Raw genomic sequence first — 124,417 nt, forward strand, 5'->3', positions numbered from 1 at the left:
TCACAAAATTAACAAAATCTTAGTTTCTGAAGGTTGGCCATGTGGTGAGTGAATGGTAAGTTTGTCCACTTTATTCAGTGTTAATTTACTACAGCAAACTTCGAAAAAGGGAGACAAGTTCAGGTCAGGCTTTTTTTTTTCGTGGGGCAGTAGTGGCTCAGTGGTTAGAGCTCCTGGATATTGATGACAGGGTTGTGGGTTCGACACTCGGGTTCGGCAAGCTGCCACTGTTGGGCCCTTGAGCAAGGCCCTTCACTCTCTCTGCTCCCCAGGCGCCGCAACGATGGCTGCCCACCGCTCCGGGCATGTATGCTCACTGTCCACTGTGTGTGTTTCACTGGTGTGCATGTGTGTGTTCACTGCACAGATGGGATAAAAGTGGAAGCCAAATTCCCTCTGTGTCCGTCACAAATGGTCAGTGTGGTTGTTTAATGTTTGAAATGCTCTGTTATTTTGTTAGCACAAGGTCGCAGCATACATTTCATTATGCATGACATAATCTACAGCACGGTTTTCAGAAAAAAAGCACTTAAAGGACATTGGTAATTATGACTACACATTCAAATACAAAGTACAGTGGTCAATAATAGCATGTTGCCTTTAATCAGCTTCATATAGCTCAGAAGGCCCAACATAAAATATCACTACTATAAAAACCTTCTACTAATAATACCATTTTCTTCTGTTTACATATGTTCACAAGAAAAGTCACATAGTAGAGAGTGGAGTATAATATTATTAACCAATGTTGATGAAAAGGAATTACTGACTCACTTATGTTGTAGTGACGTTTAGAAGGTCAAGAAAATCAACAGGACCTTTATTGTCGTCCCAGTATTCCAGCATGCTGGAACAAACACATAGACATAGGCTAATATACAACTGCAGGCCAGTGGTTGCTGAACCACACAAGACATAGTGACCAAGATGTAGGAAATATATACAGTCATGTAATTAAGCAATGCTTACAATATAATATGCAAATATAAAAATATAATATCAAGGTACATTTTCACAATTTGCACATTAAATACATAAAAAGTATATCATGGTACTTATTTGGATATTTATCTGAAATGTATGTATGATAGAATATGCAAATATGAAATGGATAATTTATTTCAGTTGGTGAAAATGCAATAATAATTTACAGAGTAAGACGTGAGTCAGTTTTTCATAACAATAACAGTTTAACTGGTTTTATTCAACTCAAATAAACAAAAGTAAGCAAAAATATAATCAAAGAAACAAATGTTGTATTACATTTTTATAATGTCATGTTTTAATGAATCCAAATCACACCAAAACACCTTAAAACAAAACCTTTCCTGTTCCAGGGATAAATTATGGTATGGCATAATGGTATGGCTGAAACCCAATCAGCTGCTTGTGACTATGCAATTACTGTGCGGTTGTTCCGTATTCTGGAAATACTGATGATGCTCATGATGTACTCAGAAACATGTATAATCGCTTCATTTGTCACAATACCAATTTTACCCCCCAATACAATAGGTACAGTTCATAATTATCTTGGGGTAATTTCATTCTGTTGCTGCCGTTGCTAAGTTAATATTGGGATAATGAAAAAAAAAACACAGTGAGTGTTTAAGTGGACGTGTATCAACATTTTACTTAGTTAAAAATTGGAAGCCAAAATACTTAATTGAAACATTTTAACATCCCCAAATAAATAAGAGTAAAAAGTACATGTTTAAATTAATAAATCAGAAGTTTCTGGTAGTTTGTAATGTGGTGATTAAGGGGCTGTACCGGTCCTAACACCAGTTTAATGGTTAAATTACACTGGATGTTTTAATAAAAGACTATACATTCAAATGCACCAGAGCAATAATAATATAATATTAATAATATTGCTAAAATGGTTCTAGGGAGTGATTCCATAGAAGAACCTCAGTGCAGCTCCTCAGTGTGCTGAATTTACCATTACAAATAATCTGTGCTATAAAGATCCAAAAAGATGCTGATAATCAGAGTTTCAGTGCTTTATTGTCAACATTTTAATACAAAATAAATCCAGCATCATTTACCATCAGGCCAAAGCCCAAAGCTCCTGCTTGGCTGAGAAGTACAGGGTTGAAGGTTCTGGAAACAATTGTGTAGTTCAGGTTATACAAGTTACCACATACAGATAATAGCATCCTTATATACACAGCAGAAACCAAGGGTTTCATTGGGTCACTCACCTCCCAAACCCTCCTCAAAAAAGAGAGGGGTGCCACATTGGGGGGGGAGTGTGAGGATAATTCTAAGGGCCTAGGACTGTCAGGGGTCCAAGAAATGGTGCTGACTGAGTATTTTGGTCGAATTATTGAGTTGTGGCCCCAGTGTGATATCTTTCCATGAGGTCCCAAAGCCCTGGTAGCGCCCCTAGATGCAACACCCCTGTTGTTTTTTTTGTCCAACCAATGTTTAATCCAAGTAGGCACTAATGTTTACATATAGGTAAATAATTATTTAATTATTTTAAAAAGGTAAATATAATTATTTAATTATTTAATTTCAGTCTGGCAGTTATCTACATTGTCTCAAAATGTCTTGATGAATGTCCAATGGACAAATAGTCTATGTCTATTGGTTATGTCTCATTCATCATGACATTTTGAGACAATGTAGAAAACTGCCAGACTGAAATTGAAATACTTTGACTGAATGAAATCCATTGAACTCTATTGAAAGGTTAGAAGGTTTGTTTTCCTTCTCCTGTAAAGTTAATATGTTGGAGAGGTTTTTGTGGAGTGGTCATATAGTGATAATGTACTTTCATATTAAATAAATCATACCTGCAGATGAAACATAAGCATTTCAAGATAATGTGTTCATACAGATTCCCTGTGATGAACCTTTCTCAAGAACCTCCACATAATATAATCATTCAATACATATTACAAATTTGTCCTCAAACCATACGGGAAAGCTAAGAAGCAAGAGAAACCATTCCAACTTCCAAGCGTAAAAGCCAGAGCGCTTTGACCAGACAGAACCAAAGTAAAAGAAGGAAAATCATCGCTGTCCAAAGAAAGAAATGTATCTTCAAAACAGCAACTTTTTAAGAAAAAAAAACTTTCAATGGGGGTCAACGTAAAAACATTTTATTGAAATCATTTTGGAGTATTTATATAGTGTTTATATAGTATTATACAGTGTTCAGGGAAGCCGCAGGGTTCAAAGGATGGAGAAAACTGAAAATGGACAAAATGGAGATTTCATTTTCATTGGACAGCAGTGATATACAGATAATGTACTTCTAGTAATAATACAGGTATGACGCACACCAACCAGTGTGTTTGTTCAGGTTGGTCTAGTTGGTATTAAGCATCAAGTAAGACGTTCTTAAGGGGTCAGTGTTTCAGATATATTTTTTATTTAATTGTATTTAATAGTGGATAAAATGTGGCTTGTAATGTAACTGTGTTTTGAGACAATATGGTTTTTGTTTTTTCCATAAATAGAGAGAAAATTATTACCAAAATAAGTACCAAAATAATTGTCTGTGGTAATCGATCATATACTACAGATACATAAGATTGAAATTCTGCTTCAGAACAAGTACAGTTGACACTCATGATATAAATGAAGTTTCATTTGTCCACATTTTCGCTGCACAAAGCCCAAAAGATCAAAACTGGTTGGCTGGATAATACAGGATCATTGGTTTTGAAACCTGTATAGTTCTGCACAGAATCTGTAAAGTACTGAAAAGTATGGAGTTGTTTCCCCTGAGGTTTGATTGGCTGCCTCATTCCAAAAAGCAGTCCAGGCTGAAACTATCTTTACAACTTCAGTGTGAATGGGCGGGGCTAAACTGTGGTAGGCTGAACATGGAAAGGGGAGATTTTTGTGTGACGGTGGTATGTATAATTGTTTTCAGACTTAATTAATCAATTAATCAGAATTAATATCTACAGCCATAAGTCATTTAGGATTATACATTCATACAGATTCCCTGTGAAGAACCTTTCTCAAGAACCTCCACAAAATATTATCATTCAATAGCTATTAAAACATTTTCCTCAAACCATATAAGTACATATACAATGTTCTTAAACAACAACAATTGAACTTTAATTTAAAGCTGTGTTTAGAATAAATAAATTATAAATTATATAAATTAAATTAATTACTATATTTAAGAAAATGTTCATTTCTGTGATTCCAGACTGTAATTGCTGTTACCTTTACTTCTACAATTCCTTCTTTAATCACATTAACTATACCGAAACTCACATCAGGGTTTCTTGCAGTAAATGAAGAAAGTCCAAAGGCAGAACAACTCTTTAAAAATTAAATTTTTAACAAATTTACACAAATTTTAATATACTGTTAAATATTCACTAAATATTACTGTTACAAAATTGTATGTAGTTAACTGTCCTTTATGATATTTACACTAGCAGTAATTATATCTTTATTTATTTCAAAATTAATTAGTGACTGTTTATTTATTCATCTTCTTATCCAGGGTCTGGGTCACAATGGGTCTACCCGAAATCATTGGGTGCAAGGCAGTAACACTCCCTGGACAGGGCACCAAATCATCTCAGGGTAAAAGTATTATTATGATTATTTTAAGCACCGTAAGTGAGATGACACATTTTCCTGTTATCTTCTTCCTCAGAATGAGCACCAAGGCGACATCCGCCTGAAAGAAAACCTCTTTGTACACATTGTACCCCATTCATACTTGCACTTAGAGCTGGCCACTTATGATCAGGTTACCCAAGATGCATGTCATTGGCAGATGTGAACAGGACAAGAGGTGTATCTGTGCATCCAGGTGGGATTAAAATGATCAGAGCACCTCTGATCAGTTCAGTGATAAACAGAAGGTAATTCAGGCTGTAACTTTCTCAGGGGAGGAGAGATGAAAACACAAACACCTGAAGAGAAACAAAGGCAGAGAAGTACCTTTCACCCCATCTGACTCAATCGTTAATCTAAACCTCTTCAGAGCAAGAGGGACCTTCAGAGATTAGGGTGCAGATTTGGTTGCACATCAGTAGACAATAATATACACAAAGCAACTTATACTTACAATTAGGTGAACATGAATCATCATATTATGATGTTTACTGCTTTATATTTCATGCAAATAATAAAATGATATTATTATCAAGAGTAATATTACGTATAGAGATGCAGTTTTATTGTCTAATGGCAGTTTTTCCATCATCTGTCAATAAAATTGCCAAATCTACATCTTGAATATTTGAACAAAAAAATCTCGCTCCGAGGGTCTTAGCAGTCTAATAGGCTACCACTATGGCCCAGCAGGATGCGAGTTTAAAACCCAATGCCATGTCATTTTGCCATCAGCAGCCGGAGTCCAAGAGAGCACAATTGGCTGTGCTCTTGTCAGGTGGGTAGATGGCGCTCTCTCGCCCCTCATCATGCTTAAGCAATGTTGGCCGGCTCAGGCGTCTGTTAGCTGGTGCGGTGGAGCTGGGGACCAGGCCTTTCTGGTCTCTGAGCATGTCGGCTGCCTGGCCATGTTCGAGAAGAGGCGGTGGTCCATACCATATTGTGTCGGGAGTATTGCTAGTGCTAGGGGGAGCTAGGAATAGGTGGGTTAATTGGTAGAACAACAATGGGAGGAAATGGGGAAAAAATTGACAAGCAAAAAAAATAAATCGAACTAACAAATAACTAAGAAAACAAATAATGTGAGTGGCACGTCTCCCTGACCCCCCGACCCCCACCCCCTCAAGAAATGTCACCAGTGCTAATGAGTTTTAGCTTTAAAGGGAAAAATGTTTCTTTATACATCACATTAAAGTGATAGTGTGTAGGTTTTGGGGATTTTGAGACCTCTCTGGTGAGAATGTGTAATTGAGTCGAGCATGTGGAAGAGCACTGTTAAAATGTGCATTGTGGTGTGGTCTCCTTTCCAAAAACCTACCAGACCACTCAGAAAGACTACTGCTTTCAGTTGAAATGAAGAAATCCTAAGGACTGCTGCTTTAAATTTTAAACACAGATGAAGTTGTAAGAATCCTTAAACTTGACCTTAACAGACCTTAAACTTGGTTCATCTTTGTTGGTTCTTTTAGGCATAAATATTAAATATAATAATGTATATACATAAACACACACACACACACACAAATATTAAAGGAATACTACAGTGATTTTCAGCCTGGTCAGTGTCTGCTGTTTCTGTGCTTAGAAAAGATCAGTAAACACACTATAATAGACGATAATGGGAAGTCTCTTCAGCATCAGCCCACTGGCTTTTATTATAAGTGTGTTATAAAACAGTGGGTTTTCTGTTGTTTTACTAAGTGCAGTTAAATTAGTACCTGTAAAATGATTGTCTGTGGTAATCAGTCTTATAGTACTACAGTCACAGCAGACGAGGTTAAAAATACATAAATACACATTATTATGAGAGTTATTTGCATTAGTATGCAAATAATCCAAACCAGGCTGATGATCAGAGTTTCAATGCATTCAATTCAACTTCTTCACATCACTTAAACACAGCATCGTTCCCAACATTTACGCTGCAGCCCAAAGCCCAAAGCCTAAAACCTCTGCTTGAATGAATAGTAATACAGGGTCAAGGGTTTCTGGCCTTGCACAGGTCAGCCTATACAAGTTACCCCAGAAAATCACCATCGTTACGTATACTACTGTTAACCCAGACGGACAGCAGGATCATACATTCAGACCGATACCAAGATCTCACACAGTCATAGCAGCAATAATAATAATAATAATAATAATAATAACAGTAACTTTATTTATAAGTACATATAATCCAAAATTATTATTTATAAGTACATATAATCCAAAATACAGCTGAACGTGTAATCCAGACATAAATACATACTGCATAGGTCACTTCCACAGTGGTTTCTCTAAAACACTGACAACCTGAACCAGCTTCTCTTTACGTGTTCTCTGATACACATTTAACCCCTGCAGACTGCTCTCGAAGGCACTTTAATAGGAGCTAACAAAACAAATCTGTGATAAATAGGTATTACACTTGATATGAACTCCATTACACACATTGTAATCAAGAGTGGAGGAAGACAGCATGTCCTAGCTAGCTTAAAAAAGGTGAACTGGTTCAAGGCCCTGCATGATAGTGTGTGTTACTTGGAAATATGTCACAGTTTGGAAGGAAAATATGATTCTGATTCTGATTAATGCTGTAATAGTGAAAGATTCACTGTTGGGAATTAGGTGTGTGAGGTATGTGAGGATGTTTATGAAGTTAGGAAACCTTCCCATTATTGTAAAACAATGAAGAGATAAGCAAGATACAGCTACAGCTTATATGTATCGAACATTTCCTACTCAGACGTCGTTTAAAGTGCTTTACATTAAAAGGAAAAAATATGAAGATGTAAATAAATAGAGATAAGTCAAATTAGATACATAAAATAATATGGCTTAAAAGCTTAAAGTGTAATATTGAAACTGGATTCCAGCAGAAGCAGAAAGTGCAAGTTCCAGAGCTCAGCTGTAGGCCTGTGGGTTTTTTTATATTCTGTACACCCAGGCAAGAACCACCGTAAATCCTGAACCTACAAGGCATCCATCTGAAACACAACACAGCTAGAACCAACTCCCAGAAGATCTAGAAGTGCCCCAAATGGTTCTGTTTACACAGGCCTACATGGGGCCTCACCCAGGTCGTAGGTCCTTGTAAAAAGAGGCTGGATTTAAGACCTGATACATTTGGGGTACATCTAGGATCTTCTGGAAGTTGTTTCCAATTATAAGCAGCATTCTCTTTCTTTATTCTGTACGTCTAAACCAAGAACCTAGAAAACATCCACCTAAACCACAATACAGCTAGATCCACCCCCTGTAGATCTAGATGTGTCCCAAATGTATCAGTTTTTACCTCCAGGTTCTGTTTAAATGGGTCTACAGCCTGGGTGAGGCCCAATGTAGGGTCTTGTAAAAAGGCTCTCTTTTAAAACTCATATATTTGGGGTACATCATGGATCTTTTGGGGGTTGCTACTAGTTAAAAGCAGCATTCTGTGATAATTAAAGTTTGTATTATTCTGTACGTCCAAACCAAGAACCTACAAACATCCACCTAAAACACAATACAGCTAGAACCAACTTCTAGAAGATCTAGAGGTGCCCCAAATGTATCCGTTTTTACCTCCAGGTTCTGTTTAAATGCCTCTACAGCCTGGGTGAGGCCCAATGTAGGGTCTTGTAAATAAACCTAGGTTTAAAGACTGATACATTTGGGGTACATCTAGGATCTTCTGGAAGTTGTTTCCAATTATAGGCAGCATTCTCCTCTTTTTTTTATTCTGTACATCTAAACCAAGAACCTAGAAAACATCCACCTAAACCACAATACAGCTAGAACCAACTTCTAGAAGATCTAGAGGTGCCCCAAATGTATCCGGTTTTACCTCCAGGTTCTGTTTAAATGGGTCAACAGCCTGGGTGAGGCCCAATGTAGGCCCTTGTAAGTAGAACCTGGGTGATACATTTTGGGTACATTTAGGATCTTTATTCTGAATGTCCAAACCAAGAACCACTGTGAATCCAAAACATCCACCTAAAACACAACACAGCTAGAACCAACTCCCAGAAGATCTTAGATGTGCTCCAAAGGTATCAGTTTTTATCTCCAGGTTATGTTTAAATGGGCCTACATTGGGCCTCACCCAGGCCGTATGTCCAAGTAAACAGAACCTGGGTTTAAAAACTGATACATTTGGGGTACATCTAGGATCTTTTGGGAGTTGGTTCCAGTTACCAGGTCTAATCATTTTTTTGTTTTTCTGTACGTCCAAACCAAGAACCCCTGTGAATCCAAAACCTACAAAACACCCACCTAACACAACCCAGACACGAGCCACAGCTTCACTCCCTTTTTATATGTAGACTTCTAATGGTATTCTGAAGATGGCCTCCACTTGAGAAGCTTTCAGACAGGAATACAGACATTTTGTGCTTCTAACTTTTAAATTGACAGTATGTTAGACTAGACCTGATGTCTAGTAATTAAACTATTAAACTTGGATAAACTACGTGGGTCTGTAAATGATTACATTTCGTGACTCATTAAAGTTACAGATTTAGCTCACCTCGTCAACAGTCTGAGACTAGTGTGAGGCTGTTGTATGGGTCGAAAAATATTGGTCATCAGAAAAATGTTGAGAAAACAGTCTGAATTCTTAAAGGGCCCATATTCCACATTTTCCCTAAACTATATTTCTTTCTCCTGCCGTCCACAAATCATATCTGTTGTTTTTTTTTTTGTACATAGCAACATAGTTTTGGACATTGGATTCATTGGATTCTTGAAACCAAATTTTTGGTTAGTAGAATTCTGTAAGTTATGAATGTTAGGATTTTGGTTGTTAGGCCATTCAAAAGTTCCTAAGATGTTTTTATTTAACTTTCACTTTATCATTTATTCATTCATTCTCATTTTTGGAATTTGGGCTTTTCACATTAGGTAGCATATTTTTAAAAAATTCAGAAACTATTCTGCTATCTGTTTTCTTTTAAAAACCTCTAAAACCTCATAATATGACAAATTCATTAAATACTATTTAATCACATTATCATTAATTATTGTTATATTTGTATTATTTAAATAATTTTTAATTATTTAATGTGATGAGGTCTAAGTTGTATTAGTGTTTTTATTGTGTTTTATTGTGTTTTAAAGTTTTCCATATCATTAGTGTTTGTCTAACTGGGAATGTTGTGTAAGAAACGTTCTAATAACGTAGCGATGCCAGTCATTATTATGTTACACGTTTTTAGAACGTTCCTGGAACATTATGTCTGTGACGTTACAGGTTAACCTTCCTGGAACCTTTTAAAAACACTTAGAAAACATTTCTAACATTTTGTGCAAGCTGGAGATATATGTAAAAGAGCTCTGTTCTGATTGGCAGCCCAGTATTGGGCCTCATTCAGGCTAAAACACTCTGTATTACTTCAGTGCGAGTGGGTGGGTGGAGCTAAACTGTTGATTGAATGGAATGAAGATATGCTGGTTTTTGTGGCTTCACAAAACCAATAATTTCCAACCAGATGGTAGGAATGGTAGGGGTGAGCACGCAAACTAATGCAAGGGAAAATTTAACACAGATTATTTTTGGAATTAAACTGGTCCCAAAGCATTCGCAAAGCATTCGCAAAGCATTCGCAAAGCATTCACAAAGCATCATCACTTGTAAAGCATCAGGTGAGTTCCTGTTAATTCACTCCTATATTATTTGAATCTCGCTTCTTATGGCTATAATACCCAGATAACATGACCATGTGGGGCCTGTATAGGTAGCCCAACTGGGAACCCAGAAAGATGGGTTGCCACCATGGGACCAGGAGAGGACAACCATGGGCCCCATCTGGGCTATACACTGCACATCGAGCTGTAACGGAAGCTTAACGGGAAGCTTAACTGGGTCCCAGTAACAACATACATACAAACCAACTCAGAACCCATGTCCACCTGAAACCCACCTAGCTCACAGGGCACCCACATGAGCATGTTGGCTGGGTAGAGCTCTGATTTGAAGCAGATAAAAAACTCACAGTCAGAGATAGCCAGTACAGCCAGACTACAGTACAGCCTCCACACTGGGGGGTTAGTTTTACACACTGTTACAACTAAGCCTCCTTGAAAAGACCAGAAAGGACACTTTAGGTAGAAGCTAAGGGGCGGACACTTCAGCACCTGACCACAGGCTTCTGTTATAAGTGTGTTTTTACTATGTATGGGGAAATATGTCAAAATTATTCCCTGTGGCCATCAATCATTCACAGCAAGCACAGCAGACAGAGACTAGGTGAAAAATGCAGTGGTCTATTGTCAACATTTACACACCACATAAACACAGCACCATTCGCCAACATTTCTACTGTAGCACAAAGCCCAAGGCCCAAAACCTAAAGCCCAAAGCTCCTCAAGGTCAAAGGTCCTGGACACGGCACGGTTCAGCTTGCATGAGTTCCCACACACTGATTTTAGCATCCTCATAAATACTGGGGATACACTGGTGATATTTTCACAACAAATGAATCCAATGACCAGGAGGACAGCAGAATTATACATTCAGACAGAGACCCTGACCGCATACCATCACACCAGCAACAGCTTTATTTATATCATACATTCAATTAAGGCTCAGATTTACAACTAAAAGTGTAATCTAGACATTCGTACATGCTGCAAATTTCCCTCCCACAGGGGTGTCCAACTTCTGTCCTCTCTGAAACACTGCCAAACTGAGCTAGTTTCTCTCTCGACATGTTCCCTGACACGCATTTAACCCCTGCAGACTGCTCCCGACGGCACTTTTACAGGAGATAACAACAACTACCTGTGATATATCTGTATTACACTTCATACAAACTCCATTACACACATTATAATCAGGAATGGAGGGAGGGGACGTGTCTCAGCTGACTTAAACACTCTTCCTTGTGTGCTTTTTTTTTTAAATAGAGTTTATAATTGAGTTAAGGAGTGTTTTACCAGTCTTTGCGTAGCCTGACTTGCTGAACATAACACGTTTTAATAATCCTAGTATGATTTGCTATTTTTTTATGGAACCATGCTTGTAAAAACCTTTCCCTAATGCATAACGGCAACAACGCAACCCAAGGCTGTTTTTAAGAGGAAATCAAATATAGAACATTCAAAAATTAAAATATACCATATAGCATTTGACTTACTTTTACCTTCATTGTTTTTGTTAACACATATTGTACCACTGTAGATGCTTTGTAGATGCTCACCTTGCCTTTAACTGACCTTCAACTATATATTTGCACTCTAAACTCTGTACATTTGTCATTAAATTAGCAGATTTGTGTCAAGCTAAGTGTACAGGTCTGTTGTAAACGTAAAGTAAATTGGTAATTAAGTAAACTACATACTAGATGTTATAAAGGAATATTTGCTAGGATTATTTTCTATAAACGTACTTAAAATGTAATATAAATAAAAGCGGTATGTAAAAATACATAATATGATATATAAATAATATATAATAATATATATATTTTAAAAATATATATTTTAAAGGAATATAAATGTATAAAAGTCATAATATAAGGAAAACAATACATTAGAAAATATATAGGGTAAAAATTGTAGAGTTTTTTTAACACTTTACTTAAACGCTGTAGCATAACACTAAAATAGCCATGCCATACATTTCTGAAGATGTAATTATAGATCATGTCTGATAATATAACTGTGTCGTGTTACAGCACTGATAATTGTCATGGCAAATATTATAATGTTTTATGTCATGACTCTGATGGACGTAATCTGTCATGACAAATCCCTGGCAGCATGTAGCTTCTGTCACAACATGTGTAGGGCATGATTACGTACATGTTACAGTATGTCGCAGGGTTCAGATTTACATTAACATCCTTTACAGTGAATCAAATGCAACTGAATTGGAGATGGTTTAGTGCCCCACCTACACTTATACTTAATCCTAACCCTGACTAATCTCAATCCTGATCAGCCGAGTTTCTCTGGATAATTTGCTCACAGTTTTAAACAATTGCATGTAATCTACAGTATAAGGCACGCTCATAATAAAATGTGACCATTAGTTTTACGCATGTTTGATACAGTGAATGCCCCTACCAGCATATTTACAGTACCCCTGTTTCTTACTAATACTGTACATGACTTATATTCATATTATAAATATATGTATACATATTTTTCTTGGGTCTAGTTATAGAACAAGCCCCACTTTTATCTTAATTACATAATTAGCATTCTTAAAAATAAAAAATAAAACAGAAATTCAGGTGGGATTTTTACAATTTACCAATCTGTTATTTTCTAATGTATTTTTTTTCTAAAGCAGCTTATATTATAACTTTTATACATTTATATTCACACATTTGTGTGATTTACTTTTCTAAAACACTTTTCCATAATTGTAGTTGCAAACTGTATTACAACATCTGTCCATTTACACTGAAATATTTTGTAATTTAATGTTTTTAAATCAGTTTCTTTTATATCTGTTCTGTAAATGCTGTTGCAGTTTTGAGCTGGATGACGACACTGCTAATTACAGTAATTCAAAATACAGTATTTAAAACAAAAACAGCAATTTTCTTATAGAAATTAGACATTTTATGGGAATTCTATATAATGCCAATATTAAATGAATGCTCCTTTTTAACTGTGCTGCCTTTTTTTTATTCAATCCTAAAAATAATGACACCCAAACAGAACCAAAAGGTGTTTCTAAAGTTTTTAAAGAATCTTAATGTAATATTTAAAAAAAAGAAAACACATTTATCAATAGTAAATAGGTTTTGGGAACATATAAGGCCAGTTTTGTAGCCCACATCACCCACAGACAGCACAGAAAGAGATGAACTGAGTGGTTGTGCAATGTTGTGCCTATGAGGGTCCAGTTCTGGATTTCTAATTAACAAGCTTAAAGTGCTGTTTTGTGGAACAGCTCGAGACGCTGACCAGACTTGTTTATCGTGCACTGTGCACAAACTAGACAAAGGGAAAAACACTCAGGTAAAGTCAAAGTCAGTCCATTAAAATGTTTACAGGCTGCATTTGGTCACTGTCACCTGAATTTCAGACAAAGCCAGGATAAACAACCAGCCCAGTTCAACAGTACATATCAGAAAAGGGCAATTCAGGCATTTTGCATTAGTATCACATTCAGTATGGCCCAGAATTCCAATAACAAATCACAACGAAGCAAACAGACGTTTGATATGGTGTTTATTTGACATATTTAAGCATTTGTACATAATAACTGATATCAGCTATAATAAATATAACATGTTAAAGTACAGCAGATACAGTAGATACAGAGGTCATGCTTAAATTACAAAAAAGACAATCAGTAGAATATTGTTCTGTTTGTTCTCTTTGTGTATAAAATGAATAAACTCTTCTTTTTTGCAGTTTATATATATTTATTAATTATACAATACATGCAGAATTACACCTTTTCATTTCTATACATATGTTGTATACTTTTTTTATATGGCTTAAATGGCATTTTATTAAAAATTAGGCCCCAGACAGTGATTGAAATACAGCAGACTGATTTAAAAACGTGGCTCATTTTCTTTTATTCTAATTTAAAGTGGAAAAGCTACATTTTACTGGTTTTAAAATGTGTTTTCATTCACATGCTTTAATACAAGCTGATATTTAGGCAGTAATGTAAGCTCCAAGTGGCACAAATGATGAGTACAGATATTCATGTTTATGTGAATAATACAAATGTACAGCTTATTATAACAGTGATGCCTGGGTGATCTCTGAAATGTAAACTCATGATAGATATGTGTGTAGTATGAGCATACATTTGAGATACTGCTGAGGGCCTGTAATACTAGTTACATAAAGTTACCTATTATAAGGTTATATAAAGTTCAATTAAACCTATTGGACGTAATATCAAATATAAAATAGTATAGAATATTTATTATATTATAAAGTATGTTATATTTATATGAAGGTATTAACAAAATAGGAGCAACTATGTACTAATAACAGACAGGCAGTGTTAATTACAGAAGACAGTATAGAAGCTTACACAGACTAAAGCGATCATTAATTACAGTTCATAACATAAGATGATTTTTTAAAATTAAGTCATATGTTATTATTCATATTGAATTTCTATAAATAGTGAGCCTGATTAGATGCATCTGTTAGGGCAGTCCTGCAGTGAGCCTGGATGTCGTGTTTGGTGCGTTGTGAGAGCTCCGTCTCTCTGCTGCACTGAGGGCACACTGAGAACTCTCCAAGACTTCTTTTCACAGGTGCAAGACTACAATTCACAACTTATGTAGCTCTGTGGTCTCTGCTCCTCTCTACACATCACTTGTAATGACCCTTCATTTATTACAGTCCAGACCTGGGCAGGGATTCAGGCAACTCACCAAGCGACGGCAGTTCTCAGCATATTATACTCATATATTAAAATAATGGGCCAAACCTTCCAACAGGTCATCAGACTCTATACTCACTCTAAACTCTAGAAATAGAATAGTATATACAGAGTCTATCTGTGGGGCTGAGTAAAATTAAGCAAGTAAAATAGCACCTGGTAAGACATGCATCCAGACGTTTGCTGTCAGACAGATCTCTGTGTGTTTCTGATTCTATAATTTGATCAAAATGTAACTGTTTAAACTTGAGATTCCTACAGTATAACCCCAAGCACAACCGCCCTGTTCTCACCAATAGCGTCAATCAAAAGCAGCTTCAGTCCATCAAGGACATTATAAGGTTATAAATGTAAGCTTTAGTCTGTGTGTGTTGTTTTTTTGGGGGTTTTTTAACGTCAGGCTAAAATAAAGCTTTTCGTGATGCTTTTTAACCTTTAATTTGCATTATTTTCAGTGAGGTGCAAAAGTCTGAGACCATGCTGAAAATCTTCAATAGAATGTAAAATTGTGAGGAAAATGAGCTAAAAATGATCAGAAATGAGATTAAGGAGATATTAAAGATTGTACTCGCTTTCTTAGGGTAAATATTCCAAGAAAAGCAAATTTGGACATAAATTTAGCCAATTTTATTTACTATCTAAAACCACCAGTGAGGCATCACATGTCTTCTGAGGTTTCTATGTAATATTGATGATGGTGGAATTGTGGCAAATGGGAAAAAAATGTGTTTTTTGGGGACTATTTTTCACTTTTTGACACAATATGAATCTGGTAGTAGATTTCAGAATTTAATGATGAACGGACCAATAGAAACGCTCCAAAATGATATGGAATAAAATCTTTTTACATCAACTTCCATGAAAGTTGAAAGTTAAAAAAGGTTTTTCCTTCTCCTGTAAATATTCCAGTTTGGGACATTAATCCATGTTAACCCCTTAATATAAAAGGTCAGATTTGTTTTGAGGCTGATCTCTTCTATCTCTTCCGACGACTCGTAGGTGGGTCTGATCTACTGTCATTAATTCAAAAGAGAGTTCAATATCACTGTAAACCCTAACTGCACTTCTTAGTGATGTTGTTAATTTGACATAATTTAACTACTACATACATTTGGAATGAGGCAGGCTCATAAACTCAAGCTAACTCAAAAATGAACTGTTGAGATATAAACTCAGGATTAGGAAACTAATTTTTAGATTTTAAATGAAGGTGAATTGATTTAGTTGTGTTATGTTGATTGTTTTCTCTAAAGTGACTTTAATGTGAAACTCAGTCTTTAAAAACAATGTATTTGTGGCCTGATTTTACAAAATGATTTTATAATATTTAGGTTGACTACAGCTTGGGTCCCCTCATACCTGCTTTATTTACAATATTTACAATATTTACAATTGCTTAGAAATGCCTAATCTCTCAATATTCAGATATGTAGCTCACTGTTTATAATATCTAGCCAATCTTGATACCTAAAAGCTAATTATATCTCAATGCCATTGTTATTGTATTGTTATATTTAAGAGAATGTGGTATTTTACTGTGAGCAGATAGTTCAGAGTGTTTCATAGATTATTCCCAACTTTAACTGTGTTTAAATAGCTGCCCAGAAAATGCTGCTCAATCCATTCAGTTTGTTTCATTCAACCATACAAATCTTAAGAAATTATGAATTTCTACTTTTTCAGTCAAATTGTTATGCTGATTATATATATTTTGTCATTACAATTATATTGCATAAGAAAAGAATGCTAAACAGAGCATTTTACTAATGCTCTCGGGCCATTTGACCCTACTGTACATACATTTCATTAAAGCTACAAGGCCTTAAGTGTGTGATACAGTCCTTACCAACTAATGAAACCTATTTGAGGAAATATGCAATGTCTTACCCTTATGTGTTAGGAAAGTATGAATAATTCATCACATAATTGTACTATATTGCAATGGAAAAAGGAATATATAAATAAGCATAGACATACCTGTGATGCTTGGCCCCCTAAAGTGAAGAAACTGTGGGAATAGAGCTTAAAATAGACCTGAATGATGTAATTTAGTAATGTAAAGTAATTTATGCTGGTTGTCTTGTAGATTACTGATTCATCTTAACTAAAGGGGAACTGCAGATTTTTCAGCATTTTTGTCTAATTCAGTGTTTGAATTGTTGAGTGATTTTGTATGAAAAGATTTATTGTTGAGAAATTTGCAGAAGCAGATTTCTTTACAGTGGCGGTAACAGGAACTAGTGGTTGCAACACAAATATAGGCATTTTATGTTCTCTGCAAAACCACCAGTAAACCTACATGTGTCTTCTGAGGTTAGTATTTAATGGTAATGATGATAAAATAGTGATAAATCTGAAAGAATAACTTTTTTGGTGACAATTTTGTTGTACAATGTTAATACTGAACTGACTTTTTGTGTTTTGACATAATGTGAATCTGGCAGATGTTCTTTATTGTGTCACAATTTTTTGATAAATGTTCAACAGGATCTCATCAAATTCTTACATATACCACTAAAGTGCACCCAAATAAATTCAGAACATTTGCAGGAGCTCCTGTCCGATATTTTACATACATTTTTTTAAAGCCACAAGGAGCTCCCGTCCACTGGTGGTGCTGTTTTACCAAATACAAACAACCCAGCATGTCATGTACTTGAAGAAGAATTGTGAAAACAGTGACGCCACAGCGTTTCTTTGTTATGGAGCTTCTGTAAAATGAATGAAAGGATGAAAACTCCTGCAGAAACAGTAAGAATTTCATTTTCTACTATGGTGATGTTTAGAGTTAGGGTTGAGCTGTTATAATTAGGCTAAGTTTGATGTTTTAGGTTGAGATTAGAATTAGGTTTAGGTGTAGCAGGTTAAATTTAGGTTTAGGGTGTGATTGAGGTTCAGGTAAAAAAAAAATCACTGCTTTTAACACTCTCTATTCAGTCAGTAATTCGTGAAGATGTACGAGGGTCGATCTATATTTAGTACAGATTGTACAAATTCTGAATGGCCTTTTAGATATATGTGTACCAATTAATCCTTAAACCTGAAAAGCTGGAATGGTCCACTATAAATTCTCCAGAATGACTTGGACTTAAATATTTACACATCAACTTCCATTAAACATTAAGAAGCGTTTTTCCTTCTTCTGAAAATTGTCATTTTGGAGATACAAGGTTTTTGTGTAAATTTACATTGCATATATATTTAAAAAAAAATACAGTGTATATACACCAGACATTCCACAACCTCCTCTGCATATTCACACACAACTATTTTGATTATTGGCTATTCTCTATTCTCTATTAACAGCCAAATGAAACATCACATAACACAACTGTATCTTGTGTGTGTGTGTGTGTGTGTGTGTGTGTGAGAGAGAGAGAGAGAGAGAGAGAGAGAGTGTGTGTGTGCACCTTACACACCTTACAGCTTATTCCAAAAAATGGCTATTGATGCAAACTGCCTCTAAACCCTTCAAATGTACTATATATTATTGATGTTAGGACAAAACCTTGTATCTCCAAAATGGAAACCTGGAAAGGAGAAGGAGAAATGTTCTCAACTTTGAATGGATGTAAGTTAAGCTCAAGCTTATCTGGCTTTTTTTCCCCACTATTAGGAACAACTCAGTCAGTTTGCTTTGCTTGGCATGTTGATACAGATCCTTTGTAATCGTTAGGGTGTCATAAAAATCACGGAGCATAAAGGGGTTAATATAACAGGGTTTTGGCCCTTTTTATTGAGCCTTTAATCATGAAATTATCAGACAATGCAGAGAGCAGCTGACATCTTCAACTTATGTTTAAAAAGATACAGAATTGATGTAAATTAATGCACTTTAATAAAAACAATTGTGTGTAAATAAAAAGGTTAGTTAACTAATAAGTAAAAATAACAAAAATGTGTTTTTTGTTAAAAAATAACAAATTAAAAACAGCAAAATCTGCAGAGCATGTATTTTTAAGAAATGACATTTTATTTATTTAAATGAACTAATAATCTAAAAATAATCCTCTTTATTAAATATTAATAGCGGTGAGCTCATGTTTACTGTGTGTGCAGTGATTTACAATAAGTGAAAGTGTTCATATGAGCAGCACTGGTACATAATTCCTACAGCAGGTAAACCGAAATCAAGCAAATCTGTTATGAATCAGTTTGATAAATAACAGCAATAATAAATGTGTAGTTATACCTTAGGAAAGTCTGTCATCAGCATATGAATATAGGGACAGAATTAGAATATTCCGTTTGTGCACATCTGGCTGCAGCTGTAATGCGTCTCTGTATTTCAGCACAGTGAGCTTGTGTCATTATCACTGCCTCGTCTGCAACTGAGTCAGTAACGGAGTTTTGGCTGCATGTTTAGGCCGTGTCACGTCCTCTTGACTGAGCAGCGTGCACATATGGCTGTATTGTTAACTTGATTTAACTTGAATATTTCATTTACAGATTATACAGCTGTAATATATTTTCCTGCATACAGGACTCATGTCTCTGAAGGGCTGGTCTGGAGGCCTCCTATAATAGAGAAGGGAGCTGCAGACTGTGTGTCTCTGAGGCATCTCTGAGACATAGCACTTTAAACACAGCTAAAATTGCGACATGCCGGCTTACAGCGTCCGGCTCTGAAGTGTCGGTGTGACGTGTGGTGTTTTCCAAAAACTTGCCAGGAGTCATTTTCTCTGCAGAAGCAACTGAATTTTATTTGAAGCCATATTGTAAAACTGATGATAAATGAGGGTGTAATTACAGACGTAGATCTGTAGATTCTTATTTAAGGGGCATTTTGTACACAACTGATCAGGACTGGATGTACACTGTACATATATATATATATATATATATATATATATATATATATAGAGAGAGAGAGAGAGAGAGAGAGATTTTCACTGCAGGTAATAAAAACACAGGTAATGTGCTGTACCCAACATAGGCACTGTATTCAAAGAATTACAGAATTACAGAAGATAAACAGCTAAACGCAGCACTTTTCATGAAAGGCAGTACATTCATATGGGGTCTTTATATTGTATAAGTGTCAGCAGGGCACACAAAAAGCCTAAATTACATAATTTGCTCAAAAGTCCGTTTAAGAATTAAGCAGGATGATAAAATAAAATAAAATAAAATAAGTAATAATAATAATGATAATAATGAAGTGCTGTTATGAGCTTAATGTAGCCTGACCTTCAGTTCAAGACAGCCTGACAGTTCCAGGCCTGTTTGCTTACTAGCTTATTTATATATATGTATATATGTGCATCTTCAGAAGTGCAAAAAAAAGAAAAACACTGTAAGATCTGAATGAAATCTGCGATTAAACAAGACCGTTCTGTCTCACAGTTTCGGCTCGGGTTGTTGCTGTGCCGTTACACTCGGCCAGGCGGGGTGTGGGCGGGCCGGGCCATAAACACGTCCTTCTGTGCTCCTGCTTATTTGGAGGAGACCGAAAAAAATCTATCCAGTGCTTGCTTGTTTTTTATTTGTGTGTCAGTGTAATTATTCTGAGTAATGCTGATCAACATCACGTCCATATATGCAGGCTGGGATGCGTGTGCTTCCACAGCAGTGTGTGCCAGCAGTTTAAAAAAAGGATGCACATTTGAATATTGCTCAAAAGGGCAACACGACAGTATGTTAAAGTTTGTGTGTCCTTTTTTTATTATTTCTTTTACAGCAACTTGCTGTTGTTCTGGGAGTGCAGTATCTGAGGATAGATAGCTTATAAAGAACCCAGCTTTTAGGGCCTCTACAGAGTTTTGGCTTGTGCAGGTGCTTCAATACTGTTGTTAATAGAGATCCAGCTTTATAAGGGACTCCGCTAAGCAAAATTCGCTAAGCAAAGGCTGGGAGCAGCTGTACAACAAGTGTACGAGACGTGCATGAGACGTGGCCGGCTGTAGTGCGTCACTACACCCGACGTCGCACGTCGTCCCATGAAAAAGGCATGAGAAAGCAATTCAGTGAAGAACTGAAGAACCATGCATGTTCACTGTATACCTGCTGACTGCACTGAAGATGAATGCGTCGTATGACATATAGGTGCAAAAGCAAGCTCATGCCTCTGTGTGAGGAGTACACCCTGCCGGCCCACTCGTGAGCGACCGGGGTGCAGTGTTAACCCCTAAAAAAAATGTAAAAACACTCTATCAAAAAGGAACCTACTCAACATGGGTGCTCGTGTGCTCCTGTGTTCATATGGCTGGCTATAAAGGAAGGGCCTTTTCGTCTGTCGGGCTCGGGCTTCCCTCCCTCTCTCTTTCTCTCTCTCTCTTTATTCAGTGTCTCTCCATTCTTGCTCACGTTCCCTCAGCACTACAGCTCAGACAATAGGACTGGAATAGCCTGCACACAAATCAAAAAGCCAAAAATGCAGTAATACGCCTCGTTTGGCTCGCAAATATAGACACTGTGATGTTGTAAAAGAGAGCCTCCAAATAAAAAATAACTATAAATGCTTCTGCATTAATACATTAATCACTCCTGCTTTTGTTAGACCGGGTGAGAAGTGGACGACAGGACGGGACGGGAGGGACTGGGGGACTCCCTTGCTGTAGACGTGAACCCGAAACGTGACAAGGGCCCATTCCATCTCAGCATTTTCATTTTTATTATGGATTAAAAACATAATTTCCAAAAAACAAAAAAAAAGGCACCCAGACGCTCCACTTGGATGGAGAAAAACAAACCGCTTGAGTTAGACGACGGGGGCTCTCCGTCGCTAATGACAGTAAGTGAAGTCAAGATGTTGTCAGCACAGACGTAAACAGACATGCATGCACACACACACACACACACATACACACAGACAAGGGCGCACACACAAAACTCACGACTCACGATTTGTCCCCAACCTATTGCTTTTATTTTGCATTTCTCAAAAAAGCTTCACCTACATGTGGTAAAGCTTGTACAGGCATAACAAAGCCCCCCCCCCCCCCCTCTGTTTTTTACATTCATTATAAGGCTCCTTTAATTAGTTCCACCAATTAGTTACATTTATTATATACAGTGCACCTTTTAATGTCCCGGAGCAAGCCAGGGAGAAGTGACTGGAGTGATCACAGTGACCACACAGATCACCTCGTGAGGACGTCCAGACGTGACGTGTCTTTTTTAACAACCTGAAGGTTCTGCACAGGCTTGGGAAGTAAGTAAGTAAGTAAGTAAGTGTCCCACGGCTCCAGAGTTCAGTTCTGGAGCCAGCATAGCATCTCTTGCCTAACTTTACACCATTTCTAACAGCGATTATTATTATTATTATTATTGCTTCTTTTCAAATCCACTGAACTCTGACTCTGAACTTGGCCTGGGTGTATTAGATCATCACAGGGCTGGCAGTAGTAGCAGCAGCAGAAGCAGCAGCAGCAGAAGCACCAGCATCAACCAAAGTTTCTTTATTCCGTGCTCCTTGAAAAAGGTGTGAGGGCCAGAGCTGAGAACGTCCATGCACACAGTGTAGAATCATGCTCTGCTTCTGGGAGTGAGACTAAAGGGGAGCTAATGCTGCCGTAGAATAGATGACCATGGGGTTAAACACTACAGTTCAAATGATGCCAATAAGAGTGGCAGCAGCTTCACCGGCCAGCTTAAGCACGAGTGACGGAAACACTTGCTTATGTGTTTGAGAGAAAGTCACTAACTAATGCACACAGCCTAGCTGCCGGGGTGCCTCTGCTTAATCTAGCATTAACCTGCATCTCCACCTCAGAACACTGATACTTTGCAGTCCCATGGTTTTGCTTTGTTTAGAAGGAGGTACCATCCTGGTGGTATCTGGGGTATCCTATATCTCCTGGTATCAAAAAACAAAACGAGGGGAGGACGAGGGGGGCTTCTGCTGCCTCTGCTGCTTCTGCTGCCTCTGCTGCTTCTGCTGCTTCTGCTGTTGCTGTTTCACCTTAACCAAGCAGAACGGCACACCTGCGCGCGCGCGCCACGCTCCTCAGTGCCAAACTGCACGTCACGACCGAGACGCAGGCGGTTTGCACAGCACTTCTCCCTGTAGCGCGCGCACGTCTGTCCGTCCGTCCGTGCATTCATTTCGCTAAACACCACCGCCACCATCACCACCACAGCTTCGCGTGCCACGTGTGACAGCGCCGGACGGTGTCACGAACGTGTGTGCAGGTGGCAGGGCTGCACTTCTGGCACTGGAGGAGAGGAGTGGAGAGGAGTGGAGAGGAGTGGAGTGGGGTGGAAAGGGGTGGGGGGCAGATTTCACATGGTTGAGGTAAGGAAGGGTGGGACGCCACACGTTGTCATGGTGTGCCAGAGGAGTTTTTTTTATTATATTAAAAAAAAAAAACCAAGAAGCAAACGAGAAGGGCTCGTGCAGAATAGAAACGCATCATACACAGCTGTGATGTGATGGATCGTGGCCCAGGGCAGAGAAGCAGCAGTCCTCGTGGCGAGCCTCCCGGTGCGTGTGCCCTCCGCGAATGCTTTTTGGGGTAAGGGCTTCCCATGGAGAGTCACGAACAGCAAGCCCAGACCGCAAAAAGATTCGTGAAGGACCTGCTGGCGGTGCACGTGCAGTCCTCGTCTCTCTCTCTCTCTCTCTCTCTCTCTTTCTCCCTCTCTGCGCGCGTGTGAGTGTGTGCGTCTCCCTCTCTCTCCATATCGTGCGTAAAAAATACAGGGGGGAAAAAACGTTGGGCCCTTCCGTCCTTTTCTTTTTACGCGCAGCCGTGGAGCCCAGCAATCCGCGAGCGAGTGGTCCATCCTGGTCCATCCTGAACGTTATCGGCGGTGTGGTGAGCGAGCAGAGGGGTCCCGTTCTGGTAGGTATGGGTGGGGAGACGAAGGAGGAGGAGGAGGAGGAGGAGGAGGAGATGGAAAAGGAGGAGAAAGAGGAGGAGGGGTGGAGATGGATGGAGGGAGGGATGGAGGGAAGGTGGTGGTGGTGGTAGTGGTGGTGGTGGTAGTGGTAGGGGGGGGGGGGGGGAGGGGGGGTCCCCTTGTTTTTCCTCTTCATCCAAGCCGTGTTGTAGATAGAGCTGCTCTAATCGCCACGGTGGGACACACGAATCCCCCCGTATCGTAAGGAGGAGAAAAGCTGATCCACTCCTGTCAGTCGCAGGGATGTGGTGGAAGGAGAGGTTGCGAGAGGGAGAGAGATAGGGGGAGAGAGGAGAGGAGAGGAGAGGAGAGGAGAGGAGAAGGAGGGGGAGTCGGTGCGCTCCGGCTCGCAGTAAATACACAGCAGCGAGGGATCTGATTGGAGCTCGCAGAAACGCGTCATCGACCAATCGTTGGCCTCCTCGCACAGGAACCCCCCTTTTCAAAAAAAAAAAAAGAGAGAAAAAGGAGGAAAAATAGAGAGAAAGAAAACTAAATCTCCAACAGCGCGCGACACCGTGGCGGATCGATGGAGATTAGGTTTAGCTGGGGTTTAGTTTTTTAGTCCACGCGCAGCTCCTTATTACGCACGGAAAGACGCGCAGAAAGCCTCGGCTGCTTCTCACACTCCTGCTGCTGGATAGGATGGAAACACACACACACACGCAAATGCACACAGCCACACACACACACACACACATACACACCGTGCGCGCTCGTAAAAGGCAGCTGCAATCCAGCGGTGGCCAGCACCGCCACAATTACGCACGACCATTAAAAAAAAAAATAAAAGCCAACAACCCCACGAACCCGGAGCGCAACTCACTCACCAGAGCCGTACGAGAGTGCAAAAGTGCACGCGCCTCTTTTTCTTCCCTCGCGCGCTCTGATCTGATCACCACCACGAGCACACATCGCTCCGCTCCGCGCGCGCTCATGAATTATGAACATCATTTCTCTGAGTTTGGCTATATTTGGACACCCAGACCCCTACTCTCTAACACCCCCATCCCCACCCCCCCCTCCTCCCCTACCCCCCCCCCCCTCCCTCTCTCTCTCTCTCTCTCTCTCTCACACACACACACACACACACACACACACACACGCACATATGTATATATTCACATTGGTGCGTGCACAGGAATACACACACCAAGACATAACAAACTCACACACACACACACACACACACACACACACACACGAAATCAAAAAAAGCACCCCCCCCTCACCCCTTTCTACAGGCGCGCGTGCACACAGATACACACAAAAGAGATACCCAACAAACTCTCTCTCTCTCTCTCTTTCTCTCTCTCTTACACACACACACACACACACACACACACACATATATACACACACCTCTCTCACCCAGCCACCCAATACTCCAATTCGTTTCTCCCTACTGGCTCCGAATCCCAAGGTCAGGAGCAGGAGTGATGGATGGATGGATGGATAAATGGATGAATGACAGAAAGGAAGATAAGAGGAAAAGGCAGATCCAGCAGCAGCAGCAGCAGCAGCAGTTCACTGGCGCTGGAAGTCTCCAGTCAGTCACGATTCCCCTCCATGTGTGTCGGGCTCCCAGCGCTTTGCCCCTCACTGACGCAGCCGACGCGCATTACTCACTTCTCGCAGTCACGACTCGCCAATCTGCGCCGTTTCCGATCCACCAGCTCGCCAGAAACGAATTAGCCACGAGCAGCACGCCCATATCCACCCCGTGCGTGTGGCAAAGCCGTGCAAACGCGCTCCTTTTGCAGCGCAAAAACGTAAAAACGAGAGCCTTGTTTGTTTGTTTGGGTTTTTGGGGTTTTTTTTTTTGTTGCTTTTTTCGCCCCCCTTTCCTCGTGCTGCCCACACGGCACGGCTGCTGTGCACAAACTAAGCGACGCTGCCGAGAACTGAGCTTTATAAAGACACCTGTGTTTTTTTACACACTGGAAGCGCCTCAGGTGTCTCCAAAATGTTTAAAATATGTGTTAAACAACCCTCCACCCTCCCAAACACACACCCTCACCCCTACCCCACCCCTCTCTCTATAGTGTGGAACCACGATCTCAAGAAATGAACCACAGAGAGTCGATAAATGTCAAATAACATAACGCACACTGATCTACGCTGATGGAGTGTAGACGACTGAAGCATGCACTGGGTGAAGCCTTCTCAGAGGCTTCCCCTGGGTTCTGCAACACCATTCACATTGGAGGAGCTTTTATCACTGAATGCTGTGACCCTAAATTCAGTCGCTGGGCAGATGCACTGGTGTGGTGCACCTCGGTAAAGCCCTGGAGACTCCAAAAAGTCAAAGTGGCATGCAATACCATTGCCATTCAATTATACATTGTTGAATAATAGGCCTGGATGGATGGGAGTCCCTATTAGGTAAACACACCAAGCACCACTGAGACCATGACGTGGCTGGGGGCATCTCAGTTAAGTCAGGTCCACGCAAACAAGCCACTGGATTGTGTGTAAATGAATGGTACACTAGCGTGACGAGGTTCAGCACCACGGCCGTGGACAGCTCCCATGAGTTCACTGGTTTACGGTGCTTGCCTCGATCTCTTATCCAGTTCCATTTGACTCAGGTAGGGGTCGAATGAAGAGTTAGGGGTCTTGCCCAAGGATTGGGGCAGCCATGGAGTGAAATCCTAGTCTGCCAGGGGGGAGGCAAGGGGTCTTTACAGAGAAAGTCCCCATTAAAACAAACAGAACTAAAACTGGTGAAGGTTCTCCACACACACCTTTTAAAAAAAAATGATCCAAAGTGCCAATACTTCAAATCAACCATATTTATTGTTGGGTAGGGATGCACAACGAGGCTGGAATGATCTCGGAATTGGCAGATTACTGCTTTAAGAAATCCTGGTATCTGACAAATTTGTCAAAAACATTAGACATGTACTGTAAGTCGCTCTGGAGAAGAGTGTCTGCTAAATGCCTTAAATGAATCGAATAAATGAATCGAATACGTGAATTGAAAAAATGAATCAAACAAATGAATCGAATACATGAATCGAACAAATGAATCGAACAAATGAATCGAACAAATGAATCGAATACATGAATCGAATACATGAATCGAATAAATGAATGTACTGTATTTCAGCCTCCAGAAGAGCAGACTGTTTAGGTCATTCTGAACTACTGCACATACAACATATCTGCCTTTTGTTCATTTAACTTTCAATGGAAGCCAGTTTCTATTGGTCCATTTCTCATTAAATCAATGTCACATTGTGTCAAAAGCAAAAATGAAGAACGTCAAAAAAAAGGAAGAGTGCCAATATGTGCCAATATGTAAACCTAGTGCCCAAATGTGGCCATCAGTCCACCAGCCCACCCTGTTTTGTATTGAATCTGCTATGGACTACAGGCCTACAGTGGGTCTACAGTTATCCACAATAGACTGCACTGACAACACAGTGACTATCAGTAAAATATGATATCAACCAAATCTTCTCAAAAGTAGTAAAAGCCAACAAACCCAAAGTGTGTGCTGATTTCCAGACATCTGAATCTGGATTGACACCTGGGTGCTTCTGCTTTGGAGCATTTCTATTAGTCTGTTCATCATGAAATTTGGAGACAATGTAAAGAAGGTAAAGGTGCACGTATTTGTCACTGTACAGCGAAATGTGTCCTCCGCATTTAACCCATCTGGTAGCGAACACACACTCACACACGTCTTAGGGGCAGTGAGTACACACACACACACCCAGAGCGGTGGGCAGCCAACTCCAGCGCTCGGGGAGCAGAGAGGGTAAAGGGCCTTGCTCAAGGGCCCAACAGTGGCAGCTTGCCGAGCCCGGGAATCGAACCCACAACCCTGTTATCGATATCCCAGCGCTCTAACCGCTGAGCCACCACTGCCCCTAAACAACTGCCAAATCCATATTATGTCAAAAAAGGAAAAATTGAGCATGTATTGGCATCACAATTCCAATATCAGTACATCTCTACTTTATAGACTATTCATTCATCATTACACATTTGGGGCTGGAATCTCCTGCATAGGAATTAAGCCTAGTCTTAGTCTTCACAGCATTCTGATTGGACATTTCCCATTGAAACTAGACCGACTAGACCTAATCTCTGTGCATTTTTGCCATTTTCCACTTCTTTACAGACTTGTACTTTACATTGTGTCCAAATTTCAACATAACGGACCAATAGAAATGCTCCACCCCTCCCAAACACACACCCTCACCCCTACCCCACCCCTCTCTCTCTATAGTGTGGAACCACGATCTCAAGAAATGAACCACAGAGAGTCGATAAATGTCAAATAACATAACGCACACTGATCTACGCTGATGGAGTGTAGACGACTGAAGCATGCACTGGGTGAAGCCTTCCCAGAGGCTTCCCCTGGGTTCTGCAACACCATTCACATTGGAGGAGCTTTTATCACTGAATGCTGTGACCCTAAATTCAGTCGCTGGGCAGATGCACTGGTGTGGTGCACCTCGGTAAAGCCCTGGAGACTCCAAAAAGTCTCAGTGGCATGCAATACCATTGCCATTCAATTATACTTTACATTGTGTCCAAATTTCAACATAACGTGTTGCGTGGCAGTGACCATATGTGAACCTAGTGCCCAGTATTTAGAGCCAACACTGGCACTAGTACACTCTGCCTCCATTCCATAGCCTTAGTCTCTGCAGCGTTTTGAATGGAGATTTTCCATTGACAGGACCACAGAGTCCACAACTAGGCTTAATCTCGGTCTGGGGACCAGGCCCTTGATGTTTTCCAGTATATAAGCACACACACAAACCCAGGCAGGGTGAGATAAATGGACGTCGTCGCTGTTAAACAGTTCAGAGCTTTTGGTTTCTTACATTCACACCGGAGTGCTTCCATTCTGCAGCTCGGAGTGAAAGAGAAGCTCAACAGCGCCCACATGCTGCACGAGCCCTGTCTGCTCCCATCCTCATTCACTGCTTTGCAGAGAGGGTGATTCCCAGCCACCAAGAGGAGGGGAAGAAGAGACATTGCACGTCTCGAGCTTCACTTTCTGAGCTCTGTGGGCTCTAATACACAGCATACAGTGCACCTGAATGGACTAACAGGGCAGGACCCCCTCACAGAACCCTCGCTCACTAACGGAGGGGGTCCTGCCCTGTCCGAATGGACTGCGGTATTTTTATACGACGGTAAGAGATTTTACAGGACACACACACACACACACACACTGACTATATCTGAATGAAACACACACACACACTCACACACACACCTCACATAAACACACACATACACTGTTTCCAGGGTTTTCTCTTCCTCTCGCCGAGTCTCTCTCTCTCTCTCTCTCTCTCTCTCTCTCTCAAACGAGGGCTCTTTCTGAGGGTGACCCCCCCATCCCCCATCCCCCTCCCCCTCCCAACACCCCACCCACCCACCCCCCTCCCTTCTATTTCTAGATCACGATCAAACTCTGTTACTATTTTTAGCCCACAAACGCGCCTCTACGTGATCGCCGTGACATGCGCGTTCACGTCTCCAGCTCTGGCCGTGACATGCGCGTTCACGGCGTCTCCGTTCTTTTCGTGCGCGAGGAAAAACAAAAACACAAATCCCCCCCAACACCCCTTAAAATCCCACCGTTGGTTAAGGCTTCAACGTACACTCACGTCCTCGGCATCCATCCATCCACCCATCCATCCATCCACCCATCCTTCCATCCATCCATCCATCCTTCCATCCATCCACCCATCCTTCCATCCAGCTGCCATTTCAGCCCCTTCATATGAACAGCTGCTGAGCAGAAACGGACAAAATAACGGAAATTTGCCATTTTTTTTGCAGGGTGCGTCAGCTCCCAAGCATTGACGTCACGACCAGGTCCCCCCTCCTCCTCCTTCTTCTTCTCTGTTGCCCTGATTAAAGACTTCATTGGTCTCGGTGGCTGTTGTGTTGGAGTGGTTAGAAGACAACGTTCAAATGCATTTAGTGTTGCATTTAGCCTGAAGACGATGAGGCAGGTTCACCATGCTGTTATACTTCCAATAAGCATCCATGCTCATCTGCTCTCCCTCACTTCACCCTCACCCTCCCTCACCCTCCCTCCCTCCCTCCCTCTCTTTCTCTCTGCTTTCATGCATGACCAAGAATGGCCACACAGACCACGAGAAGCTTCTAAATACAGAGGCAGTGTTGCTATTCTTAGCAGGCTTGTTGGTATTTCACCATAGTCACACAGAAAGGCAGCAGGCATGTACAGTTGCGGAGCTGGAAAGGCTGCGAGAAACCTGACGAGCTTTTACATTCAGGGCATTTTGCTGAAGCTCTCATTCAGAGCCACTTACATGCCAATCATGCTACACAGGAGAGAGAATGCAGTGTTGGGAGTTTTCTTTCCCAAGGACTCTCATTGGGTGTGGCTGACAGCAGGGTGAATTGAAGGGTGGTGTTGTTATCCACTACGCACACCAACCACTACTGCAGTAGATGGTTAGGATGCTGGACCAGTGTTATAGTGATATACCCTGGATTAACATGCCAGCAGCAGCCTAGGCAGTGTATCCAGCCTTCTCGTAATTACAACGTCATTTTTACAACATAATATCTCATGATAACGTGATAGTTTCTCAATCACGATATCAAATATCAGATTTGTGACATATTATCTTAGATTAACAAGTTCTACGTCATAATTACGAGCTCGTATGTAATGTTTATGATGTAATATCTCAAGATACTTTACAAGATGCTCTGTTATGATCACAACATGTCATTTTTATATGTCATTATCTCATAAAAAGCTAATTTCTCATAAGAATGAGCTGTTAAATTCATGATTATGACATAATCTGATGTTTTCATAATATAATATGTCATAGAAATAAGATATTTGTTCATACTAATGAGGTGTTGATTTCATAATTACAACATATATCATTTTTATGACACAATCATTCATAATAAGATATTTTCGCATAATAGCAGGAAGTTTATTTTGCAATAAACTCATTATATCTTAAAATACCTACAGAATATTTGACACATTATCTTATAATAATAAGGTATTTTCTCATACTAATTTTAATTTTATTTTTTTCTATAATTATGACATAACATCTGATTAAAGTAACATATTTTCTTAATAATAATAACAATAATATTTACTATTATAAGAAAGCTGTATACATTTTCTCATAAGAACTTTGTAATTACAACATACATCATTTTTTGACACTTGAGATAGATTAGATGATTACACATAAAACAGGATGTTTATTTAATTTAATTGCTATCTCATAATAACACTCATGATAATGCATAATTTCTTAATTAATTTTATGACAATAACAACTCTATAACAACAACATGCTGGAGATCTTTTTTTCTTTAGCTTGGCACCAGCTTTTAACTCACTTACTCGCTCACGTTTAGCAGGCTGACAGGTTGAGTCTCCACAAGGGGGCGCTATTAGCACTGAAAGTGGTGCTTTGCATTAATGGCACTGTGTGTCCTTGAATCTTGTATCTTAAATGTAATCATTAACAGCTTACAGCATTTATGAACATTATATCACACACACACACACACACACACACACACACAAGCTGTAGTGTTGCCATATGTGGTGGAACACAATGTCCTGCTGCTGGGGGTCCAGGTGCCCCGCATTTCAGTGCGTTTTTTTTCTGCCAGGCTGAACCCGATTGACCTCATCAGCTCATGATGGTCACAATAGGATCCTTTGGGTTCCTTGCAGGTATTATTTCCTTAATAAATCAGAGGGTTCTTTGGGGAAACCGAACATGGTTCTTTTAAGCCATCTGGACTGGACTGGGAAGCGCTGATATGTGCGCAGGCTGCTCTCCATGGTGCTGAACTGTCTGTCTCTTGGGGGGGGGGGGTGCGTTAGAGCAGCAACCCAAAACGCAGGGAGGATCATAATACACATAATACACATCCATGCATTAGGTGAACTCACACGCTCGTAAAAAGTTGCAAAGCACAAACCTCGTATCTCCAAAATGGCAACTTTACAGGAGAAGGTAGGAAAAAAAACGTCCTAACTTTCAATGGAAGTCAATGGAAGTGCTTTTGGAGTATTTCTATGTCAAAAAAGTGAAAGACGATATGCCTTATCTCTCTAAACTGCTGAGTTATGATGTTCTGATGCGTGTGTATCCTCAGACGACCTTTTAAATCAAACAAAACATTTTAAAAATGTAATAATGATATTAAAACACGGCGCTCGAGCGTCCAGAGCACCGTGCTGCTGTGCGTAAAAGTGCCCCGCGCTCTGCAAAGCGTTTCCTTTAGGAGTCAGGACTGATGGAGAACTGTGAACGAGTCGTGACTGCGAGCAGCTTCACTGAAGCACTGGAGAACTTGGAGCTGGAGAGCTCACACACACACACACACACACACACACACACACTTCCTTCAGTTTGCAGTTTTCTCCTATTCTTACAAGTTGTCAGGTCTCAACCACCTGCTAAGTTGGACCTCTGCGAGCGCGAGCGCGGCGTTACAAAGCAAATCTCAGGGAAACACGAGCGAACAAGCTCCAGCAAACCACAGCTAAACTCTTAGCCGGAGTTCTGAGCACTCTCTCTCTCTCTCTCTCTCTCTCTCACACACACACACACACACACACACACACACACACATGCATGCATGCATGCACGCGCGCACGATGCTGGAAAAACACTGGATAAGTTTGGGAAACTGTCAGACTGACACCGCTGCCACTCACCCTTCAGCCGCCTGGTCGCCGCGGACGCTTTCTCCAAGCGTGTTTGTGTGCGTGCGAGTGAGCGCGCGCGCTCGCGTGTGTGTGTGTGTGTGCGTGTGTCAAGACTACACAGACAGACTGGACAGAGTGTACGGGCATGCGCGCGCGTCTAGACCACCGGGCTCTCCGCGTGCACGCGCAACTCTCTCCGATGTTCTGAATGAGGAGCGGGCGCGCGCGTGCGCGTGCGTGCGTGTGAGCGCATATAAAATAATAATGGATATAAATACACACACACACACAAATATATATATATATATATATATATATATATATATATATATATATATATATATACACACATGCACATGCCCCCTAGTGGAGAGCTAGTCACCCCCGCACCCTACCACCCCCTATATATATATATATATATATATATAAAGTGTGTATTTATATCCATTATTACATATATATATATGTATGTGTGTGTGTCTTCCTATAGTGTGTGTATTTATATCCATCATATATATATATATAAATAAAAGACACACACACATTATATATATATAATAATGGATATAAATACACACTATATATATATATATATATATATATATATATTTAATTCCAACCCCCTGGTATTGGGACATCTGAGAGACGGTAGTGCTGCCCTCTAGTGGAGAGCAAAAGCCACCCTCCCGCACCTACCACCCCCCCTCGTCAGCCTATCAGTGTGCTATTGACCCGCATTGACGTCACTGCGTCATTAGGTATCCCTTAGAAACATAGACATTCAAAAATAGCATCAAATTAATTCAGCTGGCAAAACCTTTTTTTAACTTTAAAGAAGGGGAGTTTTTCCAGGCTGCAATTTGGGTTACCAACAGCCATATTTGTCCCATTAATAAAAGCACGACGACCCTCACTCTGGGTTATTTCCAGCAGAAGCTGGCTGGGAGTGAGTGCGAGACTCTAGCCTGTATGGCAGTGGTGGCAGTGCAGCATGGAGGTGAGGGGGGCTTGTTTCTGGCTCTTCTGCACGTCCTACAATGATGAGCTTTATGTAGATGTGTTGGGGATGGGCTGCACCCGGCCTGGCATGAAGAAAAGGTGGACGGGAAGCACTGCGAGCTGCTCTTCAGAGTGCAGAAACAGAAGCAGTCAAATGAAGCGTGCAAACTCTGCATTATTACCCACTTGTGGAGGCGAGCTGCTGTGAAACGCAGGGATCCGAATGCAACACAGCGAGCACCTCACACAGCAGCACCCGCTGAGGGTTACGGTCTGGAGAGAGGGACTCCATGTTACCTTGCGTTACCCTGTCTCTGCCTGTGCCTCTGCGTTGTGTGTGTGTTTCCATGGATCACTCGTTTGGGAAACACCTAGTCAAAGTCTGCTTCTGTCAAGCACACAGCCACCTGCTGGCCTGGAAAGGTAATTCAGAATTCACAGGGTTATAAATAGCTGCAGAAGGTGCATGCAGTGTAGTAGTGTTACTAAATGTGTAGGTACTCAATATTCATATTAATATTAATCAAAATGGTTCAAATTATTTTTGAATACTGGTAAACAATTTCCAAGCACATTAACCCACTATTCAGCGACACGTTTGATTGACTGAGGGGGAATTCAACCAATTCCTGAACCCTGGAGTCAGCAGATGCCTTTTTTTACAGTGCTGGTGAACACTACATTCAACCACTCTGAATAGAGCTCGATTTAATATTTGCTGTCTATAAACTGAGCTCCAAAATAGTGAGAGAGTGAGAGAGAGAGAGAGAGAGAGAGAGAGAGAGAGAGAGAGAGAGAGAGAGAGAGAGAGAGAGAGAGAGACCGACCAGTTGTGCTCTCTCAGGCTCCGGCTGCTGATGGCAGGCAGCATGACCCGGGATACGAACCAGCAACCCTCAGGTCACAGTAGCAGCACCTTAGCCTGCTGGACCTCACAGAGTTTGAAGGGGGAAATCCTCATGCTCTGATCCTTGTTAGATGTGTTTTGGCTGTTTATATATTTTTTAGATGCACCAAACAGTTTTAACATCAATACATGCAGTTTGCAATTTTTTGTTTTTTTCTTTCACCAGAATTTATTTTTTGCAACGCAAATTAGAATCTGAGGCATTTACCCATTCTTTTACCCTAATGGAAGCGTTTAATATGTGTTTTGCATTTGAATAAAGTTCTATGGGAGTGGAGGCAGTTCTATTTCAATTATGTTTAACATATTAATTAAGCAATTCATTTAAAAAAAGGCCTAGAAAGAACCCAATAACTACACAGACTGATTTATATGAAATATGGTGAACTCCCCCTTTAAGAAACATAATTACACACGTCAGAAACAAGACATTTGACAATGAAGCTTTGCTGCCACCTTCTGGTCAAACAGGAGAATGCAACATTCACAACTCCAAAAGCTTCAGAAACTATAAAATAAAAATCAGAAAACAAGCCTTTAAAAGATATTTTTATTCATTTTCAAAGTTTACCCACCCCAACGAATAACCTCCCATCTTAATCACAGGATTCAATAGAAAAAGACATACCCAGTCTGCCTTTCAGAGCTGAAATAACACTGTTCCAGGTTCACCTTTAACCGCTCGCACTGTATAGTCATATTATTTTTTTTTTATTATTATTATTACTCTCTTTATATCAGTGTTTGTTTCTCATTAAAATAAGACGGGTAACGTTTTATTGTATTGATGAAAAGAAAGAAGTCAGAGAGTTGCATTACATTTTACAAATATTAATGTGGTGTGGTGTGGTGTGTGTGTGTGTGTGTGTGTGTGTGTGTGTGGTGTTACATCAAATGTTCAATGTTCTGTGAAGAATGAGCTTGATTGAAAACTTGAAAATAAATAAATACAGAACAATTACAACCATCACACCGAGGCCTCATGCCCATACTGCAGCTGTAGCCACCTGCAAGCACGTTTACCCAGACATACTGTAATAAGAACTACTTCCATCTTGGAATTCCAGACAGATAGATAAACACGATGGACACACTAAGATGGCAGTGAATGGCAGAAAACCACTGACTATTCCTGTGGCTTTCTTTAAATATAAACACTGTAAAAAAGATGGTATTTTAAGCTTTGAGGTAACAACAGGGAAACTATCAGCCCTTCACACCTTGCCACCATTTACCGTTCTATATGAGCTACCAATATACAGCATTGGTATACACTTTGTGTGACTGTATGGTCCAAAATCTGGTACAGACAAACTTTCCTATGAACAGAATGTCTGAGACACTAGAAATGAACCTTGTATAATCCTGTAGACCTGCTTGCATGATAGCAAGTACAGTCGTGGTGGAGAAAGGTGCAGTTTGTTTCATACTGGCGTCAGAAATCAGTAGTTTTAAGCAAAGATACCCATCTGTGGTTGAAAACATGTATATTTTATAAGACTACTTTTGTAGTATCCAATATGTACAGCTCCCTTAATCCATTCATACTATCCAAATCAGGTGTGGGCAATTAGGGGCCAGAGCCCAGCAAAGTTAGCAGATTTCCCTACTCTAACAGACCTACTAAACCTGCTCTCCAGAACCAGAACTGGGGTGTATATATTACAATAGTTTCCATTGGTGTCTTTATAATCGACTGTGATAAGTGACGAATAAACCTACAACTAATGTAAATGTGCTGATGTTAGGGAGCCAATGTTGCCTAGTTACATGTGTTGAGTATTGAAGGTTAGCTACAAATCATAGAGAGACCGTTCACTGGTTGACTTTACCAAATCTCTCTGACAAATGATGACTTTTGACGATTATGATAAATTAACATACGACCTGCACAACCAGGTAACTGGCAACCTGGGGGACTCTACATTTTGGACAAAGTTTGCTGGTCTGTTTGTGATTTTGTGAAACGTCCAGTTCATTTGAATATTCAGATTCCAGGTGTGCTTGAGCAGGAAAAGCAAAAATCTGTGCACGAATCCAGCCCTCCAGGACTGGAATTGCCCACCCCTGACCTAAACTGTTGGTATTAAGCACATCTGACAATTTCTTTTAAATGGTCACTGGCTATTCCCTTTTTATGGTGAAGAATTTCAAAAGCCATAAGGAAACATCTTCACTTATGAGCTGAAATCTCAATGAGTGGGTGACATTACTAAACCACCTGCAGATAAAGTTCTCTTAATTCACTCTACTGGGGCATAACATGAATACGGCCTTGTCTGCTTTAATGAAGGACACCTCAGTGACCCATCTCACCTTTGATATCAACTACAGTAATGGGTAACTTTAGGGTAACTTTAACCCCCCCACACAATTCAATCAATTCTGTGCAATTCTGACACAATCCATTAAATAGACCTTAAAACCAGGTGTGTTCCACCAGTTAAGGTACAACACAACTGTCTAACAAGCAGCTGGAAGACTTTTTAAAGCAGCTTGCTGGTTAAAAAAAAAAAAAAAAACCTTGCGTAAAACCCTGAATAAAATCAATGAAAATTAAACAAATCTGCCATTTAAACGTGCTCATTTCTTTAAAACAAGACACAGGGCAGCTTAAACACGTCCATTCAAGCCACACCCTTCCCGCAGCCATGGATGATATGTTCTACATGAACAAAATGAAGACCATTATAGACATTATAGACGTTCTCACTGTTTTCTAAAAAAAAGCTGCATCTGCATCTGTATGTGTTCATATGCATGTGTGTATGTGCGTGTGTAGACAGTGTGTGTGTGTGTGTGTGTGTGTGTGTGTGTGAGCACACGTATGTGCGCGCAGTACGCTGCCCCCCTCCCCCTGTGCCTTTATGGAGCTCGCCTGTCCCTCTTGGTGAGGAGGTAGCACTGGATGGTGCGAAGGCGGTCTTTGGCTGGTCCGAACTCCGGCTGAAGTTTGAGAGTGGACTCGTACCAGCGCATCGCCTTCTCAAACTCTTCCTAAGAGAGCACAGCAGCAGCAGAGTGAGACACACCACCAACTCACAGTCTCGAGCTGACCAACAGACACGTGCATGTGAACTCACCATCGCTATGTAGACGTTAGCCAGCGTAAAATGATTGACCACAAAGTGAGGGGCGATCTCTACGGCCATGCGGGCCACGGTCAGCGCGTCCTCCCACAGACGGGCATTCTGGAAGATGTTTGCCAGGCTAATCAGCGGCACATCCTGGAGTACAAGAGGTGCAGTTATTGATATTTTTAAAGCAGCTTGATTTTTCAGTTGTAATGGCTGTGTATTCTCAGACAACAAATATCTTTATGTGACAGCATCAATATATGAGTGGGCACTCACACCATCTGATATTTTCTTACATTGGCAAGTCAAACCAAGGTTGCGATTAAGTGCGATTTGCACATTTTGGGACATTCATGCAGTGAAATGCTTGTTGCGCAGTTCAGGCAATCACTCTACTGCAGAACAGCACTAATATACAAAACTAATTATACTAAACATACAGAAAAATACTACACACACAGAAAATGCTTGTGGTGAGGCTCAGGTAATTACTTTACTGCAGGACAGCAGTAAAATAAAGAATTTAATACAGTAATCATACAAAACTAGTTAATATACAGAACTAAATATAGTCAACAAACAAAACTAAACATACTTAACATGCAGAAATATACTAAATATAAAGAGCGAAATACACTAAACACACAGAAAATGCTTGTGGAGAGGCTCTGGTAATCACTCCACTGCAGAATAGCACTAATATACAAAACTAAATATACTAAATATACAGAAACATACTACAAATAAAGAAATATACTAAATATATAGACACTAGGAATTGGAATATGGAATTCAATAATATGTATAAAATATATTAAACAAAAAGATAATCTAAAAAAGTTGAGATATGTATATTATTATACATCTATAAACAAAAAATAAAATACGGTTACAAAACATGTATGTTAGACATGTATACCTAAAACGATTTTCTAATGCATGCATGCATGTTTAGAGGAAGACCATGTTGATGAATAATGTAAATAACAGACTTGAACTATGGTCATCAGAACAACTACAAGGTTTTATTTCTGAGAACAGATATGAGCATTATTCATATTAAAAGCAAATAGATTGATGGTACCTTCATGTGGTGAGGAGCATAGTTTAAAGCCTGACGCAGGCAGTCGATGGCCTTCTTGCCCTGACCCTTCACTCTCCAGTAGAGTGCTGCCATGCTGGACAGAACCCATGAGGTCTGATTCTAATGGTGTACAAGAGAACAGAAGTTACCAACAAGTACAGACATCCACATGCAACTAATCATATAGGTAGGTATTATCATTTCTACTGCTATTCAGATATATCAGAGCAAGAAAGTCTGGCAGTTAAGTGACCATAACAATCCAATGGATTTCACTGGACAATCCTAGGTGTCAAACTGTGACTCCGCTCACCTTTTCCAACACCTTGGCAATGCGTGTGCCCACTTGCTCAAAGGATTGTGGGGAGAACTTATCCTTTCCCAGATTCTGCAGCACCTGAGCATTAGGAAGATCTTGGTAAGTGAAAATGAAATGCAGCCTGCTTTACCCTTAACAAAAAGTGAACAAGTCCCACCTCTTTAAGCTGGCTCTCTCCTGTATAGTGGATGCTCCCGCGGTTGGCCACACCTCCCAGGTGGTCTAACGTATGCATACTAGCAGGCAGGTTAGCGTTGCACACCGGCTCTGCAGCAGGCTCTTGGAGTGGGGTGGCAAAGTCTATATGCTCTGTGATGCTGCATAAGAGAGAGAGGACAATAAGCAAACCTAAACTAAAGGTCTGGCTGAAGGAGGTGAGCATGTACGGTCATTTCAGCAGGGCAGAGCGCAGTAACATACTCTATATTCTTGGCAGACACAGCAAGCCAGGTGCTGGCCACAGTGGTCAGGTCTACCCGCCGTGTGCGCTGACACTCTTCCGGTCCTGGCCAGCCCAGACTGCTGTAGTCTCTCCACCTCCCTGCAACACAAATGTGTGTCCCTAATAGGTTCTTAGACCCTAGTCATAGATACAGAGCATATAGGAAATTGGTCAGTTCATATGATGCATACCTGATGGTCCAGGAGAGGGAATAGTAGGCCCACTGATCTCCAGGATGGAGTGTCCTGGTACGGACTCGGGCTGCGGAAAATCCTCTTCCCCAGCCCAGCCCTCTGAAGACTCAGATTTAGGTTTTCTCATTCTCTTCACCTGAAATGTGATCTGCAAACCCAAAGACATAAATATTATTACAGCATTTGTTACAATAATATAACGCTGCTTGTGTGTCAAAGTGTCATATTCTAAATCAGGAATATGCTCTTAAATTATATTTATATAATTACATACAAATGCAGAAAGCTGTACTTTTAGGCGTCTATGAAAATTTGAATGAAAAATCTGCTTATTTGGTCAGTAAGTGTTTATTTCCTCAGTAAATCACTGATATTAGAATGAACACTAATAATAACACTCCTACAGAATGTGGTGGTGGTTCTCCATCACTGTGTTTATTAGAACATCTCCAAAGCTCTCCTCATGGAGTCTAGTATTATTTAGAGTTCTCCTCAGATCAACACCTGGTTTGGTAAATCAGGGCTTAATTGATGGTAAATCAGGTGAGCTGCTGCTGATGATGATGGAGTTGAACACATCCATGCTGTGCTGGCTGGACTGAGGGGGGGCCAGGAGAAACCTGGAACAGAGCTCTGTTCTCCAGACTAGCTCACAAGATCTAAACTACTTTCTTCAGAATGTGAAATTCTTATACCTGTGTCTGTTCCAGGGATGCCCGTTCAGGCATGTTTCAATGGATTGTGTATTGGCTATTTTAATTCCAATCTTTATCCAGAAATAATAGACTTTAAATAATGTGATTATGTACAAAAACTCTGCATAGTACTGTAACTAACACAATCTATATAAAATTAAGAATTTAAATGGAGTTGGGAGATTTTAATCTGACAGGAAGCATATTTAAAAATTCAGAAGGTTAAGAGCTGACGCACCACAACAATACTAGCTGGAAAAGAAGAAAAAGAAGGGATGATAAACTGTCTGGTAGACACAGGAGTAGGAGAGTTACAGTGTCTCACAGTGGAACTCACCCATTCTGCTCCATCATCATCCTCACAGTTGCCAAAGCATGGTCCACCACTCTTGGCCCCCATGACCCTATCATTCTTCAGGACGCGGATCCCCCGCAGGTCCCCGCGTTTCCCACTCATGTCCAGAGCCCCAATTAGTTCCTCTCGCAGCTGCCAGTCCTCCTCTCCCTCCAGACTTCCTTTCTTGTCTTCCCCACTTCGCTCCTGTTGGCCTACCTCTCCCGAGCCATTACTGTCCACAACTACTTCTACAGGAGGAGGAGGAGGAGGAGGAGAAGGGAGGAAGATAAGAGAATAAATGGATGAAGGAAGGAAGAATAGAAGGAATTAGACAGGCCTATGAGACTATGGCTGACCTACTGCACTACGTTAAAAGAGTACTCCATTTAATGTTTCACCATTAAAACCCTATTTAGTCTAAGCTTAAGTTTAAATGGAGTTATAGCGACTAACCCCACACGCAAAAGAATGAGTGAAGCATAGATAGAACTCCATTAAGATGCAGTCAAATCAGACATGACAAATTATACCGAAAAAAAATATGACCATTTACTAAAATTTCCAGATTTAGATGGCCTGGTTGTTACTGTGGAGGCAGTGTAGATTGGACACAAGGTCCCTTGGGCCTCACTGACGCCACACTTGCGTGACGCTGACGTGCTGCATCTGGTGTGAATAAGCGTATGAAAATAAGCATATGAATAAGTGTGTCCTCACTCTCGAAGAGCAGAGAATCTTCCAGGGCAGAGCCAGGCATGGCATCACCGTTCCCAGCATGCTGCCGCCCCTCAGCGCTCGAGTCCCAGTCCTCCACCTCCACATCCTCCTCTTTCTCACAGCCTGAGCCGTCTGCACACCAAACACACAGCCTGATCACAACCAAACTCACAGTCTTACAGCCACAGACTAGAAGACACTTTAACGTTTAATTGGACTCTTTGAGCTGTTGACAAGAGTGAAAACTTCCCCACACAAACTTGGATACAAATGCTCCATTTGGACTAGAGGGGTGGTGTATTAATATCTGAATCAATAGCACAGCACATGTTTCCCCCAAACTAGCAGAGGACAATGAGTTCAGTTTTTGTCTGCAGAGTAGAGCAGCATCTAAATAAAGCTTGAGCTATTTTCGGCCCGCTGAATTATTGAGTGCAAGATTTCTCTACTTCAAAGCCCTTTGGCTTGACGGGGAACAGCGTCGGGGGAAAGAGTGCTGAACTACAGGGGAAGCGGAGAGATGGATGGAAGGAAAGAGAACGAGTGGGAGGAGGGAGAGAGAAGGCAAACCTAGAATAGAAAACGCAGCAGTGAGGGAGCTAAAAATGGCTGAGAGATTACAGTGACTGGGCTATAAAAAGACCTCAACCCACAACACAACTGAGGCTGAAACACGAGGGATTAGAGCAAAGAGACAGCAAGGCGGAGGCAGGAGAAAGGTGCAATACGGAGGCAGTCTAGGGTAAACTCAGGTTAATATGAACCCAGGCCCATTCTTCAGCAACCTCTAGACTAATCAACAGCAAACTAGTGACTTTAAAACACTATTAATACACTAATGTGTCCAAATGTTTGTGGACACCCCTTCTAATAAATGTATTCAGCTACTACTAAGTTGCACCCATTGATGCACACACACAAGCAGCTTGTCTGGGCCATGTTGAGAAGCACTGCCAATAGAATAGGACACTCTGGAACAGATCAACATGAACCTACTGCCATGCCTCCCAATGTCAGGTGTGGCCTAGAGAGGTATAAAGACCCCCAGCATTGAGCTGTGGAGCAGTGGAGCTGTGATCTTTGGAATGACTGCTGGTGCTCCATCCGATACTTTTGGGATAAGATGGGGTGGTGATCATCAGACATCCTGCTCTTACTTATGCTCTTGTTGCTGAATGCAATCAAATCTTCACAGCAATCCTGCTCCAAAAAGGTTTTTTTTTGTTTGTTTGTTTGTTTTTTTTAAATACCCTTGATTTCAGAAGAATTAATGAATGAGCAGATGTCCCTTATGGACTTTTGTCCATATATTGTAGACAGACATTCAGACCCATGTTTACATGCAGGCAGAAAAAATATAAAGTATATTTTCTCCAGAATGCTGTGGAGGAGAGCTAAGGACCCTAATGGATAATGGACCCTTGGGCTCTTTATTTATTTTTATTAAACCTCTGAGGTCGGCGAACATGCCAATGTGTCAAATCGAGTCAGTAGACTCGATTGCATCTTATTCGTACATGACTCACATTAGGCTATGAAGAATTGAGAAACCTGTCTTTCGCCTCTTGTTTTGTCCAACTAGTGGATTTGTGTGGTCATTTATGTGAACCTAAGACTCTGGTAAACCCAGTCAAGCAACAAAGCTGTTCGTCCACATGAGTAAAAGGTGTGTTTTCGTAAGAAATGCGAAGAATTTCTAAAACCTGACTTCAATTCTTCAGGTTTAGGGTCAGATTCTCTTTTCACTCAGTGCTCTGGGTCACATGTGGTCTCAGTATAGAGAGCTTAGACTAGTCTGAACATTTTAATATAAAACATGGGCTTTGTGTTTATATGCAAGTGCTTTTAAAGACAAATCTAAGATGATTTACAAACGCAGTAAAATGCCCTTAGATCCAAGAGGGTTAACTTTTAAATAAAGTAGTTAAACTTCATGACTTCAAATTCTTGTAATTAATTGAACATACTAATATGTAGTGTTTTAAAATGATACTTTAAAATATACTGTTAACATAAAAGGTTAACCATGCACCAACCACACAGCAAGAAGCAAAATACCCCTGTAAAACTGCCACAGTTGCATTTTGGTGGTTATAACTGCTGCACAATTTAGGGGGGAACTTTGGCTCTCGTAGGTGCAGCTGTAAAGATTTTTAAAAGTCCTTAATCAATGCATTCTGGATTGGGCGGCTGAAACGCTTTCCTGAGATTAGAATAGATAACAGATAAATATGCAGATACATGTTTAGTGACAAACAAGCAAAAAAAAAAAAAAAAAAAAAAGAACAACAAAGAAAGTAACTAAAATAACAAATCCTAACACCTTTGGCCATATCTCAAAACACTCCCCCACCTAGTGCTTTAAAACTGTTCTCTTTTGTTCCCTGTTGGAGGACAATTAGAGCAGCTGTTAATGGCAGGAGTACTCACGCTGGCAGGCCTGGTGCTGGAGGTTGTAGAGAAAGGGGTAGAACTGCAGGCAACGCAGCAGAGGCAGGCTGGCACGGCACTGGCTGCAGCTGGCGCTCAGAGACAGGGCGTGCCGGAACAGGGCCAGCCCACCAGTCAGGTTCCCTCGAGTGAGCTGCACACTCACCATGCTTAGCAGGGTGTGAGGCTGGTAGTGTAGTGAGAGAGAGAGAGATGAAGCGGCTTTAGTACAGTTTGTCCAAAAAGGTGTTTTTATGATCATATATTAGCATGCATGTAGCTGCAGTTGGAGAATGTGACCATTACACAACTTCAGCTGTATGTCTTCTCCAGAACGGCATAACGGAATCGTCGGCCAAACGAGTTCAGACAGATCATAGATCCTGTGGCCATTCTTTATTAACCCTTTTAGCCATCCACCTTTGATTCCTGTACTCACTGAAACTGACCAATATTGTGTTTTAAATGAAATACCACTTAAAAATTGTGCCGGTGTTACATCCTGGTGCCCTGTATGGTGCACCATTTGAGGTAGAACGCTGGAAGAAAAAGCCAACTTCAGCCTTGAGGGTGCAGCCATGTTTGTTTACCAGGTCCTAAACTACTGTAGTCTGGATTTGAAGGCAGAAATGTTATTCTGAGTTTATACAGCAAGATGGTCATGTTTCCAGAAGCAAGGCTGGCACAGCGAAACCTTTCTATAGCATTTTGTAAACAAGTGACACAGAAAATGAACCATGTATTTGAGTGTATTATTTATTTAGATATTTTAAAAATGTACCCTTTTCCACAAATTTGGTACTGCCAAGTAACCCGCCTGTTCGTAGCTCCTTACACTAGGAGAGTAAGAACTAACACATACATGTGAATTCAGCCACCGCCTCTTTTTCGAACTGCCAATCGTTGCAGCATTGCACAGGCAGCCGACACGTTCAGAGAAAAGCACTAGGTCCCCAGTTCCACCCCACCAGCTAACGGACGCCTGTGCTGACCAACATCGCTTTAAGAGTGATGAGGGGAAAGAGGGCAGTCTACTCACCCGGAGAAAGCATGGCCAATTGTGCTCTCCTCGTCTCCGGCTGCTGATGACTAAGCAGGCCATAATGGTAGTGCATTAGACCACTAAGCCACAAAAACATACATTTAAGGCATTTAGCTGACGCTTACTCTGCATCACCTGCATTTAAATCATATTATGCCCAAAGGAGAATGTAGTGTTGAGGAGTCTTGCCCAAGAGCGCCTTTTTCCCCAGCCAGTGAATTAAACCCTAGTCTACCATAAGGAAGGAAGCACTGTTACCCAAAACAGTATGCCAACACGGAGCATAAACTATCAGGTATGAGAAACAAACGTACACTGATTAACACAGAATGAAAGCATCTCTATGCCGGCTGTGATTTAGGGACATGCTAATACATACAAATTTGACGAGCAAGCAGGTTTAAAGCTGAACACGTTATGCTGAATGCTCAAATCCTAGAGGTGGGACCATCCTTTCTAGGCACCAGTACTTGCAAAAGGGTTCTATGAAGCGTTTAGATGAGCTGGCTTTGCCAATATGCAATATCTACTAGCAGGGAGGTAATAGCTGTGATGTACCTCAGATGCATTGAGCTCCAAGGCTTGCTGCAGTAGACCTTGGGCTTCATTGTGCAAGCCATGGTGAAGCAGCAGGTTGGCAGTGTTGACCAGCGGTATGCCTCTGTGCTGTGGTGGTGCTGAGTGCAGGGCCTGGCGCAGACACTGCAGAGCGTGCGTGCCGTTTCCCTGAGCTCTCCAAAACAGACCAGCTTCATTCTGCAGCAGCCACCGGGGCAGACTCATCTACACAAAGGAAGAGATTGAGAAAGACGGTACGGTTTAAAGGAATAGTTTGGTGAAAATGCAAAATTACACAAATTTTCCAATTAACCCAGATGTAGCTGATCAGCTACGATATGTTTGGTGTTTGAATAATGATTTGTTAGTTAAGCACAGTAGCTATAAAGCTAATGTAGCTAACAAACAGTAGAAATCCATAGTCACTTAAATCATAAGGCCACATATATTGTCTAAATTCACAGGCAGGTTTCATTAGTTAGGTACAGGCTTATTAATATGGATTAGGGGTGCAGTATGGCTTACTGTGAACTATAAAAATGATGTGTGACTACTGACTTTGAGCATTTTTGTAGCTGCATTAAATAAGAAATAAAAATAGCAAGACATCTGCAACAAAATAGCAAATAGCAAACAAAACATGCAATTACTTTAATTTACACTGAAGGCATTTAGCAGACGTTCTTCTCCAGAGCGATTTACAAAAGTGCTTCACTGTTTACTCAGAAAATACTCTTAGCTAGTTTGTATAGGCTAGGACCCAAAAGATACATTTAAGAGCCAGAATTGAGACCACAATACTCAACAGTACACTTCGCCCAAGTACTCTTGGATAAGGAGGGTCTTCAGTCTGGGTTTGAAGACGGTGAGTAACTTGGCCATTCGGACACCCAGGGGAAGTTTTTTCCCCCACTCTGGTGCCAGAACAGAAAAGGTCTGGACACTTGTCTTAAAAAAGGATGGCGGGTCAAGCCGAGCCACACTCGAAGCTCGAAGGGCTCTTGGTACAAATTTACTGATTGACTACATTTGGAATAAGCAGACGGTTGCCTAAAGTACATTTATGAACAAACTATTCCTCCTACAGCTCTACACAAGCTGGATTTCTTTTACCAGAGGAAGTACATTAAGTGCTTACCGAATAGATCTGTGATTTGGATTCCGTTCGTTCTACATAAAGCGACATTTCTGCCGAACTAAGCTCCCTTAGGTAATAATAGCCATGTCTTTATTCACCTTATATGAATGACAAATAAATTCTGGTACACTGGTATTCTGGTATAAATTCATGACCCATGTACTGACAGCAGGTGCCACCTTGTTGTTGCTTTTGAGTGTGACACCTGTCAATCAACACTGATATGAACATCTGGGCTGTTTCTAATGTTTCAATCCAGGCCATCTATGGTACGAATTGGAGAAACTATATAAACATTTTATCCTATATGAGTCAAATACATTACAAATTACAGAACAAAACCTCCTAGAATGAAACCAATATGGCTGCCTAAATAGTGATCTTCATATACTGCATCATAACACCAATTAAGTAACCCAAGAACACCACTGCACAAGCCCTGCACAGATAGTCCTGATTCAGCTAATCCTATTTTAGTTAACCTACATACACTGTGAAAGTGTTTTATTTATTTATTTATTTTTATATAGAGCAAATACTTTCTGCTCACTCAGTACCATGGCCTCCAAGCTGCTAATGTGGGCCAAAAATAAGGTCAAGCAGAATTTGCCATATTTTGTTATCACTGTAAACATAATCCTAAGGTCTTACCTTCTCCATCGCATGTGTTATTAATGCACCTGTTTGTTCCAAACTCCACCCGTTGCTACGGCTCAGCAGGACCTGTACAGACACATGCAAGCAAACAATCATGTGCTTCCACATAATCACTTGTTAAAACACTACACGCCTATATATCAGGCATCTCCTATTTGTTTAGTGTGCTTAGTTAATAAGATATTGCATACTTCTCTGAAATAAAACCAGACTATATACACTATAAATCAGCCGTTCCACTGTCCACTAAACCATTTACAAGTAAAACAAGCTGATCATCCTAGCAAATGCAGTCCAAGAGCAGAGTAGACCACAAGATGCAAAAAAGTGCTAAAATGTCTCGCCAGAGTTTATGTCAAAGTACAGCATCTACTATCAGAAAGAGGCCTTTACTACAAAACACCCTCAGGGTAAGACTCAAGATGCAACGGTCCAAATAACACTTGTTCAGGTGTCTGTTTTTTTATCTAGGTGTTTTCTGGCAATCTTTAGTCTTGCCTTTTTCACCTGTAATACACCTGTGTAGTGTTTAATTCCTCCTTGATTTGGTCTCAGTGTGTATCTGAATGAGGTCACATTTTCTAAAAGAACTGCTAAGATAAGCAAATAAAGTCAGTGCACCTTCCTATTTCAGAAATCTTCAGCTTCTCCAGCATTACGGTTAAAACGAATACGAGCCATGATGCATCTTTATCTCAGTAAACTGTAAAATAGCTCAATGAAAAACACCAGTCATTCAAACCTGAGTGGCATGCTGGTCAGGCAGCTGTTTCCCCTCGAGGGCCCAGGTAACAGAGGCCAGGGGGTCACCGGCCGAGAGCTGAGACTTGGAACTGCAGTCTGGGGGTCGCAGTGTACCTGGGGGACTCCTGTTTGCGTACAGGCTACTCTGAGTCCTGGAGGTAACACAGATTCAACAAGGTTAACAACACATGCTATATCTTTACCAAGCCCTTTTTTCCCCTCTCAGAGTCATTCTCCGTTTCAGCATTTCCAGACCGTGAAACATAAAACTATCAAAACATACAAACATTGGAAATCGAAAGACCCAGCTGCGTGTGTAAAGAAATAGAAGTGAGAGAGCTTTCATATACAGTGCGTGCAAAATATTGATTGCCCTGGTTAAAATGTATGTTTCTGTGAATAGATAAGTGAGCCGAAGTTGAAAGTAAGAAAGACTTGTGTATTCTTTTCAGTTTTGTACAAGTTCAGGCCCCCCAAGAAATATGAGCTCTCAGATAAAAAGAGGAAAGAGTGAAGTCCAGACTACAGTTAGATTTACATGTAGGTAGGAGCCACATAACTACACAGATTACACAGGTCAAAAGAAGGGAAAGGGGGGTTGATAAAGAGGCTGGGAGAAAAGAGGAGAGAGCGTACGAGAGAGCACATGAGAGAGCGAGCAGAAGTGATAGTAAAAGAGAGAAAGAAAGTATGAGAGAGAGAGAAAGCGTAAGAAAGTGCGATAAAAAGTGTAAGAGCGCAAGAGAGAACACTTAACATCGTACTGAAAATGAAAAATTAGGAATTTTCCTCGGCGAAGGCAAAACTGCGCCTCTCGCCGCCAAATATGTGACAACATGCAACCGCCTGAAGGACAATGAGTGACCTCACAAACTCCACCCCACCCCCCATTATAACACTATTATAAATAAGAATGTATATAAATATAGTTACTATAGCTACTATAATTTTGCAGTTTATTTGAGTTATATACATGAATAGTTGTTTATTATTAGCTGGTTTATTTTTCACTGTTAATTCATTCATTTTATTTTTGATATTTTATTCAGATGTCATTTTGTGTGCTTTGGCAACATTGTTGATGACAGTCATGCCAATAAAGCCAACCTGATTGAATTGAATTGAATTGAATTGAATTGGAGAGAGAGAGAGAGAGAGAGAGAGAGAGAGAGAGAGAGAGAGAGAGATAAAGAAAGAAAGAAAGAAAGAAAGAAAGAGAGAGAGAGAGAGAGAGATAAAGAAAGAAAGAAAGAAAGAAAGAGAGATATAAAGAAAGAAAGAGAGAGAGATAAAGAAAGAAAGAGAGAGCACAGAAAAGGAGTCAGCGCAAGCACGAGAGATCACGCAAGAGAGAGTAAGTCTCACCCAAATCCTTGGCTCTCTGGTGGGAGGAAGAAAGTGGGGAGCAGGTGAGCAGAGGGAATGGAGGGGAACCGCTGGGCACAGTCTGATCTTCTGGGCCACAGTACGCTGTGAGGCTCCTGTTTAACATTCAACAGACACAGACAGACCTTCAGCTCCAGTGAAATATACAGCAAACCACTCTGAAGTGTGGTTTCACTCTCAATACTAATTCCAGTACTTTAATATGCTGTTTAAATCACAAATGTTTAATTAACACAACACAGTTGTGTAAGAGAGACAAAGACAGGCAGACAGTCTTACATCACTAGAGGAGGACTGCTTGCCCCAGTGTGCTGCTGGCTCTTCTTCTCCAGACACAGAAGAGTAAGGCTGTGGGCTTCGGCTCTCGTTCACACTCGGCTCGGATACCAGAGCCACACTGCTGGCTACGGACACCTCCTCTCCAAACTGTACACACGCACACATGCCACAGAAGTTAATAAAATGCTACAGAGAAAATATATAGAAAATATAGGTTTGCAGAACTAGGACTAGGAGTCAGTTAACACAACACTACTACACAACTAACACTCAGCATTTCTCTCACCCAGTTTAAATCTAGATCCAGACCCTTTCACATGACCACATAGATGCATCTTTTGCTCAACATTTAAAAAAAATGATTTGCATCAAAGCTGCATTTCCTGGCATACATGCAAATCCAAGGACTAAGCATGGCTCCAGTGTCTGAAGGTTATGGTCTATAGTATTTATTTATTTATTTATTTTTGCGGTCATAAATTTTTACTATTATTACAGTTCTGGTTGGGAGGAGTAAAGATCGCCTAAGCAGCTTATAGAAACAATTACACTTGGCCTAGCAGCATCTCCAATATGTCCTAGACCACCTCCTGAAGAAGCTGTGTGATCAGACATGATTCTCCATTCAGTTTTGGTTGCAATTATATTTGGCTTTTTCACAATTCAACAGCTATTCAACCAGCACAAGACGCTTAAAGTAGCCAAATGTAAATAGACCAAGTAGTACTGGGCAGTCTCTCCTAAGAATTTTGCTAAAATGCTCCGTATTAGACCATTCATTTTAGACTTGCTTGGGAGCGCCCTCTACTGTCTGACAAACCTGGAAGACATTCTCAAGTGGTAAATCTTCTCTCTACAAGTTCTCTGGTTTTCCTACCGAAAGCAGGCAAAGAACATGCACACATACTGCACAAGGACCAGGGCTGTTCTCATAGCCCCCTGATTTAAAATAAATCCACTGCTACTGTCGGTTATCCCTCGAGAGGAGGAATTGCACTTTAACCATTTCTTGTATTCTTGCTAGACTTCAGGGTTCTTAAACCTCCAAAATCTGTGTTTTAAAGACTAAAATATTTGATATGTAGGTCAGTTGTGAAATGTGTGTTTGTAGTAATAATCCACTGCTAAAGTTGTGTTTTTGCTATGATAAAGTTTTGCACAATAAAAAGTATATATATTGTCATTTTGTGGGGCCAAGAAAATAATATTATATATGATAAAATTATGGGGGGGGTAACCAGTGAAACGAGCAAAATGTTTCAATATGTTTACATATTATGCAAAAGGAATAAATTAATGAATAATAAAAAACTGCCCAGCTCTAACCCTGAGATACATTTAGTTTCATGTGTCTCAAATTATGATAATATCCAGACACTATATTCATATTCCAGTTAGACTGTTCAAAAACATGTTCATCAGTCCTGTTATTCCTATACTCCTACACATGGTGCTACAAAGACACCATAGAAGAACCATTTTTGTAAAAGAGGTGAGTGTAAAGAACCGTCACATCCACTTCTTTAAACCTTTAAAAGCTTCTTCTCACATCTTTTTTTAGAAACTCTCTTTGGTTGACATGGTTACCCCAATTTGCTATGTCTACAGAAACCCGGCAAAAGCCACTAACAGCAAAGAGTTCTGAGACAATGTTGAATGTACCACATGATTCTCATGTGACTACCAACTACACCATTGGCCTGTGAGTAATGAATTAAGAATCTCTCATTGAGCTCAGGTACCCACAGACAGCCCTGTTACGTCTGCATTCAGGAAGACGGTACTACATGTCTCCAAGGCATCTCGGCTTTTCACAACAAAGACACATGCAGTGGCCAGGTGTTAGGCTCTATAAAAAGTCTTTAGTGCTGCCCGGTTGTGAACTGGGGCTTTAAAACAGCAACTGAAAAAGCATTGAACCTACAGGACAGCTATTCTTATTTTAAGCACATTTTTGAGGAAACTCCATTTGCAGAATTAGTGGCCAGCAGCCAGCATGCTCAGTCTTACCTGAATGTACTGCACATTCTCAAACAGGTCTCCTCTGTGATAACGCACAGGCAAGTCAAAGGGGCAGAACAGGCTGTACTGTTGCTGACCTAGATGACACATCTGGTGGTTTCCTGAAATGGACATAAATAAATAATTAACAGTCCAGTTGTTGGCTCTTTGAAATAGGAAGCATTGCATGAAGGCGCAAGAAGTAAACGAAGAAAACTCGGTCATGCTTGTGTAACAGTGCTGCTTGTTTACCAAGATCATTGCATAATATTGCTTATCTAAACACGTGTGTGCATTCTAGAGTTTGTGTGAGAATCAATATGCATGTGGGCTAGGTATGAACTAAGTCAGTCATTCTCACCAAGCTGCGCCTCTTTGGCCATTTGAGTCTCATGGATTATGTTGCGCAGTATTTGCTCCTCCTGGATCAGCTTATGCTTGTCCAGCATGCTCTGCTGCCGCAGGTAGTGGTCATGCTGCTTCTGGTACTCTTTTAGTTCATTCAGAGTGCGCTGCAGAGACCTGTGTGGAGGTACAGCATTCACATTAGCTCCTACACAATGGGAGGGTGGGACACTTGGGGGTTTTAACTCTATACTGAATTTTTCAGGTGTAGACGTATAAGCCAACAAGGCAGAGGACATTGCTAGAAGCTAAACCCTTGGCAAAAATAACCGTAATAAAAATAATATATATATATTTTTTAAATAATTCCCGTTTGCTCACCGGTGCTGAGCCTCCAGTCGCTGCTCCAGCTTCTGCTGACACAGAACAGCATGCTTCCTCCTGAGAGCCTGCTCAAAGCCTGGCTGGGCCTGCAAAGCCTGCTCATAGCAGAGCACCGAGTGATTATATTCCCCCAACATCTGACACGGACAGAGAGGGAAAGAGAGAGAGAGAAATAGGTTCATTAGACAGTAAATGGTAAATGACACACATGCACATTATTTATACATGGTCTGAACAGCCACACTGAAGCAGTACTGAGGGATCCATTCCAACATTTCACAAGTTAATCACTGGATGTGACCACAATGGATGCCCACTCCCTCATTAGTACTGCACTATATAAGGAGGCTATTCAGTTTACTAAGTAAGGATAGAAGCACAAATAGGGATTCATGAGAAATTCAGACACTTCCTCATCAACAACATGTGTCAACACCGGTCGCATTAACAAACGTGTGAGTGGCTGAGCCATGTTTGGATCTCCATACACACACAAACCGAATTAAACTAAATGAATTAAATTAATAAAAGCATTGCATCATTCATGGAATAATATTCATGACCATTCTGCTGCTTAGCAACCTAAGCATACATATACACATATAGAATATACACACATATAGAATATACATATACACACACACACACACTTGGGTCAGAGCTATCATTTTTTCCATCAACTAAGGATATAGATGAATACATATAAACGTGTGCTGGACTGTGTAGGATTGTAAATCCTTTATTAACTATTACACTATTAACTATTGACACTTCTCTGTCAAATGTAAATAGCTATAGCCCAACAGTTTGAATATGGTGGTCGGACTAGGCAGTGGCCCCTCTATGAATGGCTGACGTACCGACCCAACTTTGCTATGCGCACAGAAACCCTGCAAAAGCCACCAACAGCAAACAACAGCTCTGAGAGGATGCAGTTTGTACCATGTGACTTCTATTTTTGCTACATTCTTAAAAATAAAAGGTTCTTCACAGTTTTTAAGCAACTCCATAGCAGAACCATTTTTGGTTCCATAAAGAACGTTATGAAGGTTCAAAGGGGTCGATGTTGAGGCTCTATACCAATTCAACTTGCTTTCAAACCAGGTTTATTTGTGCATATTTTTCAAATTCAGATATGAGAGGAGGATGGAAACCCCTTGAGTGTCTCTTGCTTACATACAGTACACCTGCGTAGTACTCACAGCATAGATGTTACCAAGGGTGTAGTGGCTTGTAAGTAGATCAGTAGTAAGGTCCAGGGCAGCATGTGCCAGGATGGCAGCATCTGCTGAAAAGTGAGCGCGGTGCAGTATGTTCGCCATATTGACCAGGGCTACATCCTTGTGCTGCCTACAGATGGAAAAGTACAGCATGTAAATGAACGAATGCAAATGTCAGGCCTATGCTGACGGACATCCATCTTATATCTCAACAAATAGGACAACAAATCAGGCCAAGTGGTATGTTGTAGATCATCATGTGATCTGACTTTACCTGGGAGAAAAGTGCAGAGCACGGACCACACAGTCCACAGCTTTTCTGGGCTCGTTCTTCATACGCCAGTAGAAGGAGGCCAGGTTATAAAGCACCCAAGAGGAGGAATTCTGCAGGAAGGAAGAGGTGGAGAAAGAGAGGGTGAAAAATGACTTAACCACATCGACTGATGGATACTGAACCATCTGAAACATTAAAAAATGACTATGGGCAAAAACATCTACAAAAAGATTTTGTAGAACGTCACATATACGCACCCTCAGGAGGCCCTGGTGTATTCTATGGCCAACCTCATCCATGCGCTGACCAAGTTTATGGGATAAAGATGCAAAGATAGGGTCATCTTTTGAGAGCAGAGGTGATGTGAGGTTTGCTCTCTCCTGCACGCCCTGAAATAAGAGAGACCCAATGCATGTGCCGGGACATTAATGTTTATTGAGCCCTGTCAGGACAGGCTTTCTGAGTACCAGTTGTGCACCATATCTGAGCACCATCTCGACATTACTTCATCTCTCTACTCAGATCTATATGCACCTCATATTGCACATGTATTTACATATGTAGTCACATATGTTGTTTCTGTATCCTTGGGTTTACTGTTTAAACTGCACTGTCACTTTGTTGTCTTGGTATATGCATTTCCTATTGCATATTCCATTAACACTGTCTATTTTGAGGCTACGAATATTGGCACTGTGCGTGATTATTACTGAAGAACTGGTTACAGAGCACAGTCACTCAGTTTGCACTGCCATCTGAATAATATCTACGTGCCTTACTTACTGCACATTACACCAACTGCTTATGTATTTGTACATGAATGGAAGGCTACTTTGCTTTTCATTGTACTGTGCTGCTGTAATATCTGACCTTCCTTCCATCCATCCATCCATCTATTCATCCATCAATGCACCCACCCATCCATCTATCCATCAATGCAGACACCCATCCATCCATCCGTCCATCCATCAATGCAGCCACCCACCCATCCATCCATCCATCCATGCAGCCACCCACCCATCCATCCATCCATCCATCCATCCATAAATGCAGCCACCCATCCATAAATGCAGCCACCCATCCATCCATCCATAAATGCAGCCACCCATCCATCCATCCATAAATGCAGCCACCCATCCATCCACCCATAAATGCAGCCACCCATCCATCCACCCATAAATGCAGCCACCCATCCACCCATAAATGCAGCCACCCATCCACCCATAAATGCAGCCACCCACCCATCTATTCATCCATCCACCCATCCATGCAGCCACCCATCCATCCATCCATGCAGCCACTCATCCATCCATCCATCAATCAATGCAGCCACCCATCCATCCATCCATCAATCAATGCAGCCACCCATCCATCCATCCATCAATCAATGCAGCCACCCATCCATCCATCCATCCATCCATCAATCAATGCAGCCACCCATCCATCCATCCATCCATCAATCAATGCAGCCACCCATCCATCCATCCATCAATCAATGCAGCCACCCATCCATCCATCCATCCATCAATGCAGCCACCCATCCATCCATCCATCCATCAATGCAGCCACCCATCCATCCATCAATGCAGCCACCCATCCATCCATCAATGCAGCCACCCATCCATCAATCAATGCAGCCACCCATCCATCAATCAATGCAGCCACCCATCCATCCATTCATACACCCACCCATCCATCCATTCATACACCCACCCATCCATCCATTCATACACCCACCCATCCATCCATTCATACACCCACCCATCCATCCATTCCCACCCATCTATCAATGCAGCCACCCAGCCATCATGTTCCAGTAAGAGAAACAAAGAAATAGAGATGTAGACAAATAAATATGAGCAGTTATGTATAAATATTAAAAGCATGGTCACCCGTAAGTGCTGGAAAGCATGGATGCTGTAAGGAAGCTCAAGAATTTCTGCACAGTCAGGTTTCTCCAGGTCTGAAGGCAGTGGTGACATGTAGTCCACATAATCTTCTGGACTGTAATGTAAGAAAGTAATTCAGATACACCATCAACAGAATGAATCCAGCTGGCATGCAACACACAGAAACAGCACTAACTTTATGCCCTTGCTCTCCAGGGATATAAAGGTGCCATCATACAGGTCCAGATCCCCCAGTGGTACTTTAGCTGTAACACAGTCAGCATCTTCTTTGTAGTGACGTTGTTCCAGTCCGGTGTCCCGGTCTTCGTTCTCCTCAATGTGAATTTTCTGAGCAACTAGTTGCTTCTATAGAGAAAAGCACAAGATGAGATTATGAGCAAACTCTGATAGATCAGGATGACATAAAGGACAAAGAGCACGACCGGCATCACCTCTAATTTCTTGAGGTAGTTCACTCGAGTTTCCTGCTGCATGAAAAGGACTAAATGATGTGGGTGTTTCAAGTTAAGCGGAGAATCCACCTGTGAAGAAAGCCATCAAGAAGGGTGTTAGCGTGCTTGTGTGAATACCAACGCCTCCTTACAGTTTTCAGACTTTTAGTAGGGTTAGTATTTCTGGAGTAGGCTACATGACCACTAGCACAGAGATGACCATGCTGAATAAGTGTCATAAGCCTGTACAACCTGAATTACAGGTACACAGCGACATGCCAGCCTAAAAAAAGCCATACACACACACAGTACCTGAGATCAGGTCCATGATACCCTACTTGACGGCAAATCTGCCTCACATTACCATTACTTTACCTCCAAGCCAGCCAAGCCTAAAGCTCACCACAGCCCTACAAAAGATGCTCCGAATATCTCCCGCACTGAAGAAACCATGCAACGAATAGACACTCATTGGTCACTTTATTAGAAACCCCTTTCTACCAATAGGTCTACCCTGCAGGTACACATTAGAGAACCATGTTAGGCCCTTGATCAACAGCCAGCAAAAGAACAGCTCTTGCCTACAGGTGCTGACCTCCATTTCTACACAGCAGCTTCGGAAGTATGTGAGTACAAGAACCTTCAAGCCAGGAATGCCCAATCTGCTGGACATGTCTGCAAACATGCACCCAATAACCTCTTGATTGATGAAGCCATCATCAGATGCCCATTCTTTAATTCTCCTTGTCAAAAGATGCCCACAACCACTGGTCATGGTGGTACACAGTTAGAGACCATCTGTTGACATGATAGCCACCTAGGCATGTAGCCTTTCTTCATCAGCTTCATATAGAAGAGCTCACAATCATAGTTAATATAGTGTCTTCACAAAATCAGGAGCATGAGAACCTACTTGACAGACACTCTCGCTTAGAATAACATCACTGCACCTCCAAGATGTCCAATCTGTTCCTATAATGCAAACCATAACATACCTGACTTTAGGCTGGCTTTACGTCACCATGTTGACATACGTTATTACATTACATTAGAAACGTGGTTGGTGTGGCGCAACAGGTAACACCACTATCTGCCAGTGGAGTAAGCTATTACATCACCATGTGGGAGATGGAGGGTTCGATTCCCAGTCTGGGTGACACTAATAAGAGTCCTTGGGCAAGACTCCTAACACTCTATTGGCCAACATCTGTAATACGAGTTGGATAAGAGCATCAGCTAAATGCCATGAACGTAAATGTAAACCCTTTCCTACCTTCCTAGCAGGTCTACCTAGAAATATTAGGGGAACTGCTCTTGAACAACCACATCCTTCCAGCCAGGACAAATTTAGGACCACAGCAATCCGTCTGGTACACATTCTCGAAGCCACATGCTGGCCATCATGTCTAACCCTTCATCAACATCTACTCGACAGATTCCCCTCCATGCTTTACTAAGCCAGCCTTGCAGGTCCCCCATGCTGGGGCGAGACCATGCTGGGGCCATGGTTGAGCCTCCCTCTAGTCTTTTGACGCCAGACCCGTTTTCTTCCAGTCTGATCAAACCCTGGACCACAGCCGTATACCTGCTAGAGATTCTCCATCACCACATTGGCCCACATCTGTAATACAAGTAACCTTGTAAGTCGCTCTGGATAAGAGCATCAGCTTAAATGCCATGAACGTAAATGTACCCTTTCCTACCTTCCTAGCAGGTCTACCATATGCTGGAGCTAGAAATATTTGGGGATGTGGGCTTCTTGAGCAACCACATCCTTCCAGCCAGGGCAAATTTAGGACCACAGCAATCCGTCTGGTACACATTCTCGAAGCCACATGCTGGCCATCATGTCTAACCCTTCATCAACATCTACTCGACAGATTCCCCTCCATGCTTTACTAAGCCAGCCTTGCAGGACCCCCATGCTGGGGTGAGACCATGCTGGGGCCATGGTTGAGCCTCCCTCTAGTCTTTTGGCGCCAGCTGTGGCTGATCAAACCCTGGATCACAGCAGTATACCTGCTAGAGATTCTCCATCACCACATTGGCCCACATCTGTAATACGAGTAACCCTTTCCTACCTTCCTAGCAGGTCTACCATATGCTGGAGCTAGAAATATTTGGGGATATGGGCTTCTTGAGCAACCACATCCTTCCAGCCAGATAAATTTAGGACCACAGCAATCCCCTGCTGGGGTGAGACCATGCTGGGGCCATGGTTGAGCCTCCCTCTAGTCTTTTGGCGCCAGCTGTGGCTGATCAAACCCTGGACCACAGCAGTATACCTGCTAGAGAGTCTCCACCCCTACAGCTGCCAGGCTACTGCTGGACATCTAGCTAGCTAGCTACTAGCTAGCTAGCTAGCTTAGCCAACTAGTGCTACTATAGCTAACATCTGGTTTCAGATACACACACCCTTAAATCAGCATCTAAAGAGTTAGGCCAGGAGTATTAGTGCAGTATTAGGATTAGTGGAGTATTATTTCCTCATTAGAAATAATTAATAAGGTAAAGCAGAAACGCTCGCGTGCCTGCTGCTGGATCTTCCCGTCCTCCGTAACGACCCAGTGAGTGGTAGCCCGTCCAGGCTCGACCAAGAGCACGAGCACGAAGACGAACATCCTCCGTCTAGCCGACGTTTTCCACAGTTCATTAAAACCGTCATGATTTCTCATGCTAGCTCTGCTACTCTCGTCGTTAGCCATTTTTCTCTACCCCGTCCATTCGACCCGCGACGTCATCGCGGCCCTTGTACATCCGGGTAACATGCGCTCTGACGTTACTATAACAACGCAAACAGCGGGGGGCGGACAGACCAAAATAGTAGCGAGGTTTATACGAAATAAAAATCACACAAAAATATTTGTTATTAATGCTAATATTGTTTTTTTTATTAATTCATTAAAAATAATATGAATTAAATAATAATAAAAAATATTATTTTAAATATGTAAGTAATAGCAACATACTGCTGGTTTAATGTAGAAGGCAGTTAGGCAGTGGGGTCCAGGAGGTATGGTTCTGGGTTATTGATCACAGGGTTGTGAGTTCAATGCCCAGATCCACCAAGATACCATTGCTGGACCCCCGAGCAAGGTCCATTTTGGGGCAGTGGTGGCTCAGCGGTTAGAGCGCCGGGATATCGATAACAGGGTTGTGGGTTCGATTCCCGGGCTCGGCAAGCTGCCACTGTTGGGCCCTTGAGCAAGGCCCTTTACCCTCTCTGCTCCCCGGGCGCTGGAGTTGGTTGCCCACCTGTGTGTGTGTGTGTGTGTGTGTGTGTGTGTGTTCACTACCAGATGGGTTAAATGCAGAGGACACATTTCGCTGTACAGTGACAAATACGTGCACCTTACCTTACCTTTACCACTCTCTCCCATGGCCAGTGTAGCATTGCTGACCCTGAGCTCTGACCCCAGCTTTACAACCCCAGTTGTACAGTACAAATTTCATTGTGCTGTTCCAGTGTATATGACAATAAAGGGACATTCGCTCAGCTCAGTTGTTGTTATAAGGTATTAAGCATGATTAGGGAATGAACACTTTCTGTTTATATATTATTTATATGGATGAGAGAAACAAAAGGACTAAAAAATAATTTAGGTATATTCGTCTCTTTCCTAAGGTACTAAAGTTAGGGTAAGATATAATAGATAATATTGTATATAAGCACACCCAATATAAAACTCCCAATATATAATGAATACAGGCCCATGCCCCTGACAAAACAGAACAAAATGATCAATTTAAATTAATTCAAATAAATAAACAAATAAGGCTTACGGGTCCAACTATTTACTGTCCCACATGCTCCATGTCCACCTCTGTCTCTTGCTCTTTTATGTCTTACATTTATGGCATTTAGCTGACACTCTTATCCAGAGCGACTTACAAGGTAACTCGCATTACAAAGGTGGGCCAACATAGTGTTAGGAGTCTTGCTATTAGTGTAGCGCAGCATAGTCACCCAGACCAGGAATCGAACCCCAGTCTCCCACATGGTGTGGTAGCTCACCGGAAGGTAGTGGTGTTACCTGTTGCGCCACACCAACCACCATGTCTTACGCAACATAAAAGAGCAACATCTGGACTACAGCATTTAGGCCTAATTTAAAATGAGGCTATAATCAGAAAAGATTTTAAGGCATGGGATATGAACTTTGGCCTTTCAAATCGTATGTCATGTAGTCTAAAGGAACAAAAGCAATCTGTGACCTGAGCTAGTTGATAAAGAGGATTAAGCATAGCAAAGTGGCCTTTACTCACTTAACTTGATTACAGTAGTGAGGGGTTAATGGCTCCAGACCACTTGTTAAACCAACTGGATAAAAGACTGTGAGGCATTTACCGTTTATTTATCATACTGTGTTGATAAATGATGACTGACAGTGTTCAAAAATCATTTTTATATAGTGAACTGTACAATGCAAATACAAAAACTTGTAACAACATATTGTGCAAAACATTCATGATAGGCATAGACTTTAAAGTAGTACATTTGGTAACACCGCTGGTTACAGCCTAGCCCAGTGTTCCCACCTCCACTACTCTTGCCCACCTTCACTAAACCCGTCTGAAAACAGGTGGACTACAGGACTGGAGCTAGGCAACACTGGCCTAGTTTAAATCATATACCCAATCACCACTCTACTTACGTGTAAATACGTTACAAGGGACAGATGATTTTGCTTAACATGAACATAAACATCTTAGATAAGCGGACCTTCAACTGTGCTTTTTAAATCTAGTGTTAATCACATTAACAGTAAATATTCGGTACAGATTCTTTAAGAAGCATTACATATATTACCCTTATTTACACATACAATGTAAAATAACAGACATTTAAATTGTGAACATCAAAGCTTTTTGTTATTGATCGTGTCATGCAGTATTTGCTGATCCAGTTCCAATACTAATAGTCTGAATCCCCCACGTGCAATCAGAGCTGTGTGACAGTTGAGTTCAAGACTTCTGGTGTGCACTTTGACTTAGAGGCCTTGGAGAGATCTCGCTGTGGAAGAAAACACCCATCAACAATGTTAGTAGTGTGCCCTGTAAATGCACTATACTGTAACCTAAAAATATACATTTCCCTCATGTTAAAACATGTGGTAGATGATAATACAGAGCAACGGAACAGTTACAATAGTGTAAAAAGTGTAAACAGTAAAATAAGACTAAGCATGTCTATGTAATTGACAGACTGGGGAGGGGTGGGGAGATCTGACAGTGATGAATTGGTAAAGAGACAGATGAGGATAGTTAGTAGTTATCAGGTTAAATGGTGTGGCGATGAGAAAGTGTGAAAAGAGCTAATATGTATTATATGATACACACAGTTTGACTCCAAACAGCAGGTCAGTGGTAGTAACTGATTAAAGACTACAGAATATACATGTGCAACAGCTCAGTTGGATAAAAAGACAGATCCACTGAAAAGTTTGAAAGTTGAACAGCCAAATTCAAACACTGCATAACAGATTATTTTAAATCTAAATGTATTTATTATTATTAATATTATTATTATTATAATTATTATTATTACATTAAACCTCATTTATTGTTATTGATTTAAACCTCCAAACCTTATTGTTTTATTTTAATTCTGGCTTACTTTGTCTGCTCTGTCTACTGTATGTATTGATGTATTACTATACTGACTACGATACTGACATATCTAGACTTAATATTATGGGATATTTCTGCTTTTAAAACTTCAGTGGGTAAAATTAAATAGCTGATTTTTTTTTTAAAGCAAGGGGTTCTTTTCTTTGTCCAACAATTTAATTTGGCACTTTTTAAAACAAAGCAAAGTTTCAATTTAGAAATGTTCAGCTCACAGCAAATTAAGCCACTGAGCTGCAGCAGGAGTGTTAAGGTAAGCATGCATTGGGCCAAAAATGCATTTGTTCAAACAAACCTTTGAACAGAATCAACGCTGGCTATTTCCTTTTAAAACAAATTTCAGAATTAATCAAACATCAAGGCAATATAAATTATGGCTAAATAAACAATTATCATTTCCAAAAACATTTGGAGAAACTAAACCAGAGCTTTACTGATTTAGGGTTTTTTAGTTTGCTTAAGGGTAAAGAGATCAGATTGTATATGAAAAATATATGAAAAATAATCTGAACACATCAGTAGCAAACAAAAAGCTTTGCAGCATGCGTATCCTTACTGCTTACACAGATTTCCATATTACATGACCTTAGAAATTGAATTCATGGAATTTGAATGGTACCTATGTGCAATTTTAAACTTCAAAAATCTAAAATTGACTTGAAGTGAAATTGAATATGATGGTGTGTGAAGAAATTATAATTCTAAAACTGAATTTCACATTTGAGGATCTATGATTAAATAAATATTCCAAATGAAATGTGTAATCAGTTTCTCAAAAGCTCTGATTTTCTTTTAATTCACATTTTTAAAAATAGTTTCACACCCAGCTGGATCATTGTCTGCTATGTCTATTGTTTAGCTGTATTGTATTATACTGACATGTCTGGATATGGAGCTTGTGTTGATATTTTAAAAAAATGTAAAAAGGTCTTGGTTGCAAAAATGTGCACACAGCATATAAATTCAGATTTCTAATGGCATAGATCTGATTTAATACTACACTGATTTTGTGGCTGGAATGCATATTACACCTTTAACACAGACTGGATCAAAAACACTGTTATATTGATAAATAGATTTTTAGTGTTTAAATGAGCAGGAGACAATGTCTGTGTATGATGGATTATGCTCACAAAACTCAACTTATTTATGTAGCTAATAATGAAATACTGAAAATATATTTAGTAAATTGATTTACTGCAAGCAATGTCCTCTCTTGAGTTGGCAATGTCAAACACAATATATAAAAAAATATCAATAAACCAGGTTAAACATTTAATTTAATTTAATTTAAGTTGAACCCTTTCTGCTCTTTGAGTAGACTGTGTGTTGTCCATGGAAATTACAAAAAGAAAGAGAAATTACCGCAAACTCTGAATAGGTGCTGGCGACAGAGTTAATACTGAAGTTACGCTGTGGGCTAGCTGGAGTCTTCAACCCACCACTTATAGCGGAGTTTAGATTGCAAATATTCTCCTTGTTGCGTTCCATTAGTCCTTGATGGGGAGGCTTTCCACGGCCAGGGGTCTTTACTGCAGTGCCCTGTTTCAGAGAGAAAATATAAGAACATGACTTGATGTGACTTTGCTGTGTAAACGGTCATATTCAACTCATATTCAGCTTTAGACTGATCTTATGACTGGAGCTCATGTTTGTTATGGCCCTGCACTAACCTTGCTGGCAGAGATTGGGGGGCGGGAGACAGGTGAGTGGCAGACAGTTCCACCAAATGCAGAGCGCATAGTGCTGTTAGAGGTGCCAGTGGAGGTGCTGGAGGTAGCATTGAGCTGAGGGAAATGAAGGTCAGTTAGTGCTGCAACCAACATGCATGAATAGATGGAATTAGCTAAAGCCATAAAATCACAGGGAGGAATTAATATAATTAGATGCATGTGTAATTAAAAAAGAAATCTCATTTAATGTTACTACCTTTCGTGCCTTGCAAGGTGTCATACTCCCCAAGAATCTTCGTTTAGTGGGTGTCCGCACTGAAGTACCATATAACATATCCTCCTCCGTTTGCTTGTTTTTTTTAAGTTGCTAAAAGAAAAAAGTTGATGGATTATAAGTAATAAATTTTTAATAAATTAGACAAAAAAGTAGCAGATCAGAACATCATACTGACTCAAGGTGTATTGAATTCATGAGTAGTTAAATGCAATTTCTTTACACACACACACACACACAAAACATACAAACAAAGGCATACCCTTTCTTGTTTCTCCCGTTCCTTCTCAAGCCGATGCAGCTCCCATTGCTCCACAACAAACTGCATGAACTTCTGACCTTGTACCAGGAACTCCCTTTCTTGCTCTTGCTCCCACAGCTCAATCTGGGCCTTCAGCTTCTTTTCCAGCTAATTGAGAGATATTGAGTAGAGCTTGTTTTATACAGGCTGATTTTATTCATATGTGGAACGTTCTTATTAACTTGTTGACATACTGTAAAAGCTTTTGGTTAACCTTAAAATATTAGCTATTGTAGTACAATACAACTTTGAACATTTTATATACAAATACAAAATGAACATTTTAGTATTTAAGACACATTTTATTTGTAGTGTAGAACGAATTACCTTGGGAAGACTTTTGAGAAGATCAGTCCTTTGCTTCTCTTCTTTGAGAAGATTGCCTCCTCTGTTTGTGAATCTGGACGGATCTGTAGCTTTTTTCTTAAAAAAATAAAATACATAAACACAGGATAAAGATATTACTGTATTATTGTAGATTGAAGCAGCATTTCACGTCTGCTACTACCTCCCTATTACTTACTTCAAGTTCCAAGAAAAGTCTCCAACTCTCCTCCCATTTGTGGACACCTTCAAAAAGTTCTTTATGATCTTCGTAATGCTGTTTTAGTCGCATGATCTCAGCATCATGCAAGCTCAGAAGCTCTTCACTAAAATTGTCTGAAGAAAATAAAAAATGTCTTATATAACTTGTAGAAACGATGCAGATATGTCTGGGATATTTCTGAAATCCATGCCTACCGTCATAGAAAGGTACAAAAGCCTGCCGCTGGTCAGTGCTGAAGAAGCACTTTTCCCAGAACACAGCAATATCGTCCCGAATAGCTGTGGTAACGTCCTTAATGTTTCTGAGCTTTAGTTCCTCAAGACGGCTGAGTTCAGCTTGCAACTACCAACACAGACGGGGATGGGGGGACAAAAGTATTAGGACACCAACTCACTCATTAAGTTTCTTCTGAAATCAAGGGTATTACAAGGGGTTATGCTCCTTTTGTTAGAGATACTGTCTTTACGATACAGGGAAGAAGGCTTTCTACTAGATTCCCCAATTGCCAAGCTTTATACCCCTCTAGCCCATGCCTGGCATTAGGCATAATGCCAAAAAGTTCATGTTCATCTGCTTCAGAGTCCTATACTATTAGCAATACTTCTCTAAAGGGACTATACGAACTGTGTGTTTCTGCTTTTGCACATCTGTGTCATCAATGGGTGCAACTTAGAATAGCTAAATGTGGTCATTATAAGGAGTGTCCACAAACATTTGGCCATAGAGTGTATGTGACAAGACGCCCGTCTACTTACGGCTTCCATGTTTCTTTTCTTGGATAGGGTCATGTGCTCAGAAACAGCATCACGATCTTCCTGTGGGATCTGCAACCTGTCCCACAGCTCCTGGATCTTCTCTCGATAGGATCCACAGATGCGCTCGTTCTCAGCTTTTTTGCTCTCCAGCTGAAACAATTTAACAACAGGGGTTTCGCGTACTGTGGCATTTAATCAGAGCTGAATATCTGTGATTGAGCATGTGTATGTGGGGTGGGATGGGGGGCACTTAACATCCTTACCTGGTGAAGGAGGACTTTAAGGGAGTCAATATTGTCTATGGAAAGACAAAAGGCTTCTTCTTCCTCACACACAATATCCTTTTCGAAACTCGTCTCAGGCAACTGATCCAGGTCATCCATGCATAGTATTATCTTTTTCTTCAGTTCAATGAACTTGCTACGTCTTTGTTCCTGAATAAAAAGCATACAAGGAATGGGCTGGGCGATATGGTAAAAATACTATATCACGATATTTAAAGACTTATTTTGCAATACATACATACAACTCACAGACTAAATACATCAGTAGTGACAGATTCTTAAAACCTATTATTCAGATACTCTCCTCTACTGAATACGGTGATTTTTATTCAACATCTGCTGCTCTTCATCTAATTACTCCAGTCTAATTACACTGTAAGCAATGAAACCTGCAGCTGATCAGTGTTTATTAAGCACTAATAATCTCCTTAATATGCTTAGAAAAGCATATTGTTATTACGGTAACAAAATTTAACAATAAAATATTGTCATATTGCCCTGCACTAAGGCAAGGTACATCTAACTACCATTAGCTTAATGCACCATTGCCCAAATGTCCTCTATGTGGATCCACACTTCAATGACTACACAATTTATGTGTTTGTTTCATGGTAGCTATTTAATTCTATATGTATATGATGTAATAACTATTTAATAAGCCTAGCGTTTCAGGGGTTAGGACTAGGAATGAACTAATGCACTAAGAAATCTTAAAGCTGTTATGTCATACTTTTCAAGAGCATACCTCCCTTTGTAGATTCCAATACAGATACACATACATTTATAAAATTTAAAAATGAGTAATCAACTTAAATTAACATATATAAATGTATGTAACATTCATTTGAAGGGTGATAAAAGCACTGACATTTTGCCATAATAAGCTTAATGTTGCCTACATATTCACCCGTAACTGGACTAAAGTAAACGTAACACCAAATATCAGTGTCAAATATTAGTCAAATCTAAGCTTTGTTTCTAAGGGGATACTGTACCGACACAGATATCACTCTGCTCATAAGACATTCATTGCTAAGACTGCAATCAGATTGCTTAAGTCAGTAAATAAACAATGACCTACCTTTTCTGCTGTGAGTCTGGCTATGTGCTCCCGAAAGCTGTCCAGCTGCTCAAGAGACGGAACTGAGTCGGCAGAAATACTGAATGGGTCAGAGCACAGAATGTCACAGAGGTCCTGATCCTGCTCTATTAAGGCTTTAAGCACTTGCATCCTCTGACTCTTCTCCTTCAACATAACCTCAAGGCAGGTTCGGATGTCTTTCTCCTGCTGGAGCATTGTGTTACACCTCTCCTCCTAAAAAGGCAAAAGCAAATTTTGAGTGGAAGGATCAGCCACTAAGCAATGACGTCTAAGACAGAGCTGCTCAATCCAGGTCCTGGAGATCTACCACCCTGAAGAGTTCAGATCCAACACAGCTGACTCTACTGATCAGTTGCTCCTAAAGGCCTTCATTATCTGGATCAGGTGTGTTAGAGTGGTGGAGCTAAACTCTGCAGGATGGTAGATCTCCAGGACCAGGATCTGAGGGGTAGATCTGAGCAGCCCAGGTCTAAGGGGTCTAAAGAGTCTGACAAAGTCTGAGTTAGTTCAAATGAGCTGTGCGAGATAAATGTGTTGATAAATGTTTGGGGATGGGCAATAAAAGGATGTCATTTATAATATGATACACCTTTTTATGTATATCATGAGTATGCTTAGCACTTCTTTCATAACAAAGATCATGTCCAGTTTTGACATGTCCATCATCCAACCATATTCATGGTCAAACATAGCGGAGGCTCTTTACATCAATTCCATTGGTGAGATATAAGTGAGTCACTAACAACTGTAAGTATGTCCACGATAAACTGCCGTTTTTACTTGTGAGAAAGCATTTGTGCTCATACCTTTACTACACTATTTTAGAGTCAATTATGTAGCTACAGTTCCTCCACCTTTAACAGATACTTGCCTGAAATGGAGGCAGCTGCAGCTCCGAGCACACCTTGCTCAATTCTTTACGGCACGACTCAATACTGGTCATGAGACGCTTCCGCAGGTTCTCTTCCTCTGCTATCATCATGTCCAGAAGGCCCTGAAATGTAAAATCACATTCACACTTCAGAGATCCCCACTTGTATTTGGTTTAGTGACACGGCATGGCATGATCACATGACTTCATACGCACTTTGATATGGTTTTTAACCACATTTGTTCTCTCCAGCCTCTGTTCCTCCGGGATCCCAATCTCCTCCCATATGTCCTTCAAGTGGCACAGTGCTTTATTTAGGCATGCCACGGACTCGGCTGCAAGCACCTCGCTGAAGACATAATGGAAGAAAAGAGAACATGGACAGATAGTTATCCTTACAGGTGGTTAAAATATGGCTGCACTAGTTATCTGCACTTTTGTGAACCTTTGAGAGGTTTAGTTACCATGAACCTGCATCGTAGCACGAGGAGTCTTTTAATATCTCAATACTGCAACAAATATCAGTCCAAAACTGCAGAGGACAGACGTCCCTAAATTCATCCCTTGTTACTAGTATGTAAGTGTGTAATGTGATAGCTATGGATCCCGAAAAGCAGCTCTATTTAACAGAGCCATGGCTAAGAGAAACACTTTTCCTCCGCCCACTGTGAATACAAATACATTTATTACAGTTTATTATCATTTTAGCCATATTATTTAATATCTGGGTCAAAATATCCATTTAAATTTAATTTCTTTAATTACTATTATTATTACTATATTATAATAAGGTAAAGGTGCACGTATTTGTCACTGTACAGTACAGTGTACAAATGTGTCCTCCGCATTTAACCCATCTGGTAGTGAACACACACTCACACACACACACATGTGTTAGGGGCAGTGAGTACACACACACACACACCCAGAGCGGTGGGCAGCCAACTCCAGCGCCCGGGGAGCCGAGAGGGTAAAGGGCCTTGCTCAAGGGCCCAACAGTGGCAGCTTGCCGAGCCCGGGAATCGAACCCACAACCTTGTTATCGACATCCCAGCCGCCACTCCCCCTAATAACAATAGATATGCCTTATTTTGGCATAATTCACAAGTATGTTCAGCTTTAATGAACTGTATTTAAGACAGTTATGCCAATAAAGCAATAAATTTTAATTAATAAAAAGACATTAGTGAGCTACTTGCAGTAAGAGCTCCCGGCTATTGATGACAGGGGGGTTGTGGGTTCGATACCCGGGCTGGGCAAGCTGCCACTGTTGGGCCCTTGAGGAAGGCCCTTTACCCTCTCTGCTCCCCGGGCGCTGGAGTTGGCTGCCCATCATTCTGGGTGTGTGTGTGTGTGTGTGTGCTTACTGCCCCTAGTTCACTAGTGTGTGTGTGTGTGTGTGTGTGTGTGTGTGTGTATGTTCACTACCACAGATGGGTCGAATTCAGGACACATTTTACTGTACATAACTAGTAAAAAACTCAAATTCAAGTGATTTAACTCAACAATCTGGACTAAAGTGGGCAGATTGGAGGTGGATGCTGTGCTGTTAGCTAGCGAGAACACATGTGTGGACTGTCAAGTAGCACTAACTAGCTTTAGTGGTCAACTGTCAGTCAGCTAATACACAAAAAGACAAGCAAACGGATTCAGACGATGTAGTTACTGACCTTTTCCTCATCCTAAGGTGCCGGTGGAGCAGGTTCTGGTCGTTTATAAAGCTCTAGCTATAAGGTGGAGGAGGACGGAGCCGTGACCCACCCGATCACTCAGCCGTTTCTGTCTGATTCAAAACACGCGTCAAAATATGCGCCCCGGCTTCTGATTGGCCAGCGAGGTGGCGACCTGCGCATGCGCGCGCGCGGGGGGGGGTGTTCTGGCGCCGGGCTATTTTCTTCGATGACGCAATCAACGGTCACTCGTCCGGAGCCCCAGAGGAGCGGCGTGGCCGGGTCTGCTCACCCCACACGCACCATCTAGCTAAATGGACAAAAGTATGTGGACACCTGCTTATTCCCTGTTTCTTCCAGGGTATTAAATATAGTGCATCCTCCTTTTGTTGGAGGACCAGATGAGCTAGTGAGGTCCAGATGTTGGGACGATTACCACCCCACCTCATCCCCAGGTCATCCCAAAATTGAGAATGGGGCATCCCAAAATTGAGCATGGGGCTTATATGCAGATCTGGTTGGATAAAAGTTAGCTGGTCATCTTTAGTGTAGTGGGCGTCCTGGGGTGTGGTGGGGGTATGATAGACCCTCTCAGCTGCTCGGGGGCTTCTGTGGTGCTCGGGCTGTGGGAGGATCGATACTGAAACATCGATACTTTCGATACTGACGTTTCTTTTTCAGGTTCAATAAAAGCTGTTGAAAACATCGATACTAGTTTTGTATTAAGCAGTGAACTGAATACTGCTTAAAGTGAAAGAACAGCCAGGCTGCTTAATGGTTTATTATTATTATTAATAATAATAATAAAAATATATATTTTATAAATATTTTTTTTTATTTATTTTCTTACACAAACGGTTGCAACTTTAATAATTTCTGATTCAGATTTAACACAAGATTTGCCTTAAAATTAAGCTTAAAGTGAGCATGTCAGTATTCTTACTAGATGTCACTGTATACTGTAGTAGTTATAAAGAAAGAGCCTTTGCGTATATATACTGGATTCAGGATATTTTGGTAACACTTGGTGTCATCCTACTATGCACTTAATAGCTAAAAAGATCAAATAAATATGTTGAATCAAAGGTAGCATATTAGTATATATATATATATATATATATATATATATATATATATATATATATATATATATTAATGTGTTAAGTGTCTGTAGCAAAGGGAGTGGCTCAGGATCTTAAGTTATTTACAGTTCTCGTCAAATTTGTACTAAAGTACAGTGTACTTTACTAAAGTAGTGTTTCTGCTATTACTTTTAAAAAGGGATCCTCGAGGGCTCTTAACTAAAAGCAATGGTTCTGTACAGTATAGAGCAATGGCAAAAAAGGGCTCCACTAGCATTACAATCCAAAAGGCAGAGTGTAATGTAAGTAAAGAATTTACAATATTGTTTAAAAGGATAAATCAGGTCCACTGACATTTAATTAGCTGATTACGTTTTAAAACAAGACTCTTGGAGGACTAAGAAACCCCCCTTTGAATGAGGTATGGGTAGGAGAAACTGCGGGATGGTGGGGTGGGCCTCTAGCACATCTGAAATGAGTTTCCTAGCACTAATGTTTTCCAGCAATGGAAAAAGCATCACCCAGTATAGCTGTCTTTTTTTAAAAATCCCCTCCCATCATCAATATATTCTAATACATTGTGCCCAAATGTTTGTGGACACCCCATCTAATTAATGCCTTCTGCTACTTTAAGTTGCACCCATTGCTGACAAATGCACACAGATAGCTTGTCTAGTCCCTGTAGAGAAGTAATGCCAATAGGACTCCCTGAAGCAGATAAACATGAATCTGTTGGTACCATGCTTAATGCCAGGTAATCAAATCTTCACACAGTGCTCCTCCAACATCTAGAAATATCTGAGCTGGACAGTAGAGACAGTTACTCCAACAAGAGCAGGATCAACTCTTCTTTAATTCCCTTGATTTCCATCCCTGTTTAAATGAAAGGCTTTGGTGGTGAAGTCACATATCCAACTGCATGTCCATTTTCCATGTCCAAGTTTAGTTTCAGACATAGTCCTTCATCAGGTAATTATTTAAAATCTAATAAATGTTTATTTTACAGAGCTGAAACTGATCACATCCCAAACAGATAATAAACATTTTTTACAATAACACTCTGGCAAGTGAGTATTCACAATTCTCTTGTCCCAGAAATATGCAGAGACATGCATTATTCACAGAAATGACAAGATGTAGTGCTGTTGGTCAGTGATGGCATTCATGTCCATTGTAGAGGAGGAAAGCCCTCTGGAACGTCCCTCTCCACTGTGTCCTGCAGACAGGCCGCACTCCGCCCTCCTGTGACTTCTCTGTCATGTTGATGACTGGAACCACTAATGCCTAAGCATGATTTTCCAAGAGAGCTTCTAAGAGCCTACCACTGTTTGTGATGGCGGTGGTCAGCACGATAAATTTATAACCTTGGGTAGAGAAGAGTTATGTTACTATTAATGAGTCAGAGCTGTTCATTCAACCACAGAGCTTCATACCAAACCCCTCGTACCTTTCTCTCTACCCAGGAAGCGCAGGGCAGAAATTTCAGAATAAGTACATCCTCCCAGGAACATCACAAGAATAATCCTCTGGGGATCCGCTTTGATTCTTGCTTCAGTCCCGTTGGCACCTCCTACGAGATAACGAAAATGTGGTCAGCAGCGTAAGGTGATAGTATTGCAAGTTACTGAAGTATGGCCTTGTTTTGCACTGGACCTGGACTGGGTCATATTCCAACAATTACCATTGTCAGAAAAGCATGCCTAAATCACCACAGATTTGCCTCAAACCCAGTTAACATGTTTTATCCCCTTTATGTCCAAATGTTTGTGGACACCCCTTCTAATAAATGCATTCAGATTCAGATACTTTAAGTTGCACCCAGATGTGCAAATGCACAAAGACAGCTTGTCTGGTCCCGAAAGAGAATCTGTTGAACATGAGGGGTATAAAGCCTCCCCCACATGTGGAGCAGTGGATCGGTGTTCTCCGTAATGAAGGTGCACCATCCAGTTCTTTTAGCATGAGTTGAGGATAGGGTGGGGTGGTGTTCGTCCAATATCCTGACCTCACTAATACTCTTCTTCCTGAATGCAATCAATCAAATCATCACAGCAATGGTCCAAAATCTAGTAGAGAGCCTTAGTTTTTATTTAAATACCCTTGGTTTTGGAAGGATCAACGAATGGGCAGGTGTCCCAATACTTTTGTGCATATGTTAACTTGGCATCTGCCTTTGCTCATTTTATCATGTACATTAATCTGTAATTCTGTATCTTGGAATCTGACAGATTTTCATCTGAAGAAAAGCCATGTTCAGGACCTGTCACTGCAAATTCATGCCCATTCAACATGCGGGTGACCTCCTCAAGCCCTGTCCAGCCATCCCTCTCCAACACCTGCAAAGAGAAACGATAAATCCCTTAATGCTGTGCCTCCAAGTCTAAAGAAAGGGAGAAGTGGTCAGTAAAATCAAGTTTGGAGACACTAACCTGTTCAATCAATTTGCAGCTCAAGGGGATGTAAGCCCCACTGAAGATGTAGGCCATGTCTCGTGGGACACGGAGGTCGTATTCGTCCCCGGACTTAGGTATCTGTGAGTGTACAGGATCACAGAAGAGAACTGCAATGTTTAGTAATGTGTTTACTCTAGTGTGTTTATTCATAACCATAGTTTAAGACAATCTATGAAGTTACATACCAGTACCAGCCTTTTACTCAGAGCTCGGAAATTGCTCTTCTTGGCCAAAGAGGAGAAAGCATCAGTCAGTTTTCCTTAAAAAAAAACATTATAAGCTTAAAGATAAAGGTTAACACACACACACAGTTCATTAGAAAGCCAGCCATTAATAAGTTTATTGAGGTCTCCAAAAGTGGTACTTCTACAGAATCACTCAAAAGAACCTTTTTGGTACCTTCCTCTATGTCTGCGAATGAGAGAAAGAGTCATCATACAATTTGTCTCATATCTTACCAGCTGTCTTGTCATTGACTAGTTTGCCCACTTTGCTTTCCATGACTGTTAGTGTTTCTCCAGGCTGCTGCTCCACCAGCAAACCCATCTGCTTCAGGTTGGCAAAGGTCAGCAGGTGCTCTATACCATAACTCTGAACAATAGAGGATGAGGAACCATCATTAAAAAATCTAACACCAGAAATCAAACTCTGGAGACTTGATTATCATTGATATTGCAAAATCCAAGCCAGTATGTTCATTTAAACTGCATCAATACTTTCCAACCTTGGTCTTAGAATACCTCTGCTCTGCGTATTGTAGTACTTTCCCTACTCTACATGTCCGAATCTACTCAAGAAGGATTTGTGACTTGGATCAGATGCCTAAGAGCATGGGAGACAACATAATATGCACGGAATAGGTGCTCCAGGACCAGCTCCAGGAGGTGGAGATGGTCTCAGACCCAGAGCATTTTTAATGGTGAACCACCACTGACATCACAGTTTAATTCATAACTAGGCTTAATCAATGTCCAGAAACCTGGCCTTGTATTGATTCCAGTGTTGACTAACCTGGAGGTACTGAGCCTTCAGGGACCGATAATCTTTTGGGAGAAGGCCTGTTAAGGAAGAACATAAAAATATCTCATATCTCATTGATTCCTACATAAGGTAATATGGCGCAATTTGTCTCAGCCATGACATTAATATCAACGAATAAGACTCACCATTTTCAGTGAGCGACAGCAGGCAAAGGAGTCTTAGACTGTCAATCATTGATATCTAATGGAGGAAGCATTGTAAGTGAGTTAGGTAGACTGTAGTAACACAGTGAATAATAGCAGACTCTCATGACACATGATTCTGATGCACAAGAAGACTTGTGTGGTGTTGTGTTGACGCACCTGTCGATTAATGTGTTCTTCAATGAAGGAGATACATTCCCGGACCTCGAAACCTTCAAGTAAAGCTAATCACCCCCCCAACCCCAACAAAAAGTACATTTCATTCAGTGGCTGCTATCTTCAAACTATAAATATAAAGACATAAATAAACAACTAAAAATTGCACAGTCCGTCCAAATGAATCAATGTTTCTTACAATGTTCAGTCTTCAGCAATTCCTGGAAGTCCTGCTTGGTTTTCTTCTTCATTATGCATTCACTTGCTCCGATATCTGATGTAACATCATTTGTTAGTCAGACAAATATTTGTGCCTGGTACAAATGTACCACTCAGGATTAACTCATCCAGGACATCCATTAACCAAGCCCTCAGACAAGTACATCGAAATGGCCACAAAATTACGTTTATGTAACTCACGCAGGCTGAGAAGACGGTGCTCCTGTTTCAGGCCTTTCAGCTCCTCCGCTACAAACGTCTTCATCTGCTTGATGTCCATCCCTCGCCGTTTCTATTATAAGCACAGACAACATAAGAGAGAGAGACAAAGGTGACCGTTGTTCTAGCTTAAAAAAAATAATAATACAACAATTAGGTTCCCATTGTCAACAAGTGTTGTGGTACCAGAGCACTGAGTAATTTGAAACGTACATCATACGCTGTTTGAAGATTTCTAGCCTTCTGACTCAAAAAGCCAAACACGTTGGAGAAGTGCTCGTTCCTGATTTCATTGAACACCTGAAGAGACCAAACAGCTGATTAACATTAGTCATAAATGAGCACAGACATAGCAGACATATCTCTGTTTTTTTACCCCCTTATGTACCTTATCCTGAGAGTTGAGCATCACTTTTATGCTCTTGTCCGAGGAAGTGACTTCAGGACCAAACTCCACACTGCCTGTTAGACAAATAGCAATGATGACTCAAATACTGTAAAACAAATCCTTTAAATGTCAGTTTAGTAGTTTCTCTTTGTCCCATAAATAAAAACACAACACACGAATCACTGGTGGCATCATGAGATCCTCAGATGAAGCTTGTTTTTAATAATTACTAATAACAGTTTGTATAAAATAAGGGTATAATACAGTCTCAAAAAATGTTTGAGGTTATACAATATGGACAAAAGTATTGGGACATTTGTTTATTCATTGTTTCTTCCGAAATCAATTATTAAAAACAGTTTTACCTGCTTTTGTTGGAGTAACTGTCTCTACTGTCCAGGGATGAAGGCTTTCTACTACATTTTGGAAAAGCACCTTTGATGATGTTGGATAATTACCAAACCCACCTCATCCCTAACGTCCCAACTCTGGATGCAGCACCATCATTCTAGAGAACACCGTTCTTCCACTGCTCCACAGCTCAATGCTGGGAGCTTTATACCCCTCTAGCCCACACCTGGCATTTGGCAGCATGGTGCCAATAGGTTCATGTTTATCTGCTCCAGAAAGTCCTATTCTTTTGCCAGTACTTTTCTAAAAGACCTAAACAAGCTGTGTGTGCACATTAGCACATCTGTTTCAGCTGTGTCAGCAATGTAGCGGAACGCATTTGTAAGAAGGGGTGTCCACAAACATTTGGACTTATAGTGTAGCTCCAATATAAAAGTATACCAGCACTTACCACATTTAATCCTGAAAATGTCATCCACCAGTCCCTCATACACAACCTGAGAGCACAGTGGTGTAATGAAGTCCACATCTAGAAAGGTAAAAACAGAGAGACAAGCTTTGGTCTACAAGTCAGAGAAACAGGATTGGGACTCAAAAAATAACCAGAAAACCGAAAGATTGCTGGTTCAGTCCCCTAAACCTGTAGTCTATGGGCCATGAATAGTAAGGGAACAGTGCTTCTCCTCAACATTCATGGCTGAGGCGCTTATGAACACCTAACCCCCACCCTGAGGTGTCTGCCCGCTGCTCTGGGTGTGTGTTTTTACTTCCCCATATCACTAGTGTGAGTGTGTGTGTTCCTTGCCATAGATAGACTACTGCAGAGGTGGAATTCCATTGCGTTGCTGTGTGACAGCAATAACATGCTCATGACTGGACATTAAATATTTTCATATTTATTCTGACTAACAGTCCATATTACAGCTATACTGCATTTATTGTATAGGACTACATACAAAAACATAAATAAATAGTAATAGAAATAATGGAATTCTGACCTCTATCAACGAGGAAAACGTTTCCAATCTCAGGCTGCCGTGCTTTCTGCTCTCCATCCTCCACTTGTTCCCTCCACGATTCGTACACCATCTGCAGCAAGACAAAACAACACTAGCCAAGTTAAACTGGTTAAAGGCTGATTTTTACGAATGAAAAACATGCATGGCATGTATATCATGAACACATAATATTATTTCTCACAGAGTCCTAACCTGATGGATTGTGATGCTAAGAGATTTTCAATTAGAGCCTACATTGAAGGGATGCACTAACAACAGGCTGACCAATCAGAGCTCCGTTTTCATGGTTGCAGACCAAACAAATGAGCATCAAGACAGTGGCACAACAGCTCAGAGCTGAAAATCTGAGGAACGACGGCCAGTTCTTTACTCTGTTTATGTCCACAAAAAAAATGCAAATTATATCTTCCCTGGATAATGAGCACAATAGAGAGCTATGGAGTTTCTAGACTAATTTACAGAGCACAGAAGGCAAATATGTGTCAGGCTTGGTGTGAAGGTTCCACAATGTTAAAAAGTCACACCTGTACTTGGTGTAACTAGGCCTTAAAGCCAGCAAAACTACTACATCAAAAATATCTCATATCCTACCTTGGCACATTGTCCAATCCCATACACCTTTGTGAAGGGTCCATATAAGGAGTGCACCAGATGTAATGCACTTCCAGCCGTGGTCACCCAGCGCTGATCTCCCTCCTAGGGGTTTTAGAGACACTTTAATCAATGGGATCATAATCAGACTGAACACATTGTAAATAAATAAATAATACAAAAAATTTACATTTTCTTAAGAATTATAACACATATAACTATCATCAGCAATCAGGGAGCAAGATCACTACTAAAAAGAAAAGGGTGCCCAAAATATGTGTATTTATCTGAAAGCCATTTTGCACTTCTATAGGTGATTTATTCATTGTAGGTGTCATCTCAAAGCACAGCTCTGGAGAAATGTATGTGTAAGCACAAATCTGATCACTGAACACAACCTTCCAGTGGGCAGTTTAACCCCTTAATGCAGAAAGCCTTATTACACACTTAGGTGTATTACTCAGTTACTACAGGGATGGCTTTACAAACTGGTGGGGCTATTCTCTGGTAATAGAAGTTTGTAATAACACTTTCGACCCACCGGCAGGATATAGGCTTTTTTTTTTAGGGGGTTGAACTACAAATGTAGTCCCCCAAGCAAAACATTACCAGAAAATTATCTCTGAAGAATTCAGGCAGTTCCAGACTTATGATGTCATCGTCGAGTGGAAGGAGATAGAAAGCCCACTCGTCAGATGTCACATCTGCAAAAAAAAAAAAAAAAAAGAAAAAAAAAGAATATAACATTGGTAATTACAGTACATTAGAGTACACTGAAGTTCAACCTCTAAGATACTGCGGGTAAATTTAGAGCACCTACCACCATAGACCCCCTGCTCCTCTAAAACGGTTTCACAGGCGTAGAACTACAGAAACAGCAGGCAGAACATATTAGAGAAGAAATGTTCAGCTTTATTATGTTTAGGCACATTTTTAATTACATACACGGACTGACTTATGTTCACATGATCACAGAAACTGGAAGTATATTGGAAACACTTTCTTACATCTGTCTGAAATTACAGCTTGATGGGTTTGTCTGTTTCAGTCATATTCATCATAAAATGTCCTCATGGTGTAAAGCTGCTTTATGCTTTATTCTTTTTACTCCCATTATTCGACATTTCCAATTCCCACCCAGTAGTTAGGACTCCCCTAATCACACGGTGGGTAAACTCCTGCATGTGTTTCCTCAAAGTCACCAAAACATCTTTTTGAACTGCTCGTAACGCAAAATCACTGGACAGCTGATCACACTTGGGAGGGGAAATGCTAATTCTGTTACATCAGCTAACAGATACCTGCACTGACTAGCATCCTGCTGTATTATGGGGTGAGAGGGAGGGCCATCCTACCCACCCATAAAGAGCAATGCTAGTCATTCTGTCTGGGAGTCCCAGTCTTGAGTGGCTGTGGCATCACTGGGCATCTAATTAGGCCAAAGCTTAGACAGCCGCTACCCTCTTCTACCCTAACCCTTATAAAAGCTTCTTTATATATGACAAAACATAACAGCTTACCTTCTGAGGGGTAAATATGATCTTATATCTTCTGAATCTTCCAGCTGCCTTGTCCAAGTTAACTACATCTGCAAACATTGACATAATATTACTTGTCCCTTGATGTCCACCGACAGCGGTCTCCTAATTCTGATCTGAAATGATGTGCTATTTGGGAAAACTGAGCTAACCTGCAATCCATTTCACCGTCTGTATTCGAGGTCGTATCAGGAAGCAGAGCCTAGAAAAGTGAAAATCACAGATCATGAGGCAGATTTGATCATTTGATAAGGTTATATGTGCAGTGGTAGTTTCATACTTACTGATCTGATGTACTGACGACCGGTTTCAACTCGACCTTATACAATTTGTCCACTTCATGTTGCTATGTGAAACACAAAGATGTCTATTAAAACCATCATGCTGAACGTATTCACAGTTATGCACATTAGGTATCCACTTCCAAATATTCTCACCTTGAGTGTGGTGACATTCGCTATTCGGTCCAATGGGCTCATCAAATCAGCATCTATAAACAAGTCCTTCCTCCCTGGCAGCTACGATGACAACATACCAACACAATCCCATTTTCAGGACAGCCAGTCGCCTCCAAAACACATGATGACAATATATTGAGAACAGAGGGCATCGTACCTGTTCTAAGAGGTAGATCAGCTGGTCCCGGGCCAATCTTTTAAGTAGGGAAAAGTCTGGAAGCTCCGGAGCATCTCTCCTGCCGGTGTGTGCCATAGGGGACTCAGCACAGCAGCAATAATGCTTCTGTCAAGTAAAGAAATGAAATACATCAAAACAAATGAAAATAAATGAAAAACCAATAAAACAGCAATAATAATATAACAGAAAAGCCTCATAATTTCTTCAGACGTTACGCATTTACTTTATTTATTTTATTATTTTATATTTATTCATTTAGTTAATTAATTTAATTATATAATACAGGTCACAGCACTTTAAATGTCTTGCTAAATTGCTCTTCATCCTCGCTGTGTTCGATTTTTTTTTAAGTTGTAGTTTCGAAAGCGAGGCATTTCAATGCGGTTAGGTGAGAGTCGCCGTACTGAAGAACTACAAATCCCATGATGTATTGCGAGACTAGCAGACAACACAAGCGCTAATAAGGGAAGGATGCAGCCTATAAACAATACACTATTCTCCTCTGCGTAACACAGCATTATATTTTAGACCTATTACAGTAATATATTATAGATATTCTGTTGTTATAGCTGTAATTTCTGACAATACGCTAGATAGCTATAATTTCTCGCCTAAGCTAATGAGCTATGCTGCGGTTTACCTGCTGTTGAGATTGATTAGGACGCATTTCGAGCAGTGGTCATTATTTTAAGGCATAAATAAAAACAAATGAACCCTAAAGCCAACTATTATTTCTCTTAAGTCGGTTTGGTATGAAAGGAAAAGTCACCACAGCTCAGAAGCCACTGCTGACAGATGGATATAACGTTAGCTAGCTGTCTTCTGAGGCTGGTGACTATTTTCTTCCCACAGCGTCGATATGAGGAAGACTATTATGTGTTTGTTATTAGAACTGACATGATCTGGAGGTCAAAACATTAAAAATATAAAGGATGCAAGCCTCACCTCTTCGTTTACGGAAGAAATGGCATTCAAAACCATGCGTTTCTCCACGGACACATTACAGGAGCGCACACTGCCAAAGAGATCAGCGACGCCTCTCTCGACCTGGGAGAACGACTCCGAATTGAAAGTGCCGCTTAAATAAAGAGGGGTTTTAACCTGTGTTAAGCCGAATAATATTACATGAACCTAACCTCTCCGCACAGGTAGGTGGTTGTAGGAAATTGTGTTAAACCGCCGTTATTGCTGACTTTCGTTTCTAGGTGGTCACTGTAAGCAAACACCAGGTTGCTGTAGTCAAACATTCCCGCTTCCTTGAGTGTTTTTATTGGTTCCGTTTTCATCCACTTTATTTTTCTCGGTTTTAATGTCAGATAATGTGAGAAATAAATGTCAGAATATCAGCGTGTAAACTGTTATGTATCTGTTCTGTACTTTATCTGTCTTTCTGGATGAGCCTAGAAACCAAATCAGTGCCCCCCAGCAAAATGACCCCCAGCGCCCCTCTCTCTCTCCCTCTCTCTCAGTGGAGAGGTCGTGGTTAAGGGGATAGAGGGACACTACAGCCTCTATAGAGGCCCCTTAGAGGCTTAAGACATTCTTTCTGTTATTTACAAGCAATATTAACACAAACATTGTGTCCAAATATTTGTGGACACCTCTATTAATTAATGCATTCAGCTACTTTAAGTTGCACCCATGTCACAGATGTGCAAATGCATACACATACTTGTCCAGTCCCTGTAGAGAAGAATTACCAATAGAATATGACTCATAATAATAATAGTACTAATAAGTTATACTTATATAGCTCCTTTCACAATCCCAAGGTCACCTTAGAAGAGCATGAACCAATTGGCATCATGCTGGCTAATGCCAGGCGTGGGCTAGAGGGGTATAAGGCCCCCCAGTATTGAGCTATAGAGCAGTGGAAGAACTATCATTTCTCTGAAATTATGGATGCTGCTACATCCAATATTTTTTATGAGGTTGAGTGGTGATCATCCAACATCCTGACCTCACTGACGCTCTTCTTGCTGAATGCAATCATATCCTCACAGCAGTGCTCCTCCAGTATCTAGTATAATACCTTCCCTGGACAGTAGAGATAGTTACTCCAACAAAAGCATAAAGGATAATTTTTTCCGGAAGCAACAATGAATGAGTGGGTGTCCCAATACTTTTGTCCATATAGTGTAGCTTGCTTTTAGGTTAATATGAAGTTACAGAGTTTACACAGGCTGTCAAATAGAAATGATCATACACTGATGTTAGCAACTGTCTGTTCACTCAAAGGAGGAAGACTACTACACATGCGACATTGCAAGATGCCACACAGTTTGTTTAGGGACTATTCCCCACTAAATCTATTACAAAGAAGTAGGGATGTACTTAGGGAAATTATGGGCTGATACGGCCAATATTGCCGATGCTGATACAAAAATATGTCAAAAAAATATAAGAAAGGACTATGCAGATATTGTAGTGCTGTAGCCCAGCACCCCAGACAGTCTGCTCTTACAGTAGGCTACATTAAACACTATCCAGTGTCACAGTGCACCTCTATAAAAATACAGTCTGTGAGCGCTTCGTTTAGACAGTGTGATGGTTATCAGTTTTGGCTTGTTGGAATGTCCGATCTATTGTCATTTGTTTCCTCCTTCGAATGCGCAGACAGGATACACACAGTGTATGACAGACGCACAGGTTAGTATTTATTTTTGACCAGTGTTTTAAGATGTCTTTAACTTTTAAAATGAAGTGTTAGTGATTGTTGATGTTATTTATTCTTATTTAATTATTTATTAATCTATTTATTTTATATCTGTGTTTTCTTTCCCCCAAATTTAGCAATGAATTCAGATGCGGCGATCCTGTTGGAGACCATAAACTTTGCTGCGGAGAAACATCGAAATCAACGTCGCAAAGACCCTGAGGCAACTCCATACATCAACCACCCCATCGGTAACTCTTCTGGCCTTGTGTAAAGACTGACATTTCAAGTTAATAATAAAGATATCATTACACTTAAGTGGAATTCCACCGATTCTTAAGAATTTCGGCATAATTCAGTTTTTATGATGTTAACAGAGTCCTTCAGAGTGGTTTGCTGAGAAATGCTCTGTTCTTACCTAGTCAGAATCGCTCACAGCGGTGGTGAATGGAAGCAGACGCCTGAAAAGTTGAATGACTTCTGCATCACAAAGATATTATATGAAATTTATATGAAAATATATGAAACAATTTTATGAAAATTGTGAATATGCTGCCATACACTGGGATACTGTTTCACAAAAAAAATGTTTGTTCGTTTTTAAATATACTTTATATACGAGAGTTACACACATAGGCTGCTGGAAGGGTCCTGAATATAGTCTCCAAACAAGGGGGGCTGTATTGCCTTTTTTCTATTTTACCACTGTTTTACCATCAACATTAAATATAAAAACCTAGAAGACACAGGTGTAGGTGGTCTTGTAGATCTTATGCCCCTTGTTCCAGTCATCTCCACTCTCAGATTTAAGCATAAATTGGAAAGTGAACCATTGCACATCAAACCACTTCACAAGACTGCTTACTCTCAACCACCCAATTATCAGTCAAATTCATTTTTCGCAGGGGTGGCGAGGATCTTGAGTCATGAAGGTGGAATCACAGACATTGAAGTTTTACAAGTGAGTATTGCTTTTTAGTTGTTTATATAGTTGAATGGTTAGAAATACAAATTTAAGACATTTAAAGAACACCAACTGCGTTTCTACATGATGTTTCTAAGGTATCATTGATGTTCGTTAGTATTGTGATGTTTACAGATCCATATTAAATGATGGTTAAACGCTCTGTCTCCTGTAATTCAGGCAGCGCTCCTCCACGACACTGTAGAAGATACAGATACGACTGTCGAAGAGCTGGACACTGTGTTTGGAAGCACAGTATCCAGGATTGTCCAGGAAGTGACCGATGATAAAGCTCTGCCTAAACAGGAAAGAAAGCGTCAGCAAGTGGAGCATGCGCCTCACTGCAGCCACCAGGCCAAACTGGTCAAACTGGCTGACAAGCTGTATAATTTACGAGACCTGAATCGCTGCACGCCCAAAGGTCTGTTAACGTCCGCTGTGATGAGATGTGTGTGATGAGGAGCAGAGGTCACTGCTTTGAATGTACACCTAAAACCGTTGTCTTCTGTGTGTTGGCAGGTTGGACAGCAGAACGCGTTCAGGAATACTTTGTATGGGCGGCTCAGGTAGTAAAAGGACTACGTGGAACCAACCCTGTGCTTGAGGAAAAGCTACAGCAGCTCTTCAGTGAGAGAGGCGTGGAGATGTAACACTAATGGAGAACTACCTACCTCACACTGTGCTGTTTTTATACTGTTGTGACTATTTGTAGATTTACTGACAGTAACGACAGTAAAGTTTGATTGTTTTTCTTCTTTTTTTTTTTTTACCCAAAAATATTTATGGGTCAGACCCGTGCACTTTCATGGATTGTACTGTTCTGATATAGCAATAAAAATAAAAAGTAATAATGTGTGATTGACCAGAATAAACTGGAGATGGGGTATTAATGCCAATATCACCAGAAAATGCTGGATGTGATATCGGAGGGAGAAAATGAATGAATGTGAGGTCGTTGGCTGTGTGTTTTTTTCCTAAGGGGCAGTCCAGTGTTTGGGTGTACCCTGTAGTTTGGACTTTTTCTGAATTTATCACAATATATATAGTCATATTGCCCAGCATTACCCATGATGTAAGACATAAAAGTAATGCAAGGTTTTTCTTTTTTGAATCTCCAAAATGACACGTTTTAGAAGAAAGACCTCTTTAACTTTGGAAGCCAAGGCAAAAGATTTTCCAATTATCCTAAATCCTTTGACACAATGTAAAGAACCATTGAATTTTTCCAGGTGAAATTTCTATGGAAAAGGTGAAGGTCAGAATCAGAATCAGAATCTCTTTAATTTCATCAAGTATGTTGCACATACAAGGAATTTGTCTTGGTGAGAGCAACACGTATGACAAGTAACAAAAAACACAGAACACAGATTATTTACAGTCTTAAACTAAAGGAAAATGACACTAAACAATAAATAGGGTAGGGGATAAATTAAAAAAGTAAAAAGTACTAAAGGTAATAAAGAGCTGAAAATATATTTACAGAAAAGAACATCTGTACAGGTGTGCAAATAGACATAGTGCAAATAGGCAGAGTGCAAAATAGCTGTTCAGTCCGGTTTGGTACAGTTCAGTTGTACAGTTCAGTTGTATGGTCACAGTGGGAGGTGTGTATGGTGAAGCGCTACGTGTCCGGAAAGCACCCAGATTATGCTCCGATGGAGTCCAGTGTTTGGGTGGGTTGAGCATGACTGCTTAGTTGTATATGCTCATCTTAAGGCGGATGTCAAATGGTTCATTGTAGAAAAAATCTGTGATTGATTTCTTTACAGTGGTGGTGATTGGAAGCAAGAGTCATATTTTATACACCACACAAAATCATCAGTGAACCTACACGTCTGTGTTTGATATTGATATTGGTTATTAAAAAAAAAAAAGATTTTGGGCCAACTAATACATTTTAGGGCCCCTGTCAGTCACAGGCCCTTTGAACCCCCCAAAGATGAAATGCTTAGATTAAAAAGTCTACTTTTTCAAAGCATAAAAAGTAGACCATCTTTTGTATCAGCTCATATTTAATGATTTGGTATAAGTTCTGGAAAATGAAAAGTATTATTGTGCTGTCTTTAGATTTTACTCCCGTTGGCTAGCTATATCTAACATGTAGTACATTCTTAAAGGAGCAATAAGCAGAATACAATTTGGCATTAAATTCTCAATCAGGCTAGTGACTCTCTGGCAGTCATACATCAACACACTGGAAATGTAAGTAAAAAAGAAAAAGAAAGTCTGCACAGCTATATTACAGCTCACACAGACTAACACTGTTTAATTTGTTTGAACATTTATTGCATTTTAATGTGGGGGGGGGGCATTTTTACTTATTGCTCCTTTAATAATCAAAACAACCACAGTAATAGTGTTTAGCTTATTAGACCGTGATTTTTTTTCTTACGTAAATCTGTGATATTTTATAATATCTCTGGTTTGACTCGTTTCTGTTATCCTGACCAAAAGATGGTCAAATTAATTAACCCTGACTCACTGTTAAATATATATATATATATAGCTGGGAATGGTCAGCAGGCTGATAAGAAAATTGTTGTATTTTATTTTGGGAAATGACTTTGATAAAATCTACAAAGCATGTAAGTTGTTTGTAAAAGATCATATTATATAAAAAAGACATATTTACATGTTTATTGTGTCGCTGTGAAAAGACACCGTTGACGGTAGGAACGGTCGCGTTGTTGTTTCCAGAGGGACAGCGACCCGTCGGCGCACCGGATACCTGCTGTGCGGAGGACGGTAAACAACAAACGCGGCGCCGATTAATCGTTTAATTGATCGATTATCGTCGTTTTGCGGCTCTGCTTCGACTGTCCATCATGTCTGGACAAAACGCTCTCAATATGAAGCAGCCGCCGATCCAGTCCACGGCAGGAGCTGTCCCGATTCGGAATGAGAAGGGTAAGAAACACGCTAGGCTAGAGTTAGCAGCAGGGCTAGCTAGTGCTAGCTGCGTGAAGTCGACTAAATCGTCCCTTTAAGTGTCTTTAAAGTGTTTAAAATAACACTTACAGTAAGACTAGTTCAGTGTTGTGATGTATGAAGCACTGTTTAACCCCTTGTCTGCTGATTTAGCTGATATGAAGCCCCTCAGAGTAGCTGCTAGTTGGGCTTTCCAGGGCTGGGTATGGGCAAGTACCTGGCAGCATCACGATACCGCGGTGACGATTTAATGCATTGCTGTTTCACGATACTGTAAACAAGACGATATATATATATATATTTTTTTTTTTTTTTTAAATCAAATCTTAGACAATGTGCCCAAGTGTCAAAAAACACACCATAATATAAACAAATAAAATATGAGAAAGGAAAGTTAACCCTATTATACATTACAGGGTTGTGGGTTCGATTCCCAGGCTTGAGCAAGGCCCTCTACCCTCTCTGCTCCCCGGGCGCTGGAGTTGGCTGCCCACCGCTCTGGGTGTGTGTGTGTGTGCTCACTGCCCCTAGTTCAGTAGTGTGTGTGTGTGTGTGTGTGAGTGTGTGTTCACTACCACAGATGGGGCAGTGGCGGCTCAGCAGTTAGAGCACCGGGATGTCGATAACAGGGTTGTGGGTTCGATTCCCGGGCTCGGCAAGCTGCCACTGTTGGGCCCTTGAGCAAGGCCCTTTACCCTCTCTGCTCCCCGGGTGCTGGACTTGGCTGCCCACCGTGTGTGTACTCACTGCCCCTAGTTCAGTAGTGTGTGTGTGTGTGTTCACTACCACAGATGGGGCAGTGGTGGCTCAGCGGTTAGAGCGCCGGGATATCGATAACAGGTTATCAACAGGGTTCGATTCCCAGGCTCGGCAAGCTGCCACTGTTGGGCCCTTGAGCAAGGCCCTTTACCCTCTCTGCTCCCCGGGCACTAGTGTGTGTGTGAGTGTGTGTTCACTACCACAGATGGGTTAAATGCGGAGGACCCATTGTGCAGTGACAAATACGTGCACCTTTACCTTTTACATTCAGGACAGTGGGGTCTGAAGACAGATACTTCACCTAGTGGCCAGGGTTGAAACTCAGCGCAAATGGACCACTCTCTGCCACCACTATTCGCCTGAGAAAATTGATTAAATAGGATTAAAAATCCATACTCTGTTTTTGAGAGTTGATACAGTATTGCAGGACGTAATATTGCAGAGTTTTGATATCAATGTTTACTTACACTGTTTTATTGTGCCAATTTAGCTAGGTTTTATATTCCAGTATCATTACCTGCATCTCAGTATCATATACTTTAATGTGTAATAAAAACATGGGAGGTAATTAAATGAAACAGGGGTTGGAACCATGGCATTAATGTGTCATGATACAGGTTTAAAAACATTAACACTACTCAATAAGTCACAGTTATTTATTTATTTCAGACAAATATGGTCAATTGGAGTGGTCAGCTGTGGTGCATTTTAAATCTAAATGATTTCTATTCATTTCACACCCTGCATTGCACCAAATCCAGTTAACTAGGACTCATTATGCTCTCTTTGTAATAATGCATGTAGTTGGTCAGTGTTTTAGAAGCACTTTGGATATCAACACTGCCCTGTATTTCAGATTTTGCTGAATTTATCACAATAAATGTAGTCATATTGCCCAGCATTTCCCATGATGAAAGACATAAAAGTAACGCAAGGTTTTTATGTATTGTCATTGTCATTAAAAAACCTTGAATCTCCAAAATGCCACCTTTACTGGAGATAGATAGACCACCTTAACTTTGGAATTTTTCCTCCACATTCCTGCAGGTGAAATTTCTATGGAAAAGGTGAAGGTGAAGCGCTATGTGTCCGGAAAGCGTCCAGATTATGCTCCGATGGAGTCCTCAGACGAAGAGGAAGAGGATTTCCAGTTTGTTAAGAAAGGCAAGGAGGCTGAACCAGAGATGGAAATGGAAGAGGAGGATGTATCAGATCCTCGTCTTCGACGTCTCCTGAACCGTGTATCTGAAGATGTTGAAGAAAGGTATCTTTCACACATAAGATAATCCTATATAATATTTAATCCTATATCCTATATAATATTTGCTGCTTTCCTCAGTTAGCACCAGTTGGACAGATGGATTATGAAGTGCATGTTTTGTTTTGCCTCCCTAAGACTTGCGCGACACAGACAAATAGCTGAACCAGAGCTGATTGCTGAGAGCAGCGAGGATTCAGATGAGGGAACCTGGCACCCCGAACGGGAGGAAAGCAGTGAAGATGAGGAAGAAGAGGAGGAGGTGGATGATGAGGTGGGCAGTCGAACTGTTTGATTTAAGATCTTGCTTGAAATTTCTTCCTAAAATCTGACACCAGTGTTTCTTGGTTGGAGCTGAGAACATTTACACGCTTTAAAATCATCAATAAATTTGACTTCAGTAACAAATCGGATTTCTCTCATGAACAGTTATAGGTTACAGGTAAAAAAGGTGCATATCCGATGTGTCCTCCTGTATCGAACTGATCAAGCATTGTTACAAATGCCATTTTTGCAGGAAATTGAGAGGCGGCGAGCGATGATGAGACAGCGAGCCCAGGAAAGGAAGAATGAGGAGATGGAGATCATGGAAGTGGAGGAAGAGGGGAAGTCTGGAGAAGAATCCGAGTCGGAGTCCGAGTATGAGGAATACACAGACAGTGAGGATGAAACTGAGCCACGGTTAAAACCTGTCTTTATCCGCAAGTAAGTCTGCAAGGCAATGTCACTTACTTCATAAAATAATTGTTGGGTTTTTTTTAACCTCTTCGACTTGTCACTAACGTGCCGTTCTCCTTCAGGAAGGACAGAGTGACTGTGGCTGAACGAGAAGCAGAGGAACAGAAGCAGAAAGAGCTGGAGATAGAGGCCAAGAAACAGGCAGAGGAGAGACGCCGCTACACACTCAAGATTGTAGAGGAGGAGGCCAAGAAGGAGTTTGAGGAGAACAGACGCACTCTAGCTGCTCTGGATGCGCTGGACACAGACGGGGAAAATGAGGAAGAGGAGTATGAGGCCTGGAAGGTCAGAGAGCTGAAGCGAATCAAGAGGGACAGAGAGTCTCGTGAAGCGTAAGTGCTTGTCCTTTATGTTTATGATGATTGTTGTGAGAGTTGCCTTTCCTCCAGAGTAAGCAGGGTGCCAATCTTGACAACTGTTGGGAAAACTGCTCAAGATGCCCTTGAAATGTTAGTAAGGCTATTAACGTGCTTGTGCTATGCTTGTTGTCATGCATGGAAGTCATGAAAACTCCTTCTCAGTGGGAACCCTTTGGGTATTCATAGATGCAGAACCACCGTCTTGTTCACCACAATGTAATTTGTGTTATTTCTAGAATGGAGAAGGATAAAGCAGAGATTGAGAGATTCCACAGTCTCACAGAAGAGGAGCGCAGAGCTGAACTTCGCAACAGTGGGAAAGTCGTTACCAACAAAGCAACGAAGGGCAAATACAAGTTCCTGCAGAAGTACTACCACAGAGGAGCTTTCTTCATGGTGAGTAAAGCTGAAGAATGATGAGGAATGTTAGCCTTACTGTACTCTTAACCTGAGCATTGCTAAACCTCTTCTGTTTCTTCTCAGGATCAAGAGCAGGACGTGTACAAGAGAGACTTCAGTGCTCCCACCCTCGAGGACCACTTTAACAAAACTATTCTGCCTAAAGTTATGCAGGTTGGTTTGGTTTCTTCTTCACTGTTAGATAAAATTATATTTATTTTAATGTGGATCAGATTTGGTGTTCCATGGTGCCGACTTCCCTACGTCAGGCTGGAGCTTCTGTTGGATATTCTAGCTGCATTTTTAATATTCAGAGTTTATCACAATAATGGTTTAGGAAGTCATATTGCCCAGTTTGAACCTCCAAAATGACAGCTTTACCGGTCAGAGAAAACACATCTTAACTCTTAATGGAAATCAGTGGACAAACACTTAATTCCAAGTTAATTTGGATCATTTCTATTGCTCCATTCATCATGACATTGTTACCAAGCATGTTTTTATTTTTTATAATGAATACTGAAAGGTTGCACTTGCAGCAATTCTAAAGACTGGTTCCAACCTACTGGACATCACAGCATTTTTGGACTGCATATATAACTGGGTGAAGGTGAAGTTACAAGAAGTTCCCCTTCTCTCCACAATAACTTTTTTTTAAATTATATGAATATAAACAGACCCCAGTATAAACGCACGCTTATCGCGCATAGTCAAACCTCATAGATCAGGTTGTTGTTGATCAGTAAAAAAGAGTAGCTTTGATGGAAGCTGGCTGACAGGCGGAGAAAGTGGTGGCATGTACGTTCTGAAAGGCAGCTGTGTGAATTTAGCCAGTCGACGTTTGTGGTGTGTCACCGCTCGTACTGGCCATGATGTTTGAGTTTTTGAGTGGTACACCCTCGCTCGTGGAGAAAGGTCTATCTATCTGCAGAGCCTCAGCCCTGCACCCTTAGCTCCAGATATAGTGTCACGTAAAGATCGAGGGGCTTGTAGGAGAGGTTTTAATTGTAAAGGTGATGATGGCTGAGTGATGTCGAGCTGTTTTTATCATAGCGGAGGATAGAGGGCCTATGGTGCGTCCACAGTAGGTATGAACCAGCCTTGGGAATAGTGAGAGTGTCTTCTGCTCTGTTGTACAAGCCTGGGGATGAGTTTCTTGTTTATAAAGTATTTGTAGACATGGATTTATTGGAAAATGATTGTTAAAAAATGTGTGATCATTTAAGAAATGTGAATAGCTGGTTTCCATTCAGATGAACAGAGTGGCAATTACACACTGAAAATGCACGTATCCCAAACCTAGAAAATTCCTTTAACACCACTGAGCATCTGAACTTGCTCTGGAACCACTACAGTTATCCCTGATTCTTCTGTAACTTTGCTTTTCCATTATTTCAGGTCAAGAACTTTGGTCGTTCAGGACGCACCAAGTACACTCATTTGGTGGACCAGGACACCACCTCCTTCGACTCTGCTTGGGCCCAGGAAAGCGCACAGAACAGCAAATTCTTCAAACAGAGGGCAGGGGGCGTGAGAGACGTGTTTGAACGTCCAACAGTGCAGAAGAGGAAGACATGAACGACTTCCTGATCACTTTCTAAGGTTCGGCTAAAGCTGAACGAGGACTGTTTTTACACCTTGGCCCCCAGCTTGTGTATTTTTGTTTCTTGTGTGTGACTGAAGCTGAAATTCCAGTTCCAGTGAGGCAGTGGATCTTTGTTTATTGCATTTTAGTTTTGTACATTAATGGATTTCTTTACAGAACTGTGTTTCCTTCTGCTCAGAAATTTGTAAAAATCGTACAGCATCGTTATTCTTAATAAATTACTACGAGTACAAATTATGTCCCAATATATTGCTTGGTGTATTTTTTTTTTTTTTTACATACTGTATTCATATAAAAAGAAATAAGTTGCAGGGTTTTTTCCATTACAAAAGCTGAGCAGGAGATGACTGCACTTGAGAACAGGCAAGATTTTATTACAGATGATAAAACACAACGAGGTGTGGAATGGGGTCACGTCACAGAAAAAGAGGCAGTCCGAGATGTCCGTGCTACTGGTCAGAGGTGGGGGATAACAGTTCAGTTGGTCAGTGCAATCAGGGCCTCCACAACGTTGCCCATGTGTTCTCTCAAACTGCGCTCTGCCACGCCTCGAGGTATCTCCATCTCTCCCATCTGTTAAAACAAAAACATGCCTCAGTTTTCAGAGCAGGGTCTGTATTGAGCTTCGTGCACAGGTAGAACTTCCCCTTTATACTTACAATGAGCTCCACGTCCTCTCTTTTAATCGTGACTTTGGCCAATTCTTTTTCTCTGCAGAAAGGAAGCAAAGGCATGATGCTCTTAGACAGGTGTATAAAAAGACTGAAGCCTAAAGAAGACCACCCAATGATTCCTCACCTTTCTTGTTTTGCCTTCTGCTCCCTGGATCTCCTGTCGCCGATCACGGACATAGCCTTGAGAGAGACGGGGGGAACAAAGTGAAAAAGTTTGACTTGAACTGCACAACCATTTAGGCTGGGTGTTTAGCTCAAAAATAGGCCAGTGTTCAGGTGCCAACTGTGCTTCTCTCTTTTTTTTTTGAGTTTTTAAATGTTTAAAAATGTGGACAATTATCAATATCAGACTAATGATCCTTCTATTATACTAACAGAACGGCATGGATCATAAAAGCATAATTTTAAAGTTTATAAATTGAGTTTTCACTTTAAGATAAATATGGAACTATTGTCTTGCTGAGAAGTTCTGTCTGATCTGACTTGTTCCCAAAACTTCACTCATACATAAACATTTATAAAATGCAGAGACTGTCACTGCATCTACCTGTGCTACAGACTAAACTAGGGGTGTGCAATATGACAATTTTTTTATCTTATTGTGGGAAGTTTAGTTATCGTGGTTCACAATATTTTCAATCTTTTCTAAGCATATCAAGAATCTCCTCAGTCAGTCCTATCATTTACAGTACAGTATTTGGACAGCATTTTTACAAATGTTTATGCTAACTTTTATGTCTACATGACAAAATATTGCAACACATTGTACAATAAAAACCTAATATAAAAAACACATTTATATAACACTGCTCTACTAATAACATTTAGCTACATTTGATGGGTTTCGGAAAAGCATTCAGTTGTTGTGAATAGCTAAGCGAGTAAGAGAGCCACAAAATGTGATATTTCTTTATTTTTATAATTAATTTACGTTTATTTCCAACTTTTACTGTTGCAAAATAACTCAAAGCAAAAGTTTCGGCACCCTGCAAGGACTGTACATGGTTTTTATAGAAGAATAAAGAATCCTTCAGTTCTTGTTTGGGGGATTTTCACTTATTCTTCCCAGCAAAAGGCTTCTAAGTTTTGTGATCTTCCTCAGTCATCTTGCTGCACTGCTCTGTTGAGCTCTATCCACAGATATGTTACATTACTGTCATTTACTCTGAAGGCCGTTAGCGGACTCTCTTCTCCAGAGCGACTTCACAACAAAAGGGCTTCTCTGTTAACTCAGAAAATACCCTCAGCTAGTTTGTAGAGAGATGCGAAGATCCAAAAGATCCCTCTAAGCTTAGATACGACTAAATACAGACGTCAGTCTGGAGACCACAGTCCTCAACACTACACTTTGGCCAAGTACTCTCGGAAGAGGAGGGTCCTCGGCCTGCGTTTGAAGTTCGGACACCCAGGGGAAGCTCGTTCCACCACTTCGGTGCAGGACAGAGAAAAGCCTGGATGCTCGTCTTACGTGGATTTTAAGGGATGGCGGGTCGAGCTGAGCCGTACTTGAAGCTGGAAGGGCTCTTGGTACTGCTTGACTATTGACCATCCCCATCACGTACGGAGGGGCTGGCTGGTCCGTTCTTGGCTTTGTAGACCAGCACCAGGGTTTTGAATCTGATGTGGGCAGCAGCTACAGGAAGCCGGTGAAGAGCGAACGCTCAGCAGAGGGGTTCGCTCTTGCGGTACTCCATTAGGAATTGAGGGTCACTACTCTGCTGTAGAAGCCACCCTCTTTATCGTCGTGTTCAGGTCCTGAATTTACTGATGTTTCACTGAATCCATTCCACCAACGTTGACCGTCACTGGCTGCTGCTAAACAGTTGGAGAGGGCTTCTTTTCATGAAATTCAGCCACCTTTTTCCCGGTTCTCACTGCGATCAGGCCACAAAATGCGTTATGCGTTATGTTGAAGTTCATTTGATAACGGCTGATGTTGGAGTTTGTAACAGCAGAACGTCCAAATTCAGAGGCTTTAAAATTTGCATTATCTGATCTGCACTAAGGGTGACCGCACATGCACGGTCCCAACAGATTAACTAAAGTCTGAGATCTTGGTAAAAGGTATTTGACTGCACAAATATTCATGGATGCCTCTTGCATGGTTATATTTTCTCTATATATATATAATAAAAAGAGCCAAAAATACACTAATCTTATTTGACTAATCTTTAACTTCATAATTTTTGGAGATCAGTGCATCTACTATTCAGTTAATTTATTAAGTAACAGAAACTATGACCAGGGGTGCTCAAATATCACTTATTTGGGTGTTATTAGCTGTTAACTGTATTTCTGGGCCACGACCTGAGCCACTGAAGAGCCGGTCCCCCACCATACCATGCTACCACACTAGCCGGACCCTTAAACTTGCATCACACCCCCCAGCAGATCAACCTATCGAGTTTAAATAATGTCTGCTATCCCCTCACACGTATTCAGCTATTAAATACCCCCCAGTTCTGAGCAGTAACCCAAAACAGACCCTTTACCGGCAGCACATGGTTAGCTAACTAGCTAACACGGCTAGCGAGACTGAACGGAGAGCAGGCCGGACTCACCGTTTCCAGGTCCGAACTCGAGATTTCCTTCTCCTCCGCATAATCAGTAACCCTTTCTAAATCGGCCGCCCCGCTGTCGTGTTTGCGTGTTTTCTCTGTCGGCTTGCCAGTGCAGTTTTCCTCGGCCTCCAGGTCCAAATCCACATCCCCCTCAGCCGCCATGTTTGCGTCGATACGCATCCGGAACGAAAGTAATAGCGCTAAAAGCAGCCGAGAGGAAATTAAAGTAACACAGAGGCTGCGTCCCGAACCGCACGTAGTCACCCTAAATAGTGTGTGAACGGTACATCGCCATTAAAGCTGTATTTATGGAGTAGTGTGGTGTGCAGTGTAGAAGTGTAAGGTTTGGGATACAGCCTAACTCGGTTGTGGTTTGAAAAAACGCTAAGGCTGAATCTCAAATGGATACCCAACTCGCTCCCTATATAGGGAGCATCTCAGTTTGGTCAATTAGGAAATGAGCTGCAGCTGAAAATAATTAAACTGCCCCTGTTTTTTTTGTTTTTTTTACTGTTTATGCACATATAGCCCTTGTATTATTGGAGTTAAATGTATTACTTCTATTTTATTAAGGTGTTTTTATTAGTAATTATAAATTAAATTATGAACCAAATTATTCAGAACAATTCATAATTCTAAATGTATAAAATATTGCTCACTGTGACATATTGCTCACCTACAAGGCTTTCCACAATGTAACTGTTCTTAAGGAATGGCTTCATAATCAAAGTATTCTGGATGATATTCAAACTTATCACATATCAGCACTCAGGAGTGGATAGGCAAAGGAGTGTAATTTGACTGTAATATAGTCACCTGGAGTCATCTGGAGTGTGCATAACTGATCAATCTTTACAGTTAAACAGCATGGCTAGGCAGTTCTCAACTGTAGTCATAACCTTCACTCATAGAAATAAAATTCTTCCAACGGTCCTTTGAGCGATGCCGCAGTAGAGAGCACACATGGACGACCTGATCTTAAATTTGAGGCCTTGCATTGTCCAGCTTCCGTATCCGTCCTCCTCCGCTTCTATTCACATTTGCATATGTGGTACGGCACCCACTTACTCCATATCCCTCCCTTTGGGCTCTGCAGGACGTCTGATGTAGATGTTCCCACCTCTGGAGACTCTGGAATCCTGCTTACCCATTTGCCTGTATTTTTTGTCATTATCATAACACTGAGATTTCCTTATTTCCTGTCTATAAATGATTTAAAGAAGTTTTGACAACATTATCAACTTATTTTGTTTGTTGTCTTACATTAATGGTATACAGAGAGGAGGTGCAGCAGCTGACAGACTGGTGTACAGTCAACAACCTTCACTGGAATGTAGAGAAGACCAAGGAAATGGTTGTTGACTTCAGGAAATCAAGACCGGACCACTCTCCGCTTAACATCAACGGCTCCTCTGTGGAGATCGTTAAGAGCACCAAGTTCCTTGGTGTCCACCTAGCGGAGAACCTCACCTGGTCCCTGAACACCAGCTCTACAGCCAAGAAAGCCCAACAGCGTCTCTACTTCCTCCGGAAGCTGAGAAAGGCCCGTCTCCCTCCACCCATCCTCACCCTCTTCTATAGGGGAACCATAGAGAGCATCCTAAGCAGCTGCATCACTGCCTGGTTTGGGACCTGCACAGCCTCTGACCGCAAGTCCCTCCAACTCATTGTGAGGACAGCTGAGAAGATCATCGGAGTCTCTCTCCCCTCCGTCATGGACATTTACACCACCCGCTGCATCCGCAAAGCAACCAGCATTGTGGATGACTCCACCCACCCTTCACACAGTCTGTTCTCCCTCCTGCCATCAGGAAGAAGGCACCGCAGCATCCGGCCCAACACGACCAGACTCTGCAACAGCTTCTTCCCCCAAGCCATCAGACTCCTCAACACAACTCAACTCCTGAACTGATATCTTACACTCTCCCTCTCTCTCTCTCTCTCTCTCTCTCCCTCTCTCTCTCTTTCCAACCATTTATCCCAGATAACATGGGAAGCATTTTTTGCACAAGCATTTGCACTGACAACTTTACTACCTCACTGGACTCTATTTATCGCACATTGCACAATTTGCACACTACCGTCATTATTTATTATCCTCTGTCTGTACTGTGTTGTGTTGTCTGTCCGCACTTGTTTGTTTGTGTTGCACTTGTGTCTTGTATGCACTGTCTATGTTGCACCATGGTCCTGGAGGAACGTTGTTTCGTTTCACTGTGTACTCTGTATGTAGTTGAAATGACAATAAACCCACTTGACTTGACTTGACTTGACTTGGTACTATTATTTTTTTTGTTTGTTTAATGCATACAGTAACTTTGGGTATATTGGAAGGTGCTTTATTGGCTTATACTTAAATGTTGTTCTTATAGAATCTGTTGCATTAATGAGAAGAGTAAGGAACGTGTGCTTCTTCTGCTACAACATTCATATCAATGAAATTCATTAAATTCATATGCAATCCCAAAGGCCTAATCATAATACAAGAAATGACAGACCAGCATGTTTTTGGACTGGTTTGCCTCTCTACACCCAACACCCAGTAGCCTGTCTTGGTTTTAAGGGGATGAAACTGTTGCTATTTGTAGGTTCATGAAAGTCATCAGTAAAAATCATATCTCACGTATAGAGAATGTGTTTGTCTGCATTGTGTTTTCATTTCATAATAGCTACACACAGACAGGAGTCCTGACTGTACTGTTATGGCTTTGGATAATGTTTAGCTGAAAGCTACAATGCCACATTGTGCAGCTATTTATTAACACAAATACAAGCTTATTCTTCCTGTAAACATCAGACAAAATTGTTATCCTGAATTTCTCTCTTTAGGTATCATGGATTGAGTTTGAGAAAGAGTCACATCCCATAATCATTTAGTTTTCCTTCAGTTGCCAGTATATAGTCAAGTCAAGTCAAGTCAGATTTATTTGTATAGCTTTTTACTGTTGTCGTCACAGAGCAGCTTTACATAATTAGTGATTAATAAAAGACAGAGACAAAGAAGAAAGAAGAAACAACGTAAGAAGACATGTTGGATCAAAGACCCCCAGTGAGCCGCCAACGGCGACAGTGGCAAGGAAAAACTCCCTCAGAGCTGGAGGAAGAAACCTTAGGAGGAACCAAGACTCACAAGGGGGACCCATCCTCCTCTGGTCAGAACTATTTAAACATTAATGATAAAAATGACCAAACCAGGTATAACAGATAGTTAATAATGCTTTTAACATGGTCATTAAACAGGTAGCAGTTGTAGGCGGGTGTGCCGCTGGTCTGGTATGGGTGGTGGTGGGTGGGGGAGGTAGAGAGGACGCAGGTAGAGGGGACCACAGTGGGCAATGTTCCACCTCAGTTACCACCTCATATACACCTCAGTTGTTCAGTCCACTTAGGTCTCTGATGCTGTGTTTGTTGTGTTACAAAAGGAGGACGCAGAGGCTCAGGTTAGGAATATGCATGGTTTAATTTATAACTGTAAGAGACACATCAACATGTTAACCTTTCAGCAAAAAGTTATGTACATTTGTTGATGGAAATTACAAACATTTCTTTTAAAGAGCAGGAAATGCAAAGCGCTCACACTGACAGGTCTTTCAACGTACATTAGGTTGAGGTGAGGATGATGCCTTTATTTGTGAATAAATGTGATTACAAATGCATTTCAATTGATAAAGCTATTTTTCAAAGACCCTTAATCTTTACCGCCAGAAACAGGCATCCATGTTTTCTAAACAGTTGAAACAGGCGTTAGTTCGTTGACCTTGGGCTTCCCATGACGTACATCTGAAGACAGGAAAAAACACCCCAATGGCATTTAAATGGTGTTCTAGAAGTTCACGGCTCTCTTGATCATTATTATAAATATTATAAAACACAAAAGCCTTCCACTGTCTATTTATGTTTTCAAAAAGATGTGTTCTTGCGAACATATTTATGATGTACTCTGCACACTGCTGCAAACAGGGGGAATATGTGGTGAAAAAAAGCACACAGTGATTTGGTGTGGCAGCAGTCCTTTGTTGGATCTCATTTAGAACCAACTGTTCAGCATGGTCACCATGTGGCCTAGCTGCAACGATATCAGTTGTGGTTCTGAGACCACGGTTGTTACGGAAAAAGTTTCTGATATCATTCAGTTGTAGTTGAAGTGCCTCTCTAAAAGTGTTGACATTATTACAGGCTTGTTGGGTTGTGGTGATGAGGAACGCATATTCGCCACTTAGGGAAATCCTAGACACAAAAATAGAAGCACACTGTATTTAATTGGTTTATATGTCACTTAGATGGTCTTGTTTAATAATTTTTAAAATATGAATTCTGGTAACAGCTGAAAGGAATAAGCTTACGTGTTCATTGAAAAACGAATGATTTCCGCCAGAACACCTGGATCAATGGCATCAGCTCTGACGGTGAGCAGGAAGACGAGGAGCAGGGTTTTTATTCCAGCACAGGCCTGAAACACAGTGAAAGAAAAGCAGACCCATCATTGCTTTATGAAACTGAAGATTCCAGCATTAGTCATACAGTTAACCCCATTATCCTCACAGTGATTACGCAGAAACACAGAATCTCCAACTCTGGACCTGGAATCTTACCATAGCTGAGGAAGCAGTGGGTGGTGATGGTGCTGAGCGGCTCTCCAGCTGAAGACAGTGGTAAACTTGTCAGTCACTAGCTTTATAAAGAGCACTAACCTCAGACAAGCCTACAAACCCATCACATTACTGCCCCTGCTCAGTAACACTGTAAGCGTGAGACCACTGTGGATAAGCAAATGAGCTGATTCAGATAAAGAGACAGTTTATACACAGGGGTGTGACACATGCAGAGGCTATATGTCACGTAAGTCCTTCCCAAATGTACACAGACATACCAAGCACCCTCAAGGCCTCTTGCCCTATAGATCTGTAATGTCTCCCTCTGCTGGTCTCAGTGGGGAGCTCACGCCCAGGTCATGTGCTCCAATGTGCCAGGGCTAAGCTCAGTGGTGGCTCAGCGGTCAGAATGCCAGGCTATTGATAAGAGGGTTGTGGGTTCAATTCCCGGGCTCGGCAAGCTGCCACTGGTGGGCCCTTGATGCCTTTACACTCTCTGCTCCCCAGGCGCTGGAGTTGGCTGCCCGCCGCTCTGGGTGTGTGTGTGAAATGACAATAAAACCCACTTGACTTGACTTGACTTGATATTGCTCACCTACAAGGCTTTCCACAATGTAACTGTTCTTAAGGAATGGCTTCATAATCAAAGTATTCTGGATGATATTCAAACTTATCACATATCAGCACTCAGGAGTGGATAGGCAAAGGAGTGTAATTTGACTGTAATATAGTCACCTGGAGTCACCTGGAGTGTGCATAACTGATCAGTCTTTACAGTTAAACAGCATGGCTAGGCAGTTCTCAACTGTAGTCATAACCTTCACTCATAGAAATAAAATTCTTCCAACGGTCCTTTGAGCGATGCCGCAGTAGAGAGCACACATGGACGACCTGATCTTAAATTTGAGGCCTTGCATTGTCCAGCTTCCGTATCCGTCCTCCTCCACTTCTATTCACATTTGCATATGTGGTACGGCACCCACTTACTCCATATCCCTCCCTTTGGGCTCTGCAGGACGTCTGATGTAGATGTTCCCACCTCTGGAGACTCTGGAATCCTGCTTACCCATTTGCCTGTATTTTTTGTCATTATCGTAACACTGAGATTTCCTTATTTCTTACATTTCTTACATTAATGGTACTATTATTTTTTTTGTTTGTTTAATGCATACAGTAACTTTGGGTATATTGGAAGGTGCTTTATTGGCTTATACTTAAATGTTGTTCTTATAGAATCTGTTGCATTAATGAGAAGAGTAAGGGACGTGTGCTTCTTCTGCTACAACATTCATATCAATGAAATTCATTAAATTCATTTGCAATCCCAAAGGCCTAATCATAATACAAGAAATGACAGACCAGCATGTTTTTGGACTGGTTTGCCTCTCTACACCCAACACCCAGTAGCCTGTCTTGGTTTTAAGGGGATGAAACTGTTGCTATTTGTAGGTTCATGAAAGTCATCAGTAAAAATCATATCTCACGTATAGAGAATGTGTTTGTCTGCATTGTGTTTTCATTTCATAATAGTTACACACAGACAGGAGTCCTGACTGTACTGTTATGGCTTTGGATAATGTTTAGCTGAAAGCTACAATGCCACAATGTGCAGCTATTTATTACCACAAATACAAGCTTATTCTTCCTGTAAACATCAGACAAAATTGTTATCCTGAATTTCTCTCTTTAGGTATCATGGATTGAGTTTGAGAAAGAGTCACATCCCATAATCATTTAGTTTTCCTTCAGTTGCCAGTATATAGTCAAGTCAAGTCAAGTCAGATTTATTTGTATAGCTTTTTACTGTTGTCGTCACAAAGCAGCTTTACATAATTAGTGATTAATAAAAGACAGAGACAAAGAAGAAAGAAGAAATAACGTAAGACATGATGGATCAAAGACCCCCAGTGAGCCGCCAACGGCGACAGTGGCAAGGAAAAACTCCCTCAGAGCTGGAGGAAGAAACCTTAGGAGGAACCAAGACTCACAAGGGGGACCCGACCCATCCTCCTCTGGTCAGAACTATTTAAACATTAATGATAAAAATGACCAAACCAGGTATAACAGATAGTTAATAATGCTTTTAACATGGTCATTAAACAGGTAGCAGTTGTAGGCGGGTGTGCCGCTGGTCTGGTATGGGTCGTGGTGGGTGGGGGAGGTAGAGGGGACGCAGGTAGAGGGGACCACAGTGGGTAATGTTCCACCTCAGTTACCACCTCATATACACCTCAGTTGTTCAGTCCACTTAGGTCTCTGATGCTGTGTTTGTTGTGTTACAAAAGGAGGACGCAGAGGCTCAGGTTAGGAATATGCATGGTTTAATTTATAACTGTAAGAGACACATCAACATGTTAACCTTTCAGCAAAAAGTTATGTACATTTGTTGATGGAAATTACAAACATTTCTTTTAAAGAGCAGGAAATGCAAAGCGCTCACACTGACAGGTCTTTAAACGTACATTAGGTTGAGGTGAGGATGATGCCTTTATTTGTGAATAAATGTGATTACAAATGCATTTCAATTGATAAAGCTGTTTTTCAAAGACCCTTAATCTTTACCGCCAGAAACAGGCATCCATGTTTTCTAAACAGTTGAAACAGGCGTTAGTTCGTTGACCTTGGGCTTCCCATGACGTACATCTGAAGACAGGAAAAAACACCCCAATGGCATTTAAATGGTGTTCTAGAAGTTCACGGCTCTCTTGATCATTATTATAAATATTATAAAACACAAAAGCCTTCCACTGTCTATTTATGTTTTCAAAAAGATGTGTTCTTGCGAACATATTTATGATGTACTCTGCACACTGCTGCAAACAGGGGGAATATGTGGTGAAAAAAAGCACACAGTGATTTGGTGTGGCAGCAGTCCTTTGTTGGATCTCATTTAGAACCAACTGTTCAGCATGGTCACCATGTGGCCTAGCTGCAACGATATCAGTTGTGGTTCTGAGACCACGGTTGTTACGGAAAAAGTTGCTGATATCATTCAGTTGTGGTTGAAGTGCCTCTCTAAAAGTGTTGACATTATTACAGGCTTGTTGGGTTGTGGTGATGAGGAACGCATATTCGCCACTTAGGGAAATCCTAGACACAAAAATAGAAGCACACTGTATTTAATTGGTTTATATGTCACTTAGATGGTCTTGTTTAATAATTTTTAAAATATGAATTCTGGTAACAGCTGAAAGGAATAAGCTTACGTGTTCATTGAAAAACGAATGATTTCCGCCAGAACACCTGGATCAATGGCATCAGCTCTGACGGTGAGCAGGAAGACGAGGAGCAGGGTTTTTATTCCAGCACAGGCCTGAAACACAGTGAAAGAAAAGCAGACCCATCATTGCTTTATGAAACTGAAGATTCCAGCATTAGTCATACAGTTAACCCAATTATCCTCACAGTGATTATGCAGAAACACAGAATCTCCAACTCTGGACCTGGAATCTTACCATAGCTGAGGAAGCAGTGGGTGGTGATGGTGCTGAGCGGCTCTCCAGCTGAAGACAGTGGTAAACTTGTCAGTCACTAGCTTTATAAAGAGCACTAACCTCAGACAAGCCTACAAACCCATCACATTACTGCCCCTGCTCAGTAACACTGTAAGCGTGAGACCACTGTGGATAAGCAAATGAGCTGATTCAGATAAAGAGACAGTTTATACACAGGGGTGTGACACATGCAGAGGCTATATGTCACGTAAGTCCTTCCCAAATGTACACAGACATACCAAGCACCCTCAAGGCCTCTTGCCCTATAGATCTGTAATGTCTCCCTCTGCTGGTCTCAGTGGGGAGCTCACGCCCAGGTCATGTGCTCCAATGTGCCAGGGCTAAGCTCAGTGGTGGCTCAGCGGTCAGAATGCCAGGCTATTGATAAGAGGGTTGTGGGTTCAATTCCCGGGCTCGGCAAGCTGCCACTGGTGGGCCCTTGATGCCTTTACACTCTCTGCTCCCCAGGCGCTGGAGTTGGCTGCCCGCCGCTCTGGGTGTGTGTGTGAAATGACAATAAAACCCACTTGACTTGACTTGACTTGATATTGCTCACCTACAAGGCTTTCCACAATGTAACTGTTCTTAAGGAATGGCTTCATAATCAAAGTATTCTGGATGATATTCAAACTTATCACATATCAGCACTCAGGAGTGGATAGGCAAAGGAGTGTAATTTGACTGTAATATAGTCACCTGGAGTCACCTGGAGTGTGCATAACTGATCAATCTTTACAGTTAAACAGCATGGCTAGGCAGTTCTCAACTGTAGTCATAACCTTCACTCATAGAAATAAAATTCTTCCAACGGTCCTTTGAGCGATGCCGCAGTAGAGAGCACACATGGACGACCTGATCTTAAATTTGAGGCCTTGCATTGTCCAGCTTCCGTATCCGTCCTCCTCCACTTCTATTCACATTTGCATATGTGGTACGGCACCCACTTACTCCATATCCCTCCCTTTGGGCTCTGCAGGACGTCTGATGTAGATGTTCCCACCTCTGGAGACTCTGGAATCCTGCTTACCCATTTGCCTGTATTTTTTGTCATTATCGTAACACTGAGATTTCCTTATTTCTTACATTTCTTACATTAATGGTACTATTATTTTTTTTTGTTTGTTTAATGCATACAGTAACTTTGGGTATATTGGAAGGTGCTTTATTGGCTTATACTTAAATGTTGTTCTTATAGAATCTGTTGCATTAATGAGAAGAGTAAGGGACGTGTGCTTCTTCTGCTACAACATTCATATCAATGAAATTCATTAAATTCATATGCAATCCCAAAGGCCTAATCATAATACAAGAAATGACAGACCAGCATGTTTTTGGACTGGTTTGCCTCTCTACACCCAACACCCAGTAGCCTGTCTTGGTTTTAAGGGGATGAAACTGTTGCTATTTGTAGGTTCATGAAAGTCATCAGTAAAAATCATATCTCACGTATAGAGAATGTGTTTGTCTGCATTGTGTTTTCATTTCATAATAGTTACACACAGACAGGAGTCCTGACTGTACTGTTATGGCTTTGGATAATGTTTAGCTGAAAGCTACAATGCCACATTGTGCAGCTATTTATTAACACAAATACAAGCTTATTCTTCCTGTAAACATCAGACAAAATTGTTATCCTGAATTTCTCTCTTTAGGTATCATGGATTGAGTTTGAGAAAGAGTCACATCCCATAATCATTTAGTTTTCCTTCAGTTGCCAGTATATAGTCAAGTCAAGTCAAGTCAGATTTATTTGTATAGCTTTTTACTGTTGTCGTCACAAAGCAGCTTTACATAATTAGTGATTAATAAAAGACAGAGACAAAGAAGAAAGAAGAAATAACGTAAGAAGACATGATGGATCAAAGACCCCCAGTGAGCCGCCAACGGCGACAGTGGCAAGGAAAAACTCCCTCAGAGCTGGAGGAAGAAACCTTAGGAGGAACCAAGACTCACAAGGGGGACCCGACCCATCCTCCTCTGGTCAGAACTATTTAAACATTAATGATAAAAATGACCAAACCAGGTATAACAGATAGTTAATAATACTTTTAACATGGTCATTAAACAGGTAGCAGTTGTAGGCGGGTGTGCCGCTGGTCTGGTATGGGTGGTGATGGGTGGGGGAGGTAGAGGGGACGCAGGTAGAGGGGACCACAGTGGGCAATGTTCCACCTCAGTTACCACCTCATATACACCTCAGTTGTTCAGTCCACTTAGGTCTCTGATGCTGTGTTTGTTGTGTTACAAAAGGAGGACGCAGAGGCTCAGGTTAGGAATATGCATGGTTTAATTTATAACTGTAAGAGACACATCAACATGTTAACCTTTCAGCAAAAAGTTATGTACATTTGTTGATGGAAATTACAAACATTTCTTTTAAAGAGCAGGAAATGCAAAGTGCTCACACTGACAGGTCTTTAAACGTACATTAGGTTGAGGTGAGGATGATGCCTTTATTTGTGAATAAATGTGATTACAAATGCATTTCAATTGATAAAGCTGTTTTTCAAAGACCCTTAATCTTTACCGCCAGAAACAGGCATCCATGTTTTCTAAACAGTTGAAACAGGCGTTAGTTCGTTGACCTTGGGCTTCCCATGACGTACATCTGAAGACAGGAAAAAACACCCCAATGGCATTTAAATTGTGTTCTAGAAGTTCACGCCTCCCTTGATCATTATTATAAATATTATAAAACACAAAAGCCTTCCACTGTCTATTTATGTTTTCAAAAAGATGTGTTCTTGCGAACATATTTATGATGTACTCTGCACACTGTTGCAAACAGGGGGAATATGTGGTGAAAAAAAGCACACAGTGATTTGGTGTGGCAGCAGTCCTTTGTTGGATCTCATTTAGAACCAACTGTTCAGCATGGTCACCATGTGGCCTAGCTGCAACGATATCAGTTGTGGTTCTGAGACCACGGTTGTTACTGAAAAAGTTGCTGATATCATTCAGTTGTGGTTGAAGTGCCTCTCTAAAAGTGTTGACATTATTACAGGCTTGTTGGGTTGTGGTGATGAGGAACGCATATTCGCCACTTAGGGAAATCCTAGACACAAAAATAGAAGCACACTGTATTTAATTGGTTTATATGTCACTTAGATGGTCTTGTTTAATAATTTTTAAAATATGAATTCTGGTAACAGCTGAAAGGAATAAGCTTACGTGTTCATTGAAAAACGAATGATTTCCGCCAGAACACCTGGATCAATGGCATCAGCTCTGACGGTGAGCAGGAAGACGAGGAGCAGGGTTTTTATTCCAGCACAGGCCTGAAACACAGTGAAAGAAAAGCAGACCCATCATTGCTTTATGAAACTGAAGATTCCAGCATTAGTCATACAGTTAACCCCATTATCCTCACAGTGATTATGCAGAAACACAGAATCTCCAACTCTGGACCTGGAATCTTACCATAGCTGAGGAAGCAGTGGGTGGTGATGGTGCTGAGCGGCTCTCCAGCTGAAGACAGTGGTAAACTTGTCAGTCACTAGCTTTATAAAGAGCACTAACCTCAGACCTCAGGCAAGCCTACAAACCCATCACATTACTGCCCCTGCTCAGTAACACTGTAAGCGTGAGACCACTGTGGATAAGCAAATGAGCTGATTCAGATAAAGAGACAGTTTATACACAGGGGTGTGACACATGCAGAGGCTATATGTCACGTAAGTCCTTCCCAAATGTACACAGACATACCAAGCACCCTCAAGGCCTCTTGCCCTATAGATCTGTAATGTCTCCCTCTGCTGGTCTCAGTGGGGAGCTCACGCCCAGGTCATGTGCTCCAATGTGCCAGGGCTAAGCTCAGTGGTGGCTCAGCGGTTAGAACGCCAGGCTATTGATAAGAGGGTTGTGGGTTCAATTCCCGGGCTCGGCAAGCTGCCACTGGTGGGCCCTTGATGCCTTTACACTCTCTGCTCCCCAGGCGCTGGAGTTGGCTGCCTGCCGCTCTGTGTGTGTGTACTCACTGCTCCTAGTTCACTAGTGTGTGTGTGTGTTCACTACCACAGATGGGTTAAATGCAGAGGACACATTTCGCTGTACAGTGACAATACATGCACCTTTACAGTAATGTAAACATTTCAGATATATTTTTTTATATTAAACCTGTACATTTGAATTGCTTTAACCTCCTGAGATCTGGACTTTTGCTCTGTGTGAATTTTTAATTTATCATATTTGGGACTAGTAGGACTTAACAAACAGCAAAAATAAAATAAACAAATAAAATATAATAAAATAAAGAAACAATTGGCTAACAAAGTACAAAGTAAGTTTATTTCAATCTGTAAACATGAGGATATAAAAACAAAAGCACTTGCAAATAATGTAAACTGTTTATTTCCAGCCCTAAACATGGCTTTACAATAGTGCACATATTATTATTGCAAAGTTATGAGTAATAGCTGACAAATACAGTGGGGAGAACAAGTATTTGATACACTGCTGATTTTTCAGGTTTTCCCACTTGCAAAGCATGTAGAAGACTGTAATTTTTATCATAGGTACTCTTCAACTGTGAGTGATGGAATCTAAAACAAAAATCCAGAAAAATACATTGTATGATTTTAAAATAATTAATTTCCATTTTATTGTGGGAAATAAGTATTTGATCATCTATCAACCAGTAAGAATTTTGGCTCTCACAGACATGTTACTTCTTCTTTAAGAAGCCCTCCTGTTCTCCACTCATTACCTGTATTAACTGCACCTGTTTGAACTCGTTACCTGTATAAAAGACACCTGTCGACACACTCAATCAGTCAGACTCCAGCATCTCCACAATGCCCAAGACCAGAGAGCTTTGTAAGGACATCAGGGATAAAATTGTAGACCTGCACAAGGCTGGGATGGGCTACAGGACAATAGGCAAGCAGCTTGGTGAGAAGGCAACAACTGTTGGTGCAATTATTAGAAAATGGAAGAAATGCAAAATAACGGATAATCTCCCTCGGTCTGGGGCGCCATGCAAGATCTCACCTCGTGGAGCATCAATGATCTTGAGGAAGGTGAGGAATGAGCCCAGAATTACACGGCAGGACCTGGTCAATGACCTGAATAGAGCTGGGACCACAGTCTCAAAGAAAACAATCAGTAACACTCTACGCCGTCAAGGATTAAAATCCTGCAGTGCACGCAAGGTGCCCTTCCTCAAGCCAACGCATGTCAAAGCCCGTCTGAAGTTTGCAAATGACCATCTGAATGATCCAGAGGAGGAATGGGAGAAGGTCATGTGGTCTGATGAGACAAAAATAGAACTTTTTGGTTTAAACTCCACTCGTCATGTTTGGAGGAAGAAGAATGATGAGTACAACCCCAAGAACACCATCCCAACCGTGAAGCATGGCGGTGGAAACATCATTCTTTGGGGATGCTTTTCTGCAAAGGGGACAGGACGACTGCACCGTATTGTGGGAAGGATGGATGGGGCCATGTATCGTGAGATTTTGGCCAACAACCTCCTTCCCTCAGTAAGAGCACTGAAGATGGGTCGTGGCTGGGTCTTCCAGCATGATAACGACCCAAAACACACAGCCAGGGCAACTGGCTTAGAACCGTGTTTAGAACCGCTGCTGTGAGAGAGGATGGTTCTGTTGATCTAGAGGACTATGCTTCTGGGGTAACTAGCTACATCAGCAGCTGCATTGAAAACATTGTCCCTTCAAAGCGCTGCATAAAGTACCCCAACCAAAAACCATGGATAAATGGTGAAGTTCGGTCCATGCTACGTGCTCGCCAGACTGCATTTCTCTCTGGCAACGCTGATGACTACAAAAGGTCTAGATACGACCTGCGTAGATCTATCAGAGAAGCCAAGAGACAGTACAGGCTGAAGCTGGAGGGCTACTACACCACAGCAGACTCCCGGAGCATGTGGCGGGGACTGCAACACATCACTAATCATCAACAAACAAGCGGGGCGCTCACAACCAGCCACTCTGCACTACCTGATGAGCTGAATGAGTTCTATGCTCGTTTTGATGTCCTCAACCTTGGCCAACTGAAGGACATTGCGGCCAAGGAGAGCATACAGAACTCATCACTCATTGTAACACCAGTGGATGTGCGCAGGAACCTGATGAGAATAAACCCACGCAGAGCAGCAGGCCCAGACAACATCCCAGGGCGTGCGCTCAAGGTTTGTTCATCAGAATTGGCTGATGTGTTTGTAGACATATTCAACCTGTCACTCACACAAGCTTTTGTGCCATCCTGTTTCAAGACCACCACCATCGTGCCTCTCCCAAAGAAAAGTAATGTGAGCTGCCTAAATGACTATCGCCCTGTTGCACTTACTTCAATCGTGATGAAGTGCTTTGAGAGGATAGTCATGACTCACATCCAGAAGACCATCCCCAACACTATAGACCCTCTACAGTTCGCGTACCGTCGGAACCGGTCCACAGACGACGCAGTCAACGCTGCTCTTCACAAAGCCCTCACACACCTGGAGGGCAAGGACACATATGTCAGAATGCTCTTTATTGATTACAGTTCAGCATTCAACACGGTCATCCCACACAGACTTTCAGAAAAGCTCCTCATCCTCGGACTGACACCAGCCCTCTGCAACTGGGTGCTGAATTTTCTAAAAGACAGACCCCAGTCAGTCAGAGTGGGCAGCCGCACATCCAGCACAAGAACAGTAAGCACAGGGGTCCCTCAAGGCTGTGTGCTGAGCCCCCTTCTGTACACGCTCTTCACATACGACTGTGTGGCCTCCCAGAACAACACCAGCATCATCAAATTTGCTGATGACACTACAGTCATTGGACTGATCACTGGTGGGGAAGAAACAGCGTACAGGAAGGAGGTGGCTGAGCTGGTGGCCTGGTGTCATGACAACAATCTTTCCTTGAATGCAGACAAGACCAAGGAAATGATTGTCGATCCAAGGAGGAAGCGAGAGCTGCACACACCCCTGTACATAGGGGAGACTGAGGTGGAGAGGGTGAAAACCTTCAAATTCCTTGGCATTCACATCAGTGAGGATCTCAGCTGGTCCCACAACACTCAGATCATCATCAGGAAGTCCCAGCAGAGACTGTACTTTCTGAGAAGGCTGAGAAAATTTGGCATGCCAGCCAAAATTCTCAGCACCTTCTACAGGAGTATGATTGAGAGTGTTCTTACCAGCTCCATCATCGTCTGGTATGGAAACTCTACTGCCCAGGACAGAAAGGCTCTCCAGCGTGTGATCAAAACCGCACAGTCCATCTCAGGAGCAGCCTTCCCCTCACTGCAGAACATCTACCATAACAGAGTCACCAGGAGAGCCCACAACATAATCAGGGACAGTACACACCCCCAGCACACACTCTTCACACTTTTACCTTCAGGCAGACGCTACAGGAGTGTGAAGTCCAGGACCACAAGACTCACAAACAGTTTCTACTCACAGGCCATCAGGCTTGTGAACACCTCACGCACTACCTCTCCAACCCTTCCTATCTGAACTGGTTTAACTCTAATCTGATTTGAACTGCACCTTACACTCACTGTACTGCTGCAGTCAGAACACTGTTTACATTGCTACTTTGCACACTATTGTTTACATTTCTCACTTGCAACCTGCACTTTATAGCTGCTGCTCTTCAAGCACATGTAACTTTTATTTTCATTTTTTTAATTGTAAAAAGGAAAGTTTACTTTAATTGTATTTACTTCAACTTATATTATTATACTTTATTTACTTTGTATATATATATTTTTTATTATTATTTGTTAATTTCTTTTTTGTTATCTTTATCTATTGGTGAATGGAGGGACAGCAAAGTAAGAATTTCATTGTACAGCGTAACTGTCTGTTTCTGCTGTGCATATGACAATAAAACTCTTGAACTTGAACTAAAGAGTGGCTCCGTAGGAAACATCTTAAGGTCCTGGAGTGGCCTAGCCAGTCTCCAGACCTGAATCCAATAGAAAATCTTTGGAGGGAGCTTAAAGTCCGTGTGGCCCAGCGACAGCCACGAAACCTGAAGGCTCTGGAGGAGATCTGTATGGAGGAGTGGGCCAAAATCCCTGCTGCAGTGTGTGCAAACCTTGTCAAGAACTACAGGAAACGTCTCATCTCTGTAATTGCAAACAAAGGTTTCTGTACCAAATATTAAGTTTCTTTTTCTGGTGTATCAAATACTTATTTCCCACAATAAAATGGAAATTAATTATTTAAAAATCATACAATGTATTTTTCTGGATTTTTGTTTTAGATTCCATCACTCACAGTTGAAGAGTACCTATGATAAAAATTACAGTCTTCTACATGCTTTGCAAGTGGGAAAACCTGAAAAATCAGCAGTGTATCAAATACTTGTTCTCCCCACTGTATATATTTCCAGAGTAAAAAATACAAGGTTTGCCTCTGATATGCAACAAAATAGAGACACAGTTAGTGTCTCCATATGAGGCCAAAGGGTCAAAGGTTTAAAAAATCAGTGTCATGGTGCAGAGAAGCAGAAATGTAATGTCCACATATGAGGACACAGGGTCTCGAGGTTAAACCAGTGTAATTTTGTAGATAGAGAGTGTGTGTATAGTATAAGTTAGCGTGTATATACAGTATTTCTATTTTGTAAATATCAGTGTATCTTTTTACTACAGTGAGGGTCGCTCACCTCTGCACCTGTGTAATGTGACGTGACAATAAGCAGGATTTTATTTGAGTTGATTTGGTGGAGCTGTACGAGACCTCTCTCCAGAACTGTGTAACCAGAGTCTGATTAGTGTAAAATCCTGTGGCATTACTCTACCGCCTCAGTCCACACACTCAACTGCAGGGGGAGCCCAGGAGCGAAACAGACACACTCACATAATGCTGCTTTTACATGGAGGGATTGCATGAGCTCGCCTGCTACCACTGCCACTCAGTCTGACAACTACCTTCATGATGTACAGTCAGGCTCATAAGTATTTGGACAGTGATAATGTTTCTTTTTATATAATATGCCTATGTATATGTCGTGGAAAAATCAATCAATCAAATACTCAGAGACCCCAAGCCTTTGAGTAACATTTATTAAGAGCAACAAGCATTTAGATGCAAGTTAAGGACGGCTCTGCTGGCAGGCAGAGAAAACTGGGTTATATATGATTCATTGGGACGCATCTTCCCCCCATATGGTTATAAGGTGGTTATAAGTGATATTAGACAAACTCTGCATGGATCAGGATAAATCTAGAATGGAGAAGCCGTTTGAGACAGCACGTATGCTGTCTGGCCTATTTGTGTGCTCTGCTGTAGATGTTGACAGTCGCTGTAGTTTCAGTTCCCTTCCCGTTGCTGACTGGCCCACACTCACACACACAGCATACATCCTCTTTCACCTCACGCACACATTTGCACTTTAAGTGACCTTACAGGATCATCATTTAGGAAGCAAATATGCCAGGACCAGGCATTGTTAAGAAATGTAAGCTAGGCAAGTATTTGCCTTCACAATATATATCTTGCTGGGGTCTAATTAAAAACATGTATCTCAATTTCTGCCCATTTTTAGTTGAAATCTGTATGTGCTTCAGTACACTGTGTTAATAATTCTGGATAAATACACCAATAGAAATGCTGTAAATGACTTTGAATAAATTCTTATTTTACATTAACTCCCATTCAGAGTAAAGACCAAGAGTTTTTGGACTAGCGGTAAAGTCACACTTTTGGACATACATGTTTTTAATTGGACAATGATATATATAAAAATCAATCAATATATATAGTCATTGTCCAATGAAAAACATCATGATCATATATATATATATATATAACCAGAGGGTATATATATATATATATATATATATATATATATATATATATATATATATATATATATGGAAAAAGTGTTTCTTAAAGTGACATTCAACCAAAAATAAAGTTTACATTTTTTAAAGTAAACATTTTATAAATTGGCCTTGCTTGTTTTTGTCAGCCCCAAAAGGCCCAAAAAAGAACTTCCGCCTCATTTGTGTTCATGTTTGGTTCATTGTGTTGATTCAGTGTCTTGTTTCATGTTGATCATGTTCATGTGTTTCACCTGGGACTGGGAGTACTTAAGGAGCCTCGACGCTTAGTTCGAGGCCGAGAACTGCATAGTTTGGAACCTTGAGGTAGTCTGAGAGGTTCCCGTTACTGCCCATGGTGTGTATAGCCAGCTTGTGATCTACGTCCTCGTTCACGAGCAGGCCACCCGGCCATTCAAGGACTCAGCGAGGCTCGCTCGCTCTTAGCCAAGATAGACCCACGACTCCAGCACGTTCCAGCTAGGCGACCCACGCTCACGCAGCAGTGCCAGGTTTGGTCTGCCTAGCCATTCTTGCCTAGTAGCTGGTCCCCCAGCTAACCCCCCAGTCTCAGGTGTGGTGTGTTTTCTCCCTCTGGTTTGCGTTGTGTTCACCTGTATGCCCTATAGCTGCTGCCTCTTTTGCTTTATTTTGCCCCATGTATTTTCTTGAGTTTGGTTAATAAACTGCTTGCACTGGACCCATCTCTGTGTTCATCCCTCTGTGTCTGGCCTAACCCGCCATGACAGTTTTGGAGCTATGAACAGGAAGCAGATTTGGTCTAACAAATGTCTGTAGGCCTACATACAGCAGTATATACAGGCTGTAAAATAATAAATAATAATAAAATCTGTTTTCTGATGCATATGCAGTGAAGAGTATGTGCATCTTTATTGTGTAATGCTCACATGTAACATTTAGATATGGACATTAAGGAGTTAAGGATGTTTCATCTAGTAAATCATTTGCACACATCTTCAGTTTTCTGTTTAGTCACACCTTTTTTTTGGCTTCCTAAAGGTTTACAGGAAACCACAGTCACTGTTTATAATGAGCACATAGCATCAGTATCTTTTCATCTTACTGCTGCAAGTCTCTGTAGTTGTATTCATGAGAAGAGTAAGAGACATGTTCCTTTTGTGCCCCAAATGTTGAATTTATCTACAGTCTTATTTTGGATACTAATCATTCAGTCTAGCAATCCTAACAACCTAACCATGATGCTAGAAATGATGATGGACCATGTCATGGCGTGCTAGGCCAGACCAAGATGGGATAAACACTTGCAGAGATGAAGATCTAAGCAAGAGGGTTTATTTAAAAAAAAAAAAACGAACACAAACACCAAGAGTATGAAAAACATGAGCAGCAATGAGAAGTGAATAATGTGTACAGAACCGAAACGTGACGACACAAAGGGCGAGCATAACAAACCTGGGACTGGGAGGAGTTGGGAGCTGAGCGGGCACTAGAGCAGCGATCAATAACCAGACAAGGAGAGCTGGGGAACCAGCAGCTAGACAAAACGGCAAGACCGACCTAACCTGAAACGGCAGCGTGCTGCTGCGAGCGTGGGTTGCCTTGCTGGACGTGGGTAGCCAGTGAATCCTGACAGTGAGCAAGCGAGCCTCGCTGATAACGTGGATAGCAGGGTGACCTTAACACACCTCTAGGCATACGGGGAACCTCTCGAGCGACCTCAAGGTTCCAAACAATACAGTTTAAAAGGTAAAGGTGCACGTATTTGTCACTGTACAGTGTGGACTATACAGCGAAATGTGTCCTCCGCATTTAACCCATCTGGTAGTGAACACACACTCACACACACACACATGTGTTAGGGGCAGTGAGTACACACACACCCAGAGCGGTGGGCAGCCAACTCCAGCGCCCGGGGAGCAAAGAGGGTAAAGGGCCTTGCTCAAGGACCCAACGGTGGCAGCTTGCCGAGCCCGGGAATCGAACCCACAACCCTGTTATCGATATCCCGGCGCTCTTAGCGCTGAGCCACCACTGCCCATAGCCACCACTGCCCAAGTTCTCGGCCTTGAACCATGGAGTTGAGGCTCCTTAAGTACCCCCAGTCCCAGGTGAAACACATGAACCAAACGAACATGAATCTATACACTAAACCAAACATCAACACAAACAAGGTGAAAGTCCTTATTTGGGCCTGTGGCGGCTCACAATTGCCCCGGGGGAGGGCGCGATACCGAGGGGCTGACAGACCAGTTTGCTCTTGAGCTGGATTATCTCTCTACGCTCAACATCAAGAAGCCTGTGTTGATTTTAACTGGATGAAACTTCTGTTCTTTATAGATTCATTAGATTCAAGTCTGCAGTGAAAAATGCAGCTCATATATAGAGCATATATTTGTATGCAGTGCAGGTTTCTTACACCTGTATGTGAGTTTTAAAGGCCTGACTATACAGTTCATGGGGCTCCAAACCCCATTTCCTGTCAGCCTAGCAGATCAAACCACCAACCTTCCAGTCCCAATTCAATGTCTCTAACCTTTACACCATGCCTGCCCCCATTGCTAGCCTGGATTTCTCTCAGTCTCTCTCTAGATGCCATGGTTTCCTGCATTACTTGTCTGTCAGTATATGTTGAAATACATGTCATACATGTTCAGTCCACTCAGGTCTTTGGTGTTGTTTTAGCTGGTTTGTCTAAAGCTGCAAGAAAAACAGAGACTCGATAGTTTGCATGATTTCATTTATAACAGCAAGAGACACATTAACATTAACTGTTTAACAACTTCTCAAGATACACAGCACTCCATTCATTTTCACCTGGCCCAAGTGGTACAGCTCAGTTTCAGATACACACAATTTAATCAATTATTTATTTATTTATTAATATTCTCACCAATTTACAGCGCCAATTTTCCTCCCTATACATATTCTCCCGACATGCTCCCGACACTGGGAGGGTAACAACCGACATATGCCTCCTCTGACACATGCATAGCCAGCCAGTGCCTCTTTTTCCAAACTGCCGCAGCCGCCAGCAGACGCCAATGCCAGCCAGCACTTTACTGCAGAAGTGCCATCTACCCTCCCTGGAGAGAGCAAGGCCAACTGTGGTCTCTCGGGGGGCCCCAGCTGCTGACGGCTAGCAGCATGACCAGGATTTGAAATAGCGATCCTCTGGTCATAGTGACAGCGCCTTATTCCAGCGGATCACCCTAGATATACACATATTTTTTTTGATATCACAGCCAATATCTATAAAAAAAACAGCACATTTTTATCAAATTTAACAAGTGAAATGAAAATGAAGTCACTTTACAAAGCTTTTCGTTAATTTTTGCTAAAGTCAGGAACGACATTCTAGATGAAAACTGCAAAAAGAACTCAAATCAGTTAACCTACTTTCCTGTAAAGCTGACTGCGATGATTTTGTGCATTAATAAATGTGATCACAGCACTACCAAATTCCATTTTGACTGATCAGGCTATTATTTCAGGCCTTTGGTGTTTTCTAGTTTGTCTGTGGGACCCAGAGACACTGATTCATCTGAGTTTCACAGTTGTAACAGACATTCCTTGGCACGTGCTCATCCCAATACGAAGTGCATCTGAAGACAGGAAGCCACCACCCAATCTCAGTAAGACCCAAATACAGCTCATCAAGCTTCTCCTCATCAGGGCGATAAACTCTATCAAACACAAAGGCCTTCCAGTCTTCATCTATGTTCTCAAACAATTGATTTCTGTTCAACGTATTTACAATGATGTGTGCACACTGATTCAAACAGGGGGAATATTTTGTGAAAAACAGCATACAGCTATTCGCGTTCTGGGTTCTTCGTTGGATCTCTTCAATGTTTGCAAGAATCAGTTGTTCAGCATGGATGTTAAGCCTGATTAATGGCCTTGCTGCAATGATGTTAGCTGTTTCTGTGCGACCACGTTGATCACCGTTTAGAAAGAAGTTGTGTATTTCCTCCAGTTGATGTTGAAGCTCCGCTCTGAATATGCTGACATTGCTACAGGTTTGTTGGGTCGTGGTGATGAGAAATGCATATTGACCATCAAGGTTGATCCTGGACACAAAAATAGAGATAGTAGATAAGGTCACACCTGAATATAGAACTACTGATAAAGACCTTCTGGTTTCATGATCACTCTCTTCTTATATTTACTTATAATTGTAGATGATCTTTAACATATATGATAATATTTAACATATAAACTCTAAAAACAGCTAAGAATTGGAAGGAATGAGCTTACATGTTCCTTGAAAACCAAATTATTTCCTCCAGAACACTTAGAGCAGTGACATCAGCTCTGACGGTGAGCAGGAAGACGAAGAGCAGGGTTTTTATTCCAGCACAGGCCTGAAACACAGTGAAAGAAAAGCAGACCCATCATTGCTTTATGAAACTGAAGATTCCAGCATTAGTCATACAGTTAACCCCATTATCCTCACAGTGATTACGCAGAAACACAGAATCTCCAACTCTGGACCTGGAATCTTACCATAGCTGCAGAAACAGTGGATGGTGATGGTGCTGAGCGGCTCTCCAGCTGAAGACAGTGGTAAACTTGTCAGTCACTGGCTTTATAAAGAGTACTCAGACCTCAGACCTCAGACCAGCCTACAAACCCATCACATGACTGCCACCAATGGCCTCAGTAGACACACTAGTGCACACATTTAAACCAAGCACCCCCAGAAGTCTTTCGCTCTATAGGTCTGAAGGTTCTTCACAGCACCAAGGTGTGACTTTATATTTTAGAGGGTGTCCTCTGGCAGAGGGCTTATGTAGGGGTTGCAAGGGTGTTAGTATATTAAAATGGAGGGGTCTTCACTGTAGATGTGATTAAAGTGGGGGCTTTCAGCTGTAATTCAAAGTTATATGAAAATATATACTAAGATTTGTTGTTTTCATAGATTTGAAGTGTTGATCTAGCAGAATTGTGAGGAGTAGCCATATTTTGCTGTAATTGTTTGATTGCATTCAGTGACAAGAGTGTTAGAAAGGTTGGTTGATGATCACCACCCCACCTCATCTCCAACTCCCCAACTTATCCCAAAAGTACTGTATGGAGCACCACCATCCATCGTTACAGAGAACACAGTTCTTCCACTGCTCCACAGCTCAATGCTGAAGAGACATTTGGACATATAATATATCCTATAATACATTTTGGGTTAGGGACTGCTTCTGAGAATCATCAATGCAGTCCTGAAGGACATAGTATGGGCGCAGTGATGATGCTTAGGAGAACCACTCTGAGAGGTGAACTGAGAAATAGGACACCCTGCAGCATCAAGTACACTGCAAGCACACCTTTTGGGACACATAGTGCCCTTCAGTCTTCCTTAAGTCCACACCAACAATGTGTGGTTCTAGAGCACAACATGTAGGCCTGGGACAACCATTCACCATCTTCGATTTATCATTAATTCTGTTAAATTGATTGGTGGATTTTACAGTTTATGGCTCTCTTGTATGATCAAGTGTTCTATGATCCATATCACTGGCCGTATGTGTAGAGTCTTAATTGTAGAGTTTAAGATCAGATCTTTAAACATTTAAAGGGGGAATGAACCATGAGCTAAATGTGCACATTTTCAGACCACAACATATCTCTAAAGATTTGCTGCCCCCTCTGGTGGAAATGAGAACTGTACAGAGATACTGAATACTTACACATGGTTTTGGCCAATGGGTAGGTTCCAATGGATTATCAGTGCACTGCATGCAGCAGAAATATAGAAATATACATTTGTCTGAAAATCCTCTGCAAGCAATGCATTCCAGATGTATCAAATAAGATGGAAAATAAAAGTCATATATGCACAAATGTTATTTCTTTTCTTTTTTCTTAAATAATTGGTCAGAATGTCAAATAAACACAACTGTAATTTAAAGAATTACAATTGTCTGCCAATGATTTGATAGTTTAGGACTAAATAAAAAACTATCCTATCAAAATCTGTCAATAATTCCCAATTTATAGATTTTTCCAACCTGCATGTGCTCCAAGCCCTGCTAATTTCCCTACAGTGGCTTCAAATACCATAGATTGCAAATGTAATGTAACAATGTAATAACAACACTAATTAATAAACACAAATACTAGTCATTGCGCATGCCTAAAAATGATAGTTATTCAATAATGTGTACAATAAAAAAAAAGAACTTTGTCTTTGTCACAGCATACAGTGAATCACAGTACAGTCCAGAGGCACCTCCACAACTCAATGATATAACCAGGGCTTAAATTGGGTCTTACTTCTAGTGCTGTTATGTTCAAGTCTGGTCTCGAGACCTCATATGAACGTTCTCAGGCCTGATTCAGCTTCCATTTACAGCATTAATCTGACCCTCTTATCCAGAGTGAGTGAACACAGTGTTAGTGTGGTGTGGTGTTCTTGCCTGGCCAGTAAATCAAACCCCTGTAGACCATGGGGAAGGTGGTGTTGTTACCCTCTACACTACATCAAGCCCTATTCACAGACTCAACTGTACTCGAGTATATGAAATTGAGTAACAAGGACATATATGAACAACTACTAGCCTATCTCACAGTCTGCAATGCTCCCAATCCTGAATTATGGTTTGCACAGCATACAACCTTTTACACATTTTACAATACGTGACTTTAATAGTCCAAAATAAAGCTCCAGCTCCCAAAAGAGGAAGCCTCTCAAACTAATTCTGCCTCCTAAGAGGTTTACTGGTTGTTAATGCTTGAACCATCAAGCATCAGTCCACCCACCAAGTCCTTTTCCATTCCCAGGCACACTGAGGGTTTTCCCGCCTCCTGCCTGGCAGTCCAATCCTTCAATGTAACCCTAATCAGCTTAACAAAAAGGAAACCTTTCCAGCCTGAAAGACAACACCTACTATCCAGTCTGAGCAGGTGCTTAGCCTGCCCATGCTCCGGCGAATGTTTGAGTTCTGCGTGAGCTCATTTGAGGAATGATTCAGGAGCTCCATACGCGCTGTTACCATATCATCATCATCATCACCAACCTCTTCATCCTGCTGTACGACTGACCTGTGAAAGCTCGAGGATCTGGAGCTTTTCTTGGAGAGCGGGACTTTACAATGGGAGTGATGTGGTGCCGCTGTTGCAGGGCCCAAGTAAGATCTTGCACTTACCTTTTTGCAGTTTACAGTCTAGATGTGCGTGTAGTGTTTTTTTAGCACTGTGTATGTGCAGCTGTGTCTATAAGGGCTAGTTTTTTTACATATTAAATAAGCAAAATAATTAATAACTCCCAAATGTAGTCAATGAGACAAGAGATGTTTGGTGTCTAGCATTTTTTCTTTATTTTTGCACTGGAGCTACAATGCTAATGTTGCTAACAAGTAATGGAGATAACCTATGATCACCTAAAATCTTTTAATGTCTGACTTATGTAGTATTATATAAGCCTTTTAGCTACAGCACAAAACCAAATAAAGCAAAGTTAACCCCTTATGTCTATGGACCATTGGCAGGCCAAAAGGGTTATTGCAAACTTAGAGAATAGCCCCACCAGTTACCAGAGAATAGCCCCACCAGTTACCAGAGAATAGTCCCACCAGTTACTAGAGAATAGCCCCACCAGTTACCAGAGAATAGCCCCACCAGTTACCAGAGAATAGCCCCTCCAGTTACCAGAGAATAGCCCTACCAGTTACCAGAGAATAGCCCCACCAGTTACCAGAGAATAGCCGCACCAGTTACCAGAGAATAGCCGCACCAGTTACCAGAGAATAGCCCCACTAGTTACCAGAGAATAGCCCCACCAGTTACCAGAGAATAGCCATACTAGTTACCAGAGAATAGCCGCACCAGTTACCAGAGAATAGCCCCACCAGTTACCAGAGAATAGCCCCACCAGTTACCAGAGAATAGCCCCACTAGTTACCAGAGAATAGCCCCTCTAGTTACCAGAGAATAGCCCTACCAGTTACCAGAGAATAGCCCTACCAGTTACCAGAGAATAGCCGCACCAGTTACCAGAGAATAGCCGCACCAGTTACCAGAGAATAGCCCCACCAGTTACCAGAAAACAGTTTGTACAGAAGTCCCTGTAGTTACTGAGTAATACACCTTACTGTGTAATAAGGCTCGGAGTCTTAAGGGGTTAAAAAACCAACATGTCTTGTCCACTGTTCTATGTTTCACGTAAGGGGGACAAATGTATAAATTTATTATTCACTTTTATTATTATTATTCACTATTTATTAAATAGGCAGTTGTTTGAGAGCGTGTTGCTGGTGGTGTAGGGCTTGACATGTAGATTATGTAACATTGGGATTGTGAAAGGTGCTATATATAAATAAATAAATAAATAAATAAATAAATAAATATAACTATTGTTATCAATATTATTAATTATTATTATTTTTTTATATTATTATAAATATAATTATTATTATCCTCAATAATTGACACACTTGATACACACACAGATCTGAAATAAAGTAAGTAGTACATTTTACATGTAATCTGTATTCGTTTTGTTAAACCGTGCCAAAAATGAATATAATTATTTCTCATTATGAAATTGTTGTAAGAAAATTATTAAATTATTGTGATTATCTGTCCTATTTATAGATTTACTTTGCATTAAAATATCAGAGGACATTAACAGTCATTATGCAACATAAAAACAACCTAATAAATTAATTAGTTCATTATTAGTTAATTGTTAATGACAAATAGTACTGGTGACTTTACAGATGTGAACCTTTCTCCAACTAACTTTCAACTAAATATGTGTTAGATACACTATATGTCCAAATGTTTGTGGACACCCATTGCTGACACAGATGTGCAATCGCACACACATACAACAGAACAGGACTCTCTGGAGCAGATAATCCCGAACCTATTGGCACCATGCCTAATGCCCCCGGTCTAGAGGAGCATTGAGCTGTGGAGCAGTGGAGGAACTGTGTTCTTTGGAATGATGGTGGTGGTCCTTTTAATACTTTTAGGATGAGTTGGGGAGTTGGGAATGAGGTAGGGTGGTCATCATCTTCATTAATGCTCTTGTTGCTGAATGCAATCAAATCCTCACAGCAATGCTCTTCTAAAATCTAGTAGAGAGCCTTTTCTGGACAATAGGGACAGTTACTCCAATAAAAACAGGATCAACTTTTTTGATTTCGGAAGAAACAATGGATGAGCAGGTGTCCCGATACTTTTGTCTATATAGTGTAGAACTGAACACTGATTTGAATGTCTTCAACCCAAAACCTTCACCTAACCCAAACACTAATGACATAGATGACTGATGTGATCTGACAGCCTGGTGATATTATGAGCATCTGTGGATAACCTATAGGCAAGTGCCTAAACTGCGAATTTCTGACCGAATGGATCAGGATACATTTCCCCCAATTTCAGTTCCACCAAAAGCCCCTGACCCCCATTATGAAACTATAGCATAAACGTCTCTTGTGAGACCGCCAAGATTTGCATTGTACACCGACAACTGTGCTTTTGTCCGGACATTGTGGCCAGTGCCCCTCTCTTTCACACAGCGGCCCCCAATTATCTGCCAGATAAAGGGCCTCCAATGTTGGGAGAGGGAAAGTGGAGGCCTGTTGTGTGTACGACTCGTTTACTTTAAAAGACTCTAATTGGTTTAGAGAAGTTCATGGCTGTGTGATTTAGCCAACCAAGGATTAGAGACCTTAAATTAAACAGGAATTTCTCGGTATGACATCTGTTGATGTGACAGTTTTAGCGGGAGCCCGGGTGCCGTGCTGGGGTTACGCTGTTCTGTTGCTATTCTGGATACTAACTAGAACTGACCGTCTTCTCTTTGTTTACCTGGTTTTGTGGACATTCACTTTTTTTCTGGACATAAAGACACATGATGTAGAGTTGCGTCTGAATTATGATGCATTTCTTTCTCTGATTGTGCTGCAATGAAGTGTCACAGTAGCTGCAGCTCACTGACTGGATTACATAATAATATTAAGCCAATCAGGGTTTGGAACAGTGGGTTTGCTGGAACTGTGGGGATTCTTAGAAGCGATGAATAGTTCAGCGACTGTGGAGTAGAGGATTCGTCAGAGGTGGAGTCAGTGTGTGTTTTATCTGTTGAATTACAACCATGGACTCACACACTCTTAAATACTGTGTTTGAAACTCAATTCTTCTGTCATGGAGTCAATATGCATCAAATGGACAAAAGTATTGGGACAATTCACTGTTTCTTCAGAAATCAAGGGTATGAAAATGAGCTCATCCTGCTTTTGTTGGAGTAACTGTCTCTGTTGTCAAGGGAAGAAGACTTTCTACTAGATTTTGGAAGAGAATTGCTGTGAGGATTTGATTGAATTCAGCATGTTGGATAATCACCACCCCACCTCTTCTCTAACTCCCCAACTCATCAAGTACTGGATGAAACACCAACCATTCCACTGCTCCACAGTTCAATTCTGGGGGGCTTTATACCCCTCTAGCTCACTGCTGGCATTTGCTGTCATGGTGCCAACAGGTTCATGTTTATCTGGTCCAAAGGGGCTGCTATTCAATCAGCAGTACTTCTCTGCAGGAACTACACAAGCTGTGTGTGTGTACATTTGCACATGTGTATCAGCAAAGGGTGCATCTTAGTATTAGCTGAATGTATTTATTAGAAGGGGTGTCCACAAACATTTGGACACATAGTGTATGTATATATCTTTTCCTTTTCCTGCTGTCTTCTTGGTGCATTGTGTAGTTAGTCGTTTTTCCTGACCTCGGCATTATAAGGCCTATATTTAGCACTTCTTGCAGAAACACGGGTACTACACGTGTACTGAGGTACACATACTGTACTGATGTGCATGTGTTACTCACACTCCATGAAAAGGAAGCGAGTCCAACTAGGACTGTTGGCTAGACCCTGCAGTTTGGATTAGTGTGTCAAACTACAGCAGAGGGAAGGTCACCCAGGCTGAGACGAGCGCAGAAAAACTCCAGGATAATCCCAGCGCACATCTCTACATACACACACACACACACACACACACACACACACACACACACAAACACTGACCCAAATATAACTAGGGGCCTGCCTACAGCTGATGACAGAGCCCAACAACGCACACTGCTTTACCATAGGAAAACAAGCACAGTCACAATCTTCATCACTTTATGTCATACCTCTATACCATCTTATACTGACTGTACTAATGAATGTACTGGTAATGGTAGTATCATATTCATAATTTTTAAATGTTTTTTCAAATGTGTATGGGTGGTATACGGTGTGGAGGCAGAGTCACAGTTTTGAATAATACCTGCCTGTTCCTCAGAGATTTTGCATTATTAGAGTGTGTTCAGCTTCAGTGTTGAATTAAAGGATCGGTGTGTAATATTTTTCTTGCATTTATTTAATATATTTTTTTGTTTATTCAACATTTTATTATATTATAGTCCTGGCTATTATATTCTGTTTAGTCCTGGCTTTCACTTATGATTTTTGTCTGTTTTTATGCAACAAAAGCAGCGTTTATCTTTTACAATATCTGTGTTACTGTGCCTTTAAGACCAAAATATGTAAATAAGCCCTGTTCTGATTGGCTGTCTTCCATTGTGCCTCATTTAAAAAGGAGTCCTGAATGAAATTTACTGTGCACTTGCGGACATGTGTCATGTGTCTTAACATTGTATTTATTATTTTTATGCAACACTTTTTTTGCAACACTTATGCATCAAACTGTAGTTGTTAAAAATGTGCTTTTCTCCCAATTTGGTACTGCCAGTAAATTCACACATTCGTAGCTCCCTCTTAACACATGCAATGCCTCCAACCTGAGGAGGGCATGGACCTAATTCATGTCTCCTCTGATACATGCGAAGTCAGCCAGTGCCTCTTTTCGAAATGCCACCAATGCGGCATTGCTTGGCAGCTGACATGCTCGGAGGAAAGTGCTAGATTTGCCACAACAGGCGCCCACCCAGTGTTGGCCAGTTGTGCTCCCTCCGGTTCCGGCTGCTGATGGCAAAGATTCAAACTTGTGACCACCAGGCCATAGTGATAATAGACCACTGAGCCACTCTGAGCCCTAAAATGTGTTTTATAAATTAAAATGTACTTTCTGATGTGAATTTTAGTTACCATTTAGTAATTATACTTTATATTATTTGGTAAATTATTTTGTCATTTAGTTATTGAGATATTAATTTATTAAAAATACAAAAACTTAAAACTGGTGGAGCTGTAGGCTGCTGTAGGCTGAATCGGCATATGGATATATGTCCATGTACCTTCCAAATATGGGCTGCATATATGGAAGTGTTATTGGTTTTTATATTAACATTTTTGATTTATTTAAATCTTTTTGCAGTTTTTGATATGGGTTGTTTAAAGTGATTCCCATGAGGTGTGTGTGGGTGCATTGTATGCAGAGGAATGTGAGGTTGCATGCAGTCCTCTCTCTCTCTCTCTCTCTCCCTCTGCCACTCTCTTTCTTTCTGGGTCGAGGTATAATGACCGGATTATGCATGCGGCCTCTTTGTCGAGTCGGACAGGACAACCCCTGTGTGTCACCTAACTGTGAAAAGGGAACCTAAAGGCGTTTGCAAGAGCAGGGTGAAATCACGGCATTGCAAGTAATTACATTATTTGCCCTAAACCGATTACGCCTCCGGACCAATCCTATTTTTTTGCTGCATGGTGCGAGTGTGT

General features: G+C 41.1%; 6 protein-coding genes and 1 long non-coding RNA gene across 8 annotated transcripts; 2 read left to right on the top strand and 5 right to left on the bottom strand.

Moving 5' to 3' along the window:
* Nucleotides 1-34,939: 34,939 nt before the first annotated feature.
* Nucleotides 34,940-58,792, bottom strand: ttc17 (tetratricopeptide repeat domain 17). The gene is made up of 25 exons (XM_072671502.1): nt 58,588-58,792; nt 56,057-56,146; nt 55,801-55,970; nt 55,608-55,719; nt 53,973-54,104; nt 53,716-53,825; nt 53,424-53,571; nt 52,219-52,358; nt 51,854-52,014; nt 51,502-51,614; nt 49,492-49,638; nt 49,192-49,307; nt 47,825-47,978; nt 47,077-47,148; nt 45,288-45,512; nt 43,688-43,874; nt 41,258-41,389; nt 40,541-40,788; nt 39,506-39,656; nt 39,293-39,413; nt 39,030-39,189; nt 38,867-38,950; nt 38,554-38,673; nt 37,476-37,619; nt 34,940-37,389 (listed from the first exon to the last, which is right to left on the bottom strand). Exons 1-25 carry the CDS (start codon nt 58,759-58,761, stop codon nt 37,258-37,260), a joined length of 3,543 nt encoding a protein of 1,180 aa, XP_072527603.1. The 5' UTR covers nt 58,762-58,792; the 3' UTR covers nt 34,940-37,257.
* Nucleotides 58,793-60,526: 1,734 nt separating this feature from the next.
* Nucleotides 60,527-69,172, bottom strand: prc1b (protein regulator of cytokinesis 1b). The gene is made up of 15 exons (XM_072671380.1): nt 69,162-69,172; nt 67,708-67,840; nt 67,492-67,614; nt 66,600-66,833; nt 65,498-65,668; nt 65,235-65,384; nt 64,674-64,821; nt 64,456-64,592; nt 64,260-64,355; nt 63,894-64,040; nt 63,614-63,724; nt 63,358-63,471; nt 63,050-63,226; nt 61,980-62,008; nt 60,527-61,070 (listed from the first exon to the last, which is right to left on the bottom strand). Exons 1-15 carry the CDS (start codon nt 69,170-69,172, stop codon nt 61,022-61,024), a joined length of 1,830 nt encoding a protein of 609 aa, XP_072527481.1. The 3' UTR covers nt 60,527-61,021.
* A 1,995-nt stretch (nt 69,173-71,167) lies between these two features.
* Nucleotides 71,168-80,234, bottom strand: vps33b (VPS33B late endosome and lysosome associated). 2 transcript variants are annotated; one of them, XM_072671611.1, is made up of 24 exons: nt 79,943-80,234; nt 78,977-79,099; nt 78,799-78,879; nt 78,646-78,707; nt 78,514-78,563; nt 78,344-78,411; nt 77,644-77,689; nt 77,433-77,527; nt 76,824-76,928; nt 76,212-76,302; nt 75,665-75,742; nt 74,863-74,936; nt 74,688-74,774; nt 74,457-74,547; nt 74,236-74,310; nt 74,040-74,104; nt 73,863-73,917; nt 73,708-73,754; nt 73,155-73,287; nt 72,882-72,955; nt 72,673-72,774; nt 72,504-72,579; nt 71,691-71,813; nt 71,168-71,607 (listed from the first exon to the last, which is right to left on the bottom strand). In XM_072671611.1, exons 1-24 carry the CDS (start codon nt 79,976-79,978, stop codon nt 71,528-71,530), a joined length of 1,917 nt encoding a protein of 638 aa, XP_072527712.1. In that variant the 5' UTR covers nt 79,979-80,234; the 3' UTR covers nt 71,168-71,527. The 2 variants fall into 2 exon arrangements, with proteins under 2 accessions (XP_072527712.1, XP_072527711.1); XM_072671610.1 differs by having other exon boundaries at nt 78,977-79,102.
* On the top strand, nt 79,991-83,466 carry hddc3 (HD domain containing 3). The gene is made up of 5 exons (XM_072671612.1): nt 79,991-80,145; nt 81,791-81,904; nt 82,559-82,614; nt 82,798-83,038; nt 83,137-83,466. The coding sequence occupies exons 2-5, from the start codon at nt 81,793-81,795 to the stop codon at nt 83,265-83,267; spliced, it is 540 nt and encodes a 179-aa protein (XP_072527713.1). The 5' UTR covers nt 79,991-80,145; nt 81,791-81,792; the 3' UTR covers nt 83,268-83,466.
* A 1,855-nt stretch (nt 83,467-85,321) lies between these two features.
* Nucleotides 85,322-90,909, top strand: mfap1 (microfibril associated protein 1). Its single transcript, XM_072671643.1, has 8 exons — nt 85,322-85,524; nt 87,352-87,568; nt 87,701-87,836; nt 88,080-88,267; nt 88,363-88,632; nt 88,896-89,055; nt 89,143-89,232; nt 90,457-90,909. Exons 1-8 carry the CDS (start codon nt 85,443-85,445, stop codon nt 90,634-90,636), a joined length of 1,323 nt encoding a protein of 440 aa, XP_072527744.1. The 5' UTR covers nt 85,322-85,442; the 3' UTR covers nt 90,637-90,909.
* Nucleotides 90,910-91,012: 103 nt separating this feature from the next.
* hypk (huntingtin interacting protein K) lies at nt 91,013-94,079 on the bottom strand. Its single transcript, XM_072671644.1, has 4 exons — nt 93,900-94,079; nt 91,463-91,518; nt 91,324-91,375; nt 91,013-91,237 (listed from the first exon to the last, which is right to left on the bottom strand). The coding sequence occupies exons 1-4, from the start codon at nt 94,077-94,079 to the stop codon at nt 91,142-91,144; spliced, it is 384 nt and encodes a 127-aa protein (XP_072527745.1). The 3' UTR covers nt 91,013-91,141.
* Nucleotides 94,080-114,470: 20,391 nt separating this feature from the next.
* Nucleotides 114,471-116,308, bottom strand: LOC140548123 (uncharacterized). Its single transcript, XR_011978538.1, has 3 exons — nt 116,257-116,308; nt 116,008-116,114; nt 114,471-115,820 (listed from the first exon to the last, which is right to left on the bottom strand). It is a non-coding gene; the product is annotated as an uncharacterized lncRNA (long non-coding RNA).
* Nucleotides 116,309-124,417: the final 8,109 nt, after the last annotated feature.

The sequence above is a fragment of the Salminus brasiliensis genome, chromosome 25 (genome assembly GCF_030463535.1).
Source record: "Salminus brasiliensis chromosome 25, fSalBra1.hap2, whole genome shotgun sequence".
Classification (NCBI taxonomy): domain Eukaryota; kingdom Metazoa; phylum Chordata; class Actinopteri; order Characiformes; family Bryconidae; genus Salminus; species Salminus brasiliensis.

Coding starts and splice junctions, on each gene's coding strand:
- hddc3 (XM_072671612.1), top strand. CDS start 81,793: ATGAATTCAGATGCGGCGATCCTGTTGGAGACCATAAACTTTGCTGCG. Junction 81,905..82,558: donor ATACATCAACCACCCCATCG/GTAACTCTTCTG, acceptor CATTTTTCGCAG/GGGTGGCGAGGATCTTGAGT. Junction 83,039..83,136: donor GAATCGCTGCACGCCCAAAG/GTCTGTTAACGT, acceptor GTGTGTTGGCAG/GTTGGACAGCAGAACGCGTT.
- mfap1 (XM_072671643.1), top strand. CDS start 85,443: ATGTCTGGACAAAACGCTCTCAATATGAAGCAGCCGCCGATCCAGTCC. Junction 85,525..87,351: donor CCCGATTCGGAATGAGAAGG/GTAAGAAACACG, acceptor ACATTCCTGCAG/GTGAAATTTCTATGGAAAAG. Junction 89,056..89,142: donor ACAGAGGAGCTTTCTTCATG/GTGAGTAAAGCT, acceptor GTTTCTTCTCAG/GATCAAGAGCAGGACGTGTA.
- prc1b (XM_072671380.1), bottom strand. Junction 65,669..66,599: donor CCAGACTCACAGCAGAAAAG/GTAGGTCATTGT, acceptor CTTTTTATTCAG/GAACAAAGACGTAGCAAGTT. Junction 63,472..63,613: donor CACCTTGCAAGGCACGAAAG/GTAGTAACATTA, acceptor CATTTCCCTCAG/CTCAATGCTACCTCCAGCAC.
- ttc17 (XM_072671502.1), bottom strand. CDS start 58,761: ATGGCTAACGACGAGAGTAGCAGAGCTAGCATGAGAAATCATGACGGT. Junction 47,979..49,191: donor CCAGAGAGCCAAGGATTTGG/GTGAGACTTACT, acceptor TGTTACCTCCAG/GACTCAGAGTAGCCTGTACG. Junction 45,513..47,076: donor TAACACATGCGATGGAGAAG/GTAAGACCTTAG, acceptor TCCTTTGTGTAG/ATGAGTCTGCCCCGGTGGCT.
- hypk (XM_072671644.1), bottom strand. CDS start 94,079: ATGCGTATCGACGCAAACATGGCGGCTGAGGGGGATGTGGATTTGGAC. Junction 91,519..93,899: donor CGAGTTCGGACCTGGAAACG/GTGAGTCCGGCC, acceptor GTCTCTCTCAAG/GCTATGTCCGTGATCGGCGA. Junction 91,376..91,462: donor CAGAAGGCAAAACAAGAAAG/GTGAGGAATCAT, acceptor TCCTTTCTGCAG/AGAAAAAGAATTGGCCAAAG.
- vps33b (XM_072671610.1), bottom strand. CDS start 79,978: ATGGTTTTGAATGCCATTTCTTCCGTAAACGAAGAG. Junction 71,814..72,503: donor GCATGAATTTGCAGTGACAG/GTCCTGAACATG, acceptor GTTATCTCGTAG/GAGGTGCCAACGGGACTGAA. Junction 71,608..71,690: donor CTTCCTGGGTAGAGAGAAAG/GTACGAGGGGTT, acceptor TCTCTACCCAAG/GTTATAAATTTATCGTGCTG.